The sequence below is a fragment of the Mya arenaria genome, chromosome 13 (genome assembly GCF_026914265.1).
Source record: "Mya arenaria isolate MELC-2E11 chromosome 13, ASM2691426v1".
Taxonomy (NCBI): Eukaryota; Metazoa; Mollusca; class Bivalvia; order Myida; family Myidae; genus Mya; species Mya arenaria.
The window spans coordinates 38,300,546-38,444,724 of record NC_069134.1 but is presented as its reverse complement, the minus strand read 5'-3'; the positions used below and the strand labels follow the sequence as shown (position 1 = coordinate 38,444,724).

Genomic DNA, 144,179 nt, shown 5'->3' with positions numbered 1-144,179 from the left:
ATCTTGTGTTCTGTTCTGTGTTCTACAAAGATTGTATGAAACGAAATTCTATATAGAACGATGACATACAAATAAATCACTGATAAGAACAAATTTATGGTTTCTTAATTGAAAGGACTTTTAAAAAAAAAAAAACTTAATAAGGTATCCGCTTTAAATAATTGCTCAATATGTATCCTGCTTGAAGGGAATGAATAAAAACGGAAACAACTGAAAAAGGTCGTCCGGTCAGCGTAGTGGTTTTCGCACTCGCGTCTCACACGAGTTCGATCTCGTCCTTGGCGCATGTGAGTTTGGTATGTGGTCACCAAGTCGGACAAGTGGTTTTCTCAGGGTACTCCGGTTTTCCCCACAACACAAGCCCGCGCAGCAGCGTGCCAACGAGAGTTAATTAGTATAAGTTATCATTACTTGCTTCACAATCGTTGTAAAATATATTATGTTTAAACTAAGGGAACAAGAGCGATGCTTACGTTGATGCTAACGCAAGTCAAGTCAATTATTTAAGGCAAAGTTTGAAAAACGATGTTTGCTGTTTTACATAGAGTGATTGACCTGGAACCTTCTGTGATTTTATTTGCTTGCTGCGTATGCTATTAAAACTGATTTGGTTCCCTAGAAAACAAAAGGTTGACGAAAGATGGAAAAAACAGGAGCGTTTAGTTCGTTCTCGAAAGCGATTAGTTGCATTGCTGGAAATTTATGAGCTGGAAACAAATACGAAGTGATTAAGCTTTAAAAGAAGGTTTAAAGGTGCACTTTAAGATGCTCTGCAACCAGACGTCGATTGTAAGCCGATAACGTTGGGCAATTTGGACGCGGCACACAGTTTAAAAGTTAACCATATGCCTACATAAACCCAACATCGGAATGGTCAAGTTCATACATGGCTAGTTGGTATTGAATGAAACTCTTTAAAACTATTAACGTTTAAAAGATTAAATTTAAGACTTGCGAGTACTGTTTCAGATGTCAATGTCCGCATGTATTTTCTTGGCTAAGACAAATCTATAAAATGTTAGTAAGGCTCTTAATTTACACAGGGAAGATATGGGAAGAACTTAATATAATACTAAATTTTTTATGTAAACCACATCATTCTATTTTAATTGGAAATTATGCACGTACAGTTAAGTGAAATAAAATTGATATTACAACGATTGTTGTAAAAATACGCTATCGAGTCAAGTAAAAAATGCAGTACATTTTCTTACATCGACCAAAATGATTTCGCATCGGAGGCCGATTCTTAGCCAATGAGGGAGCAAATAGTTTAGCAAGATTCACAAATGAGTGGTTTTTTTTCAAAGTGAACCTACGTACCAAGTTTAACGTGAACCTATAATAGCATAATCAGTATATAAGTCCTTGCACTATACAAAGAGCCATTGCGATGACGACACCTGCAAGACAATGAAAATACTCGATACATTTCTAAGAAATAGTTTTACTCACCATCCACCGCCACGAGAATTGACAGTAAGGACAACACACAAACAACGAAAAACCGACGCATTTTCAAAATCCGTTCCACATTATATGACAATTTATGAGAATGTTCCACTTATAAATAAAATAAACTTATATTTCTATCAAAGATATCAAACAAAGCCTGTAAAGGGAAACATGCGCCTTATGTAATAATCGAAAGCTTATCTTTAAGAGAATAACTATAAATTCATCAAAAACTACAACTGTGTGTTATAATCGGCCCAAGTATTTGTCAAGTATTTGTTTTATTGTTTGTACTAAATTTATGACTACAAAACAAATAAGGATGTTTGCCGAGATATCTGGTAACAGTAAGGACTACAAAAAACGAAAGTAATAAAGCCGTTTAAGGCCGTTGACAGATGGATTTAAGGCCCTTTTAATCTCAGGAAAGAATATTACGATAATACATTTAACATCTTATATCATTTGATATCATTTTCATATTCGGCAGAAAAACATATCAAATAAGCGGGTGTAATCAAAGTCTAAACATACCAGCATCATAATGGTCTCGGGTGTTTTTGGCAATATTAAATAGTATATAATAAAATTGTGTTGCATCATGTATTCAATTATACATAAGCTTTACTACACTTAAGCAAACGATAATGCCGTCTGGGCAAGCCATAAGAACTAAATATTGGTTTGCGATTTGCGAGACATGACATTGAATTAGCTTAGCAATTATATAAAAAAAATGATTTGGTAGGTGATTTCAAAAATGCTTCTTACAACTAGATATAAAATAAATTGCGCTCTTTACATGTTCATGTATTTATGCCACCCTTCTAGGAAACGTGGGTATATGCACATTGTCAGTTTGTCGGTAGACCAAACTTTCCCATAAATACCTGGAGGAAGCTTTTACATAAGGTCATCATACATTGGTACGGAGGTTTGACATGACAACCCCTATTGATTTTTTAGTTAAGTAGGTCAAGAGTCATGGTTGCGGTATTTTTACGAGAAAATAAGGCTCAGAAGACCCTGGCCCTTGTACTGTGTCCACTGTTTTGTTCGATGTTACACGACGAACGTTTGTTTTGAAAGCATTGGGAACTTTGAATGATGTATACACGTTTAAAAACTTTAAAACAAAGGTCATTGACGGGTTCCGCAACAAAATAGTATGTACTGTAAATAGGGACTGGGTGTAAGTAGCTATAGGGGACCTTCACGTAAATTTGAGATTTGTTATTTCGGTCAAATGTCTGTTATTGAACTTAATTGTGAATGTGCTGTAGCTAGGGTTATGAATATATAAAAATCCTGCGCATATATTATTCAATTGTCATTAATATTGATAATGGAATATCCGATTATTGGAGGCTGAATATCATACACGTTATAGCCCTTTGACGCCAACATATTGGTATGTATTTTATATCAATGACGTAGGCAAATATGGTATGAAATAATCTATATAGACAAACCGCTCCGAAAATAGCCGTTTATTGGTTAAATCCATGTTCTAAACACATTTAGAGAATATATAAAGTGTTTGAAGTGACAAGCTATAAAACTTAACCGCTCTCATGAGCAAAAAAACAAACAATTTAAGTAGTTATTTTATGAAATGCAATAAAAACGTTTGATTTACTAGTGCCCGGATTGATAAAGCTACAATTGCAAAGTAATTATTCAAACACTTGATCGAAAAAAGGATAAGAATTTAAAAAAAAGCGTTATATTCTGCCAAGTATCTCAAACTGATGAAATAAAAACTGAGTTAAAATACAACGAGAACACTAACCACATTCTAATAGATAAACTTTCGAGACAGAAGCTAAATCGAGACCTGCTATGTGTAAAACGTTATGGTATATTATGATGCTGCTTTGCACTTTGGCTGAAATGAAGCAACGAAAAAGTACCTTAATTTAACTTTTGATCTGATAGTCATTTCCTAACACTTTAAGACCATACATTTCATGACGGTCGCTTTAATGTATTTTAACCAATCTGCAAGGACAACTGTATATACGGCGAGTTTTTGTCGATAAATGGACTCAAGAATATGCAAAATAACACAATAATAAGTGTCACACCTCTGTCACTTTTAGTGATAACACTCCTGAATTCACAGTAACTGAATCCACCAATCCAACTAGCCAAGCAGTATGGACAGTAGTCAATGGTTAAAAAGAAACACACAAAACGGTCCATGAGCGCACAAAAACGTTGTTCAAAACGTCAATATATATTACAAATATTTGTTTTTGTATGTCTTCCCGTTCCAGTACCGATTGTTTGCCAATTAAACAAATACCAGTGGCGGTATTATGATGCTTGTTTAACGTGTGTTGTCTTGAGGTATTGTGTCCGTTGGTTAGTGCGTGTTTGATTTCAAGTATTGTGCCGTCGAGGTAGCAACCCCAAAATGAACAACTCAACTTAAACCTCAATTTAATTGATTGAGTCTATTTTGATAAACACAGGAATACAAATGTTCTAAGGGTTTTAAGGTAAAAGTTCGAATCGATCAAGAAGCACAAATATTATTTTTTTCTGCATTGATGTCATAAGCTAACATTTTACAGATGTTTGTATTGATTTTTTTATTAAGAAGTAGTTAGATACATATATACACATTAATACTAGCTTCTTTAGAATTAAAGTGTTTAAATTATGGTATCTTTTCGATGTAAATTTCCAGTCAACGTCTAAAACAAAACCATTAGACTCAAAAGAGTAGTCAAACATAGGTTATTTGATTCCCGTAGTTTTTGTTGGTTCATACATACACGCTTATGTAAAATATTCGGAACATATCGGAGCGACTTAGCCAATACCAATTCTTTATCAAATATATACCAATCTTGTTTTCGTTCATATTATTGAATGATGTAACTTCCTCATCCCGGACAATAAATCAAACATTTTATTATACTACTTAAAGTGTATATTTTCAGAACGGAGTGGTTTGTTTATCTGATGTTTATCACTTGAAAACGTCATATATTATCATAAGATATTCAAATTGAATTTATTAAACAAAGATTATCAATGGCCGCAAATTGTCGGTGTACGATTTGAAAAAGACAACGCGTGTATCGGTAACTTCGTACGAAAATTGCTTTTATAAGAAATCTAAAGTTCATGTTAAAAGCTTAGCGACCAAAGGCTTGTAACGTAGATGGGATGGTGAAATTTGGCCCTGGAAATGTTGTGATATCTCGAATATGTCATATTAACCCGTATAGAACAGGTGCCTTTAAATTTAAATACGTATTATCTTGAAAGGTACCAACTTTTCAATCTTTTAGACTAGAAAGACGGAGAAAAAACATTGACATAACAAACCTATTGATAATTAAACAAACATGTTTCAGCAGCTACGTTTCTGATTTGCTTCCGAGCTTCCCGTCCACTCTTCATTCTTAACAAAAGCAAACATGTTTTTACTAAGAGCATCAACAGTCAATTCCCACCAAATAGTCTTGAAATGATCAGCTAGCGGGCTTGTCCTAGTAGTTTCCAATGAATTGTTTATTCTTGTCCATCTTTTTCACGCTGTTCGTACAGGTCTTACTGTTTAGATACTGAGATGAGACAAAAGGGTAAACATTTATTAAGAAAATAAGTTTATGATCAAACAGTGAATACTACATGCAGAATTTAAAGGCACAACAATCGAGACACGACCCTGCAAGACAACAATCTTTAATCAAATATAAAAATATCTTCACTGGTGAATGCTGGCTAAAATTGTCAAACGTGTCGGTAATAATACTGGGAGACCAAAAAGAAATTGAGTGTATTCGTTATTTTTATTAACACTCTGAAGACCTTTTTATGTTTCTTTCGAAGATGTCAAGATTACTTGACTAGTTGGATTAGTGGTAGGTTCAGGCAAAGACAAAAATTGAATGTTATCACTGTTCTTCTACATGTAACAGAGTTGTACGACATATTATTGTTTTACTTTGCATATCCTGTTTCGTTAAGCACGTTTCTCACCAAATATACAGTTTCCTTTGCTTATTGCTTACAATACGTAAATTTCTCTGTTTGTTTTTATAGTTTTTATAGTTTTGGAGAAACCCACAATCGGCTATACAAATGACAATCGCAACGAGATTTGCGGACAAAATCGCTGTCTCTTTTTAGCCAAATTTCAAGGCAGTATCACTATATTCAATAACGTTTTTAAATAAAGCAAGACCCAATTTAGAGCTGACGTTATAATGTCATTGAAAGTGTACCCTTAACACTGTTTAACCAGTGGTGTATACTTTGCAAAGACTAACTAAATAATTTTTGAAAAAACAAATCTTTCGTTCAGATGATAAATTAATTGCCATGCAAGTGTAACGTAACTTGAATTGTATTTTTGCACTACTGAGCGTTTTGAGTCGATAGATGTCAATTTAAATGACTTCATTATCATCATAAGATGTCCCATTTCATGATATTGAACATGGGTATCACACATAGTCGGCCATTTACAGTAAGATTTGTCTATGTAGGTACCTTTACTACCTACTAAATATACTTACATCATCGATATATAAAATGCATGCCAATATCATGGCGTCCAAAGAAGTGGACAAGATTTGGTCTCTTTGAAACATCTAAGATAAATAAGTTATATCAATATTCATGACACTGATTGTATATACGCTATACTCCGATTTGACGCAGTGAGCCGTGAATGTACTTTTGTATTTAAAGATATGTGGGCCATTGCAAAGAATGAGTTTTTTGCTTATTTACTGTGAGTCATCATGATGCGTTGACTATTTAGCTACTTGACTTTACATAAACTTCCAACAAAGTTTATCTAATGTTTCTTTTTTATTGTTTGTTGACAATTTGACAAATATGTGCTAGTCAGTTTGTTGGAAAAGGAAGTTATAAACGAAATAAATATTACATTTCCTTTTTTATTTGATTCCTAAGCCTCGCAATTTGTGTATCTTGTGTATCTTTAAGTGAGTTTTTTAACAGTTCCTACTAACTAGATACTAACTACCACAAGTTATGTTCTGAAGTTTGCAATATCCTTATATTTATCGAATAATGAATTATTTGGCCAATCTGTCCGCTATATCGAAAATAAAAATCCAGCCGACTGCCAATCAATATTATGCACAGTCGCGATTGTTCATCCGACATTGGACCAAAAGCATTTCGACGTTAACGTAAAGGTCCCGTATAGTCACTAACAACCAAGCCACAATTACTGCACACTTTAATCTGTAATGTAACCCTATCAATTACATTATTAAAGTCTTTGGATACGTATACATCATCTGAAATTCGGTATGCGTTCGAAACAAACGTTCGTTTTGAATTGTCAAATATAGAATGTATGTACAAATCCAGGGCCAGTCTAGAAAGCCTCCTAGTCGTAATACTTTCATGAAAAGGGTAGTTTGTGTCTCAGCTTTCACTTATGAATATCACGATGGCAAATAATCATTGTAACGTTTTCTTTCTAATTTCAAAAATATCATATCACACACGCATAATTTAATCATCGCAACGGATAATTCGTTTTGGCGCCGGGATTCATAATAGTATGATTCCTGCATGATAATTTATTCAAGGTTTTTATCTTCAGGTTGCAGAGTACGGGATTGTCTTTGAGATATCTTGCACTGACCAGGGAGGGGCAGGTTTCGTGGCCCTCTTCTTCTTCGGTCTTGTAATCAGGCTGGTTGGTGGAGGTCGAGGCAACTGACTCAAAGAAGAGGTAAGGGAGGCACGGAAACCATCCCAAGAAGGATACAGAGCATTTTGACCTCGTGCGGCCAGTTTGGGTCACAGCAGCAGGGTCATGAGCAGTATAGCTGTCAAGCTAGCAGTCTACATGGTTTCAACGTTGTTTTTACACTCATTCTGTTATAATTTACCTTTTATATTTATGGCAGTGTGAAGCTTGTTTGAATTATAATACTTTCTACGACTAAGCGCTTTTTTTGTTTCAGAAAAATCCGATTTGTGAGCTTTCGCCTTCTCAGTTAGTACATTCATTCTACCATACTGTTTCATCATCATCATCATCATCATCATCATCATCATCATCATCATCATCATCATCATCATCATCATCATCATCATCAACGTCGTCATCATCAGTATCGTCATCATCATCATCATCATCATCATCATCATCATCATCATCATCAGTCATACATAAACACACGCTAAATCCAGTTGTATACAGGCAGTTCGATGATACACTTCAATATACAAATGGTATAAGATTAATAAGTTACAAATAATTATTTCAATAATGTTTGACATTGCTGTATCAGAATAGACATGTCGATGCTTACCATGTATTAATTATATATTTCGAGTATCATTGACATGCGCTTGTTTCTTTTGAAATACCTTTTGTGTTGATAATTGTATCTCGCGGGTTGAAACAATAATAGATTTAGGAGAACGAATTTCTATTTCAGAACGAAACTATATAGGGTTATTTAATATAAATTATATGTTATGGGACATACGCAGATTTATGTAGTTTACAATGGTGTAGGTTCAATCATTTGGTTCCCTTTAGTGTTTCTTCGTCGATAGGTCAATTTCTGAATTAAGCGTCACGTGGTGTAGCCAGCCAATGAAAAGCCGTTAGGCATTAAGTCTTTGTTTTTCCGCGATTGTGTATCGTGTGACCATCATTGTTTTTCAATTCCTGTTGATTTATTACCAGCTAGAGATGTAACAGTCATTATGAAACGTTGGATAACACATAAATAGCAACATATGTGATTAATGTAGTGTAATACTAAAAATACGTACTCCACGTATTACACTTTAAAATATGACCATTATGTGATCAAATTATATTCAGAAAAATAGCTCTGAGGAAAAAATAACGACGAACACTTATACACAAAGATAATAAGAACATGTTTTATTTAATAAATTAAAGCAATAGAAAATTAAAACAAAATCAATCAAACCTAAGTACAAACAGTAGCAGCTAAAATATGCAAACGGATGTGATTTAGTGTGGATAACGATTCTGATTAACAGCAGTACAAGCTCAAGTGTAAACAGCAGACGGAAGTGATAAAATATGTTGCTGTGATTCTAATTACCTAAAAAAACAGGTACCAGGTAAGGCGTAAATAGCTTTGGGAAGTGATTAAGGGTGTTGCTGGAATTCTGATTAGCTATAGAACCAGGTACCATGTAAGGTGTAAACAGCTAACGGAAGTGATTTAGTGTGTTGCTGGTATTCTCATTAACAAAACCAGGTACCATGTAAAGTGTACACAGCTAACGGAAGTGATTAAGTGTGTTGCTGTTGCTCTTATTACACGATTACAAGGTGAAGTATGAACAGCCAACAAAATCGATTCAGTAAGTAGTTCTGATTCGTATTAACAAGTGTACCAGGTAAAGTATGAAACGCCAACGGAAGTGTGGTGCTGCTTTACAAATGAGTATAATTTCAACATTACACTGGTTTTCGAAATATAGTTTCATTTAATCATTGTAGCACATTTAGTGTATCTGACCAAATGCCCTTTCGGCATAATTTGTGAAAACGTTTGTAAACAGTCACGTACAAATTACTTTAGTAAACAGCAGGGTGCATTTGAAAAGTCTAAGAGTAACTTCTGGTTCAAAGTAATAAAAATGGACATAGCTTTAGTAACAAGTCATTTAAAGAGAGAATATGGAGGTGAAAATGTTTAAAAGACTCTCAGTGTATTAAAAACTACAGCACGATACTTAAAATATTCTGGTTAAAAGGTGCTAAATAAAAACGATGAAAACAATCATCGTCGGGAATTCACGTGTAAACATCATTTACTGCCACGCTTCCTTCGGGCATCGTGTGTTACGAACTACATCGAACTGAAACAAAGTATCGTAAAGGTTCAAGTAATAGTTTATGACACATCATCCTAAAAAGAAAAAAATATTGTACAGTTATGAATCCAGAACTATTGTACTGTCAAATGGGTGTTTTGTTTTAATTTTAAGCATAAGCTCAAAATAAAATCTAACGTCGTGTTTTGAATAGTATGTTATTTATAATAATTGTGTTTATAAATTATTACTATGTTAATGTCTATATATCCCTTGACATATTCTTCACCCTTCTCATTAAAAACCGTGTTCAATGCTAAAAAGCAGAATTGCTTTTTTTTAAATGCTGTATACGAACAAGTAGTTATTTTCGGCAATTAAGAGGCTGTTTGACTGTTGTTGTAAACATACCAAGGGAATAACAAAACTCAAACTTACCTTTTCCCTAGCTGAAAATATTGTTTCCCATGCGGGATGTTCGGGTATGGGGGCTGAAAAAAACCCCGATGAATTCATATGGTTGAAACACAAACAAATTATTGTCAATCATACCGAAATCATAGTTGACCTATATGCTATGATTTCAGAAAACCGCGTTATCTGATTTAAATCAAATACCATGAAAACAGTTATATGATGTTTGGTATAACATTTATAACAGTACTATTAGACTTGTGCCTGTTTCGATTGCTGGAATTAAATGATTTAACGTTTACCAGAAAACTTACCAGTCCCACTTTTTTCAAGGTTCGTGCTCTCGTCCGGCTTTACTTCTTGACTCATCGAAGTTGCTCCGACCCTGAAGCGAAAACAACTTCGTATCATTGTCATATAATGTCTTCGAAACCGAACAGATTGGAACATCTCTTTCGGAAAATCAACAACGTAATTGTCTATAAAAACGCATTCTATAAGAAGTTGCTACCATTGGAATGCTTTAAAGAATCTATTTTGTTAGATTTATTAATAAAATTTATACAGACAAAGTTAAAATCAACATCAATCGATCGACTCAAACTGCCAACTACAACAAATGCAGAATCTATTAACATACATAGACATTTCCCTCTCAAATCCGACGAATTAATGAACGATGTTTAATATTTTTTATCATCACTTATACTTACCTGACGGAAAGTCGTTTCTCAATTTGTCTAATTATCCAACGTCGAAGAAGAAAACCAACAATAAGCATCAGTATAATCAAAAGAGCGGCCCCTCCAATAGCAAATCCTAATACCAAGCCCGGCGTCAAGTCTAAAGGCGGATTATATATAAATTTAATGTTAACAAAATAAGTTACTATTTCAATACCCTATTTATGAGGGAATAAAGACAAAGCTCGTTTGGTAAATATAATTACTGATACAGGGCTTTAACATTTTAATAAACCGACCCGACGTTACCATGTATGTAACAGTACACGGATCATGTGTGACATTGTTTAAGGATGACAAGTAAATGCAATAATACAGATTCGATTAAAATAAGTATACACATACCACTCGGATCAGTTCTGAAAAAATAAAATTCTAGTTTCGAAACGATGTTTAAAAAGTGTGTAATGCGGTAACAATATGTTTTGCCATGGATAATATAACTTGTTTAAAGTCATTGTACTAAAAGCCTATACATGAACATCTTCATAAAGCAATACATTTTCCTATGGTATAGTCCACTTTTGGGCGAGTATATGATAATTTTAATGACATTTACAGATCAAGTGCCTGGAACATGTGGTTACCCATTGTAGTTAGACTATTAAAACTAACAGAATAAGACAATTATAAGTTCAAATACTGCTAGTTTTAGTATATAGTGGACAAATATTATGGGGTTACACAAATTTCGTGTATCTGTTGTGGTTTGCATGACAATTATCATTTAAAAATGACTGTTTAAGGACCTTGGTGTACCATTTACATTTGTGTAAAATCATTAAGCCTACGTAAATGTTTAAACCTTTTAACGGGCTGAAATATAATATAATGAAATATCGTGAATATATGACGTTCAAGACATTTTATGACTTTTTCATTGGGGTTACTCTTTTTTTAGCATATTTTTGGTTCGAAATTTAGAACTGAGCTTATAAAAAGAAAGGTAAAAAAATGTGATACCTGCAAATGGCAACTCCATCTTTCAGCACGCAATGGTTGCAATTCACATCACACAACTCAGGAAATGTTACTAAATGTAACAAAAAAAATTAAACCAAAGCAAATTACTTTTAAAAAGTAGAAACAATTAGGATTGTGATGATTTTAATATCCCTGTGTAACCATAAAAGATAACAGTGATTACTTTGTTTTTCAATTTCTCAAATAAAAAATGAATATCCGTCTTGCAAAAAATAGAGGTACCTGTGTCCGGATAAACGATCACCCCAAAGAATGTTAGTTTAGCTTTGTTTAACTCTCTTGTTCCGGCTGACAACGCTTGGGCAATGACAGGATCTTCCTTTGAATATGTCACGACAAACACGCCGTGAATTGAACCAGACCTGAATGGCGTTAGACAATAGATATATGCTGTGTGAGTATGTCACTATTAATAAGTAGTGTAGTGAACAAGACCTTAAAGTGATGTAAAACAATAGATAAATGATGTGCTTGCGATAAAATGCTTCAAAGCTATGATGTTAAGTTACCGACATTTTAAATAGCATCTTCAAATAAAGAGCGTTTATTTTACCAAATGTTCTTAATGTAGACATCAACTTCTGCATTCCAATGTTCATTATAGTAGTGCTTTAACTGGAACAAAATATAAGATCAACATAAAATGCTTCTATATGATCTTAATCCAAAACAACCTAATCCTTGGTACTTCGGCTGAATAATTTATTTTCTAACTCACCAACTACAATACAATGAAAATAAACCTAGAAACTCGACAAAAACCGGTTTTAACTTTTGCAATCTGGCAAATTTAAGTTTTAAGAATCTAAGTACAAGCTGTTAACTTGTTCCAAATATACTATCTACAACTTGCTACATTCAAGTTTTAATCACAACAAGCTTGATATCAAAACTAAAGTTAATAAGCCAAAGAGTGTTTTCCAATTTTATAGAAATTGTCCATAATGTAACTCAATTGTATATTTCATATGCAACTGCTTTCATATATCTACATATTACTTTTAACTCAGTTACTGAGATGTTTTTTATGTGTATTATCAACTACGTTGTCCTTGACCCGATTGGCCTCAAATGAAATTCAAAAGTTCTACTTATGAATATGAATTTGCTGTAAAGCAAGTATCATTCTTCTGAATTAATGTAAACGGAGAACATATTTTTAGATTTTGTTATATCTACCTTGACCTTCATACTACATCAATACTCAAGAAACGGGAAATGCAAATCAAGGTATGTGTTAACATTATGTTCCAACACAAAGAGCATCAATATACTTTGATTATTTTCTAAATGCAATCCACTGCTACGTCATCACATCTGCTATCTTCACACCAAGTTTCAACACCACTCAAGTTATTTAGCAGAAACCATTTCTTTTCTTTATTACAGCGACATTCACCTTAACCGTTCTGACCTCTAAAACAATTCCAAGCCACTTTATTAACAAATGTTACCTTAACACAATAATAACTAAAGTAATTTGACCAAACATGTTGTTTTATTCTAGAAACAGCGTCCTTGACCTTCTACCAACAACCCCCAAAATCAGTCCCACATTATCTTTTTACATAAGTTACTTATGTACCAAGTTTCGTCACTCTCAATCAATAACACCTAATGCTTCAGCGTGAATATTTTTCTATTTTAAGTAGCATCGACGTAGCAAAGACCGCACAAACTCCAAAAGCAATCCTTAGCAATGCTACCTGAAGACGAAACTTAATCATAATTCATCAATTTCAACTTAAGACATTGAGCTGTCACAACCGGTTGACCGCACGTCCAAACCAATGTCGTACCCATTTTTTTTTCCATTCTTTTTTACAAACCTCGCTTATTAAAATATGCATAGCATTAATTACATGGTTATATAACTAATCGAGTGAAGACCAATTCCATTTGATTTTAAAGAACGAATTGCATGAACATAATTTTATTAACTATCAAACGCCATAAAAGAGTATACATACCATTCTTTCTGCTTCCTTTCTATATTCTTCGTAAGTGCTGCTCACGTTGATATTAAAACCAGACGTTGTCCAGTTGAAACTAATTTTAACTTCAATATGCATGGCGCTGTCTATAGAATAAGATTTTCTGTTATTATAATACAACCATTAATTTGTACGTTTCGGCTCATTGTAATGCAAAATTGTACAATAATTATTAAGTATATTCCTTTAAAATACATCACATGTAATACACAATTAATACGAACGTCCATTTTCAAAGGGTCAAATATTTTGAAAAAAAAAGAAACGAGGAGACATGCTTCATATTCTGCACATTGTCAATGATATCATGTGTATTAATTTCGATGTGAATATCTGAAACGAAGTAAGGACTGTCACCCCAGTTTTAGCACGAAGAACATGTTGAGTAACAACAGCTATGACATAGACAACGACATCTAGGCTATGACTACACCTCGAAGCTTTTCTTAGTCAAACACATGAGGTAAAGCACAAACATACAAAGTCATACCTGGCACGACGACCTCTGTCGTGTTGTGAGCTGAAAATAAACATTAACCTTAAAATATGCATAATCTATTAATCTTATTTATATAAATAAATTTACGGAAAAACGAAGCGCATTTTGTTTACAGATGTAACACACATATTAAAGATATCCAGTTATAATATAGAAGACAAGCATATAAAAACAACATGTTGTGTGATTCACTTACGCCCAATGCAGGTTCCGTTTACTTGTTCATAATCTCTCAAACAGTCACAAGAATAGTTTCCAGGCAAGTTGTGGCAACCAGCGTTGTCGAACGAGGAGCAAATTGAATCGTCCAGACATTCATTTTTATCCTTATCACAATGTTTGCCTTCCCATCCATCTTTACATGTGCACTGTCCGTTTTCAGCTTGGCAACTTTGAAACTCCGAGACAAACTTTGTGTGAGTTACGTTGCATGTACAATGCGAGGAGCAGCTTTCCCCATAGGTACTGTTGCCGCAACCTTGTAAAAATAAAATGCACATACTAGTTAACTGACGCTAAGAGGCAGACGTTTAAACAAAATCGTTTTTAAGCAAAGCAGAAGGAACGTTAACTTATTTCATACTTCTGTTAATTAAGTCTACTTAATAAGTTCAGAGTATAATCAATTAAATCATCGGTTTTCGAAGTAGGAAACCACGTATTCATAATTAAATGTCGTAGTTGTAAGGGTCTTCACATTCCGAAAGTTGATTAAAACATAACTGTTATTATTTACACATTTTTTCGTCGTAGAGGTCGTGGTTTGATGTCCCCAAACTGGCGTTTTTCAGTAATGGCGTAATATTATAAATACTTGTGATTATGATACAATAAATTTATACCTGACTCGTAAAATGTACAGTTTATTTATAACTTGATTATTAATGAAACGCATCATAATCATTCGGCACCTGTTGTTCTATATCTGTGTAAAATAACTATTGTATTAAAGTAACCACATCAGTGTTATCATAATATGAAGGCAGAAATTAAAGTCTCGATGACTTTATAATATACATGACTGGATATTTGGCAGGTTTAATGTTTCAATAAAGGATTAAAGGGACTGTGTCACAGATTGGCTCCAAAAAAAGTTTTTTTCTGTAACGAATCTCAGGACAATTATTTAATAGAATGTATTACGCTTTGATGTCATAAAAGTACCAAAATGTAAAAATAATTGTGTCGGAGACCAGGTTCGAACCCGTGTCGCCAAAATTGCAGTCCAGTGTCGTATCTACTGAGCTACGACGGCTTACTATAAATGGGTGACATAATTAAGTTATACACCTACCTCGATAATATCACGTGATAACACCGACCAGCAAATCACGCATAAGGAATGAATTATACCTGTTAGACATACCCAGTAATCTTTTTAATGGAAAAATACGAAATAACTGCTAAACTTAAATAAATTGTATACTAAGTTACAATGTGTGTACACATCAATGCCAAGTTTATGTCAGTTTTCGACAATTGTCTTTTTTTTTCGCTATTTTATAACACGTGAGACAGCCCCTTTATTTCAATGACTTGTCTAAACACTGATGCAGATAAAAATAAAATATTCTGGATAAAAGGATTTTGCCAAATGTTTAATTGAGGCATATCAGAAGCGGACTTATGTAGTTGAGAATGCTTCTGAAAGGGACCTGAAAATACTAACCAATGCACGAGAATTTGTCACTGGCTAATATGAAACCTGTAGTACAGCCACAAACAAAACTGCCATAAGTGTTTGTGCAACTCTGCTCACAAGGATTGGTATCGGCTTCACATTCATCTTTGTCTGGGGAGAACAAGAATTATTGTGTATTACTACGTTCGCTTTGGTGACTGAATTAAACAAAAGTATCTGTAGTTACAATTTTACGGTGTTGCACTTTTCATTGATGTCAAAGAGCAGTTTCCATCAAACTAAAATTGCTTTTTTGCTTCTTATCAAATTGTTGAGTACTTTGTGTTTCCAAAGGATCTGCATTCTTGAATATATTAACCTTTGGCTACAACTGGCGTTAAGTGCCGTGTGGCGACCCGTTGAAGTTACTTATTGTCTCTTCTCGTTTACATTTATTGATATAAAAACAACTTGATATCTCTTAATAGTCAATTGTATAAGGATATTAGAATATATTTTTCATATTACCTTTGCAGGAATGGATATCGGCCATAGTTTCGAAACCTGGCAAACATTCACATGTTTGGTTACCGTCAAGAATCAAACAACGCTGGTTTTCTTTGCAATGTTTGTCTTCTTCTCCTCGATTGCATTCTACATCAGCTATAAACGTACGAAATTTGCTAATCAAGTTATATTACAATAATTAAATGATTCATTACAAGGTATTCTTAAGGTGTTTTGCAATTCAAATTGTTTAACAGTTTGATTGGGTAATCCTGTTATTCACAAAAAGTAAATATCTCAACATATGGTGTGTTTTAGGCGAGTTCATTTTTAATTGACATGCTTCAAAGTACATTTTTACAAACTACACAAAGGTGTCTATGACATACGTATGCAGGACCTCCTGTCTGATAGATCAAGCTTGTATCCCCTTCTGCACGAGCACCGATAACCTCCGATTGTATTTTCGCACGAGTGATGACAGTCGTTGTATTTCTCACATTCGTTTATATCTGTAAATAGCTTTGAAGTTCAATACTCAAACAGAAAGCCAGAGCATGTCTGAAGTTTGACGAGCATAAAATGGCAATTTTTATGTATGGCGCTAGGTAGAATTATATATAAGTATGCTTGAAAATGCATTGTTAAACAGGTTAAACAGCTAGTGTGGGTAAATGACACACACCTTTGCGAAACGTAAATACCTTTACAAAGACCGTTCGCAATGATGAACCCGTTGTGACATTCACACTTATATGACCCAATTGTGTTCACACAACGTTGATGACAGGATTTCATCTCACTTTCGTTGCATTCATTGATATCTACAAACATTGATTTTTTTGAATATGAAAATCTTTGTCTTCAACAACCATAACTGCACTTTCAATTATGAAAGCATAATCATTTCTACTTATTCTTCTTCTACTTAATTAATGTGGCAATCATCATGCATTACCGATTATTATTAAAACACACAACTATTGTTACACTCATCATGTATTCAGAAGTGTTTGAATTAAACTGCATCATTTATGTAGTCCGTTTAATTATACAATGAAAAATTCAAGTACAAACCCAATAGTCGAACAATCAAAATAATATCAGTTAAGGGACAAGGGGCAATTGCCTAAACAGGATTCTAACCTTCACATTCTAATGTTGTCTCTTTCCTCGCAAACCCATTTTCACAGAAGCATACGGCGTCGCCAGGAGTGTTCATACAAACAGTGTTTACGCCTTCACATTGCTTTGTTCCAATGCGACATTCATTAACGTCTATGTCACAGCTTTCTCCCATCCATCCGTTATCGCACAAACATCCTGAAACATTTTTATTTCAATAAATATATTGCAATAACATGAAATCAAGTTAACTTTTGTACAAAACATAGTAAATGTAGAAACATTCCATTTTGTAATTAAAACTTGGTTTTAATATAAAAAACGAGTTACACGAATGTGTTTTATCACCGTCAAACAGAAAAGTTAATATAAATCATTTAAATAACCTTGCTTTCTGTCGCACGTCCCGTGAAGGCACCAGCATTCTTTTGAACAATTGACACCATAATGGAATACATCACACTCTGAAAGAACACCATAAAGACGAATCTACATGACATGTAAATGTAAACGACGTATCAGGACTAAAACTGCGTGCTTTATACACGACGTATCAGGACTAAAACTGCGTGCTTTATACACGACGTATCAGGACAAAAACTGCGTGCTTTATGCACGACGTATCAGGACTAAAACTGCGTGCTTTATGCACGACGTATCAGGACTAAAACTGCGTGCTTTATGCACGACGTATCAGGACTAAAACTGCGTGCTTTATGCACGACGTATCAGGACTAAAACTGCGTGCTTTATGCACGACGTATCAGGACTAAAACTGCGTGCTTTATACACGACGTATCAGGACTAAAACTGCGTGCATTTACACACGATGTATCAGGAATAATAGTGTGTGATCATATACACGATATATGAAAAATAATAATTCCTGTTTATGCACACAATATATGAAAATTAATAATGCGTGTTTATGCACACAATATATCAGGACCAATATTGCGTGTTTATGTACACGGTGTACCAAGACTAATAATGCGTGTTGATACAAAAATATATCAGGACAACTGCGCATTGATAACAACGATATATCCGGACCAATAATGGGTGTTTATGCACAAGACTAATACTGTGTTTATATTCACACGACATATCCGAACTATTTCTAAGAGATTATTTAAACCACATATCAGAATGTGTATATACACATGTTAATCTAATTGAAATAGATTGTGCCTATGTATTGTATTAAACAGTTAACAGATAGTACAATTCGTAATGTGGTATTGCTTATCAATGATATGTGTTCAAGAATGTATTTCGATTGGTAAAATGTTACTTAGATGTTCATGGATAAACTTTTCCTTACCTTAAACTGTACCTTCAAGATTCATAAATACTCAGTTTTTAACGACTATCATTGAACGTAATGAGAACAATATCAAACAATACCCGAGCAGGTGATTCCATCGTTTTGAAGTCTAGTTCCTGACGGACATTTACATTGAAAAGATCCTTCCAAGTTGGTGCATGTGCCATGTTTCCCGCAAATGTTAGGAGTTGCTTCACATTCGTTGACCTCTACAATAGAATAAAAGAAACTAGATATCCCATTACCTACGACCTATATATTTGCAATTATTTCCAATATATATTGTCATCTCAGGATGTGATTAAGGCCCCGGATGATAGCATATTTGACAGGGGCATTTAAAAATTCAACCGGGATCAATTTGATTCATGCAGTAAAAGTTAGCTCTTAGACATTTTTATTGGTAACAAATTAAATATGTACAAAGTTCTTATTTTCAGTACACTTACCATGTGTGAAAAGTAATCAAAGTGATTTGATTATCAATAAACTTTTAAAATTAATATTATATTTAAACCCTTAAAACATTAATGTTCATGTGTTGGGTACAAATTCAAACCGCCATCTTGTCCAAGCAATTTAACATCGATCAGGGGAAAAACGTAATTTGTTACCATATACAAACATATAACACAGTTAAGTATCATTTCGAGGCAGGCGATTAGATAAATCTGTAGACGGCCGGGCAAAATGACGGACGGACGGATTGACGGAGAGTTATCTACCCACATGTTTTTTGCGGGGCCCTAACGAACTAACCTTCGCAGGAGATTTCATTGTTCATTAGACGATATCCTTCAGAGCATCTACACTCTGCTTTATCCTGAGATATCACGCAGTAGTGACTGCAGGTTTTGTTGTACAGTTGTTTGCACGGATCGTCCACTGAAAATGCGTAACCTTCTGTAGCAACATTGTATTCTTTTATTTCTTAAAGTCTACCTTAAACATTGAATTTTAACGAATGAAAACTGTTCGTAACATATGCAAACTATGACTAAACGTTTAATATTAAGTACCATAAACAGAAATGAGATAAGCTATACTGACATGTTGGATTACTTAAACTCGATCCAATTCTAAAGCCTTAATTGCTTCAGCAATACAATTATCTGTCTTTAATATGGGCACACAAAAACATAATGAAACAACTCGTCCGCAAAACACATTGTCACAGTATTGCTCTTGCAAGTGCATCAGGTTTAACCGGTTTAAAAAAATAGTTAAAGATTTGCATGGAACTACAGGGCCAAGCTAAATAACAAACCTACAACAATGGGAAACACCTATTATTTTCTTCACATGCTGAACAACAATGTTCTTGTTTCACTCAAGTATTAAAAATGAAACCAAACGGCAAGAACCGTGATGACACAGAACATAATTTTCTTTTCTTTTCAAAAGTTTTTTTAGCCATAAGGTTTTTTTATGCAAAGACAAAATTTATTAAAAACAGTTTTATTGCATTTCAACAGATTTGTAAGTTTTAAGGCATTTCGTCTGTCTGTTTTGAAGAAAAGAATTATATATTGTTCATATCTACTGTTGAAAATAGAGGCTCGATTAACAGTTGAAAATCGTTTACGATTTAAAAGAAATCAAGTGTTAAGGCATTTTGACTCTCTCTTTTTTTGCAATTTGGATTCTTCAAAATAGAGTTTCCATTTACAAGGAGAAATTGATAATTAACGATAAAAAGATTGAATAACTTTACCGAACCAAATTGTGCCTTTAAAAGCATGATTGGCTTTGAAAGATCTCAACAAGTTGAATAACACTCAGATTTACCTTCTGTGCATGTTTTCCTATCGTCATTGAGCGTGTAGCCAAAGTGGCAAAAGCAGTTGTAATAGCCAGCCTTGTTGTCGCACATTTGTGCACAACCTGATATCTGCAGGTTGCATTCGTTTACATCTAAAATTGAAAACATATTGCTTATTGTTCTTACTCTATTTTGCTTAAATATTAAACAACTATTGCTGATGTTACTCAATTCCTTTCTTAGACATTTGTAACATCACAAGAAACCACATTATCTTTGGTAAAGTCGAACCGTACTGATTGAAATATAACTTTCTTAGCAAAATACAAAATAAGTATGTAGGAAGTATTTGATTGAATTAAGATAATTTTAGAGCCTATTTACTGCACTTGATTTAATAAATTTACAGTTATTGTCTTTGTAAACACATCTCATGTCCATTATTTATTGTCTTTAGACAAAAAAGCAATACCTTCACAAGAAGAACCATTTCTTGTGTACCCGTTCACACATTCACATGTGTACCCGCCTAACGTGTTAACACACCTCTGTGTTTCAGGGTGACAGTTACGGGTTAACGGATTGGCACATTCATCCATATCTGTTAATGATAGACATAATCATCATATTGATTAATCTACCGTCAGTTTTGGAAATAAGTAATCTTGTTTTAACGCTGTTTTTAGTCAAGCTACATAAATATTTTATAAATGTACACGCTCTCTTGGAACAAACAAACCCTTCCATAAATAGATAACATTATTTTAAATTATGAATGCATAAACACATCTTCTAAATACTCTTAAATATTAAATGTAAATTGCGATTTAAGAGTGTTGTTCAAAGTACTATCGATGTTATGCCTTTAAACCAAAAAATATATATCCAAAACCAATTTAAAGGATTTTCTGACAAAAGTTGACATTACAGATATAAATATTCTGTCCTACTTTTTGTACCGCATGGAGTAGCTGAATTTTAGGGGAACCCTGAATGAAGCGAACACCGAATAATGCAATTTTGTTTCCCAATTTTTAAATACATAAATATATATATATATACATTTAAGGTAAGACGGTAGAAAATCAAACAAAAGCTATAATTATAAGGATGACAAAGAAACGCAGAGGAGAAAACATGAAAAGAATATTGATCTCCAGCATGATTCGAACTCGGTATCTCAGGATTGATGTTGAGCTTCCTTTCCCATTGCAAAAATGGAGACTGTCCTTATATGTTCCTAGGTAGCTTTCACGACTGTTTGAAAACATTAAATCGCATAAATTCGTAAAATTCAAGTTATTGAATTACAAATACCTATGCACTTTTCGTCTTCGTTTTCTGTAAATCCGTCAAAACAACTGCAAGCATATGACCCAAGGCTATTCACACACTCTTTTTTCACATCTCCACACATGTCGTAAGTCCGGTTACATTCATTAATATCATCATTGCATGTTGCGCCTTCCCAACCAGGTAGGCATATACACCCTTTCACTGGATCACAATATTCGGCCCCTTGACCGGTACATTGGCATTCGTTTGAACAGTTAACACCCCACTTGTTGGTATCACATTCTGAAATAAAAAAAGGGAATAAAAACCAAAACAAATGACTGCATTCATTCTCCAATATACGTAACTTCCGCAACCCTTTAACGGATCATAATAATCTTAAACGGCACATTGAAGTTTTCTAAAATTATAACAAACCCACCTGTAGGTGATACATTCCTTAACAATACTTGTGATGTGTTATTCATGGTTTGCCGTCGTAAAGATAATTAATTCTTAATAAAATCTATTATAATACATTAACCTTTAGTTTTCAAGTTTGAAACACTCTTAATAGCACAATAATCATGCATAAAGTAGTGTACTGATAATGATTTACAACCTTTACAATTTGCACGGTCAACAAGTTCGAACCCAGCAAAACAGGAGCACTGAAAACTCCCATTCGTGTTTGTGCAGCCTTGGGAGCACACACCTCTGGTGCATTCGTCCACATCTGAAATCAGCCAAGTCAAAAGTCATTAGGTTATATTATTCAGCAATGCATATTCATAACTAATGCAAATCATTAAATGCACATATATGAATACTTGCTAATCTTACATATATATTGTAAAATATATGTTTATCCTTATATTTTATTAAGGTTTTTTTAATCGTGTCATAGTCATTAGTTTCGAAAAAAATATTATTTTCAATATACATTATTCACTTCTTTTTTATACATGTAATTTGATATACCTTTGCATTTCTTGCCACTGTCATCTAATTCAAACCCATCCACACAAAAGCATTTGGTTTCATTTTTTATGATTTCACAACCAGAAGCTTGATGACATTCCGAACAATTTAAAGATGAATCTAAAAGCAAGGCCATGTGGTTATTCGTTGACAATTTCGCATACGGCATATTCAACGCATTCATTAACTTTTTCAAAATAAATGTAACTGAAATACATCAGCTTGAGATAATTTAAAAAACAAATATCTACACATAAATTATTTGTTATTTCTTGTAAAACATTGATTGAAGCATTACTGATAAATAAAATAGATAATTAAAGTAAAATAGAAATACCGTATTTTAATAAAGTAATTGTTTTCTATTTGAAATAATATCACCCACTTTTAATGCATGTCCAGGCCGCTTGGTTAAGGTTGTAGCCTTGTGGGCAAGAGCAGTTAAATCCTCCATCAAAGTTGTTGCACTTGTGTGTACAGTTGTGTAAAGCCTCGTTGCATTCGTTGATATCTGAAATGCAAGTGAATCGAATAAAGATGCCTTAACTATGTCCTATCCGCACATGCCAAGGCAAAATGTTACCTAGCATTAATTGATATAGAGATATTTTTTTAGATGTATAGTATATGTGACTGTGTCCGTGCTTTGTAGTGTAGTGTGTTTTAGCCTTTACCCATGTGCCTTTTAATGGGCTAGTTAATTCTAACATCTTGCAACATCCCTGTAGTTTCTGTGTTTTCTGGAAACATTTCTGTTTAGAATAATGTCATTGCAGTTTTGTTTAATCTTACTCATTAAATGGAACTGTAAATATATTTCAGCCGCTATTAATTAATCTTGAGATGCTTTAATTTAAAATAGTGTTGTTTTTTACTAGAAAAATCATTTTTCAGGATTATTGAATTTAAGATTACTGCATGATGCAAAAATAGCCTAGTTATAAAGCGTTTGCTTTGTGTGTTCCGTGTTTTAATTTGCTGGATATTATTTAAGCTTATATAAACATCTTAACGTTTTGTTTGTTAACAGATTCACGCATCAAGCAAGGATATAACACTAGCAAACGTATCAGCTTATCTGAATGTTAAACAGATTTTTTCGTACTGGTCTTTAGATAATATGTCGATAGTTCCATTGAGCTGATATTCAAGAATATGAAAATTTAAGGGTGTATTGCCCGTCTATTTTCATTTGATTAAAAATAACAAAATGTAATTTGATTGAAATATGACGTCGCTTTTGTCAATGCCCTTTTCTATTTTACATTCAAGTATATTGGACTTTGAAAACTGATCATTAGAAAAGTTGTTAAGTGTATACTCACCATTGCATCGGTTGTTATCATCCATTCTGTACCCCGTGTTGCATAAACAAATGAAACTACCGTCTGTGTTTTGACAGGTTGATGTGACGTCACAAACGTTTGATTCAAACAAACACTCATCAACATCTATAGTGTTAGATGATCACATATTAACAATGGTTATGTAATATTATTTTTTTAAATCAATTTACAGATCTTTAACTATGTCATATCTAAACAGGTGAATAAAAGATTTAAAAATATCTTAGAAATATCAAAACACAGATACATGTATATGTGTAACACTATTTTCTTATGAAGGAAACTAATATAAACCTTCGCATGTGTCGTTGTCTGTATCTGTAATAAAGCCTATAGGGCACGGACCACATGTATACGCCTTTCCTTCTTGTATTTGTTCTATGCTTAGATTATTGCAGTTCCAATCAAGAGGGCATGGCTCCGCTGCGCATCCGTCAACCTGTTTTTCGCAATCGAATCCTGGAAAATAATTTGCTACTTTTGCTATGTATTTATAAAGTTACTGCAAGCAAAACGATACACATAAAACAGGTATTTACTCTTATGATGTTTTCGAAACACGTAACGTAGTCACCTTCGTATCCGATTTCACATATACAGGTGTCCTTCAGAAACTGCCCATTTTCTGACGCGTTTCCCCGCGGAGTTCCACTGCAGTTACCGCGACCGTTACATCCCGTACAGAGAAGAATATGAGGATTTACTGCCGTTGAGGATCGGTTTTGCGTGTTCTTAGCTACAAAACTAAAAAACCAAAAAATATAAAATGTAACACTAACATTTTATAATGACAGTTTTATGTTTGTATGAATTGTGTTGCTTTTCAGTGATATTTTCACTTTGTTCGCTGGGCTTTCATCACTACCAAACAAGATATTGATTATATTTTCGGCGTCCCTGTATTTTTCGTTGTGTTTTTAAAACACAATATTTCATAAAAAATAACCATGCCATTATAGTGAATGATCAGTTATACGTAAAGATTACCTCAGCTGCACTTCAGATGAATCGTTGTAAATGAAAGATAATGTTGAGTTTGTCTTATGGTAAACAGCACCAATATTGTTCTTCAAAAAGTAAATATTGTCATTCTGTGAATGATTTAACGTGCACGAAATGCTTTCTCCTTTGGTGATGTTAAGACTTGAACAGCCTTGCAAAAACGGGAGTTCTTCCTCTGTAACAAATGTATAACAATATGCATTGATATATAAAGACTATCCAAATAGGAGAATACTAGAAAAGTGTCGTCTTAATGAATTTTAGAAAAGAAAGTATACTTTTTCTAAAAAAAAACGCGGGAAAATAGAAAATATGATCGAAGTTTGAAGGAAGATGACATTTATACCATGTCAAAGGGTAAACGAGTAATATTTGGTTGCATCAAGGGGTAATTGTTGGTTTTAGCGTTAGATACGTAAGCAATACGTACCTATTTCTTTTCTAGAGGATTCCACTTGTCCTTTTATCGCATTTGTCATTTTACCAACTTCCTCGAGATCCGTAAAAACGTAGTCGAAGATGCATTCAAAATTCTGAGATCCGCCACACAGGTTTTCGGCCGTTTTGATTTTATCTTTGTCAGCTTCATCAAGAAAGCTTGGTATGTAAGTTTTATTGTGATAATCGTCGTGCGACTTTCCGTCAGGATAAACGAAAGCTGATAAGTTTGTACTAATTTCCCCTGAAAGAGTAATTTCATTTTGAATAAAAAATTGTGCTAGATAACTATTAGCATGCGGTATGCTGTGTTGAAACTTGTTTTCGTTTACGAGATTTTTCAATAAAGAGCATTATCGTTTTTTTACCATTTAATTGAAGATAAATTCCTCTGCAATTGTAATCTTTCAAACCATATATATGTGCGTGCGTGTGTGTGTGAATAATTCCTCTGACGAAATAATTAGATGCGCTGAGTATGAATCATAATATGTTTGTATTTTACTTTTCTACTTTTCTTTGTTATCTTAACAATATGGAACGTAGCTCAATTTTACCTGTCTAACTCATATACATTCCTGCAAGATTTTTAAAACCATTATAATGTAGGTGAATAACTTACAGTTCTTTCCATATTCAAATACTTCTCTTTCTGTCATGTTTGCTTTCAAAATGGTTCCATTCGGCATCTGAAAGTCATTCGCAGGATCACCATCATAATTTCCAAGAAGTCCTTTCGTAAGTCCATTAAATGTGTCAGGAACAATTGTGCTTAGTGATAACATTCCTACGTTAACAGAAATGTTAAGTGCAATTCCTGAAACAGTAAAGACATTCCCGCGTTTGAACATTTGTAAACATGTTAAGTTTTTTCAAAAGCTATTTATAATACATAATGTTTTCATGGAAAACAAAATATATAGCTACTAAGTACTTGCCACTTTTTTGAAAGACGGCGAACAATGAGCCACCAGATTTTGCCAAAAGAATTGTTCCATTGCTCGAAAAGTTGAAGTCTGGGTTATCTTGAAAATGACCCGAAATGTCGACTTTGTTGGCGTAAATGGTCAGACCTTCATATAAACAATGATTTTTGGTTAAAGCATGTACAAAATGTTTAACAGGTGCTTTAAAAAACTAAATTGATACCTGTAAGTAATGTTTTCCCCAAAACACAACAGTAACGTCATGTTACCAGCAGTGAATTAAAGGTAACTCAGATATTACTAAGGGTAGCATGTTCTGGTTTATGTTGATAAGACTGAACCTGTTTTTGCTTGGTTTAATTCAACATGGACATTCGCCCCTGTATTGTCCATAGATGCAAAAGCGCTGAAAATAGTCGCGTCAGAAAAATTTCCATCTTGTTTTAAAGCGCGTGTAGTCCTTGCGTGAAGATAATAACTTATGTTTGCTGTCTCAATCTGAAGTAAGGTAAATTCTCCTAGACCATTGAAAGTGAAGTTCATTAAGTCTAGTGTTTGGAAATGCGGGTCTCCCCAAAATGCTCCTGAAACAGAAAGCAAAACAGAAATTGTACGTACAAAATGGTAGCAGGATATATCTTTCAGGCTTATCTCCAAACTGAATAACCATTAATACTCGTTTTCGTAATTATCAGATGCGTAAACTGTTAAAACATTATATCAACAGTCAGCACAACAATACCAAAGGAATATGGTGATTTTCTGTAACAGGAGCCAGTTGGACGAAGTTCATAATAATGGTCACAAAAACCAGATAGGTTACAGCACCAATCTTTCGGTAGAATGTCGTTTTCATAATGTTGTTTTTCGTTGGTAAGTATATGTGGGTTGAACATTCTAAATGATCCGGCCAACGGTCGCTCAAACATTAGAAATCTCGCATTCAGGTCATAGCAGCATGACTGAAATAAAGACTTATTACATAAAATATCAGCACAAGAACATTGTTTGCAGTATAATAACGCTTGATGGATATGTTTGAGTACCGTCATAACTGCTTGACGATTTTGAAAGGCAATCTTTTTTGAACGAGTGACCATCACAGCAAGAAAAAAACTCTACTGAGCTATGCCGGTTTTTATTTCGAAAAAAAATGTCCAAAGACTATTGACAAATTACCTTGCCGTATTGGGTATATTTACTGTCAGGTCGTTGCAGCATATCAACACAACCGTAGCCTTGTTGGCCATACCTCCTATACTTCTGAAGGTTCCAGAACCATGGGTCAAATCTCCCCAGGTCTATATCGCAAGGGCAATGTGGAAGGTTCGACGAAATTTGATTCATGCGAAACTTTTCATGAATGTTTTTGTTGTACCAGGAAATACAGTTCACGGCATAGTTTTGTTTTGTCTTTCCATATAGCGTTAACGGTCTCAGCACAACTCCTTTTAGTTCTGAAATAAAACATTTTCATTTTCATGAACGATATTTTAATTAGTTGGTAGCAAAGATTTCATTATTAAATGAATGCAGTGTTACTCACTTGCGGATTGACCAAGTTCCACAGTATCCATTCTTAACGCATTGTTTGAAAAAGAAAATGGATGCGTATAAACGCTATTATTTTGGGCATAATATCCAATCCAGATTTTTGGATCTTGCTTTCTCAAGTTCCACAACATCTCCCCATTTCCGTAGGTAAACAGTGCAAACGTATGCGATCCGTCGCTAACTAAATTCAGTTGAAAAGTAACAGACTGAAATAAAACAAAAAAAAACAAATACTGGAAGTCAAAAGTAATTATATTATGAATTATTTTTTCGTTTTACATCTAAAGCTAGTTTGAAATGTGAACAACTTATTTTCTCACCTCTTTATCCGAGCCTTGTCCTTGACCCTTATTTTCAAGGTTTTCCCAAGTAGCTATAAGCAAGAATTTTGTACTGAATAAAGGCACCCCACCAAACGTTTCCACGACGTGATCGACCGTCGAAATAACGTCTCTATTATCTTCCAGTTCCTTGTTGTTTTTCAATATGTCGTATGTTCTAAACGAGACCCGACCATTTTTGGGATTGAAATCAGAAAAATACGGTGCAATCAAAACCCGTTCACCAAACTTTAAAAGGTCAAATCTATCAGATGGAGGTGTCGGCTTTTGGTATTCTCTCTCAAAGCTTACTATTCCGTTTAAACAAACCTAGACCATATGACAAAAGATAAAATTGTCACACGTGTTTCATCACATAGTCACATTAGCTATGTCAATTCAGAACTCAAGCATACGTGAGTTTCACAATGTAAATCCAAGAAAGCAACAACAATATGAAATACTTACATACAAATCAAAATACGTTTTACTAAAAACTGGAATTCCCGGAGCAAACGAGATTTTCTCACTGCAACGTTTATTTACGAACCGGTCATTTGTGATCTCTCCAAAAGGAAGTAAAGGCACTAGAAAGTAATGAAATGTAACATTAGTATGTACCATTGGTTGAAAAATCGTTTCAAAACATAGAACGAATTACAGTTCTTACTTATGTCGCATGTGTTCAAGGCATCGTTGAATATTCCAGAAGAACATAAGCAAATTTTGTTGGAACACACTGCTTGTTTAGCTGCGCAATTATCCGGCGAGTCGCATGGACCGTCGATGGCCGCTGTAATGTAACAGTAACAATAATAATTGTAAAAGTGCTTGATACATTAAAACAAACCGTGTGTCAAATGAAACTACAACTCAAGCAATATACAAAAATACCCAGACAAAGAAGTTTTAACTTACATCTAATATTCTTCCTATAATGCACCATTATACATTTTGTGTATGCCACGTGGCTAACAGACAAAGACGCATATGTGTCATTATAAATTAGTATGCATGTTCAGAACGAGATTAAAAGATATTATAATTTTAACAATTACACTTCTTCAAGCATGTTGGAGGATCACTACTCCATTTCCCCTCTGACATGCAGACCAGCACGGCATCGCCAAACAAAAAATAGCCGTCATCACATTTGAATTCAGCGGTTGAATTATAGGTTGTTAAATCCACCGTTACTCCTCCGGATCCAGGCTCTTTCAACGACCCACAGTCTAAACAGAATAATGGCGAATCTTTAATGTTATTGCATTTGTATACTTCTTCAAATTCGTAGAAGGTTAACCAAATGTTTGATTTTAAGTCGACCATGTGTAAACGTTTAAGTTGAAAAAAATGTTTAACATCATTTCCTTTAAACGTCTTATAGCACTCATCAATAATCGTATTTGTTTTATCACGTTTGCTAGATGGTAATCCAAATAGTAATGTTGTTTGGAAACAATTTGCCGTATCGGTCACAGCTGATTTAAATTTGCAATTTACTATTTCAATTCAATAAACAATACTTATGCAATTTTCAAGTAAAATTATTAACCTTACTATATTTGTTCAAACGCGCATTAATAAGAGGTACAGTTTTGCATACCTTATGAAAAAAACATTTATTTTAATAAATTTATTATGAGTATACTAATAATACGTAAAGAAATACTTCTATAACATTAAGACACTTATTTTCTTCTAACCTTTAATTTCACAGCTTGGAATGCTGCTCCATGCTGGACCATCTTCGCAGGTTACAGTTGCATCACCTTGGATAGAAAATCCTGTGTCGCAATCAACTTGTGCTACATCCCCAAAAAGTGTGCCATCAAAATACGTCACGTGACCGTTGCTTACCAGAAAGTCGCCGCAATCTTAAAAAGTTTGTGAAAGCTATATACCAGATTGAAATATGACGCCAACTGTTGTGCGTGTGTTTTTCTTTCCTCTAAATGTAATAATGTACATAGTTCTACATTTATTTAAGACATAGTTATGGGCCTGCTATAACCGTTTAAACGTGTTTAGCAACCTTTATTTGAATATTTTAGAAGATTTTGCGTTAGGCCAAAAGTTAAGGGTTTTGATCGCCTACTATAAAGGCGAATACGAAGACGTTGATAACCAGGACAATACCTCATTTGTATTAAAGCAGAAGAAGAACTAAATAATTGGTATATTGTTTAACATACTTTCATACCTTGTTTGAAACATACTAGATTTCCGTCCCAACCTTTGTCAGTACAAACGATCCTGGACGAACCATTAACAAAATATCCTGCATTGCATTTCACGATAGCATTACTTCCAATAGTCGTGCCCAGTGATGTATTTACCTTACCATTTGGAACTGATATCGTTCCGCAGTCTGAAATTCCAAAAGGTTAGTGGATAACTAAAATACGAGTATACGCACTGTGTATTTGAAACAGTGTTCGTAGTAGAGAACAAATAGTAACCATGACTTAATGAAAGCCCTAGGTGTGTATACAATATTTATTGCGAGTAATGCAAAATAAAAATCCAGTTCAATGGCATTGCTACTAAAAATAAAATATGTTTATAAGTACTGGAAATTTATCCAGGAAATTATCCGATTGATTTTGTTTGTAAACGAGAGCATTCCTTTAGGTGGAATAAGGGTAAATATATTTCGCAATGTATACACCCATCCAAACTCTTACGCACCACAAGGAGTTTTATTAATTTCGAAAAGAAGGGGCACAAACGGAGCAAGCAAATGATAAACAATGAAAGATCAGAAAAACAAAATTGAAATCAGCGGTTGATCTATGTACGCAATACGAGCAAGGTGTAATATTATGCTGAACATGCAGATTTGCGAGTAATAAATGAAAGTTTAGAACAGATTTAACGCTCTATCAAGTTATACCTGATGCATTGCATGTAGGATAATCGCTCCATGTGCCATCTTGTTGACAGGTAATTACAGGGTCTCCTTTCACATCTTCACTTGTACAAGTGATAAAAACAACCGCTCCGTATGTTGTACTACTATCATTTGCCATACCTCCACTCGGAACTGGGTTTCCACAATCTGCATTGGTATTGTTACGATTACATTATAGTTATTTACAAGAATAAAGTTTATAAAGTGTTAACAAGTAAACAAAATTAAATTGCAAGATTTTAGCGAATTCAACAAATATCCTACCGACTATTTCGCAAGTTGGAAAACTTTCCCAAGATGAATTGGCCAGGCATTGGATAGTAGTTGAACCTGTAGGACCATATCCCATTGAGCATGACGCAACTGCAAACGACCCAAATGTCGTTTTGTTCGTTGGTAAAATAAAGTCCACATTTGGATGTTTGGGATGTCCACAACCTACAAATGAAAAGCTCAGAAGCCTACGTAATGTAACAAAATACTGATTTACAATACAAACTGTTACGTTTTGAGATTATTGCAAAACTCCAATAAAATAAGCCACCGTTTCCCTACCAACTATTTGGCAAATCGTTGAGTCTGTCCATGTATCATTTTCTTGGCATGAGATTATTGCGCTGCCTTCCATGGTATATCCTTCGTCACAGTTGATTTCAACTATAGTTCCGTTTCCTGTAGTTGTTACATTACTTGAACCATACATTGGCGTAGGATCTCCGCAATCTGAGCAGAAGCGACACTGTTTAAACTATATCAAATAACACAAAATCATCACAAGACACACACACGCACACACAAAAACACAAACTCCACACCATCACGCATGAATAAAACAAGTGTACGTCCTATCATTTAAATTTGAAATGTTTTATTGACTATGATAACTTTAACTCGGTACTTTCAAGGTTAAGCAAAGAAGAAGAAGAATAAGAATAGGAGAAAAAGAAGAAGAAAAAGAAGAAGAAGAAGAAGAAAAAGAAGAAGAAGAAAATGTCATGTTTTTAACCCATTTTCTAAATATAACAATCTTTTTTACCCGTTAACTTTCACTTTCAACCAAATTTATATAATTTATTAACATTGTGTTGCATATCTTCGCTATTTTAAGCAAACACTACTGCATCACATGCATACAATATAATAAACAATTCAATCAATTAAACATCAATGCCTTTTGCTCCTTTCGGCAACAATTCATCCCCATCATCATTAAGGTATACTTACGCCTAACTCTACTGTCTCATTTGATAGTTTTATTCTAGATATTTTGGTTAATACATGCTCGTTATGACCTGAAATAACTTTCTTCTAAGTCCTAATATATAGAACTTGTACCATTTGTTATCCCTAACTTAATAATCGAACCATTTGAAAAATAAGTCAAATAAGAAATATACCTACTGCTTATTATTAAATACATGGCTTATCAAGTTAGTGCATGTGAATATCAGTATGGGTGTTTAAATAATAGTTAAATATTTAGTCGCATTCATTTGCACGATGTGGACACCGCCATCGATTATTATGGCGCATTCATTCGAGTATAATCTGGATAATAAACTACGTGTTAAAAATCAAATTTGCTTTACCAATCAACTGACAAAATGATTGTGACCAGCCGTTTTGCTCACAAACAATCGTTTCACTTCCATTCAATCGATAACCATTGTTGCAGCCAACATGGACTTTGGCACCAAGATGAGACTGAGTCGAATTAACAAATCCATTGGCTGGCGTTGGATTCCCACAGTCTGTTGAATGTTTAACAGAATTATTTTAAAGATATATAGTATCGAATAAATACGGAAAAAATAGTTTAGTATAAAACTATTTAAGTTAAATTGTATTAATTATGCGTAGAGCGTTAACATTATACTATTTTACAAAGTTGCTATGGCGATCACTGAGCTCAATCACTTTATGTTTTGCATCACATGTAAAATGTACGCAAGGTTTCTTTTTACATATAAAAATTAACAGACCTGTACAAACAACAGATATATCGTTGTTATGATTGCAGTTGTCTTCAGTGATATAAGAACAGTTGTTGATGTGCGTCGCGTTCGCATTACAAGCTAAATCGTCTATGAATATAGGTCCAAATCCTGGTCCAAAATGGGCCGATTTATAGAATGTTTTAGCCGGACTGAAAAAAGGATTGATTGTCTATAAAATTACTCAACTAATAAACTTAACACTAACCGGCTATAATTACAAATTACGAATAAAACATATGACCGTATGTAGCATATAATAGTCCCGCTTTACACAGGAATCATAAGCAAACAACATATACAAATGCAATGGTCATACCTCGTAATGCAATGGGAAACGGCTTCATGTTAAAGAATGAAGCAGCGCAAAATAGAGAACAATGAAAAAAACATGTAATCGAAAAAGTTGTTTTATACATGTGCAAATTAATAACTTTTCATAACAATGATATGTAATAATAATAAGAAATAATATATATGTGAGAATAACTGTTTACTTCTTGCATTATATACACACCAAATTAATAATATAGCAAATTCTTAATTGTTATAAAATTTCAATCCAACTTAGGAATTGATTTGATTTTGCTGATGCTAATTGGTCAGGGAATGGCGTTTAGTGTATGTCAGGTCTCCAATCAGCATCTTTGTTAAATGTTAAGCCACTTGGCGTGTCTCCATATTCTCATATCATTTACAACATAACATACGGGTAGCCAGTCATTTGGCAGATGGCGTTTGCTGCGTTAATGTCGAAGCCATCTCCACAAATCGTGCCCCAGGTGTTCATTGACTTCAATTCTACTCTCCCAGTTCCTGGGGCACTGCCGTTGACTAAACGGATATCGGTTACCTCCAGTGGAAATCCTTAAATGTCGAATTCAAAGAGGCTTTACAATGGAAAAACACAATATTATAGTTTTGTATTTATTGAGTTTTTTCTTGTTGTTTTTGTCATAACGGAAAGAACTAAGAACAACGTTTCAGCCCTAAAAATAGTTAAACACAATTGAAACGTAACGTAAAATTTATTTCGGTTCTGTATATTAGTTTCAATCCTAGAAATGATGTACTCACTATATTCCTGACACTCTCCGTTTGTGATCCACTTTTTGGTGAAGTTATCACAGGTCAGTTCCAGTACTCCTACATATTTTTTGTAGTAGGAGCAATCAGCATAAAGGATTGACCCCTTGTAGCTGAAATATCCGGCATCCCAGAAATATATGTCCGGTTTTCCGCAATCTACAAATTGGACCAGTTGTACGTGGGATAATGATAATGCGTTGTTCAGCTTAAGTAAATTTCCATCGGCAAATCAAATCAGATTGATTTCAATTACAATCGAAGGCAATGTCGACGGTGTGTTTATAGAGCAATTAAAGCATAGTTTGAAGAAAACGGATTACTTGCCATTGCAAACCACAGAAACATCTCGTGCATGACTACATGTGTTTGTGTAGAGATATGGACAATCGCTTAGGGATTGGCTAGACGAATTGCAATCAAGACGATCAATGTGCACCGGTCCGGTCCCCTGTCCGTGATATGCAGCAGTAAAGAACTGGGCTCCTCTAAAAAAGACACCATGTTCCTTAACATATAATAAAAGTTTATGAAGAATCACCTTAACTACCTTTAAATTAATAGTGCGCTTACTGTCATGCATTCTTTGTATCGAAGAAGATGAATTAATAAATATAGAGAAATAGAATATCTCATTATACTTAATTATGTTCGAACGCACATGTAAGTACTTCCATGTAAGATATATCTTCTTTGTGAATAGTCATGTACGCACGTTACTTGATGGCTGTGCCAATTTTATGTTGACCAAATGTAATAAAAGTTAAGTTCTATAATATTTTAGGAAAAACTAGATGTGCATTTCCTTCAGCTTTGAATAAAGCCCTTAAATAATATTCAAATTAATTGAAATGCTAAATGAACAGTACGTTTTTTTGCTGGTTGAAACTTATTATATTAAGTCTTTTTTAGCTTTTGCATTATTGTGTGGTATGTTTGTGGTGTTATGCACGTTTTGTGTTTCTTGTTTAATGTATATCGGACTTTATCCGTTTGCCTTTAAACATTGTTGTTGAAATGTTTAGCTTTTGGGCTTGTCCCTGAAGTTTCCATTGAATAATTATGCAATGACAACGACAATCTCAATGATATATTAACAGTAATTTACGTAGCTTTCTTTTCGACATGCAGGTGGATCCTAGTATTTTATAAATGCAAAAACAATTTGTGAGAGAAGTAATGCCTTCATTTTCAAAGTATCAATAATTGTAGAATAAAAGTTTTCCAGACTGTCACCTTTCAAATATCCTCTCCGTAAATTGCGACCATTTCAACTAACTTATATCCTTTATATATTTAAAAACAACCAAATACCTTGATTACATTTGCAGTTAAAGTAAACAACGCACAATTTATGAGTATGGGGTAAGAAACAAGGACCTACTTTTTTCCAAGCATCGTACAAAATGCTTCTGTGTCGTTGATATTAAAACTGTCATCACATATCGTCCCCCACTTTCCGTTTATAAGAATTTCTGCTCTTCCATCATCTGGGCCAGTACCATTCACCAAACGCACCTCAGATATATTCAGCGGTGGCCCTTGAAAGCAATTTGAATAATGTAATTACAACATACCACGGTAAAATCATAAGTAAAAGTATATACTTTGTACCGCACAAAATTGATGTTACGTTATGAAGCAATGTTGCATAAGCAACGCAGCAACATTTTGTATTATATAGGAAGACTAAAACTGGTATGTATGAAACATATTTACACTTGTTAAGGTAAATAAGGCTGTAATTGTTCAGGAGTAGCATTCTTAGTATTAAGTATATAAGAAAGAGAGGTTTCGCTTTCTTGTGCGCTTGTATGAATGTGGAAAATAATTGTAGTGTTTTGTTTTATTTATATCTCGCCCGTTCTCTCGACTTTTTCCCGGCCAAACTGGGAACAATTACGATAAAATTGCTGTTGCATTGAGCTCAGTCAAGTTTATTAAGATATTCGATTTTGAAGAAAAGATTTCCGATGCATCAAGCCATCGGCCGTAATGTTAATTATTGGTGCATAGCGACCCCATTTAATTTGAATATCATTTAAATGGATATTGCTCATTGATTCCTTACATGTAAAGTTTCGATTTTTTGTTCTTTATTTCATAGACAGATGAAATCGGAAAATGAATCAAGTGAAATGACCATTATTATCAAAACAGTATGTTTGCAATATATTTTACCAGTATAATATTTACATATTATTCCGTTACACATTAAACCCTCATATGATACCAAAATTATATGGGGATCACCAGGCACCAAAATTGCATAATATTTTACATCGCAAACCTTTATACGTCAAATAGTGCTTTGCAAAAAGTAACTGATACTTACATGTATCACGCGTTAGAATCATTTTAAATCATTAGAGAGCCTTACCATAACATGCAATGGAGACATCGCGCTGATGGGAGCATACATTGTATGAACGGTAACGACACTCGTTTAAAGAAGCAGTAGAGGGGTAACACATTATTTCATCAATATACACGGGCCCAGACCCTTGACCGTATCGGGAATTGCTGTAAAACTCTGCACCTCTAAAAAATAAACAGTTTTTTTTTTTATAAAATACATTGCATTTTAAATGACAGATCAACAGTGATAAAAAAACATAATTCAAATTACTTACTTTAAGCCAAGCATTTTGCAAAACAAATGATAACTATCTTTGTAACTGCTAAAAGATCTGTCACACATTGTTCCCCATGTTCCGTTCACTTTAATTTCTGCTCTTCCAATATACTGACTCGGTCCGTCGATAATTCTTGCCTCCGAAATATTTAATGGCAGGCCTGAAAAATTTATATCTTACTCAATGAAATTCTACGCATTGAATATATATATTGACATTTTTATGTCAACAGTAATCTATAATAATAATAATAATAATAATAATAATAATAATAATAATAATAATAATAATAATAATAATAATAATAATAATAAGTATTGATACTTCAAGTATTCTAACAAAATGCTTCAACTGCATTTAAGATGCTCACCGTAGCACAAAACAGAAGCATCAGTTGAATGAGTACAGTTATTCTTAACAGCATAACTGCAGTTTCGTATATCTTTCTCAGATCCGGTACACCCCATATTTGTCATATAGATGGGACCTTGTCCTCTTCCATAGGTTGCTTTACCATAACTTGAACGGCTGGTAAAAATATATATTAATATGACGCAAAAACTGGATTTTGCAACAGTTTGTAGTAAAGAAACATAATGTCTGTATCACACATAATCATTATCCGATAAGATATGAGCATATATGGACACTTTTCTTTGTAAGTGATCCATATTATTTCCGTAAAAATAGGAAAGCTTTCTTGAGCATGAAAATATTTTAATCAAATAAACCAAAACTAAACCGATTATTTAGTTCGACAGTAACCTTACTTTTGGATTGACTGCGCACATATTATTGAAAGAAAAATGAGAAAGCATTGTTTCTTTTGGTTTTACGTGTGTTTAGTATGTCTGAAATAGACTGACGAAAGTGTTACTTCCTAAGAATTTTAAAAACCACTTTAGATTACACTAAATTATTAAGAGTAGAATCTGACTGATTTATTTGTGCTGTACAATGCATAGATAATTCGAAAGAGTGGTATCGATAAAGCATGTCTAAGAATAAGTATAAGAACTTTTCAGTTCGGCCACAAGGTGCGCTTTGAGAAAACATGGTCGTGTCTGCTTAGCTTTTTTCATGAGTTATTATCATGCCCTTGGGGAAAAACTTCTTTGTCTTTAAGAAACTGAATTGAAAAAAAATGTGAGAATAGATAATCGCAAAACATAGTCAGGAAAATATAGACATTCCATTAATAGATGCATAGACTAATTCTTTAAAAAGTACATACCTGACTCCGAACATCTTGCAAATAACACCAGCGTCTCTGTAGTCATATTCATTGCCGCATATTGTCCCCCAGGTGTTGTTGACCTTTACCTCTACCCTTCCATGGTAAGGTCCATGTGACAGTCGGACGTCCTGGATAGCCAGCGGGTAGCCTTAATAATAATTTAGGTTAGAGAGTATTATTGGAATAAACCGTATTATAAAATAGTGTTGTTTCATTTAGAACAAATCGGAATAATTGAAGATGAATCAAAACATTTATTTTAAGTCCAATATTTTGAAACTGATTTTCAGAGGACAATATAACGATATATCATACGCGTAAAATAATTATACGTGTATATATTTTATGTGTACTGCAAGTCAAAATTTCCAACAAAAATGAACGCTTAAGAAAGATTTTGTATTAACCAGCTGCGATACATGTTGCATTTCCACTCCAACCGCCATCGACGCAATGCAGTATAATAGTCGGAGGGTCATATCCTTCATTACATGTCACCGTCAACGTTTTGTTGTGATAATTTGTTATCTTTCCGTGAACAACGTTCGCCTCTCCACAGTCTGAACGATTGATTAAATTGAAACGAACATATTAAAAATAATTACAAATAATATTTATCAAAAACAGATATACGACTCGTAAACGAGTAAATTGTAATTTGTTTATACCTCGTGCAACATAATAAGAATACGTATAACTCTGTCATAAATACCAGAGCAAATAAGTGACAATATGTCTCCCTTTGTATAATATCCTCGATACGGCGATGTGTGGCTGCACTGGGTGAGGGTGGTATAGTATGAGGAACACGACAAATAATCAACTAAAATCGGTGCTGACCCTGGATCGTACCAAGATGTTAAAAAGTGTGTGAAACTAAAACAAACAATAATTGATATGAAATCAGGATGATTGTTGGATTAATTCATTGATTGATATTTATTTATATTTATTTAAAAAAAGAAAGAAAAAAAGTGTTAAACTTTTTTAATTAAAATATTGGTTATAATACGTCAGCTGAAACGACATTGAATTTTCGCATTCAAAAGAACTTCTTTACCTCATGTTTAGCATCTTGCATATAAAATTCGCCGTATTTGTAGCTATACCGTTAGGGCACACAGTTCCCCAAGTATTATTGGCCTTTATTTCCACACGACCAGCATCACTGTCGTTTCCAATAAGACGAATGTCCGTGAAATTCAAAGGGGCAACTGCAACATTATACATAAGATGTATAGTCAAGTGATATTTGTTTTTAAAGAGATAACATCAACTTCTCAAGTTTTAAGTTATATATAAATAAATTATACATACAGTCGCAAATAAATATGTTCTTATACAACGTGTGAAAATGAATAAGGTCATTCAGACACTTATGATTACACTATATGGCCCTATATAAAATGAACGATGATGTTCGATCGGTAAAGAGTGGCAGCATTATTTATGCAATCCGAGTAAATACCCTAGAACATATGAAAATCGCAGGGAAACTAGAAAAAAACTGGCTTCTAAATGAGATTGAACGTTAACCGCAATTTCCTCTATTATCATACCTCACTTTTGTCTACAATGGTAAAATCCCATTACCCAAAAAAGAGATATTTTGACTGTCAGAAACATTTGCAGCATTTTTGACACGTGACCAAGCGAAAATTCACTGTAAGGTCATGTGACCGCAGTGACATTTTGAATGTCATATAAGGGCAAATAACTGTTTCAATATATAAGCTAAATCATGACGTGACTGCCTCCCTTATACACATACAGTTGTGACGTCACTATTTAATGTGTACACGAAAACTTCAGACGACAGGAAATTAACGGTGGAATGTTGTTCTAGATATAGTTATTTTATTAAGTTGTATTTTGTTAACCTTGTTAAACTTGTTTTATTAAATGAATTAACAACTTGTTAAAACTTTTTATGTACTTAATTGTGTTCGGTAAAATAAAATATCATATGGCAGCATGTGTGACATTGATATTGTCAACCCTCGGGTGACATTCTGCTCTCGGGTTGATAATATCCATGTCACATATTTAAGAGGGGAAACTGAATTTTCGGACAGTTATGAGATGTAAGATAATACAATATATTTTTTTGTTAAGACAAACACATCTATATTATTAACTTCTTTATCGGCCCATTCACTACTATTATACATATACTTACGATTACATGCAACACTCGCATCATAATAATGGGAACATGTTGTATTCAAAACGTAATTGCAGTCGAGGATACTCTCTTCGTTTCCGTTACAGCGCAGCTGGTCAATATAAACTGTGCCATTACCTTGTCCATACCGAGAGTAGTAATCGTAAGATGTGATTGACCTAAACATACAACAATTAGTTAATTAGTCGATATAATAAAGTTAAAACTTATAAATAGATTTACATTTTCTGGATTCCATTTTTTTAGTTGAATGTATGTGTTGTGTTTAAAATATATAATACGTCAATCTTTAGTGTTCGTTTTGCGTGTGCTTTATTAACAAACCATGTGCATTTCAAAAAATATACAAAAGCTTCGTATTGCCAGTTCCTGTGTTATAACATTTATCTACCAATGACTATGTTTTCATATATATCTTAAATACAAGACGCCAAGAAAATAGTCGATCAGGATGTTACATATTTAATTATGTTGGTACTCAACTTATTGGTTGAGAATACTTCAGTGCTACAAACAATGTCCAAATGACGGAGGAAATTGACAATAAAAGCATTAATTTCAAAACCTTTCGCGTGTATCATTAATAGTCGGCAACTAGAATAAAAATAAGTTTCGGCAATCAAACGCAAGTTATATGGTGTTCTGTGCCAACATATAGTAACAAAATGAATAAAGCCAAACACAATCATATCTTAGATCAGGTAAATAAATCAGGCGAAAGGGTAAACTCCTTAATACCTTTTTCCAAACATACTGTAGCAGATCACTTCAGCCTCCTCAGTTGAGAAATAATATGTTGTTTGAGAAGACAGAGAAGATAGACCACATATTGTTCCCCAGGATCCGTTCACTTGTAATTCTACTCTACCATCGTAAAGACCGATCCCATTAGCAAGTCGCATACTCTGGATCTCTGAAAATAAGAAATTTGTCCAGTAAATTGACTAACTGTCTGTATCTCTACATAAAACAATACAGGAAGATCTGTGTTCAACAACATTAGTTTTGTTTTGAATTGGCGTGTAAATCTGGTTCACTTGAATATACTTAAATATCTACACCAAATTATTTGTACATATGGAATGCGTACTTACTAAGCGATGAGCGGCAAAAGATTGGGTTGTTTGTCCATGTTCTCACTTCACATACGCTGGAATAGGTATCTGCGTTGAATCCATCCTTGCATGAAATGGTCAAGGATGTTCCGGTTGATGAAATGGAATCCGGTCGGCCGTTTGTCACATTGATGGCCCCACATTCTAGCGAAATATAGGACGATACGTTTATACATTCATAATTATTACTATATTCATTTTATAATTGATAGCTAAGTTTATTTTTACCAGGTTTTCGTTTTTTAATAATTGATAGTTGTCTAATACTGCTAGTTGGTCAAACACGAATATGTAAATTGGATAAGCACGAACGTATATAAATAGTATTTCATTTACATGATCATATCGCTACAAGGTTCAGAATGAATTGTTTTCCAAGTTTACCTGAGCAAATGACGGACACATCGTCGGAATGCGTACAAGCGCTGACGTCGATGCCGTACGCACATTGGTTAATATTAGTCTCGTGACCGTTACACGCCAGGTTCCGTAAGTATATAGGTCCAGAGCCTTGACCACGACGGGAGTGATGCAAAAACCCGGTGGCCCTGTGAAATAGATATTACAATAAACGGAATCGTTGTATCGACCTAGTTGTGAAAGTACTTAATCTCATTTATGAAATGGTTTCTTTTGTAAATTATGACTTTGTTTGGGAAATATATATTTTTTTTAAAAAACGTGTTTTGAAACATCGTTCCCCTAAACACTGACTTCGTAAAATAGATATTACTACCTGTGGTTGTTCCTCTAGATTTCATTGTATTATCTAAAGAATAATTTAAAAGCTTTGGTCCATGATCTGTATATTTCATTTAATAACTGAATCATATAACTTGTATACCTGTTTATAAAGCAATATGAATTGTTGTAACTCTTACGTCATATTCAACATCCTACAGACGACCTTGGCATCATTTATATCGAAGCCGTCGTCACAGATCGTTCCCCATATACCGGCAATGCTGACCTCTACTCGTCCTTCGTAGCGTCCACTACCTTCTTCCAATCGTACATTGCTGATGGCCATCCCTATTGTGGAAGAATGCTAGTTAAAAATGATTATCCCTTAAAACTAAATTTGAAAAAATTACTTTTAAAACATTTTCTGAACAAACAACAGCATATGTCTTATGATGCAGGCAACCCTAGATAAATTGATAAATTGCGGAAATGGTGCATCGGGTAGAGAATAGTTAAAAAATAAAAGCAACTACTATAGTTTTGTGAAGCAAATTGCACAACAGACGACTGTCAATCGTTCAGCTTCGAGTTTACAAGCTTTATTAATACTCGTAGCTAACATGGCCGTAAGAATGTCCAACAATATGTCAAACAAAAGACACAAATAAACTCAAAAACGACTACAGTGTACATGCAACAAAATGACAGCAAATCAAACACTGTACATCGAGGTTTTGTCTTCTTATTGATTCAGTGGACAACATAACATTTTTTTTCCAACGACAAGGCAGTAAACTTCGCATTTTCAAATACATGTATTTCAGTAACTTAGCAGTCATTTGTAATGAGGTGAAACGGTAAATATAACTGACTATTGAAGGTTGTAAGATTGTCTTTCCAAAAATTAGTTTGATGAGATACAGTCGTACAGCCATTTATGTTGTGTAAGTAAATACTCTGTATATCTCCAACCTTCTTCTCATGAAATCAATAATGAATGACTGCTGATTTACTTAAATATGTATATGAAAACGTGTAAAATACTGACTTCACTTTGGACAAAATATTATGTTGACCACTAAAATAAGACTGTACTTATACATCAAATAAATATTTTAAACAATGAAAAGGCAATAAACTTTAAATTTGCTAGTACATTCATTTCAGTTAATCAGCAGTCAGTCGTTACTGATTGGTAAGTCGGGTATATATAAACAGTGTTTACGCAATAATCTGTAGACGACAAAAATATAAAGATTGTTAGAATGTACTTACTCAAAATGAATGAACCTACTTAATGTCAATAAGAACCTTTTTGCAACCATTCCTAAAAATATTGTTTACTGAAAATTGAATTGAACTTAAATGAGATTGAGAAGGAAAACATACAGCATTATAATTGTATCAAACAGATCTAGCTTTGTCAACATATTCCTAAATCAGATGTACACATAAACATCCCTAATGTTCCAAATAGGTGAACACCAACTCAATTGTCAAGCCCAACTAGTGTTAAAATTATTTTCGTCGTTGTTTGCTTTATACATTGACGCTTTTATCAAATATATGTAATATATCGAAGGAATTAAGCAAATACCTCTTTATGAAATATACCTTTGTGTTTTCGTTCATGGGCTTTAATAATATGCTATACAATTGTTGTATCCTTATTCCGAACAATAAATCAAATAGTTTTAATCAAAAGGGTGAAAAGCTACTTAAAGAGTATTGCGGAATGGAGTGTTTTGTTTTACTTGTGTTTGTCACTTGAACACGTCGTATATTCTCTTTAGATGTTTCATTAAATTTTATTAGATGTCATAAATTGCTGAGATTGTCCGTGTGCGATTTAAAAAAAGATGACAACCGTATGTACTCGTCACGTCCTACGCAAATTTACTGGAATAATCTAAAGACCATTGGGGATATTATGATAGGACGCTTTTCAGATGACCTGTATCACGTCGAGTTCGGTGTGTAAACACCGAAAAAGACGTGATGCAGGTCATTAGAAAAGCGGTTTATCATAATATTCCATTTATTATATACCTGTCTTTCTAATTATTCCTTTTTATTTTTCGGTTTCAATTTGATTTAAATTTACCTCCATCTGCCAAATGTCAAAATATGAAATGGCTTGCGCGTATGAATCAGATACGTACTTTTGTATATTGAGGTCAAGGGAGGCTACTACAGCGAAACGAAGTCAGAAGTTACAGAATCCACTTAATTGAGCAAAATAAGAAGAACACTGTTTATACAAATTAGCAAAATTTAAAAAATGCTAATACGAAAACAATTATTAAATGTCACAGTACATAAAACACACAAAAACGGTACACATATTACGGGTATACACTAATCGTCATTACCTGTATCCGTAACGCGGCCATTTTTAACGAAGTGAGTATTCGTGGGATTTTTTGACGATCATTATATGCAAAATTGAGGTAAGTTTGTGAGTCAATCCCTATTTCTATCGATGGCGCGAATTCGCCTTCCTCTTTGTATTGGCGAGCTGCTCATGTTTATGATAATTCTAATTTATGAACTTCGAAATGGCCAACATCTAGTTGTTTAGATAGATCGGAAGTGTTTCTGCTTTGAGCCTATCATTCTTTGAAGAACCATGTTAAATATTTATATGCTTCTGAAGGGTTAGTAAAGTTAGATTATTTATTGTTTTATGTGTTTGATATAAAAGTTGACAGGTTTACCAGTTTTCTTTGTCACGCTATTTTAGCAACGCGAACGTAGTTCTGAGACTACACACGGTACTCGCATGATACGGAATCAGAAATCGACAGTATGGTGATACGGATTTTTCAATACGGCGTGCTGTATTTTTACTGTTGGATAAGGGAATTGATAGGCATATAATAAATGCTAATATCACCAGAGATCTGTTACATATATAAGATTGTGTAATTCGGCCTCGGAAATGTTAACATTTCTAAGATTTGTCATGTTTACCGATTCAAACAGGTGACTTTGAAATGTTAAACTTATTAAATTTATAGGTACCAACGTTTTAATAGTTAACTGGAAGGACGAGTAAAACATAATATAACAAACACAATGTCATATATATTTAAATATCTTTAAGCTGATATGCATCTGCTTTGCTCCTACCTTTTCTGTCCACACTGTTTTCCTAACAATAACAAACATGTTTTACTGAAATCATCGGTAAATTCCCACCAAATAGTCCTTATGAAATGCTCAGCTACTATTCTTGATCTCGTAGTTTACATTATATAATTTATTCTTGTTCATCTTCATCCAAATGCCAGCACGTCAAAGGTTAATGTTTTTTTTTGAAATACCGACATGAAACAAATAGATAAACTTTGATTAAGAAGAACAATGGAAACTACAGAGACGGGCCTAAAAGCGTAGCGAAAAATAACCAAGATCCCATTTACTTGGACACAAATCGAGATAAGATAAACACTAAATATGAGACACTAAACTACAAGACAACAAACATTAAACAAATATCAAAATACCACCATTGGTAAATTCTAGCTACTAGTGCTAAACATCTCAGTCATTGAACGGGAAGACATACTAGTACTTTAGTTGTAATATTTATAAACGCTTTGAACAACGATTTCTTTTGCGTGCATATACCTTTCTGTTTGCTTCTATTTAACTGCAAATAAATGACCATAATTTTTGAAATTGTGAGTAAGTAACCTAAGTCAATGTAAATATAGGAGATTTATGATTATTTTTCAAAAAGTGATAGAGTTGGTAGACTTGTAAATGTTGGGTTTTTGTATGTGTTTTTTTATCTCGACAGACGCACATTACTCGCCAAATGTTTACTTTGCTTAATGGTGGTAATACACTAAAGATAAAGTTATGAAATATCTGGTCTAATATTGTGTGGAACCCCACTGTCTGCGTGATGAATACCAACACGAATAACGATTGCATCGAGTGTTAAATTAATGTATTTTTTTATTTTTTGGTCATTTCAGCAAAACAGCCTCATTATATTCCATAACCTAGACTAGCAAGTCCTGATTAAAACGCTACAGCGTTGCTGTGGCTCGTATCTGCATGCATTAAAATGAGGGTATTGTTCTCTCGCCGTACGTTTCCTTTCACTAGTTTAATCAGTTGAAAAAGGTTGGCAAAGACTATCGCTTCTTTTGAAATTATTATCTTTCTTTTCGCTCAAGACTTCAAATAATTGCCATTAAATTGCATGATCCTTGTCCCGGAACAAAAAATCAAATGGTTTTTTTTTTATTAAATTTAAAAAAAACTACTTGAAATAACAATTTGCACCACAGACCCTTTTAATTTTATTATTTGTCACTTAACATCTCTATACAAATATAATCTTCCGTTTCATTTATTTAACACGGGTATCATAAATAGCCGGCCACACTCTGTGCGGTCTGTCAATATTAAATTTGCTTACGCCATCAATATGGAATGAATGTCAATATCATAGCCATTAAACGTTTGTTACGTGGATGAGATAATGAATGTCGACCTTGTTAACTAGCATGGAAATGCTGGGATGTCTTAAAGATGTCGTGTATATCGAAATCCATGAACTTTTGATTGATAATACGCAGACTAATATGTATAATACTTGCTATAATACATTCATAATTGTGTTCAATGTCTGACATGCACCTATATAACATGTCTTGAAGTTAACGTGAAGGTCTCTTTTAATAAAACTTTCACCCAAGCCATGTTTACAGCACAAACTAATTTGTTTTGGAACACGGTCAATGACCTTTTTTCATAAATTAAAAAAAAATGTGTATACATCATTAAAAAGTCGTAGTGTTTTCGAAACAAACGCTTGTCTTGTAACGTCAAACAAAAACATTAGGTGCCAGTGTCAGGAAAGCATTCTAAGTCTTACTATTCTAGTAAAAAGCGTTGTAGACACTTTTCCCCTGTGTCTCAGTTATCGAAACGTATAAATATTTACATCTTAACTTCTTCGATAGCAGGTTTTTATTGCGACGTTTTCCATGAGATTCTAGACCAAAAAAAGCACATGTTCCATCATTGTTAAATTCAACATTTAATTCGATTGCCAAATATCTATATATATATATATTAATGATGTCAATGTTCGTACGTTTTCCTCGGCCTTGACAAGTTTATCAAATGTATCAAAGGGTCTTAACTAACTCAAACACGAAGACTTTCAAAGTTTCTTCTAAACAAAATTTTGTAGGAATCTTGTGACCCCATTGACGAGGCCAGTTTTGACCCAAGGAGCACGATTTGAACAAACTTGGTAGAGGTCCACTAGACAATGTTACACACCAAGTATTGAAGGTCAATGCCTCGTGGTTTTTGTCATATAATTTAAAAGTTCTGCATAGAGTTCATTTCTTTGAACAATTTTCAAAGGGCACCACACAATAAACATTCCAGTGAAGTTTCATTTATCCTGACCAGGCGGTTTAGGAGATGATGGTATTTGAAGCAATTATTGACGGACGTTGGGCGATGGAAAAAGCTCACCATGAGCACTACGTGCTCAAGTGAGGTTATAGGTGCACTCTCAAAGATTGAACTTTTAACAACTGTTTTTTATCTTTTGTCTTGAAACGATCCATTTTTTGCGAAAATACATGGAAGCAAGTGATATAAGTATGCTGACAAAAATCAGATCATAGATTTTCATATCATGATTTTCATTTCAAAGACGGTAAATGTGTGAGAGTGCAGCTTTAAAAAATGACTTTGAAATGGTTATCATAAAAATTTTATGCTGACAAAAAATAAGATCGCAGATTTTTATATTTACGTTCAATAATTGATGTTTTATGCAATTTTCTTAAACCGTTATTAACGAGTGAAAAAAAAAGACAAAATCAAGCCTTAAATATTCATGGGGAACAGATTTGAAGGTGGTTTAGAGATGCCAGATTTTGAATATTATTCTAAAACAATGACATTAAAATGGGTGAATTGATCTGACTAATACGGTTGATGCAAATTAGAAAATATTATACTATCAGTAATATAAAACCAATTTTGAAAGGATTTTCTTATAATTCATATGAATTTAGATTCCATTAAATATATACCTATTAAAACAAACAAAATCTCTTTGCTCTATAAGCATTTGTTATTAATATGGATTCAGTTTAATCAACTTCCAGTTAATCGAACGAAAACACCCAAAAGTTACTTTAATATTAGAAAAGAAATAATATGGGGAAGTAAACTCATTAAAATAAAAAAAATAAAAGTCTTCTATTTAAGAACTGGATTGATTTCAACATACTTAACATTAACGATATTCTATCGAATTCAGGCAACTAAGACGCTAATTTTATTCTTAATAAGCTCAAGAATAAACAAAATTGGATTGCAGAAGTAAATATTTTAAAACAAGCAATTCCTAACAGTTGTAAAGAAACTCTTACATCGGATATATCTACAAAAACAAACGTCAATCCAAAACTACAAATAAGTATCCAAAATAAACCTTTTAATTATATGCCGAATAAGCAAATATATCAAATCTATATAAAGCAGTTTTATAAAAAGCCTTACATTCATGGTTATTGGGATCGACGGTTACAAGAGCATATTTGCTGGAACTCTTGGTACTATATTTTTCATAAGTCCATTGTGGATATTAAATTCAAACAACTAAAAAAAAGTTATTGCATAATCTTGTAGAAACGAATTTAAATTTATTTACACGGAAGTTGAAGGATTGCCTTTTATGTATCTATCGTAATGAAGTAGAAGACTACTACAGAACACTTCTTTATTAAATGTCCATTTTTGACAACTTTCTGGAATGCAATACATGAGATTTTTAAAATATGCGAAATGCAGAAAGAAATAAAGAATTTCAGATATACAGTAAAATGTTACAAAATTGACCAAAAATAGTATAATATTGTGAACATTGTTTTAAGTCAGATTGCCTATTGCAATTATAAGACCTACTTTATTTGTGAAAGGAGATCCAAACCGATAAATAGTATGTACCATCAATATAATGATTTGAAAGTTCTTTAAACTCACTTGAACAAAAAAGGCATTTCTAAACGTTTTTTGAACGCTTTTGTTAATATAATTACAATAGAATGTTAAGGCATTTTCAAAAGATTTACTATTTACCTCATTTGTTAAATGATATTGCTCCACTTCTACAAATATACTCATATATATATTCAATGTAATGTTTGTTTCATAAAAGATATAAACGGGTTGTCATGAACTGGCAAATCCAAAAAGAAAAAGAGGTATGCAAATAATGACTAAATAAACCGGTTAGTAAATTTTCTCATTTAAACAACACTTATCTATATTGGAAAGTATACACGTACAGTTACGTTATATGCAATATATATATATATAATTTTATGATTGATGGTAAATTACGCAAGTGAGAAATGGAAAAAAGATGAAATGCAGTTAAATTAATCAATCAAAATAAAAACTGAAAAAGTTCATATTTTTGTTACACCAAAAACATATATAGGAAAAAAACAATTGATGTACACTTTGTGTTACATAAAGCGATTACATTAATAAATCTCAATGACTGATAAAACGAACGATATGGTTCCTGAATTAAAAGGAAACTTAAGTTGATATTAAATAGGATGAAATAAGATAAAAATGAATAGGTCGAACTAAAATTTAAGAATTAAATGTTTAATTATGTAACCTGCTTGAAGATAAAATATAAAAAAAAAACGAAAACAGAAACACGAGCGATGTGGACTGAATTCCAAAGCACGTCTGTTGAACAAGTGAGTTTAATCCAACAACTAGTTCAGCCAAAGTTAAAAATTCACCATCGTGTGATATCCTAACAAATATAGTGCGATCGTGTTTGCTTGTTTTGTATAATATTAGAACACTAATCTTTTCCTCAAAATTGAAGGTTGAAAAAATTGGAAACAAGAAGGAATATTTAGAATGTTCTTGAAAACTACCAGACGCATTGTTGGGTTTTGAAAAATTGCCAAACAGAAAAAAACCTAAACCTCAAACGCAACTGGACGCCAATACTAAGCCGATAAAAGGTCTAATATTTTAGCAAGATTCACATATTCATTTTGTCAGAGTGAACGTCCTTACCATGTTTCACGTTTATATTCTGAACCTATCAAAATATGACCAGTATCAATGTCTGTGCACTAGACACAGGGCGAAGGCGATGACGACAACTCCAAGACAATTATAATAACTCGATATGTATCTAAGGAAAGTTGTACTCACCATTAACCGCCACCAGGATTGAAAGTAAGGGCAACACACACACAACGAATAACCAACGCATTTTCAATATCCTTTCGACATGGTATCATTCAATTACACTGATTTCTTTATAACTACGATAACTTTATATTTCAATCGAAGCTATTAAACTGAACGTGGAAGGAGAAACGTAAGCCTTATGTAATCACCTGGAGCTTATCTTTAAGAGAACATCAATTAATCAAGAACTACACCTGTGTGTAAAAATCGGTCAAAGTAATTTGGACTGTTTAAACTCAAATATAATACAATTAAAAAATAAGAATGTTTGTCGAGATATCTCGTAACAGTTACAACCATTAAAAAGAGCAATAAAGCCTTTTTTGGACCATTGACTTTAATTTAAAGCCCTCTCAATCTCAGGAAAGAATCTTATGATAATACATTAACACGTCTTGTATCATTTAATATTACTATCATATGCGGGTATTTATCATATCAAAAAGCACAGATGTCTTCAAGGACCAGCACATTTAAAGTATCGGGCGCATTTGGCAATCTTGAATATCATTTCATGAAACGGTTTTGCATCATATATTCAACTAGTTTGATTTTTCTTAGACTAACTTTACTACACTTTTGCTCTAGGCACGTCGTAAAGACTGAATATGGGTTTGCAGTTTTTACAGTAGATAAATTGATCTATTGCGGCAATGATGCGTCGGGTAGAGAAGTTAAAAGTAAAAGCAACTACCATGGTTTTGTGATACCAGAAGCACAACAGACGACTGTCAAACGTTTAGCTTCGAGTTTACAAGCTTTATCTATAATACTCGTAGCCAACATGGCCGTATAAAGTGACAATTATATGACAAACAAAAGACACAAATAAACTCAAAAACGAAAACATTGTATATGCAACAAATTAACAGCAACACAAACACCTTATATCGTGGTTTTGTCTGCTTCTTTATTTAGTGGTCAACAAATTATGTTGTTCAATGACAAGGCAGTATACTTCACATTTGCCAGTTGATACATGTTTTTCAGTAAATTAGCAGTCAGCCGTTATCGATTGTAATCAGATGAAGTGGTAGATATAATTTATTGTTAAAGATTGGTAGTATATTCTTTTAAAAGAAAAATAGTATGATGAAATACAGTCGTAAAACGATTTAAATTGTGTAAGTACATACTCTTTACATCTACCTCTGAATAAAATAAATAACGACTCAATGCTGATTTACTGAAATAAAGTATTTAAAATTTTGAAAAAAAACACTATTACTTGAAATAATATTACGTGGGACAAAATATTATGTTGACCACTAAACAATGTAAGTAGTTTGCCAAATATAATGTAGACCACTAAAATTAGCTGTGAGTATGTTCTTACACATAAAACAATTATTTTATACAATGGGAAGGCAATATAATTCAAATTTGCTAATACATTCATTTCAATAAATCACCAGTCAGTCGTTACTGACTGGTAAATTGGTAGATACACACAGTGTTTACACTTTAGTATGTAGACCACTAAAATGAAGCCTTGTTGAGTTTAAACTTTATTTATTTGACAAATAGTATACAGACATACACACGATATGTGTATAGAAATGAAATACATCACAACGCGTTCGAGGATTAGAAAACAAGAAATAATTTATATTAATTCTGCTCCTCTACTTAGATAAAGTTCATAAAAACAGATGAGACATGGAATATGCTACGTTGACAATGAGTTTAATTGATATATTTTGTCTTCTTAATATTATCTAAGAATGATAAGAAATGAAAAATGTTGTTCGCACATCGATTTTGGGGTAGGCGTGATCAGCCCGATACGCCAGGGAGGGTTGGTCTTCGTTTATTGTTTGTTGCTGCTCATTGCTAACCGAACCGCCTAGAGGCAGTTATGTACGATTGCACAAGTGAAAATATTACTTTGTTTTGTTCAAATGAAAGAGTTTCATTTCCAAAGAGAAGATTTTGATAAATAGGTGCACATGGCATGTTGCTTAAGAAGCGGCGACGAATATCTACAAGCAGTGGACAATAAAGTAAGAAGTGTTCGGCAGTTTTGACGTATCCGCAACGACACAAGGGGGAATCGACTATTGATCTTCGATGAAGGTCATAGTTAAGTGAGCTACAGCCAAGTCTTAATCTGGTATGTAATATTTGTCCAGTGCGTGATCCAAAGCTGAATATTGGTTTGGCTATGGACATGTTTGAATTAAGAGATTTCTTAAATGATATCAAAGACAGCAGATTTCTGATGTTGTATGGAAGTTTATTCCATTCACATATAGCTACTGGAATGAAGGAGTTTTGGTAATGTTGTGTTCTTACTATAATAGTTGGGGAGTTGTTGGCAGTTCGAAGATAATATCGTGTTTGTTCTTGTGCGGGAATAAGATCTGTTAGATATTTACGAGAAATAAGTGGTATATATTTTATAAAAGGTAATAAGCTTGTGTTTTCTACGCCTGTCTGCTAGGGACTTTCATTTTAGTTCAGCGAGCATTGAGTTGATATTACAGTATTTAGTTGCACCTGAAACTATACGAGCAGCCTCATTTTGCACAGCCTTGTTTGTAAATACATACTTCAAACATTCAACTTACTTAATGCCAGTAAGAACCCTTTTTTAACCATCCATGAGATTGAGAAAAAAAACATTCAGCATTATAGTTGTATCAAACAGATCTAGCTTTATCAACATATTCCTAATTCATTTGTACACAATAACTCCCTCATATTCAAAATAGAGAGAATGTGGTGCCACCGTAGGTAAATACAAACTGAAATAACAAGCTCAACTAGTGTTAAAGTTATTCTCGTCGTTTTTTGTTTTATACCTAGACGCTTTTATAAAATATGTGTAATATATCAGATACTTTGGCAAATACCATCTCTTTATAAAATATATCTATCCTTTTTCGTTCATGAGCTTGAATAATCAGCTATACAATTGTATTATCTTTATTCCGTACAATAAATTAAATAGTTTTAATCGAAGGGATGAAATAGCTACTTAAAAGTTATTTTTGTAAAATGAAGTGTTTTGTTTTTCTGCTGTTTGTCACTTGAAAACGTGATATATTCTCGTAAGATGTTTCAATACATATTATCAAATATCATAAATTGCTGAGATTGTCCGTGTGCGATTAAAAAAAACTAGCGAAGGTGTGATTCAATCACTTCTTACCCAAATTCACAGTCATAATCAAGCTTAAGTTCATGCGAATATCCCCCGGAGATTTGTTACATATACAGGATTGCGTAATTCGGCCTTGGAAATGTTAAGATAACTTAGATGTGTCATGTTTACCCTATCGAACAGGTAACAGGTACCAACGTTTTAAAATTTGACTGGAAGGACAAAATAAAACATAATTATACTGTATAGCAAACACATACATATATGAACATATATATATTAAGCAGATATGTGTCTGCTTTGATTCAGCGTGTTTTGTCCACACTGTATTCTTAAAGATGTACTCCCAAATCCGATTTTTCATAATAATTTCTGATACAATTGTTCAAATATACCATAAAGTATGAATAAATGTAAAAAAAACAATGGTTCTTAGTAAGGATACGATACCGAGTTTAATTTGCAGAAAACACGGTACTTCTATGAGGAGATATTATATTACAGTAAATCTCTTAGCACTCACAAATCATTTAATATTTTTACGTTTTCAGCTATTAAATACACAGTTACAATATTGTTATAAGTAATTAATATTTTCCATATATGCACTATTTAGTTAAAGGTTTACAACTTAAAATATATGTTTGTTATACATGTGTATGCACTGATTTTGAATAAGAGTGTCACTTTAACGATAACAAACACGTTTTACTGAAATCATCAACAGTTAATTCCCAGCAAATAGTCCTTTTGAAATGCTTAGCTACCGAGCTTGACGTTGTAATTACCATTATATCATTTATTCTTATTAATCTTCGTTTAAAAGCAAGCACGTCTGACGTCCTTAATAAAGTTACACAAATAAGCACTAAATATGAGACACTAAACTACAAGGCAACAAACATTAAACAAATACTAAAATATCACCTTTGGTAAATTCTAGCTACAAGTGCCAAACATCTCGGTAATTGAACGGAAAGACATAATAGTACTTTATATGTAATTATATTTATTAACGCTCTGAACAATGATTTCTTTTGCGTTCAAGTACCCTTTTTTGCTTCGATTTAAAAAAACAACTGTCCAGACTGTTTGAAATGTTGGATTAGTAACTTAAGTCAATGTAAATATAGGAGATGTATGCTTACTTTTCAAAAAGTGACAGAGTTGGTAGACTTGTTTGTTTGTTTTTTGATTGCCGACAAAAGCACAATACTCGCCAAATATTTACTTTGCTTAGTTTTAGTTTGCGTAGTAATACATTAAAGAAAAAGTAATGAAATATCTGGTCTAATGTTGTGTGGAGCTCCAATGCGAATGAAGATTGCATCGAGTGTTTAATTAAGTTAGTCTTTCTTTGATTCCATTTCTGCCAAATCGCAAGGCAGTATCATTTTATGTCATAACCTTTTCAAGCTTGGCATGTCCCGATTTAGCTTCTACAGCGTCTCTGTGACTCATATCTGCATGCATTAAAATGGGGGTATTGTTCTCTCGTCGTACGTTTCCTTTCACGAGTTTAATCATTTGGAGAAAGTTCGCAAAGACTTCTTTTGAAAAGCTTATCTCGTTCTTTTGTTCAAGAGTTTGAATAATTGCCATTCCGTTGCTACTTCTTCGTCCCGGAAAATAAATCAAACGTTTATTAATTACATTATAAAAAACTATTTCAAATAACATTTTGAACCACAGATCGTTTTGTTTTAATTATGAGCCAATTAACAACGCTATATAAATATTATCTCAAGATTTTACGTTTCACTTATCTGATATGTATTTGTTTACGCCATTAATATACAAAGCATGCCAATATCATGGTCACCAAGGTCGGTCTCGTTAACTTGCATGGAAATCTTGAGATGTCATGTTTATCAAAATCCATGAAATTTTGGTTGATAATACGCAGACTTAATATATTCATAATACTTACTATGGTGCATGTATAATTATGTTCAATGTCTGACATTGCACCAATATAACATATAATATAAAAAGCAATATTTTATGATGCTTTGATTAATATGCAACATCTAGGAGTTTCATGATAGGAAAATTAGATTGTTATAAATACCGCCATTTGAGAACACAGCTGTTTAGAACAAGCCAGGAATAAAGTTTAGGAAGGCGCCGTCCTCAGTTTCGGCCCGAATGTCATGTGCGGTTAGTTTGAGGCTCTTGCGTGCATGTATGTGCGCGTGAGTGCTTAACGGCAATCTTGTCTGGAGATTTACTTGAACAGTCTTTGAGGTATTTACTTTAAACTTGATAAACACGACATATCTCATTGCGGAAAATGCAGTGTACATAAACAAGTAAGTATTCATACTTTTTTTAGTCCGGAGCATAACTTGAAAAGTCTTTGAGGTATTTACTTTAAACTTCATAAGCAGATACATTTCAGCTCGTAGAAGTGCAGTGCAAACAACCATAACTCTTGGTGCAGTTTATGTTTAGTCATAGCCTTTCGTTATTTTTCGCTTTTATGTTTTATCCAGAGAATAACTTGAAAAGTCTTTGAGGTATTAACTTCAAACTCCATATACAGATATTTCTCATTTAGAAGAAGTGTAAAACACAGGAACCATAACTTTCGATGAAGTAGATTTTTAGTAAATTATTGGACTTTTCTTAATGTTATACCAATTTTTCCGGAGGATAACTTCAATAGGCATTGATGTATTGAGGTATTAAAACTTCATATGTAGATACATCTCATCTAGGCGAAGTGCAGTGCAGAACAACCATTACATAGGTGAGCTATTGTTTAAGGGGATTGTCCCTTGTCAGTCGTCAATAGTTTCCTTCAAACAAGTTCTCCTTAACCACCAGACCAATTGCGACTATATTGCACAGGAATATTCCTTAGATGGTCTTCAAATAAATGGTTACATGTTCAACTTTGATTGCCGCAGCAACTAAATGGGAAAAAATCAAAATAATTTAACCAGACCAACCTCAGTGACTGCGGTGTTAATATACAAATGTGTGGTATACAGTGCCCCAAACATTCCAAAGCAGACAAATCTACATGTTAGTGACTGCGGTGTTAATATACAAATATGTGTTAGACTGTGCCCCGAACATTCAAAAGCAGACAAATCTACATGTTAGTGACTGCGGTGTTAATATACAAATATGTGTGGTAGACTGTGTCCCGAACATTCCAAAGCAGACAAATCTACATGTTAGTGACTGCGGTGTTAATATACAAATATGTGTGGTATACAGTGCCCCAAACATTCCAAAGCAGACAAATCTACATGTTAGTGACTGCGGTGTTAATATACAAATATGTGTGGTAGACTGTGCCCCGAACATTCCAAAGCAGACAAATCTACATGTTAGTGACTGCGGTGTTAATATACAAATACGTGTGGTATACAGTGCCCCGAACATTCCAAAGCAGACAAATCTACATGTTAGTGACTGCTGTGTTAATATACAAATATGTGTGGTAGACTGTGCCCCGAACATTCCAAAGCAGACAAATCTACATGTTAGTGACTGCGGTGTTAATATACAAATATGTGTGGAAGACTGTGTCCCGAACATTCAAAAGCAGACAAATCTACATGTTAGTGACTGCGGTGTTAATATACAAATATGTGTGGTAGACTGTACCCCGAACATTCAAAAGCAGACAAATCTACATGTTAGTGACTGCGGTGTTAATATACAAATATGTGTGGTAGACTGTGCACCGAACATTCCAAAGCAGACAAATCTACATGTTAGTGACTGCGGTGTTAATATACAAATATGTGTGGAAGACTGTGTCCCGAACATTCAAAAGCAGACAATTCTACATGTTAGTGACTGCGGTGTTAATATACAAATATGTGTGGTATACTGTGCATCGAACATTCCAAAGCAGACAAATCTACATGTAAGTGACTGTGGTGTTAATATACAAATATGTGTGGTAGACTGTGCCCCGAACATTCCAAAGCAGACAAATCTACATGTTAGTGACTGCGTTGTTAATATACAAATATGTGTGGAAGACTGTGTCCCGAACATTCAAAAGCAGACAAATCTACATGTAAGTGGCTGCGGTGTTAATATACAAATATGTGTGGTATACTGTGCCCCGAACATTACAAAGCAGACAAATCTACATGTTAGTGACTGCGGTGTTAATATACAAATATGTGCGGTAGACTGTGCCCCGAACATTCCAAAGCAGACAAATCTACATGTTATTGACGACGGTGTCAGAATACATGTATTTGTTGAAGACTGTGTCCTGAACGTTCCCAAACTGGCCAACCTATGTGATTGCGTTGATATTATTCGTGTATTGTTGTAAACTGTGTCTCGAGCATTCCCTAGCAGACCAACCTTAGTGAACTTCTTGTCATTATACATGTGTGTGTTGTGTCCTTAACACTGCCACAGCAGATCAACCTAAGTGACTGTGATGTCAGTAAACATGTATGTTGTAGACGGTTTCCAGAACACTTCCAAAGCTGACCAACCTAAATTTCTGCGGTGTCATTATACATATAAATCTTGTAGACTGTTTTCCGAACGAATCCAAGCAGGCTAAACTTTGTGCTTGCGGCGTCATTATTCATGTTTACGTTTTAGTCTATGACTAGACTAGATCAATCATGTATTGCATTGAATTGTTTAGACATGTGTTTCAAGCTACTCTAGACATTCTTAATGATCAAGTAAGATAGCGCTTGATATGCATATAATGCTAGGTATGACCCTTTTCTATTCCACTTAGAAAGTCTGGTTAAGGATGTGTACGTAAGCGTGCATATGTCAGTAACTTAGCTCCTACTTGACATATTGCATTGAAACGTTATACGTTCAAGTAAAATAACTCTATCTTAAATATAATGCATTTTTTCCTCCATATTATTTGAGATATTCTGATTAATGTTTTTGCATAAGTCGATATATCAGAAACTACCTTATGTATTATGCAGTGAAACTTTAATGCAATAAAAATGTATATAGATGTGTTGCATATATACACCAGCAATGTACTTATCACAAAAGAATATCACAGACAACATCAAAACGTCTTTCCTCTCTGGTATCGGTATGTTTTTATCATATAGTTTAACAAAATAGTTTAAGTTAAACAGAGACTTCACTGCGCTCTTGTTAGCGGCAATGCCGTTCCGGACAACAGTCATAATTTTGGTATATATAGTATGTATATGCACTGTGCTGTTTGTGGAGTTTTATGCTTTTCTTCCATGTTTATTGTTTCTGATTTTTTGTTGTTTTTATATTCTATGTCATTGGCGTTTACCCAGTGCCATTAAACCGGGTTTATGTTTTAACTTTTAACTACTGAGCTTGTTTCTGTAGTTTTTCGCATAAATATTGGATTGAAATATTCCCCGGTCAACAGTATGAACTGTTCTCCCCTTGCGCTTTGACGTCATAGGAATTTAAGACATCATATCATACCGTTTTTTATGTTTTTGAAACATTGTTCAATTTGTTTGTTTTTTTAATCAGGAAGTAAAACAGCTTTTTCCTTTTTTGTTTGGATCAGCCTTTGATCAAGTAATAGATCCGTTATTTAATGGTAACGAAAGTAAAAGTCAAATGTGTTGTCCCTTGGTGTCGGGAATGACCTTCCAATCTGCATCAGTCCAGATACCATGCCCTCAACCACGGGACAACTGACTGTAACCAAAATAATCATGAAACAACTTTTTAATATTTTACGTATCATTAGGAGACTGTTTTCCCTTTCGGAATGTGTTTGATCAAAAGACTAAATTGTCAACTACGTTGTTGAATGAACTACAAAAAAGTCAATACGAACGCTACAGTAATGCTAAACGATCTCTTCGAGCCGTTAAAGTATTTTACCCTGAGGTCGGAGCAGATGCAAAACTCCCCTATACGGCGTTTGAAGATTATGTTTTGATCGGTCCCTGTGAGAGGGACTGCATGTCCTAAGCTGCACCCAAAGATGCGCAAACACAGATATGTACCTGGTTGCTGCTTCTGGTTCATGTTCATATAATTTTATATAATAAACGACATGAAGTGGGTTTATCTTATTAGATTTGCAAATTGGTAAAGCTTCATACTCATCAGTGCAAATCACAATAACAAAGTGGCGTCGTTGGCATGTAACGGTCACAACGTCAAAATATGTTGCCGTCATTTTATTTTCAGTATAGGTTAAAAACGTTTATGAAATATATATATTTGGACAACGTTGATAAAACGTCATTTAAATGGAATAGATATAAACGAAAATATAACTTAAGTTCCGTCTTCCAACAACTAGCGAAATGATCGCTTAACGGCATTTGACATATTTGTGGGTCGCTCAATTGTTGTTCATAAACAGTGATTGCGTAGTTTCACTCATGTTTGTCATCTTTATATTTCATTGATCATCATTGCAAAATGAACATTTTGAACAGTACAATTAATAGTTTTATTTTGTAATAATTGTAACGTTCAAATGTTCTTTATGTAGTTTTCGCAATAAAAAAATGACAAAAACAGACACAGTTTAATGGATACCGAGTCTAATGTATGCTTAAACTAGCTTGTACGGCCATCACAATACACTTGTCCCAACATTAATAAATAATTATTAAATTAAAAATTTAAGCCTCTTCAGAGAGCACTCATCGACTCGAAAACAATGAAGAATAAGATAAAAAAAAAATGTCAACTTATTAAACCGATCAAATTTAGTTCAAGTATCCAATCATGTTAATCACTAAAATAACTCGAAACGACCCATACGAACGGGCAAACGTAAATATTATGAGCATACAAATAGCTTTATTATTTTGTTTTTACTGATTAGCTCCATTGCAGAGATGAGAATAAGCTCATATGATTTTGTATAGAGTCCGCTTCCTTGACAAATAACATGACTGAGTGTAATAGTGGACAACAACCTCATGCCATTTTTCACTTGAGGCTTTGGGTGTTTTAATAGAAAAAAGATGAGGCTTGCTTTCCTTGTGCATGTATCCTCAATTATTCTTTATCATCGTAATAAATAAACTGAAATCGGACAAGGTATGGACTGGGCAAAATTTCCGGTTTAGTGAGGATTCCAGTTTAGTGAGGATTTAATGTACGGAGTAAGTTTACTCAAAATATTAACTGAGTTAACGTTTAGACGGAGATGAGACATGATTAAAGCACCTGCAAAAGTGATAAACATAATGGGGTTGTAAGCTTATTTATACTCGCACTCGGGCCTCTTGCCCATTTTGGCGAGTGCTCCGAGAAGATAATGTTAGTCATTTAAAGAGTTTTGGAGCATAGTACACAGACAGAATGTAACCCTGGTTAGAGCTACCCTGGTTCTTTAACGTGCACCAGTGTATAGCACTGTCACACGGGGCCTCCATATAACGTCCCTCCCGGAAGACGATTAGTATTTTTAGTGATGCGACGGGGAATCGAACCTGCGACCCCTGGATTGATAGTCAAAAGTGTTACCACAAGGCCACGGATCCGCCACTTATAAGAAACATAATTAAACATTTCTGCGTTTTTATAATCATTTTTTTCCAAGTCTTAAAATAAAACAACTCGCGAAAATGACCACTTCATCACAATTCAAGTCAAGTCAAGTCAAGTTTCCTTCATTTCACTCATTCCAATACAAACATGGATAAATGAGGTAATATCAAATGGCAAATGTCACAAAGGCAAACGAGTGAAATGGGTACATTTAAAGGTTTATTTTCTTATATTACAAACGTTTGACAATGATTATTATATATAGTAAATTACCAGTGTAATCAATCTGGTTATTGTCACATACATTAGTGGATAAATAAATAAACGGAGAGTCAATAAAATATCGTAGCAATTAGAAACAAAATGGCTCAAATTCTGTATATGTCAACAGGCATGTCCTACAACTAATCAAAGTTTTTTGTTTTATTTTAGTAACAAACAAACATATTATCCGATTATCTGTAATTTAATGCTTGTTAAATATTTTTGATAGTTTAATTAACGCAACGCTCTAATTTGATTCAATCATAGAAGTCTTTGATTATCGTGCGGCAGTCAATCCACAGCGCAATCATCATTATCGATTATCGAGTTAACACAACATCACAGGTGCAGTATTTAACGACGCACCGGCTGTCAAAACAAAGTGACACGCGATTCACGAATTCCTAATACACAAAATCATTCTGACATGTTGGAACAAATATATGTCCGTATTTTGGAGGTAAAATTACGTTGAAAACTAACAATTTTTCTCGATTTTTTGTTCGGTATTCGGAATTCCGGGGTTCCGGTTTTGTAGGGATTTTTATTACATTGAAAATTGAAGGGGAAAACCGGGACTCTGCAAAAATGTCCGGTATCCCGAGGATTCCGGTTTTGTGGAATTCCTGTTTTGTGAGTTTCTACTGTATTTGTTGGTTATTATTATTCCAAGTAGATGTATTTCAAATGTGTACTTCAAATACCACGAGTGCTCAATGTTTATATTAACTTGATAAAGGATGATCCTGTAATGCATTTGAGTTACATTGTTCATTTAAAAAGAATATTCTTTATTTACAGAATGCGACACATATTTACTATCGTGGTTGCTATTTGAAATACGTTTAATAGAAACATTATGTTCTATGTACGTTGCTTGTATCGTGCCCTTTGTTACTATGCCCACAACCACAGCTACAACCGCAAGTTGTCACCTCTATATCAGATATGTATTCTACTGTATATATCGATATACTAACTGGTTTGTTTTTCAAGGAACAAACATTTTTGTCATAGGCATGTTGTGATCGTGGTCGTTGTCGACGGCTTCTGCATTGTCTGCATTCATGTTTGACACGATTTAGATATCATTAACGATTTCCATATGAAGTAGCGGTACACAACTGTACCATTAATGCACATTTGTGCACTCCGGTTGAACAAATTGTATTATGTCTCTATTTCAATTTAGATTCATTGACGAGAGTTGGCATCTTCTGGCAGTGCCTTTGCAAATTGCAATTTTGTTTGTCGTACGGTTTACTTAGATTGAACAAAAAATGGTCTCACACCTCAAACCCACTATATAGTTGTTAGACTTGAAGACCCAAGTCATAATGTTTGATTTTACTTTTTTTAAGCGGAAATTCGATTTACATTGTTTTCTTTTATACACGTAGAAAGAGAATATTTCCATTTATTTTTCCCAGCAACGAAGAGCATGACGTATTTATAACACATGTTTGAATGATTATAAGGCATTTATGAAACCACAAAAACAATGAGAGTGTGCATGTCATATACATATAATATTTACAATTGTATTAATTTTGTTATCAGCAACCTCATTGAACAGAACAATAGTGTCTACTTTTGTTCACAATCCCTTTTTAAAGCTTGATGCATGGAAATAATTGACCTTTTATTATAGTGCTGATTTAACCATTTTATTTACTTCATTCATTCTACCCTACCATATCCTTATCATCGGGCATTCATGAACAATCAATTAACTATATATATATATAGTTTCATTCAAGCAGTTTTATAATACAGTTTTATATGTTATATGATATTTTAATAAACTATTAAAGTATATTTTTGTGTCAGAATTGACATATTCAGGGACATACATATCATGATTAAATCTTTTGAAAATCATTTACATGCGTTTATTTGTATTAAACAAACTGTTGTGTTAAGAGATATATCCCTTGAGTGGAAACGATAATCATTTTTTGCGGGAACGTTTTATTATAGTAAATTATATGTGCATTTATAGCAAAATGTGTAATACAAGAGTCCTAAAAATACTAAAATTACATAATAGTTGAATTACATTGGATAACAGGAGCATCATATGATCAATTTGTACAAATTATTACAGCTCTAACAACAAATAAACGACGAACACTTGTACATAATAAACAAATATAATAAGGATTAAAGCAAAAAGAAATTTTCAAACACAAAATTATTCAAAACTAAGAACCAACAGAACCAGGTGAAGTGTGAACAACATACGGAAGTGGTTCATTGTTTGCTAGTAATTCCGATTTACAAAAGTAACAGCTGAAGTATAAACAACCATTAGAAAAGTTTCAGTGTGTAGCTGATGAACAATTGTGTATAATTCAAAATGATATTCTGATTATAATTCTATTTAAACACTATAGCACATTAATGTATTTGATCAAATGACACCTTAAGGCATGACTGGTTCCATTTAATCACTTTAGCGAATTGATGTTTTTGATCAAATGAAACCTTTCTGGCATGATTAGTAAAGCTTTTTGAAGACACGTACACACTATTTCACTGAACAGCAAGGAGAATTTTAAAATTCTGAGAGTTGTTTTTGGTTTAAATTAATCAAAAAGGACATAGCTATAAGATCAAGTCCTGGAAGATATATGAATGTGAATATGTAAAACAGACTGTCAGTTAATGTATCAAAAACTACAGCATGATACATAGACTATTCTGGTTAAATGGTGATTAATCAAAACATTACACACAATTATCGTTAGGAAGACACGTATAAACGTCATATACTGCGCACGTTTGCTTTAGTCGTGGTATGTGGCGAATCCAGTCGTCCTAAAACAAAAGACCGTAAATGTTCACGATATATTTTATAATAAAACAGTATTCTAAAGAAGAGATAGAATTATATATCTCTAGACTTTTTCATAACCGTTCTCATTAAAAAGCTATTCAGGCCAGATGAGAAGTAAAGTGTCCATGATTACAAATAAACAAAGTAAACAGTAAATCTCAAACTTACCGTTGTTTGTACATGAAAGCATGCTTCTCAATGTAAGACAGCGCGCATCACTCGAGTGACCTGGCACAAATTTCTCCAAACTTCTTAAGCTTAACAGGCTTAAGTTTCATTACTTAAATTGAATTTTGATAACTGAAAAATGGTTTATTGTGATAATTCCTATTCCTATTCCTAGGAGTATATAAAACGCAAAATAATGAAAGACAAAAATAGTGGATTTAGCTTAATCCTGTTATAAGAGACTTTCGAAGAAGTTTCGAGAAATTGGGGCCTGGTGATTAAATTAACTCCAATGCATTAATATCGTTTAAACACAAACACATAGTGAGAGACGTATTAATCAAACAACGCCATCTAGTTTCTATAGTTTTTGACAGTGTTGCACTTCCGCATGTGGTGAAATTGAGTGTCGAAATCAAACCGTTTCTGTTGTAAGGCTGTATGATATGCTTTCAGGAATATGCCTTATCAGACCTGATTCATTATCAGCAACCCATAGACATGGTGTAATATGTTACATTTATAACAGAACTATTAGAAAAGTGTTTCTTTCGAATGTTCGAATCAACTGGTTAAAATAATGCTTACAAGCATACTAACCCATCCCGCCTGTCAAAGTCCTCATCCTTGTCCATTTGTCCTGTTGTATTCATAGAATACGTCCCGGCCCTGAAATGAAATCGACATCGCAAAAATCGCCATTATATTTGTACGAAACTAAACAAAGTCATATTTAAATATCCCCTTCGGTACGACAACAAAATGAATGGTTAACAATGGCTTGTTATAAGTAGTCCAGTGTTTCTGCTTAGTATAAGTTGGCATCTATACTACTAGTATATAAATTAGTTAATACAAGGTTAAAATATGCATTATACAAACGACTCCAAGGAACGCGGCAAAAACGACGACGTTAAATCTATTACTTTTCATAGATATTTTCCTGCTCAAATAAGAAAGAAATTAATTATTGATGTTTAATCCTTTTTTTTCTAAATCATATACACTTACCTGCCGCCAAGCCGTTTCTGAGCATGACCATTTCTATACCATTGAAGAAGACAACCAGCACTCAGCACCAGTATTATCAAAAGGGCGGCCCCTCCAATATTAGTTCCTACTACTATCCAATGAGTCGAATCTAAAAGCAGAGTTTATAGTTTTACAGTAATAAGTATAATTTACTACTTCCATGATATTTAGGGACACATAACGTTTCTTAAATATATGTACTTATTAAGCGCTGTATCTATTTAATAAGCTGACTTGATATGTTTTTCTATGTAACAACACGGATCATGGGTGGCAAATTGTAAAACTATATATAGATTTGATTATTATAGGTAAAACATACCGCTTGAATCCGTTCTGAAAAAAAAAATATAAAAATTTTAAATGATGTTTAAAATGTGTCTTTTTCGCATGAACTTCAAAATAAATTATTATAAATGAGATAACATGTTTAACTGCATCATTTTACGTTAAATCCTTACTGTAAGATGTTTGTCAAGCTTTTACTTTTCCAATGTCGTAGTCTCAAAACTTTGCTTATAGAGATAAGATATAATACTAGTGTAATAGCATAGTGTATAAGTGCCTTAAACATAAATAACAGTGCAGACTGACAGATTTAGATAATGGTAAAAATTCAAAAATGTTTATGTAAACAGGCGATTTATGTTGTGGGGTTACAAAACGGCAAATTCGTTTATCTTTTTTGGTTTGTATGATAGTTACCATGTATCAGAACATTGTGAAGAATTTTCGTGTACCGTAAGACTTTTTGTTAAATTGCCTAAGCGTCAGTAGGTAGTTCTGCTTAATTACATTTTACTGACATTAGAACTTGGGGGTATCGGAAGCAGGAGTGAGAGTTGTTTAGTGGTAAATGTATTCGCCTCTCATCCAAGATGTTGTTGGTTCGATCCCCACCAGAGGTACCTTCTCACGGCCTCTCAAAATAGACTCCAGTACTTGTTTCTACCCAGGAAACGGACTCCAGAGTGATTCTATAAGCTATCAGCTTTCGTCACAATAGGGCTAAAAGAAGTTAGTATAAACTAACAGGTTCTTAAGACGATATTTCACAGTTTCTATAAAAAGGTGTATAAATGGGATACCTGCAAATGGCAAATCCATCTTTCAGCACGCAATGATTGCAATTTGCATCACACAAGTCAGGTAATGTAACTGAAGTATCGAATAAAACATATACATGTAGAACATAATCGAACTACATTTTAAATTTTGAAAAAATCAGGATGAAGATTCTGTAATCATATATCACACTAGCAATTGAGTAATATTTCAAATGTTCACCTTAAAAACACTATACTATGTGCAAACAATACAGCTACCTGTTTCTGGATGAATGACATCCCCAAAGAATGTAAGTTCAGCTTTTTCTAACTCTCTTGTTCGGTCTGACAACGCCTTGGCAATAAGAGGATCTTCCTTTGAATATGTCACCACAAACAAGCAGTGTAGTGAACCAGACCTGAATGGTGTAAAACAATAGATACATTATGTGTGTGAATGTCACCATTAACAAGCAGTGTAGTGAACCAGATATGAATTGCGTCAAATAATAGAAAAAAAAACGATGTGTGTGTATGTTACCAAGCAGTTTATTAAACTAAATAACCTGAATAATGTGAAATAATAGAAGTAAGTGTTTTTGTGGATGACATGCTTAAACCTTTAATAATAAGGTACCGACATTTTACTAGGGCATCAAGTTAAACAGGTCAATTACCATATGTTCTTGATGTAGATGTCAACTTCTGCATTCAAACGTTCGTTATAATAGTATTCTAGCTGGAAAAAATAATCGTAATCCAATTATAGCGTACCCCCGGTCTGTTTCCTACTTCTATACTTTGTATAATTATATTCTTATTCATCAATTTTATCATAACAGAAAACTTTGTTACGCAACAATCCGACGAAACCAGTTGTGTTTTGTTTTAATTTGTGAAATAGGACCTTTGGCATATTAATGTTTTGAGACATTCATTCTGCATCTTTTACCTTCATCTTGTTTCTGACAACCCCAAAACTATCTACAACTTGTTATATTCGAACTTGAATCACTGCACGCTGAATATATATGTTTCCAATTTTCCCAATTGTCCTTATAACAACTCAATAGTAAATTACATATACACCTGCTTTATTTTAAGCATCATTTGCCTACATGGTATTCCTAACTAATGAACTGAGTATTTTTGTTGAAGCTTTTTTGCTATATTACAACGACCTGCAACTTAACTCTACTGACCACAATAACAATAACAATTTAGGCTAAAAATCTAAATGATTTATTGAATCAAGTGCGTTACAAACTCCCAAATTAATCACAGATTATGTCTTACAGTAGAAGCCTATTTAGGAAGTTTCGTCACCCCCAATTCATACCAACTAATTGTTGAGGAGAAGCCATTTTACATTTTTAGTAGCTGCAAAGTGACATTGATCGTACAAATCCCAAAAGCAATCCAAAACATTAATTTCGTATTAAACACTACTACGAGTTTCGTTATTATCGATCAATGACAAATTAAGTCATTGAGCGGAAATACCGGTTTCATGCACGTTCGAAACCAATGTCGTACCCCTATCTAGTAACCATGGTTTGACTTCTACAAAGCTGGTTAATTAAAATAGGCGCAGCAATCATTACATGCTAAAATAACTTTAGAGGAGAAAACTAGTTCAATTTGTTTTTAAAGAACGAAATGCATGAACATAATAGCATCAAATATTAACTGCCATAAAGTGTGTGCTTACCATTCTTTCTGTCTCCTTTTTATATTCTTCGTAGGTACTGCTCACGTTGAAATTTAACCCAGATGTTTTCCAGTTAAAACTTATTTCAATTTCAATTTGTATGGCACTATCTATTAAATAAGATTTACTGTCATTATAATAAAATTTAAAATTGTACAGTTTTTTATTTATTTTAATAGAAATGTACTATTTTCTAAACTTTGTTTTAGTGTTCCATCAAACTACCTGTAATACAAACATAACCCCAGCGTACTTTTCTCGCAGGGTCAAATAACAGTAAAGAGACTTGCTACACATTATTTGCATGGTCTTTGAAATCATATGTATATCAAGTAAATATCTGAAACTGTTTCAAAGTAATGGCCAAAACCCAAGCTTAAGCACGTCGCCATTGTTGCATGACGACGTAGACAACGACACTGAGGCTATGACTACAGCTAGAAGCGTTTCTTAGAAGAAAAAAACATGAGCTTATACCAAAACATTCAAAACCTTACCTGGTTCCACCTCTGTGTTTTTGTATGCTGAAAGGAAATAGTGACCGAAATAAAGTATGCATTATAAAAACGTCAAACTTATATATTAAAATATTACGAAAAATGGAGTGCGTTTAGCGCAAACAAGGAACAGATATATCAAAAGTAGCGAGTTCCGAGAAATATTTCATTTATCAATGGCCAGCTTCCAATAGCATATACAGTGTGAATCACTTACGCCCAATACAGGTTCCGTTTACATGTTCGTAATCTCTCAAGCAGTCACAAGAGTAGTTCCCATGCAAATTATGGCAACCACTGTTGTCAAACGAGGAACAAACTGTTTCGTCCAGACATTCATTTTTATCCGTATCACAATCTTTGCCTTCCCATTCTTGTTTACATGTGCACTGTCCGTTTTCAGTTTGGCAAATTTGATGCTCCGAAACAACCTCCGTGTTAGTTACGTTGCATGTGCAATGCGATGAGCAGTTTTCCCCATAGGTACTGTTGCTGCACACTTGTAAATTGCAAAAAGTACTTTACCAACGTTAAGAAGTAAATGTTTTCATAAAATTAGTTTTAGGCAAAGCCAAGGGAACGTTGATCTATGCAATAACAATTGTAACAATTAAGTTTACTCAATGATGAGTATAATCATCTTAGCCGTCGCTTTAATAAGAAGGAAACTACTGATTTAGAAATAGCAGTTTTAAGGGTTTTGCTGTTTAATAACACATCCATTAGTTATGATACAATGATAATAATAATTATTATATTGAGCTAACTATAATAATTTGCAAAATTCTTACTCACTGGTGCATGAAATACCGTCACCATGGTATCCCCTCTTACATTTACATGAGTAGCTTCCTAGCTTGTTAACACATTCTTGGCCAGGGAAAGTACAGTTGTGGATAAGTTTGCATTCATCGACATCTGAAACGTTGATTTGCTTTATGTAATCAGTTTAACAGTGTTATATAAATGAACCGCAATCGAAGCTAGTGTTTTCACTAAAACGTACTTTTGTATTATATATCACTATTTTCAGTCTGTACTATTTCCTACAATATGATGTTGAAACGATGCATATGTTCATATGTGTATTTGTATGAAACACAAGTCAATTATGTTCCTTTTTGTATCAAATGTGCGTATGTATATATGTATGTATCAAATGTCAATACGTGTTTCTTTAGGCATCACACAAGAATACGTGTATATTTAAGTACCAAATGTGCAAAATGTCAACGGGTGTATATTTAGGCATGCAATCAATATGGGTGTATATAAAGGAACCAGATATAAGGTACCAAATGTCAATTAGCGTATATTAAAGAACCAAATGTTATGTACCAAATGTCAATTGGCGTATTTTAAGGAACCAAATTTCAGGTACCAAATGTCTAAGGGTGTATATTAAGAAACCAAATGTCAGGTACCAAATGCCTATGGGTGTATATTAAGGAACCAAATGTAAGGTACCAAATGCTTACGTGTGTATATTAAGAAACAAAATGTAAGGTACCAAAGGTCTATTGGTGTTTATTTAGGAACAAAATGGGAATGGGTTTATATTAATTAACAAAACGTAAGGTACCAAACGGCTATGGGTTTATATTTAGGAAGTAAATGTCTATGGGTGTATATTTAAGTACGAAAAGTCTAAGGTTGTACACTTAGGTTCCAAATGTCTATGGGTGTAAATTAAGGTACCAAATGTCTATGGGTGTATATTTAGGTACCAAGTGTCTATGTATGTATATTTAGGTACCAAATAACTATCGGTAAATATTTAGGTACAAAACGTCAATTGGTGTATACTTAGGTTACAAATGTCTATGGGTTTACATTAAGGTACCAAATGTCTATGTGTGTATATTTAGGTACCAAATGTATATTTAGGTATTAAATGTCCGTGGATTATCTTTAGGTACCAAATATCTAGTGGTGTATATTGAGGTACCGAATGTCTATGGGTGTATGTTTCGTTTTCAAATGTATATGGGTGTATATTTAGGTATCAAATGTCCGTGGATTATCTTTAGGTACCAAATATCTATTAGTGTATATTGAGGTACCAAATGTATATGCGTGTATCTTGAGGTACCAAATGTCAATGAGTGAATAATAAGGTACCAAATGCATATGGGTGTATATTTAGGTACCAAATAACTATGGGTGTATATTTAGGTACCAAATGTCTATGGGTATACATTTAGGTACCAAATGTCTATGGATGTATATTTAGGTACCAAATGTCTATGGGTGTATATTTGGGTACCAAATGTCTATGGGTGTATATTTAGGTTCCAAATGTCTATGGGTGAACATTAAGGTACCAAATGTATATGGGTGTATATTTAGGTACCAAATAACTTTGGGTCTATATTTAGGTACAAAACGTCAATGAGTGTATATTTAGGTACCAAATGTCTATGGGTGTATATTTAGAAACCAAATGTCTATGGGTGTATTCTAGAAACCTAAAGGCTAAGCGTGTATCTTTAGGTACCAATGTCTATAGGTGTATCTTTAGGTACCAATGTCTATGGGTGTATCTTTAAAAACCAAATGTCTATGGGTGTATCTTTAAAAACCAAATGTCTATGGGTGTATCTGAAGGTAGGTGTATCTTTATGTAGTATATACGTGCATAGGTGTATCCTTACAATTTATACCATCCATGTGCATCAGGCATACAAAGTACTTTTAATAAAATATTTTTCGTACTACAATAATTATAAATACATCGAATTAAATTGCATTTTCTCAGATTATTGGGAAAAATGTATCTGTCACCATTGCAAAGAGGACCGTTTTCAAAGAATCCCTCGTTGCATTCACATTTGAAGCTACCATCGGAGTTAATGCACGTGGAGTTAGGTCTTGTGCTGCAAACATCAGTTTCCCCTTTACATTCATCAACGTCATCAGTGCAGTCACCTCCAGACCAACCCTGCAAAATACAGTAGACTGCTGTTTACTTATATGCTTTCTTAGAATCTTACTTACAGATTGCATCAAATATTGAATTTAATTTTCTTTCAATCTTGTAATTACATTGAATCAGTGTTAAATTATTGAACAAAAGTTCAAGTAGTCAATTAATTTTATTTCAGACTAGAAACTAGTAGTCAAAATGAAAGCAAAGCAATCCGTATTTGCAAGCTATGTGTGAAGTACCTACGTACCTTATAAAGCCATTTAAATGACTATTTAAATATCTAATCATTTATTTCCTTACCTGTTTGCATGTACAGTTGCCGGTGACGTGATCGCATAGCACCGTGTTCTCAATATTACAGCCGCATGTGTTTTCACAATTCTTCCCAAACAGACCTGCTCTGCAAACTACAAGAAAAAGACACATCATTAATGAAATGAATATTGTATGTATATTGTTATATGCGGTTCAGTATTACTACATAATTAGAACCCGCAATGTATATGGAATCCTTTTTTATATTGTAAATTCTAACTCCGGACCGGTCATCATGCCTTTCACTTATAAAACTAAAACTAAAGGGAATCGCCCATTAGTTAAACATTACTAAACCAAGTTTAGAGGAACAGGGAAAGGGCCAAAACGACATTGAATTAGACCGAACCGTACAAACACCACAACCGTACAAACACCACAACCGTACAAACACCACAAACAGCCCGCAAAAAACTCAAAAAAGCTATATCAATAAACGATATGATTACCGCCTTACAACTGTCAATGAAACATTTGAAATACCTAAGTTTCAAATATAATTTAGAACGACAGGTAGAGTGTAAAAAGATCACCTGTACATATTCCGGCACTGTCCATGATAAAGCCTTTGTCACAAATACATCTGTAGCTACCGTTTGTGTTCAAACAAACTGAGGTTCCTTGACAAATTGTTTTGTTTTTACATTCATCAATGTCGTCACTGCAATCGTTTCCTGACCAGCCGTTTTTACAGATGCATGTTCCTGATTTCGGATCACAGCGTTCGGTCGATTGTTTGGAACAACTGCATTCTAAGGAACAGTTATCTCCGTAGAATCCATCCTCACATTCTGATAAGATGATTAAAATAAAAATATTAGTATGTTCGAATTTTCGACGTAGGGGTCATAGGTTCGAGGTCCAATATTGGCTTTTTTGTGGTTATTGTTTAGATTTAAAAATGCATCCTTGCATGATGATACATTAACTCTGTATGTCACTCGTAAAATAGAAACACCTTTTTGTATATGTTTATCATGAATGACACCTTGAGTTTTCGTCAGCTGTAGTTTTTATGTGAAAAAAAAATAAAAAAAATATGCAATAAAACAATGTTGGAGGCAGAAATAAATTCAAAGAATTGTCTTATATCAGATTTAGACCGAATAAAATCTGGAAAATAGTATTTTACATTTGTTTCATTGATGTATATCGGGACTTTACTTATGCAGGTTCAAATACTTATGTACATACTAACCCATGCAGGAGAATTTGTCACTGGACAGAATGAAACCTGTATTACAGCCACAAACAAAACTGCCATCAGTGTTTGTGCAATTTTGATCACATGGATTGGTCTCAGCTGCACATTCATCTTTGTCTGAGGAGAACAAGAAGTATTGCGTATTACTACTAACGTTGAAGTGCCGAAATGAATACAAGTTAACGGTGTTGGAAATATCACTGCTGTCAATAAATAGTTTAAACCAAACCAATCTTAAACTTAATAGAACTTAAATATGGATATAAGAAAAATATATTACCCTTGCAGGAAGAAGAATTTGCCAAAGTTTCGAATCCTGGGAAACATTCACATGTATGATTTCCATTTAGAATTAAGCAATACTGGTTTTCATTACAAGGTGTGTCTTCTTCTCCTTCATCGCATTCAGCATCAGCTTAAAAGATATGAAATATTCTTAGCCAATTGTATAACAATAATGAAATGTTTTGGGTTTCATTAAAAGTTCATTCATTTTTTGCGATTAAAAACGTTTTTGAGTTTGATTGTGTACTCCGTATATGCCTTTCAAAGGTAAAAATATTGCTTGGTACGTTCGCATGTTTAATTGGGATGGTACAAGGTTCGTATTTCCCAAACAACAAATGGCAGCGCGACAATGACATACGTTTACAGGACCTTCTGTCTGATAGATCGAGCTTGAATCCCTCTCTACACGAGCACCGATAACTTCCGACGGTATTTTCACACGAGTGATGGCAGTCGTGGTGTTTTTCACATTCGTTTATATCTGTAAATATCTTTAAAGTGTATTACTCAAATAGAATAGCCATATCGTCATCGTAAAGTAAACAAATAATAACACATGCATAAACATGAATCAACTGGTCAAATGATATATTGCGTGATTTTGGAGCGCATGTGTCTGAAATGTTAAGAGTACAAAAAGATAATATAAAGCTAGACAGCTTTACGAGTGAATATGATATAAGGTTCCTTGTAGAACAGGTGGAGTAAGTAAACGACACACACCTTTGAGAAACGTAAATACCTCTACAAGTTCCATTCCTCATGGTGAACCCGTTGTGACACTCACACTTATAAGACCCATTTACGTTCACACACCGCTGCTCACAGGAATTCATTTGACTATCATTGCATTCATTGATATCTGCAAACATGTTCATTATAAAATATATTTCTTCGACATTTATAACTCGTACTTTCTAAGTACAATTATGAAAGCACAAGTATTAAAATGTATAGACTATGCCAATTATCATGCATTTCCTATTCTTATTAGAGTATTATTTTTAACCCTATTATGAACACAGAAAGGCTAGGATAACCACCGTGCGTCCAGAATCGTTTTACTTTTGTAATATTGCTGGAAAGTAAGAGTCTTATTTCCACCACGACTGTTATTTTCATAACCTGTATGCATCTTTCGCCTCTTGAATACATATTGTTATCATCTAACATCTTTAAAAAGCGGTTAAGAAGTCTGGTTAAAAAATGATTTTTACCTTCACATTTTAACGTTGTCTCATTTCTCACAAACCCTCCTTCACAGATGCAAATGGCGTCGCCAGGGGTATTGATACAAACAGTGTTTGCGTCTTCACATTCCTTTGTTCCGGCGGCACACTCATCTACGTCTGCGTCACAGCTTTCTCCCATCCATCCGGTATTGCAATCACATCCTTAAACAGGCATATTTCAGAATAGTTAATGCAACAACGCCATGCAGATGAAGGTTTAAATACAATCAATGTTTACTTTTGTATTAAACATATCAAATAAGGGAGAACGTCCATGTTCAAACTATATGCACTGAATTTGTTTTGTCCCCTATGTGTTACATAAATATGTATTATTAATAGTTGTTATACTAGAAAACTTAAAAAAAGTACAAAACATTGAAATAACCATGCTTCTTGTCACATGATCCGTGAAGGCACATGCATTCTTGTGAACAGTTGACACCATGATGGAACTCATCACACTCTGAAAGCAAAAAACGCAATACAACAGGACTTAAACTGAAGGTTTTTAACCATGATATATCAGGACTAATACTATATGCTTATAAGCACGATGAATCAGGACTAAAACTGCGTGTTTATACATACGATAAATCAGGACTAAAACTGCGTGTTTATACATACGATAAATCAGGACTAAAACTGCGTGTTTATCAGACGATGTATCAGGACTAAAACTGCGTGTTTATCAGACGATGTATCAGGACTAAAACTGCGTGTTTATACATACGATGTATCAGGACTAAAACTGCGTGTTTATCAGACGATGTATCAGGACTAAAACTGCGTGTTTATCAGACGATGTATCAGGACTAAAACTGCGTGTTTATCAGACGATGTATCATGACTAAAACTGCGTGTAAATAGATACGATGTATCAGGACTAAAACTGCGTGTTTATCAGACCATGTATCATGACTAAAACTGCGTGTAAATACACACGATGTATCAGGACTAAAATTGCGTGTAAATACATACGATGTATCAGGACTAAAACTGCGTGTAAATACACACGATGTATCAGGACTAAAACTGCGTGTTTATCAGACGATGGATCATGACTAAAACTGCGTGTAAATACATACGATGTATCAGGACTAAAACTGCGTGTTTATCAGACGATGTATCATGACTAAAACTGCGTGTAAATACATACGATGTATCAGGACTAAAACTGCGTGTAAATACATACGATGTATCAGGACTAAAACTGCGTGTAAATACACACGATGTATCAGGACTAAAACTGCGTGTTTATCAGACGATGTATCAGGACTAAAACTGCGTGTTAACACACACGATGTATCAGGGCTAAAACTGCGTGTTTATCAGACGATGTATCAGGACTAAAACTGCGTGTAAATACAAACGATGTATCAGGACTAAAACTGCGTGTAAATACATACGATGTATCAGGACTAAAAGTGCGTGTTTATCAGACGATGTATCATGACTAAAACTGCGTGTAAATACACACGATGTATCAGGACTAAAACTGCGTGTAAATACATACGATGTATCAAGACTAATACTGCGTGTATATACATACGATGTATCAGGTCTTAAACTGCGTGTAAATACACACGATGTATCATGACTAGTACTACGTGTTTACACATATTAAGATGTTTCAGAACCAAAAACTGCGCCTTTATAAAACCGATATATCAGGCCTTTTATCGCTTTAATACACAATATATGTCAAATAAAATTGAAATTAACCAATACAATAAATAACATGGGATTGATTAGCAATGCTTTGTCTTTAAATATGTAATTCAATTTTTAAAAAAGTTAACAGAAATGGTCAAGGATATTTGGTCATTAATCTTATGCATGTACCTTAAAGATATATAAATGCACTATTATACTATAAATCACTCTTTAAACCCAGTAGTTAAATAATGACAAGATTGAAACATACCCGAGCATGTAATGCCGTCGTTTTGAAGTTTAGTTCCCGATGGACAGTTACATTGAAAAGATCCTTCCAAATTGGTACATGTGGCAATATTGCCGCATATGTTAGGAGTTTCGGCGCATTCATTCACCTCTACAATACAAATGTATATATTCAATACTGTTTAATATTTCCAGTAACGAAAATCATCACAGGATGGAATAAGGGCTCCGAATGATAACATTTTTGACAGAGTGGATCAGGCAGGCAATTTGAAGGCATTTTATAAGTCATCCGGGTAAATATGGGCTTTGTAATAAAATTGCTCTTATATAATAAGAGATTTGATTATCAATAACATTTCATTCTGAATTAAGTCCAAAAGAGCTCAAGAAATCATTAGGTAAAACACTTCATTTCAAGGGAGAAAAGTGGTCCACAGAATGAGTGTTCTTGTAATGGGCATCAGTCCAACAGGTGTATATGTGTTATGTTTTTATTTGCTTTCTCTTCTTTCACTCCTTTGTGATTAAGACAAAATAATCAAAGGAGACGATAAGAAACTTAAGATCAAATATAAATGGTTTTTGTTATAAACACCTTCACATTGTCTTAGTTATATTAATTCGGAAGTTAAGAACAAAAACTCTGAAAGTATTTCATATTCTGTGAAAATCAAATTGATTTGCTGAATTTTAATTAGTTCACAAAGGGCCATATATCTATTTTTGCGGGACCCTTATGGACTTACCTTCGCATGATACTTCATTGTTCATCAGACGATATCCTTCTGAGCATCTACACTCTGCTTTATCTTCTGATTTAAGTATCACACAGTAGTGACTGCACGTCTTGTTGTAGAACTGTTTGCACGGGTCTTCCACTGAAAACATGTATATTTGTATAGCGACAATGTATTTTTCTGTATGAATTTTTACAGTCTACCCTGTACATTGAATTTAAATGGTTGTGAAAAGTTAGTTACCTGTGCACACTATGACTTAACTTGCTTGTATCTTTATTTGTAGTGTTAATATATGTGTATCTATAAATGCAGTGGCACAAAACTATAGGCCGTTTTAAAGTGTCACAACAAATAAGAGAATTAACAGTAATACATTTTCTTTTTGCAGTTAAAGCATTGGGGTTTTAACTATATAATCCAAGATTCCGAGAAACTGTTCATCAATGCATGTCACATTAAACTCATTCAACTACACGGACAAGCTAAACAGCAAACAAATGAACGCAAAATGTTAAGTAAACGAGTGTGTTTCTCTGTAGTACAAGGTTCTTTATCGTTAATTTCTTGTACAAAACAAATTGAAAAATGACGCATCTACTGATCGCGTTGACACTGTTTTTAATGTTCCTACACTTAGGTATTTAAAGCTAAATACTATATGTCAAAATTAGGATATACTGATCCTTTTATATAACAAGGAAAAATGGAGAGAAAGATCCAAGGGCCGATTTCTCGAAACTGCTTACTTCCTTATATCAAGACTTAGCTAAGCTCACTATTTTTGTCCTTCTGTAAATTGAGCTATATTCCGAATTTGAATGTTTAATAGACTTTTAACGGGAAATATATGTCTGATTATCATGATGACCTTGATGAAATTAAAGTAAAAAGTAAGCAAATTTGCTAAACCAAATAAGCTAGTAAAGCATATTAAGCTTAATCAGTTTCGAGACATTGGCAAATGACAAATGACACTTTCTCCTATTTAAGAGATAGTATCTCATAGATTCGAGATGATATCCCGACAATGGGAGAAAGAACGTTTTACTGGAAGATACTATATCCTAATAGCAAGATAGAATTTTCTAGATAGGACTTCGAAACACAAAACATTTATAGACTGTGGCTCAAGAATGTGAACATCCTAGTTACCTTTTGTACATGTTTTCCTGTCATCATTCAGCTTGTAGCCAAAGTAACAAAGGCAGTTGTATGTGCCTGGCTTGTTTTCACACATTTGTTCGCAACCGGAAGTCTTAAGGGTGCACTCATTTATGTCTGTAAATGATGAAATATTACCATTAGGTTTTTATTCCTATTTTTATCCTAACTGTGCAGAATACTATCAGCTATTGTTTGATATTAACCAATCACAAGTCCGTTCCTTGGTAGAAATATTTCCATGATTAAACACCGAGTGTACCCACGACCACTTTGACGAAAGGCGAACACAAATACCACATGAGCACTTTCGTCCTCTAGAAATAATTTACTTGATTACAGCCATCGAATACGCAAAAAAAAAACATTCACAGTATCACAATGGCGATAAAACAATTTAATTCTCATTAATTTGAAATAGTTAATTATTTAAAGCTAACTAACACGTTTATTTGTTAAACGCCCACTTCCTGTAAAACACAATGATCCATAAATATCGTTTGATGGTCAAATGATTAAATACCTTTACAAGAGGAACCATTTCTTATGTAACCGCTCACGCATTCGCAAGTGAATCCGCCTTTTGTGTTAACACATCGCTCGATTTCAGGGTCACAGTTATGTGTTAATGGATTGCTACATTCATCAATATCTGTGGATATATGGCATTATAATTTATATTTCGGTTCTAATTATCTAATGAAATAAACAAACCTTATAATAAAGCACATTCATTGATTGGTGGTGACAAAAATGATACAATAACATTGGTTAGATTTTTACATCCACTTAAATAACGATATCTTAAACTAGTATACGATAATTAATAGTCAACATAAGTATGTTTATTAGTGTTTTGTGAAATCATTCGAACAAACTACACCTATAACTGTTACCTTTGCACTTTCCTTCATCGTTTTCAATAAAGCCGTCAATACAGTTACAAGAGAATGACCCCAAATTGTTCTCACAGTCTTTCCTCACATCTTGACACAAGTCGTAAGTCCGGTTACATTCATTAATATCATCATTGCATGTTGGGCCTTCCCAGCCAGGTAGGCATATACACCCTTTCACTGGATCACAGTATTCGGCCCCTTGACCGGTACATTCGCAATCGTTTGAACAGTTAACACCCCATTTATTGGTGCTACATTCTGAAATGAAAGATAACGTATACAATACGCATACATATTAATACAGTCTTTCTCCAACATATGCATCTTTATAAACCCTAAACCGGATCGTAATGATCGTAAAAACGGCTTTTGATATTTGCTAAAAACAGTACACTCGAGCTTGTTAGTGTTATATTCTAATACTTATACTTTTGATGAAGTATATATGTATTGCCGTCGTAAATTTATTGAATAAATTCTCAAAAAAAATATATTATAATGCAATGACCTTAATGTTGCTTGTGTGTCTTTCAAACATTTTCAATAGCACAATAAATATGCACCAAACAATATACGAATAATGACATACAACCTTCGCAATTTGCACGGTCAACAAGTTCGAACCCAGCAAAACAGGAGCAGTAAAAACTCCCATTTGTGTTTGTACAGCCCTGAGAGCACACACCTCTGGCGCATTCGTCCACATCTGAAAACAGCCAATACTTAAGTCATAGGGTTATTGCTCGGCAATGGATATTTATAAATAACCTTATTACCCAATGCACACATATGAAAACTTGCTATCTTTATCGGATGAAACATTCCTTTGACACCAACAGGTAAGTAACTACAGGTGTTTTAATCGATTCGAAATCCATCAATGCCACTCGAGTAATATAGATGATTTAAATATACATTATTCACTGTTATTTATATTTAGTATACCTTTGCATTGCTTGCCACTTTTATCTAGCTCAAACCCTTCGACACAAAAACATTTTGTTTCATTGTGTATTTGTTCACAACCAGAAGCTTGGTAGCATTCCGAACAATTTAAAGATGTATCTGAAAGCATGGTCACATTATAATTCGCGAAGACTCTGTACATGTGCAACGAACTTATTAAGTCTATGTTAACAATTACGTATTATGTATAACGCCATATAAGTAAAAAATAAAATTATAGTTTTGAGATCATTTCAAGAAATCTAATATCAACACATGTATGTATTCATTTAAAGTATTGTACAACATTAAATGGAGCATACCTTACAGTACGGACAGTTTTTTTTATGTAAAACAGAAGAACCATTTTTAAAGTTATTGTTTTGTACTTGAAATAATACCACTCACTTTTAATGCATGTCCAGGCCGCTTGGTTAAGGTTGTAGCCTTGTGGGCAAGAGCAGTTAAATCCTCCGTCAAAGTTGTTGCACTTGTGTGTACAGTTGTGTAAAGCCTCGTCGCATTCGTTAATATCTGAAATATAAGTGGATCAAAGAGAAATGCTTGAATTATGTGTCATCTTCCTTAAAAAATGTATGATATAGCCCAATATTAATGTATTGCGATATTTAAAGATATATGTGCCCGTGCTCGTGTCTTGTATATATTGTGTTTTGGGACTTTCATACTTGTGTCTTTTAACAGGCTCAATTTCGGAATACAGGGAACATCCTTGTAGTTGACTTTGTTTACTGGAAACAATGCTGTTTGCAATAATGACGTTGCAATTTTGTTGCACATAAGTTAACACATTAAATACACTTTTATTTATATTTGAGCCATATTAATTAACTTGAATTTTTTATTGACAACAAGTGTTATTTACATTGATGGAGAGTTTATTTGATGTGGATAAAATGTGTTCTGAAAATATTTGCCAAAAATTGTCAAATGTATTTTGGACAGATGTTATAAAAGCATATATGTTATATATAGATAAAATATGTATAGACACTGTAAAACAATTTTTGCATATGCCTTTATTCTATAACCATAACTTTCAAAATGGAAACTATGTATTTATGCATGCATAATTTATTAAGGGGTTGCATTATGTAAAAGACTTAAATGGTAAAATGTATGATCTAAGTGCTTTAGAATTGATTGTTGGCAAAAAAGGAACATTTTACATTACAATGAACTTATATCTGCAATAGATTCATATATGAAGAAAAATAACATTCTGTTAAGAGACATTGACCTTGCTATTTGTAATAATCCATGTATAAATTGTTATTTATATCCTATATTGGTAAAACAGGACCTCAATAGACTTCTTTACACACGTTTATTAAAAACACTGATTAACCAACTAGCCAACAAAAATGGGTGTTGTTATATGAAAATATCAATATAAAATGGAAAGTTTCATATAGCTATGTATTTTATTGCACGGGAGACTCATATATGCAATGGTAACGAACAAGAATAGTTCACATAATACTACCAACAAAGTCGTTGCTATATAAAATGAAATTAGTTAATGATAAAACCTATGTTCTTTTTGTGAGGGCTGTGAAGAAACTCTGCTCCATCTTTATCAGTTAAGAAAAGAAGTAATTGGACAGTTGTAGAACGTTTTCTATTGTAAACTTCATTTTCATTGAAATTGTACTTGAATAATAGTTCATTATTGAGCATACAAATGAAAATATGTGATATAATTGCATATATTTTTTTCTTTGTTTTTTTCGTAGTTTTATAACCATGGATATTTGTAGTGTTTAAAACGATACAATAGAACACTTTTATGTACGTATGAATATAACTTGGCATGTTTGTATATGCTGTTGTTTCTACTGTTTGAATAAACAAAATCGTCCATGAAAAAAGAAAGTGGTATTTACATGAAACCTAAATCTAACAATCTATGGATGTTTCGGGATAAATGATTGAAGTTTAGTTTGCGAAGCAATATTAATTAGGCCTTGCATTACGCAACATTTTAGCCCGAATGGGCCTAGTTATAAGGCGTTCGCTTTCCGTGTAGAAGGTTCGTGCTCATTGTCCGACAACGCCATACAGAAAGACGTAGTATTGCCTAGCGCTCGATGGTAGAGGGAAGTGTTGCGTTAATGCTTGAGACAAGTGTGAGAAAAGGTCATACACTGAACCCCCACTGAACCTAGCTGAAAGTTCCAATGTGGTTACCTTTATTTAACAGTGTGTGTATACCACGTGATGAATTGCGACATAATTGCTTCGTCGGAAGACAATATTTTGCTTTGAATGAAGACTTTAAACAAAGATATCTTCATTATCTCTTCACCGTATAAATGAAACATAGCACAGTCTATGCGCCTTCGGTCTTTTTGATCGAGCACTGTCAAAACACTTTTTTTGAAACAGGTTTTTCGAAGTGTTTTTGAAACTAATAACCTAATCATCTAACTCCGATAAAAAACAAGGGCGGTATTATTTAAGCGGCATAGACTGCCCTTTGTTTCATTTAAAATGGTGTTGTTAAAGAAAAGTTATCATTGTTTTAAGTCTTCATTGTAAGTGTAATGGTGCCTTTTGACGTAGCTTATATCACGTAATTTATCACGTGAAATACTCACACGGTTTAAGAAGGTATTTATTGCTGTTTTTTGTAACGTTGTTTTTATTTCGTTAATTGTCTGCTGGGCATTGACTATATCCCTTTAAACAAAGTTTTCATTTTTAATATTGACTACTGAGTTTGTCGAAGGACGTGTGCGTGTGCGTGTGCGTGTGTGTGTGTGTGTGTGTGTGTGTTTTATACTTAACAACTTTCCTAACTGGTTACTTAACAGCTTTAGGAAATCAGATGAAGAAAACAATAAATCCGGTTATAAATCCTGTATTTTTAAGTTTTTTGCAACATATAAAATACTATCAGCATCATGGTGACCCTTAAAGACCCTTTAACATTAATACAATGAACATTACGAGGGACAAGCCCTGTGGTTAACAGTTTTAAAAATATTGCAAAGAGCAGAATCTAACTACCAGCATGACAAATATTTATTTTGTTTATTTTTAAAAATTAATTTAATTTAAGGCATGGTATCGATAAGGTGAAATATCAGTTCAAAGGTATGATAAAACATGTAATTGTTTTTATTTGCTGGATATAATTCTAGGTTTTATTTAAATATCTTAACGTTAGTTATTTAACACATTCACGTATCAAGCTAGGTAATGGCAAAAGTAAACGCGTGTCATCTTTGGTATAACATCCGAGGTGACTTTATATATACATCTTCAAATATATTTGTTTTGAACTTAGACCGATCGATAAAGTTGTAGAGTGTGTATTTTACTTACCATGACATCGAGTTGTAATGTTACCATCCATTCTGTATCCTGTGTTGCATATACAGATAAAACTACCGACAGTGTTTTGACAGGTGGAAGTGACGTCACAAACGGTTGGTTCAGCCGAACACTCATCAACATCTGTAGTGTATGATGATCATATCTTAACACTTTTGTGTTACGATTTTAGACTGAATTTAAGATGAAAGAATCCTTATGTAATTTTGTCATATCTCAATAAGTCAGTACGAGATTTTAAAGGTCTTTTGAATATAAATAAACAATACATCTCAACTGTATAACTCTTACACTACTTATTTGATATAGAAAACTAATGTCTACCTGCGCATCTGTCGTTGTCAACATCTGTTACAAAACCTTTCGGGCACGGTCCGCATTTATACGCCTTTCCTTCTTTTATTTGTTGTTCAATGCTGAGATTACTACAGTTCCGACCAAGAGCGCATGGCTCCGCAGCGCATCCGTCAACCTCATTCTCGCAATCGAAACCTGGATATAAAAATGATACATTTCCTGCTATATATACATATCGATTGCCTGCAAGAGAAACGATATAAATAACACAGATATTTACTCTTGAAATAGGTTTGAAACAAAGCCTATTCACCTTCGTAACCATTGTCACATATACAGGTGTACTTCTGAAACTGCTCATTTTCTGATGCCCTTCCCCGTGGAGAACCATTGCAGTGACCGCGACCGTTACATCCCGTACAGAGGATAATAAGAGGATTTACTGCCGTCGAGGAACGGTTTTGCGTGTTTTTAGCCACAACACTATCAAACAATAACAAACATAATATAACCCCAACTTTTTTGATAACTATAGTTTAATGTTTGCGTCAATTGTGTTTGGTGTTATTTCACGTTGTCACTTATTGATAAGTGTCATCAAAAACAATATTGATAAATATTGCGGAGTCCATGTGTGTTGCATTGAGTTATTATTGAACAGCACAAAACTCAATACAAGCACAGACCGTAAATACACCATGACATGTCATTAGATAAGTAGATTAAATAAGTAGACACACGTATGTCTTACCTCAACTCCACTTCAGATGAATCGGTGTAAATAAAAGATAATGTTGAGTTTGTGTTATGATATTCAGCACCAATATTGTTCTTCAGAAAGTAAATGCTGTCATTGTGTGAATGAATTAACTCGCAAGAAATTCGTTCTCCTTTAGTTACGTTCAGAGTTGAACAACCTTCCAAAAACGGCAGTACTTCCTCTGTAACAAAAGAAGAACAATACGCATTGATATATAAAGTCCATCTAACAAAAACAACTACAGAAAACTGTTAAATTAATGGATTTTAGAGAAATCAGATGAAAAATAAACGTTTCTGAAGAACGAGGAAAGCGAAAATGTGATTGGAAGCAGAAGGTAAAAGACTTTGGCAAAAATACATGAGTAATATTTGTTAGCACAAGTGGTTAATTGTGGTTTCAGCGTACTTATTTCTTCTCTAGATGATTCCGCTTGTACTTTTATCGCATTCGACATCTCACCAACTTCTTCAATATCCGTAAAGACGAAGTCGAAGATACATTCCAAATTCTGAGATCCTCCGCACACGAGTTCGGCATTTGATATTTTAGCTTTGTCCACTTCATCCAGAAACCTTGGTATGTAAGTATGATTGTGATAATCATCATGCGACGTTCCGTCAGGATAGAAGAAAGCTGATGCATTTGTATTAATTTCCCCTGCAAATACAAATTTATTCTGGAATGAATAATTATGCTTCTTTGAAGTTGTTGTGTTTTTATGAGAGTAAAACAGAAATAAGACACACCTCTTATTATAAAACAAGCCAATATTAAAACTTAAAAAATGATAGCATTTTTCTGAAGTCCTTAATCCAATCTAAGCAAAACATAAGTATGTCTTGACAAATGCCGCCACAATCAAAATGTCTTAAATAGTGTGTTTGTGCGTCCGTGCGTGTGTGTTAATGTGATCGTATCGAAAATGCCTCTGTCCTAAGACTCAGATGTACTGGGTTTGTAACATACTGTAGGCGATAACTATGGCCTATTATAATTCTCTACTTTTCTTTGTCATCTTTATTGTGCAACATATTAAAATTATAATTGTCTTTCTTAAACATATACTTTCAAAATGTCCAAAAATTATTATTCGTCCAATAAACAAAATATGTTCTAATGCATTAACAACTTACAGTGCTTCCCATAATCAAATACTTCTCTTTCTGTCATGTTTGCGTTTAAAAAAGTTCCATTCGGCATCTGAAAGTCATTTGTAGGATCACCGTCGTAATTTCCAAGAAGTCCTTTAGTTATCCCACTAAATGTGTCGGGAATAATTGTACGTAGGGATAACATTCCTATGTTAACAGAAATGTTAAGTGCAATTCCTGAAACAGTAAAGACATCCCTTTGTTTAACCACCTGCACAAAATAATTGTATTTCTAATAACAAGTTATTAAACATGCTGCTTTTATAGAAGAGGAATATCATAAATTGGGCTCGAGTACTTGCCACTTTTTTGAAAGACGGCGAACAACGATCCTCCAGTTTTTGCTAAAAGAATGGTTCCATTGCTCGAAAAGTTGAAGTCATGGTTATCTTGAAATTGCCCTGTAATGTCCACGGTGTTGGCATAAATGGCCAGACCTTCAATGGAAAATAAAGTTTTGTTCAAAGATTTATCATGCCGTTTTAGTATGGCATGTATCATATACGACAAATATATATTAATCAATTGCAAATGACAGCATCTTAACAAAAGAAACGAAAACATGACCTTTGTATGAAAACCAGGTAGCAGGCTTTTTTTAGCAAAAATCATGACTTTGAAAATGTTATTTGTAGATCGTTACTTCTAAAAAGAAATAGAATGGTAGTTAAATCACTTCAGAGGGATGAAGCGTTTGGTAATGACCAAATGTTAAATGCGTATTTTATTAGAGAATTAATTTTCTGTTCCCTCATTTAGTTGACTTATTTAATGTTATTCTGAATTAGATTATACCGGAATATTTTAAAACAGAGTAACTGACTTGGCAGATAATAATAATATATTGAGCGTTTCTAAATTTGTAGGGGTCGGTCTAGTACAGTTGATATAAAATGAAATTGTGCAAAAACTTTTAAATGGTAAGAAAAGATTGCACTGCTTTTTATTGACATAAAACGTGCTTTTGAAAATGTTTGATGGCTCAAAACTTCATATCAAAGCAGGCCGAAATGACCAAAATATAAAAGATATATCTTAAAGTTTTTGTTCTGTTTTTACTCTAATGATTTAGTAGACGACTGTAAGTTTATCATAATAATTCCTATAAATAACAACCTCAGAAAACAATGATTAAATCATTTTATATTAGAAACCAAAGTATGTACAAGTTAGTCGAAATAATGTTATCAAAAAACGTAAGCATACTAAGTCGCTTAAGTAAATTTATAAATGAATCAAGCTTCTCTGTTAAGAAATTCTATTTAAATAAATAATATATAAATAACATTGTTAAGATTTAATTTATCATGTATTATGACATTTGTAAATAACATCCCATAATATTTAATTACTCTATCTATCATATATCTGACGATTTAATTTTGATATGTATCTCTTTTTTCATTTTTTATACCTTCTTGTTTGTTCTTAATTTTAACTTACTTATTCCAGTCCCTTTTCGTTGAATTTATGCCATGCAACGTTGAAACACCACTGAATATATATGTATATATTTATGCTTGTGTTTTCTATATTTTGTAAAAAAACAGTTATATAACATGTTTACGACAATAAAAAAGTATGTCTATCTGTCTGACATTGGTAACGTCACGTTGCTATAACATTGAACTCTAAGGACAATAAGATCATAGATTTGTCAAACATGCTGTGGTTAATGTGATAAGACTGTACCTGTTTTTGCTTGGTTTAATTCAACATGAATACTCGCCCCTGTATCGTCCATGGATGCAAAAGCGCTGAAAATAGTCGCGTCAGAGACATTTCCATCTTGTTTTATAGCACGTGTAGTCCTTGCTTGAAGATTAAAACTAATGTTTGCAGTATCAATTTGAAGCAAGGTAAATTCCCCCAGGCCATTGAAAGTGAAGTTCATTCCGTCAAGTGTTTGAAAATGCGGGTCTCCCCAAAACGATCCTTAAGACAGACAACAAAGAAGTAACTAATCAATTGGTTATATGATGTTTATCTCCCTTCCACAAATAACCACGCCACCGTTTGCATTATAATCAGATAGGAATATTTTCAAAAACAGTATATAAACAATTACATTCAATGGTTTCAAAACATCCCACGGTAAGACGATACTATACACAATACATGTTATGGAGAATAAACAGCACATTGTATGCAAAAAAAAAAGAAAAACATACCAAAGGAATATGGTGATTTTCTGTAACAGGAACCGGTTGGACGAAGTTCATAATAAAGGTTACAAAAACCAGATAAGTTACAGCACCAATCTTTCGGTAAAATGTCGTTTTCATAATGTTGTTTTCCGTTGGTAAGTATATGTGGGTTGAACATTCTAAATGATCCAGCGAACGGTCGCTCAAACGTCAGAAGTCTTGCATTCAGGTCATAGCAGCATGACTGAATATTAAGACAAAGTAAGTAACAGATTTACTCAAGATGATTTTTTGCGATCTGTTTGCAGTAAAAAAGGTTTGATGGATATGTTTTGAGTTCCGTCAGAAATGTTGGACAGTATAAGAAGACATTGATTTTTGGTAAACAAATTAAACTAAAATCAGTGAACATCGCAGAAAGAAACAAGCTTACAGATTATGAAGAATCTTATTTCGAGAAATGTTCACTGACTACAGACAATTTACCTTGCCGTATTGGGTATATCTACTGTCAGGTCGTTGAAGCATATCAACACATCCGTAGCCTTGCTGGTCATGCCATCTATATTGCTGAAGTTTCCAGAACCATGGGTCAAATTTTCCCAGGTCTATATCGCAAGGGCAATGTGGAAGGAGCGATAAAATTTGATTTATGCGAATCTTTTCATGAATGTTTCTGTTGTACCAGGAGATACAGTTAACGGCATTGTTTGGTTTTGTCTTTCCTTCTTTCGTTAATCGATACAACACAACACCTTTCAGTTCTGAAATAAAACATTGACATTTTCATGTAGGAATTGTGGAAAACAGAACCTCAATATTTAAAAAAAATTGTAGCGTTACTCACTTTCGGATTTACCGATTTCCACTGTATTCATTCTTAACACTTGGTTTGAAAAGGAAAATGGATGCGTATAAAATCTATTTTTTTGGGCATAATAGCCTATCCAGATTTTTTGGACTTGCTTTCCAACGTTCCATACCATCTCCTCATTTTCGTAGGTAAACAGTGCAAATGTATAAGATCCGTCGCTCACTAAATTCAGTTGAAAAGTAACTGTCTGAAATAAAAGAAATAGAAATGGAAATCAAAAGTTATTTTATCATTGCCGTCTTACATCTAAAGCTAGTTATGAATGTAAACAATTTATTTTCTCACCTCTTTCTCCGAGTTTTGACCATGACCATTTTCGAGCTTTTCCCAGGTAGCTATCAGCAGAAATTTTGTGCTGAATGAAGGCAATTCAGCAAACTTCTGTACAATGTGATCAACCATCGATATAACATATCTATTTTCTTCCAGTTCCTGGTTGTTTTTCAATATGTCATATGTTCTATACGAGACTCGTCCATTTTTGCGATTGAAATCAGCAAAATACGGCGCAATCAAAACCCGTTTATCAAAATTCAAAAGAACAAATCTATCAGTTGGTGGGGTCGGTTTTTGATATTTTCTTTCAAAGCTTACTATTCCGTTGAAACACACCTAAAACACGTGATAATCAATTAAATGTCATACGTGTATAATTACATATTTTGTCACATTGGTAATTACATTTCACAACTCAAGCATACGTATTATTAAAAATGTAAATTCAAAAAGGAACAAAAAAATGAAAAAACAACTTCATACGTACATACAGATCAAAATATGTTTTACTAAACACTGGAATTCCCGGGGCAAACGAAATTTTCTCTCCGCAACTACCATTCAAAAAGTGGTCATTTGTGGTTTTGCCGTACGGAAGTAAAGGCACTACAAAATAACGTTATGTTAATTTATATCATGTACCATTGGTGGAACAGCTCTTACAACATTCAGCACGACTCACGATACTTACTTATGTCGCATGTGTTCAATCCTGGGTTGTATATTCCAGAAGCACATGTGCATTTATTGTCTGAACACATGGCTTTTTTAGCTGCGCAAAAATCAGACGAACTGCATGGACCGCCGATGCCCGCTATAAGTCAAAAGTAACGATATTATTTTTAAAAATGTAGAATATGTAAACTAATGATGTATTCAAAGGAAACCTCAATACAAGCAATACAACAAAACTAAATAGGCCTAGTTTAAACAAATATCACATTGCCGTCAGACCAAGACGTATTAACAAACTTGTAGCATAAATCAAACAAAGCTCTATTAAGATCTTTTTAAAATGCCATTGCTTCATCCTAGATTTGAATATATAATAATTTTAATAATTACACTTCTTCAAACATGTTGGAGGCTCGTGACTCCATTCCCCATATGACATGCAGGCCAATACTGCATAACCGGTCAACAAATACCCGTCATGGCATTTAAATACAGCTGTTGAATTGACGGTTGTAATATCCACCGTTACCACTCCAGACTCCGGCGCCTCCAAAGACCCACAGTCTAAACATATTTATTGCAAACATTTAACGTTCTTGCATTTTTAATACGTTTTTTTAAATGCACAGAAGGTTAACCGATTACTTCATTAAAATAGCATACTTGTTGTAAAAGTGTTAATATTATTTCCTTTAAATCTCATAGCTTTTGTATCGTTTGGTCACTTTTAAAAGGGTTAATCGAACATGCAATATTATTTATTTAGAAACAAAATGTTTAATCATCAACAAGGACACAGCCGCTTTCAATTTGCAAATTATTATTCAATAACTGATATGTGAACCATCTTCAAGTATGATCTTACGATATATGGTCGAACGTTTATTTATTAGATGGACCGTTGCATACTTCATAAAAAATATATCCAAAAGGTTACATTTTTATAAACGTATAACGATTAAATATATTTATATGCGTACACATTTATGGTTTTCTAACCGTTTATTATACAGCTTGGAGTGCTGCTCCACGCTGGACCATCTTCACAGGTAATAGTAGCATCCCCTTTTATAGAAAATCCCGTGTCGCAAACCGCATGCGCTACATCCCCAAACAGCGTGCCACCAATGAACGTCACGTGACCGTTGTTTAACAGCAGGCTGCCGCAATCTTAAATGTTTATGTTAACTAATAAACCAGAGCAAAATCTGACGCCAACTCTCTTATTTTGTGTTTATAGTCGAAAACAAGGTACATAGCTCTTCACCTGTTAATGACGGAGTTGTGTGTCTTCCAAACACGTGCAATACGCAAGTGCGTCATTCGCAATATGTGTATCAAGGTCCATTGGCATATTTTGATAGTAAATTTGAGTTATGGCAAAGGTTTATGTTTATTTACACGCCAACTCTAAAGCCCAATCCGACGACATCGATTACAATGGGAATTCCTCCATTGTTTTCTACGGACAGTAGACGAGCAAGATATCTGGAATACTATATATACGAATGTTTAACATACCTTGTTTGGAACATTCTGGATTTCCGTCCCAACCTTCTTCTGTACAAACGACACTAGAATATCCAGTTAGAAAATACCCTTCATTGCACATCACATTGGCAATACTTCCAATAGTTGTACTGAGAGATGTGACCAAACCATTTGATACTGATAAAATCCCGCAGTCTGAAATTCCAATGAAAGTTAGAAACAGCGTACGTTCGTAATCGATAACGTAAAGCACTTATGTTTTCATTTAAAGCAGAAGGTGTATATAACAATTGTATTCTATGCGGTTTAATTGATAACGAAATGAAGTAACACAAATGAAACAAGTAAAATGGAAACAAAGAACTAATACAGATAACAAAGTTGAAATACGCGGTTGATTAAAAACCCTAGCTGAAAAACATTGTTTCCTCATTTTTTAACATTTCCATAATAAAATGTTATGTCAATATCTTTTCTGACCTTCTTCCTAGCTGGGTTTGACTTTCTGTAGTGACTTCTCTTTAAAACTATGTAATGGCAAAGCTCTCCTTGCGCTCTTTAAATAATGCTATTATACATGGATTCTAAATTTTCGTGGTTTTTTAGTAAAGGGAAATAAGAATTATACCAAATAAACACTGAGTGAGTGTATTGCTTGCATATTTCTCATGTCTATAAGGTAACTGTATGCATTGCGAACATATTGTAATCTTTGCTAAACATGCCGATTTGCGACTAACAAATGAAGGTTTATTATATTTTTTTTATAATTAAGTTTCCACAAGTTAATGCATTCTTTGATAAGATTTACCTTTACGTTTTTCTTTATTTAGGATTGTTGGGATAAGAGTGAGGTTTGTGCACGTAAACTGGTTTAAACCCCCAGAAAATTTACATTTTACTGACCGTTCCAAGGCGGTCCTTGACAAACATACCTAGTTTTTTTATATAGTAAATATGCACTGTGCTGTTTGTGGAGTGTTGTGCTGTTTTTCCATGTTACTTGTGTGTGACTTTTTGTTTTTGTGTTCTATGTCTTAGGTGTTTACCCAGCGCCATTAAACCGGGTTTATGTTTAAACTTTTTGCTACAGAGCTTGTTTCTGTTTTTGCTTTTCGCATTAGTATTATTTAGAACAAGTATAGCGCTAAATCAATTAATACCTGATGCAATGCACGTAGGATAATCGCTCCATATGCCATCTTGTTGACAGGTAATAACTGGGTCTCCTTTAACTTTTCCATTTGTACAAGTGATGGAAACAAATGTTCCGTATGTTGTGCTGCTATCATTTGCGATACCTCCACTCGGAACTGGGCTTCCACAATCTGCATAAATATCGTTGCGAATATATCATAGTTATTTACGATAATAAATGTCATATTGAAAGCGTAAAAATAAAAATAAAATAACGACTTAAACTTATAGCCTACCGATAATTTCGCAAGTCGGAAAGCTTTCCCAAGTTGCACTGGCCAGGCATTCGATAGTAGTTGATCCCGTGGGGCCATATCCGTCTGAGCATGACGCAACTGCAATCGAGCCGTAAGACGTCATGTTTGTTGACAAAATAAATTCCACATTTGGATGTTTGGGATATCCGCAATCTGAAAAGGACAGGTGCTGATACATAAATCACTGAAGCACATACCAATTCACAATACAATTAAATATGGGATATTTCTTGATTTCAGTTTAAGATTGATTTGATTTTAAGAGTGTCATAGATAAGCATATTTTCAAGATCTTACATTGATATCAACAAATTTTCTTTTTCTTTTATGCATCTATTTTTGGAGTTTTTAAGAAATTAAATTTATTTTCTTTAATGCCTTCTTTCTTGAAAAGAGTGTCCATACGCCGCTAACCGTGGAACATCCCTCGTGCAAAATTATGGCTGATTAAGTAGCTGTCAATTTACTATTTTCGGTGCGTTTAGAAAAAAGTTCTCTGATATTTTTCATAGTTAATTATTCAACTTATTTAATGCAATCATTCTATGAACAAGAATCAATGAAGTTTTATTTGTGCATATATGTTTCATTAAATAACGCAAGAACTTTTAAACTGAACAGGGCATGAATGTATGAGTAAATTACTTCTTTCCTATTTATTGCGTGAAGATTTGAAAGGTTGAACGAGCTAGCAAATCTATTGCGGATAATCATTCGATATGAAAAGTTTTTTTTCTTATTTTTAGAGTTTGATTCATAATACATGGGTATTCAGTCATTCCTTACTGTCAGAGGATACTCTGATTTGCTTAAAGACGGGTCGTTTTCTAAGTAAAGACCACAAATAGCGTGGATGGGGTAAGAAAATCATATGTCAATTGGTGTGTGAATTTTACGGGAAGTTCGTATTACGTTACAAAGACAGACAGTTCAAAAATAATTTTGAACGTTGATAAAAAATCGTATTAATCTTCGAGCATATGTTTTCGGCTGTAATTTGTTTGGCACGAGACCAAATATTTGAAAAATCAGCTTCAAAATTCAAGAAAACGTTTGTGAAACAGAGCTACCATTTTTCTAATAAACGGTATGTTGTTTATTTCCAAATAAATCTTTATCTATTCTTTTTCAATCTTTTTTCAAATTATTTTTGGCAACGTTTTCTTATTCAAAAGTGAAGTGTTTAGTTTTCATTAAGGGGAAGTAACTACAATACATTTTTAAATTATTTAAATTATTGCTTAAAGTTGATATTTCACTTCTTATTTTGCAGAGGAAATTTAAAATATATATTTTCACTGTTGTTATTTAACTGCTGAAAGTCCATAAGTCATCGAAAAACATGAAAGAAGGGTTACGTTTCGAGATTAATAAAACCATCTGATTTTTAAATCACCATATTCGTACCAACTATATTGCAAATCGTTGAATCTGTCCAAATATCATTTTCTTGGCATGATATGATTGCGCTTCCTTCTAAGGTATACCCCTCGTCACAGCTAATTAAAACTATCGTTCCATTGCCTGTGGTTGTTGCATTGCTTGACCCATACTCTGGCGTTGGATCTCCGCAATCTGAAGCAGAAAGAACTTATTGTTTAACTCTTATCAAACAACGCAATTTCAGCACAAGAAATAACACACACAACGCAAAAAAACACGTGTTATATTATTACTTTAAAAACAAATTATAAACAATTGACTAAATTACATATTAATTATTTGGTTATTTAAAGACTGAGCGATGATAACGCGTATGCGTTTAGGCTTCGATAACAAAGAAATGTGTTTCATGTGAATACCTTTAAATGTGTTGAACAATAGTTAGATACTTTGTCACATACTTTAGCACGATGACAAGGCCCTTTATAACATACGTTAGCACGATGACAAGGCTCTTTGTCACATAACGTTAGCACGATGACAAGGCCACTATTGACGATTGCGTGTTATTTTATACGATTATTTTTTTGATACAACTTACGTTTTAAAAATTGAATATGACTTACCAATCAAATGACAGAATACTGATTGCGACCAGCCATTTTGATCACAAACAATCGTTTTACTTCCACTCAATCGATAACCTCTGTTGCAGCCAACAGTCACGATGGTACCAAGATGAGACTGAGTCGAATTAACAAATCCATTGGCTGGCGTTGGATTCCCACAGTCTGTAAAATGTTAAATGCAAATATATTAAAAGCAACATAGTATTGAATAAAAATTACAGACTGAAAAAAAACAAAACATTTAATTGTGACACATTTTTTTAAATGTATTTATTTATCATTCATTTCAGAATGTATTGCTTTGATTTAAATACCATAATGTAATCGTGATTCTGGCACAGACATGTTCAATGCTATCCGAAAACATATTTTTTTAAGGAGTTTAAAGTTATAATATGACGTTTCAACGAGTTTAGTATTAAGATGTTCAGTAATATTGATTCCATTTTTTGCATAGCGTTTATAGCATACTATATAACTAAGCTAAATATTCCGTTAATAAATGATCATAATATCCAGATTCCAGAATTACCACGTAAAACATATATATAACCTTAAAACAAAACAGGATGCATGCAATAAAACATTTCCATAGCATAAGCGTAAATACCAGTGTTGTTCTTATCTTTCTCGTACAACCAAAACTTATTCGCCTGTTTTGAATTACGCATACCACAGAGGTTCATTTTATATATAACATCAAAAACAGACCTGTGCAAATAACAGATACATCGTTGTTATGATCACAGTTGTCTTCAGTGGTATAAGAGCAGTTGTTGATGTGCTTCGCGCTGGCATTACACGTTAAATCATCTACAAATATAGGTCCAAATCCTGGTCCATAATGAGCAGATACAAAGAAAGTTTTAGCCGGACTGAAAAAGATTTATTTGCTTATAATGATTTAACTAATCTAATTTACTTGCTGTTTCAAACAAAAGTTGGGCTGAAAGCATATGATAACGTGAGACATATTACACAGTGTGTAAATAAGTAGGAAATTAACTGTTAAGTACTGAAAACAGCATTCTCAGGATAACCCTCAAGCAAACATGATTAATGTAATGTAAATTTTATTTAACTTAAAAGCATTCACTTTAGAATTTATACGATTTAATGGATGATATTTGGTCATGTAGTGGCTTTTAGTGTATGTAAGATTTCTAAAAGTTATGCTTTAATTGTTTTGCTACTTGGCTGGTCCCCATACTATTCGTTGTTTAATTAACATTACAACTTACGGGTAACCAATCATTTTACAGATGACGTTTGCTGCTTTCAAGTCGAAGTTATCTCCGCAAATCGTGCCCCAGGTGTTCATTGACATTAATTCTACTCTACCACTTCCTGGGACACTTCCGTTGACTAAACGGATATTGGTTACCTCCAGAGGAAATCCTGAAAAGTCAAAGTATTTGGGGCGTTACAAGGGAAAATCCCAATATTGGAAAAAATGATCAGCATTTGCTTTTCTCCATTTTACAACAACACTTACTGTATTCCTGACATTCTCCGTTTGTTATCCATTGTTTTGTGAAGCTATCGCAGGTTAGTTCCAGAACTCCTACATATTTTTTGTAGTATGAGCAGTCGGCATAAAGGATTGACCTATTGTAGCTAAAATATCCGGCATCCCAGAAATGTATGTCCGGTTTTCCGCAGTCTACAGAATGGATAAACTAAACATAATGCGTTGTTCAGCGTAAGCGTCAACAACAACAAATGAATTAAGAGCAATTCAATCATACCTTTAGTTTTACGAAAAAGGAATACTTGCCATTGCAAACCACAGAAACATCCCGTGCATGACTACAAGTGTTTGTGTAGAGATATGGACAATCACTTAGGGCTTGGCTAGACGACTGACAATCAAGACGGTCAATGTGCACCGGTCCGGTCCCCTGACCGTGATATGCAGCAGTAAAAAATTGAGCTCCTCTTAAACAAGAATAATAATATTTCTAAGATATAATAAAAGTCCATCAACAACTATTTTTACGAGAAATTAAAGCTTACTGCGCTTTCGTCAAACGTGCATTTAATGTATCATGACGTAATAAAAAGTTCTGGATAAAAACATGCGAAAACATTCGGAATGTATGTTCCTTGATGACTCCAATTGATCGTTATAAACCACACTAGCAAAACATATAATAAAGTTATTAGTAAGTTATGCATCACTTTATTTATCCGTTGTTTGCTCTCTTACACCTAGTTTATTAAATGCTTACTTAAAAGTTTACTCAATAATGAAAACTTGACAAGAATCTCAGTTATCAAAATTGTCATAAACGAGAGTTTTGAACATTATCATTCAGCATTACATCTCTTCGAGTACAAAACTATGTATTTGTTGACGACGTTGTTGCTGCTTTGGTACGCCTAAATGCTGGCATGCATTTTCTTTTGGGCTCAAGAATAGCTACTTTCTGTCAACGCACAAAACAGAATCATTTGATATATTTTCAAACAAGAGAGATATTCAGTAAAATACAGCTAAACATGTCGCAAAAATTAATGAATTATGCTAGCTAAATGTTATACTCTAAAACTAAATAATTAAACATTTTTAGTTTTGGTCATTCAAAGTTAACGATTTTTGCAGAGTGGAGGGACAGAAAGTGAAAACAGCGACCTACTTTTTTCCAAGCATCGCGCAAATTGCTTCAGCGTCATTGATATTAAAACTATCGTCGCATATTGTTCCCCATATTCCATCTATAAGAAGTTCTGCTCTTCCATCATCTGGACCAGTACCATTAACCAAACGCACGTCAGAAACATTTCGTTTTGGCCCTTAAAATTAGATTGTATAATGCAGTCGCATACCATGCATCTACATTCATACCATTAAAGTTTGTACCAATATAGGTTGATGCCAAACAAATAATTATTATATTATTATTTTCAATTCATTTGACTTTAATGATCAGAACAAAAAAAAATAAGATATGAGTGTACAAATAATAGATATTAGCATTTATAAATCTTCCCCGTTAAAAACGCGCCAAAATATGGCTTATATTGATTTATATGTACACAACAAATATGTTGTTGTTGTTGTTGTTGTTGTTGTTGTTGTTGTTGTTGTTGTTTTATCATCAAATCAAATAAGTCCCCTTGAATATATTTTTTAACTTCAAGACATGTTCGTTATTAAAATATCACATATTGCATTGTTTATCTTTTTTAACCATAAAAAACCTTACATTACATTTATCGTTCATTATGCTTAGCTAATATAAACATAATGCAAGTAACGATTTTGAAATATAACCTTACCGTAACATGCAGCAGAGACATCTCGCTGATGGGAGCATGCATTGTATGTACGATAAAGACAATTGTTTAAAGAAGCATCAGAAGAATAACACCATAATTCATCAACAAACACAGGGCCAGATCCATGACCGTACTGAGCATTGCTGTAAACATCTGCAGATCTAAAATGTTAATCGCTGTTTATTTATACACATTATAATAGATACTTTTGACGATGTTGTGTTTATGATACAATAAATTTTTAACATTTTGAGTATTGCGATGATAACAATGATAATATATTAACGTGTTGATATTTTGTTTAATGATACAATAAGAATGCTACATTTTGAGTTTTGCGATGACAACAATAATAAATGAGGTACTAGAAATTACAGGTATTTCTCAACTTTAATGACCATATAATTTGTTTAAGAAATAAACAGGTAATACTTACTTTAGTCCAAACATTTTGCAAAACTGTAAATTAGCGTCTTTATCAAAAGTCCGGTCACATATTGTTCCCCATGTTCCGTTCACTTTGATCTCTGCTCTGCCAATATATGGACTAGTACCATTTATAAGACGTGCTTCCGAAATATTCAACGGCCGCCCTGAAGTAATGCATAATAGTCGAAAACAAGAAAAACATACAAATGACCGTATCTTACTGTAGTATGAATTTTTAACAAAGCTTCATGGTCGTTCGTCGAAACGCCAATGGCAGTTGGACAATTTTATTATACTCGATTACAGTAACAACCTGTCACAAATAGCAGTTTATGAGTTATTTCTGTTTTAAAAGCTATTTTAAATAAAGCGTATTCCTTACCATTACATAGAACAGATGCATCATTTGAATGCACACAGGAGTTCTTAACCGTATATGTGCAGTTCCTAATATCCTTTTCACCTCCATTGCAGCCTAGATTGGACATATAGATCGGACCCTTTCCGCCCCCATATTTGGCATAGGTGTAACTCGTATATCGGCTGAATCAAAGATTTAAAATGCATATCATGTCTGATACATCTTTATAGGCTCCAGTTCAAAGATATGTAGTAACGCAACACATTGGCAAAACCAAACTGTAGTATTGGTCATCGATTACCTTTCTGGTATCTGAATTAACTGTAGTAAAGAAAAATACTTTTGAAAAGTCAAGAATTGTTTTCTCCGTCTTAATTAGAATTCACGGGATAAATCGATAATGCACAGACGTTGCCATTTTAGTATTGTCTTCTGTATTTTAATCGCCCCCGATAGCTGAGTTACTCTTCGGTTGTGGAAGATAGCAGGTTCATGATACCCTAACGTGTCATGCCGAAATAAACAAATAATACCAGTGGCTTACTTGTCTGGCACTTGGTTATAAATGGTACCATGGCATTTGGAGTGCTGACTATTTGTTTAAAACCCATGAAAACTGCATCATGTGTGTGAATCCATTACATAGGGCAGCTACTTTACACCAGATATAGGACTGTTGTGAGTTTCTCAACACTATTTCCATGTATCTGACTAGAACAGAATTTCAATACTGATATATAGATGTTACTGGAATTGCGGCAATTTGACCTCAAGTCTTGATGATGTCTAAGATGCTCAAACCATACTGCAGTCTTTGGGTGTGGGGATTGCTTTTTTACTTTTAATAAACACACATTTCTAACATGCGAAATTACGATTCATGAACATGAAATTTTCCGGCCCACTCCATCCAAGCCATTTGTATTGGGTCTAATCGGGATTATGTTCTATATGAAAGATAAACAAATGAATTATTTTTCATGATGTATATGAATTTACTTAATTTATTATTATTTACTATTATCTTTATATTGTTCAAACTGACAGCATTAATATCTTCCGGTGTAAACAATTGCCTTATAATTTGATTTTCTTAATTTCAGTGCAATTTGATCTATTATTTGTAAATGCTCAGTTTCGACGTTAGTTTTTATAACTATTAAGAACTTGACCTTATGTGAATTTGACCAAAATTGCAAACACATCATATAATTCAAAATAGGGGTTTAATTAGCATACGAAGTCATACATACATTAAGATGACAATTAATTCTCATTCTCAAAATTCAGTTATCATGATTGTGCTAAGCATAAATTTAACAACAATTTAACATTTTGCAATAATAAAGCAATAATGTATAATTCTTTTAGGTCTACATTTAAGTGTAATATGTGTCTGGCGTACAATCAAGAATAATACTTAAATTAAGCAACCTTAACAAATTTCTTATTGATTAATTGTTCCATAAACCAGAAAATTGTATGTTGTGGTAATATTGTATGTATTCTTTTTTAATGTGGCATTCGTGCTAAAACTTGCATTGCTCAAGTTATTTCATTACAAACAATAACTTCGTAAATGATCACAAAATGAATGCTTAATCGAAGAATGACTTCACCGTAAGTATAACGACATTGTTATTTTGGCAAGTGCACGCCCGAAACCCTTAATCGGACTACACAAGTCAAAGGAACAAGGCAAAACAAAACCATGCCAGTTTAAAATCGCCAGATTTGGGATTCCTGCACTGACCCGTTATAAATATGGTGATTGATTGATTTTGTGGAACAATAGACTTTCACGGAATAAAGCTGACCAAGACTTATTATTTATCTATGACGTATTTGTTCTATCTGAAACTTGGTTATCCAATAAAAGGTGAACATTTATATGGTAATTAATTTGTAAATACATACAAGGGCGATATACTGCTGGTATTTCAATATACTTTAAAGATTGCTTCAGGATAACAAATCACATTGTTCAGAGACATCAATGCGGTATATCAATATATGGATGCAAAAAATGAGCTTATCAAATAAAAACAATAAAAAATCGAATAGGAATGACAAACATCTGGCAGAATCAATACACAGCTGATATCAGCTTTTAATCAATTAAACAATGTATCGTTATTATATATAAGCAGACTTGGAATGCAAACATTAACATCTCGAGTAGACTATCAACATACGAAGGTTCAAGCATGACTTCAGTTTAAAAAATCTAAATTGTGCTAATGAAAATAAATATAAAATAGCTATAGCAAAATTAAGACTTTTTGCCACATGACCTAGCCATTAAAACTGGACGGTAAAAAACATAATAAGAACGGAACGTAAATGCTTAAACTGAAACATGAATGCCATAGAAAGTGTATATCACTTCCTACTCGTATGTCCTAAATACAAAAACCTCCGACAGCAATATCTCAAACCTTATTACAACTCGTGGCCCAATCTTAATAAATTTGACAATTTTATGTCTTAAACAGCTCGTCACCTTAGTGCAATAACGTAATAACTGCATTTTTTCAAAAAATGGCTTAATATGACACATGATATATTAATATAGATACACCCTCAATATGTCTTAAAACTAGATTCCAACTAAAAATGTGACTTTTGAAATAAATTGCAAAATTCAATAACTACAATGAAATATTTATTTAGTGCAAAAAGTCCACAAATACACATATTCATTTCTTACACTTAAAACTTGCTCAGCATTTTATTTATTTTCAGTGCATTAAGTCCATAAGTACTCTTATTTACTTTTTGCTCTAATATAAACATGCTTGATTATCAAAACAATTGGTGCAAAAAATCAATAACTGCTACATATTCATATTGTGATGTCATTTTATAAACATTATGACATCATCAATATTTAAATCACACCTCTGGTTGCATGAATATTTATGAGATACGCATAAAATAAGATACGCATAAAAAAAATTATGGATTCCTTAAAAGGTGAAGAAAATTCCTGGAACTAAATGATTTATGCAGCAGTATTAAAACAGGTAAGTTGTAAATTTATATTACATTTAAGATGAGAATAAGATTATAATAAATAATTATAAATATAACACATGTTCAGAAAAAAGTTAATTTAAAGTATTTACTTTATCAAACTTACAAAAAGAATTTAAAATATATATATTTAAGTTTTCGAGGAGAAATGTTCTGGAAATTTAAATGGAGTTGACAAAATTAATATAATTATATTGTATAATGTGTTTAATATCAATGACTATTTTCACATGTTTAAAAAGTGTTGTTTGAATTAATAATTTAATAAACATTTTTTTTATCTAAAGTCACTTTTATTCTGAATTTAAAAAAAAAATGATTTGTACTTTGTATACTTCTATTTATATTATTGCATTGCTGTTCAACTATTATAAAACTTAATCTGACAACGGGTTATGTACAGTAGGTCTTAAAAAAACTAGACAACTCTTGTAAAATTTCCATCAAATGACAATAATATGAAAAAAAAACACCAAGTAATGGATAATGACAATCATGTATTTTTGTAGGTAAAAAATGATACGAGCATCCACACACCAGGGGCAATCAAAATTCAAAGCAAATGGAAGACAATGCATGGTCAATTCTCTGGCTGCTGTGCTAGAAACAAAAAATATTCCTGTAAAAGAGTGGTCGACTATGATCCTTGACCATATTCTTGAAAGAGGTGATGCACTATACACCTTAAATTCATTTGAGGATTATTTGATGTTAGAAGATTGGCAACCTTCATGTGATGGATTTTACCACTCATTACACATTGGCAAGGTTATGACTGGCATGACAATGAATCGCCAGAAAAACAATCATCCATACTATACCATGGAAGAGGCATTGGGAAGCATCTTACTAGAAAAATCTGCCTGCATATTCATCATGGGGAAATCCCTACCAAGCTACAGTTCAGCTATAATGTATGACACTGCACAATATTATTTGTTTGATCCCCACTCTCGAAATGAAGCAGGAATGCCAACGTCTGATGGCTGTGCTGCATTAAGTGTCCATCGTGACCTTGATGCGTTATGTTTATTTATAAGACACCTATCAGCGATGCTAGATAATTTGAAATATATTCCATTTGAAGTGGCTGAAATATCTGTTATTGAGGACAATACTGATAGAGACATCTCTGACTTTGAAGGCTTTTCAGATGTAAGTAATGGTGACCTTGCTTGCCGGCTTTACCTTGCCCAAGAAATCTCAGATGTATCCAGCATGTCAAGTGCCAGCATGTCTTCAATGTCCTCACTGAGTGACATGGAAAGCATTTCTGATATGTCAGTGTCCAATTCAATTCAATATTTTATTGCCTCCAATAATGAAGATAGGAAAATACATATGTAATACACGAAACACATACAAAGGGATTTGGTGAATAAACATGCATTTATATAATATATATATATATATATATATATATATATATATATATATATATATATATATATATATATATATATATATATATATATATATATATATATATATATATATATATATATATATATACACACATACACATACGTATACATACACACATACATATATATATATGATAAATATAAACTATTGTCAAATGAATATATATGAACGAAATAATGAATATAAGCAAATATACAAGGTGATCAATGTGTTAAATACCTTAGCGAAACGAAACAGAAGGTGTTTGAATGAACACAGAAAAAATCAAGTTAACAATAGAGAAAAACACACACTATATAACAATTGTGCCATATCCAGTCGATATGCAATATACAGAACATTATTGAGGTAGTAATCATACGTTGTTTGAACGCTTTCGAAATAATTTAACACTTGTGTATCGGAAGAGAGCAAAATATGCTTAGGGTTTTCAATTCTTTTGATAGTACTCATGTTGATGAACCAAACACTGTAACTCTTAAACCTGCCATTATGGCCACAACACGGTTATTGTTGATAAGTGACCAGTCTGGTGTTACACAGCACACTGGTCACTCGGAAGAACCTTTGACTGTTGGAGGCTGTGGTGACCAGTCTGGTGTGACACAACACACTGGTCACTCAGTTGATCCTTTGACTGGCGGAGGCTGTGTTGACCAGTCTGGTGTGACACAACACACTGGTCACTCAGTTGAACCTTTGACTGTTGGAGGCTGTGGTGACCAGTCTGGTGTGACACATCACACTGGTCACTCAGTTGCACCTTTGTCTGACGGGGGCTGTGGTGACCAGTCTGATGTGACACATCACACTTGTCACTCAGTTGAACCTTTGACTGTTGGAGGCTGTGGTGAACAGTCTGGTGTGACACAGCACACTGGTCACTCAGTTGCACCTTCGTCTGACGGAGGCTGTGGTGACCAGTCTGGTGTGACCCGGCACACTGGTCACTTGGAAGAAACATTGACTGTCGTAGGCTGTGGTGACCAGTCTGTTGTGACACAACACACTGGTCACTCAGTTGCACCTTTGTCTGACGGAGGCTGTGGTGACCAGTCTGGTGTGACCCGGCACACTGGTCACTTGGAAGAACCGTTGACTGTTGTCGGCTGTGGTGACCAGTCTGATGTGACACAACACACTGGTCAATCAGTTGACCCTTTGACCGTTGGAGGCTGTGGTGACCAGTGTGGTGAGACACAGCATACTAGTCACTCAGTTGACCCTTTGTCTGATGGAGGCTGTGTTGACCAGTCTGGTGTGACACAGCACACTGGTCACTTGGAAGAACCTTTGACTGTTGGAGGCTGTGGTGACCTGTGTGGTGTGACACAGCATGCTGGTCACTTGCACGAACCTATCTCTGTCAGAGGTTGTTGTGACCAGACAGGAGAAGAGCAGATAAAACGGTGTCGTAAAAGAATAAGAAGAGAAGAAGGGTGGGTCAGAAATGTAAAAAAAGCCAGAAAGAACTCTGGACAAAGATATGTTACATCATCTGTAAAAAGTAAAAAGAGCAAGAATGCTTAAAGGTGGTTGTGGTCAAAAATGTAAAAAGCAATGCCATTCTAAAACCAGTGGTTACAATCAGAGGGCCACCATTTTTCATGAATTTTGGGGTTCCTCAAGCTATGTCGGGCAAAAAGAATTCATTTGTAATTCAGTTACAGAAACAAAGGTTAAAAGAAGATTAATACGGGATAAAATTCAAAAAGACAGAAAAAATTCAAGGAAGTATTTGTTTACTGTTGATGGTAAAAAGATCGATGTTTGCCAACAGTTTTACATTGATATATCTGTGTCAGCTGTTTCAACAGCCACTCACAGACCTCCACCTTTGGCAAATTTTAGTAGTAATGACAAAAGTGGCAAGGACTCCAACAGGCAAAATAGAATTCCTCAAGTTATCATTAATGATGTCAAGTCACACATAGAGGGTTTTCCAAAAGTTGAGTCCCATTATTGTAGGAAATCTACCTCTAAAGAATACCTAAAACAAGGACTCAATCTGTCTAAAATGTATACTCTTTACACAGAAAAGTGTGAGACTAGAAATGATTGTCCGGTAAAGAAGTCTATGTATAGACACATATTTAAAACGCAATATAATATTGCCTTCAATAAACCACTTAAAGATATGTGTGACTCTTGTTTCCAATACACTAACATGTGCCCAGAGGAGAAAATGAAACTGAAACCTAAATATGACCGCCATATGGAAAACAAAAATCTAGCCAGGGATGCAAAAGAAATTGCAAAGTCAATTGCAGAAAACAAACCCATGTGAAGGTGCAGCCTGTTTTGATTTGCAACAGGTAATGATGCTACCAAAAGCCTGTCAATCAGGGATTTATTTTTCAAGAAAGCTGAATAACCATAACCTATCGATTTACTCCCTGGGCACAGGTCATGCATACTGTTATGTTTGGAATGAAAATATAGGAGGTCGAGGGTCATGTGAGATAGCATCATGCGTATTTTCCTTTCTAAAGACTATGGTATCCGAAAACATCAAGTCTATAACCACATTTTCTGACAATTGTGGTGGACAGAATCGGAATCACTTCTTCTTGACCATGCTCTGGTACAGTGTTAAAGCACTTGGCTTTAGCAAAATATGCCACAAGTACTTGGAGCGTGGTCATACTCAGAATGAAAATGATTCTGTCCATTCCACAATTGAGCGCTCTTGCACACATCCCAGTATATACAACATCTCAGTGGGTAACTTGTATGCGCATGGCACGACGCTCCAACCCATACCATGTCACTGAACTGACTAGTGCGGATTTTATTGATTATAAAGAGCTTAGCACAAAAGTCCGCAACCTTGATACAGACAGCGAAGGTTCAAAAATCAAATGGCTTGAAATAAAAACCATATCCTTTAGTAGTGATTGCCCAGACACTGCAGTCATTCAATATGACTATGATGGCTCCTTGATAAACCTGAATGTTAAACCAGGACTAAGGAATAATGGCAATACTTTGCCAGCTCTCAAACCTCTTTTTAGGCAAGCTGATTTTCCAAAACTGTCAAAACCAAAGTATGATGATCTCATGACACTGTGTGAAAAGAACACCATTCCCCAGGCATATCATTCTTTCTACAAGAGCTTGCCTGTAGCATTATAGGAATGGCATAGCTTTATAAAATGTACATTGACATGTTGAACCTACCATTCAATTGTAAATAAAGATCGAATGATCATTGATCATTAAATATAATTTATTATTTATAATAACATTATTTAAATAGAGGACATATATTTACAGTAACTGTTAATAGCATTAAATATTAAAATGTTTTATATCATTTTTGTATAAATGATAAACATCTCATCAAATTATCAAAATCAGGTTCTACTGAAAAATCTATTGAAACATCATGTTTGAATATTAATAAAAAAAGAATGATGATAATCGAAAAATTTATATTCTGTTGAGTATATGCCATTTGCTACCTATTGTTTGTTCATTAGAGTAACTTATGTTCCTTCATTTTGTTAAAGGGACTAGACACAATATGGTCCAAAATTCGGAAAATTCGGTATTTCCTCAAAGCAAACATAGAATTGTTAAAGCATGCTAGCGGAAGGCCAATAATACATAGTTTTGCATGATTAAATGAAATAACACAACAATCATGTTGCTGTCTCATCTTAGTTTACCGTAGTGCATATTGGTTTCCAAGTTTAAATCATATCTATTTATGAGTATAAGTACAGATAAATATATCCAGGCTGTTTTTAAATTTATGGAATTTACATTTGACAACCCCTGTAAAATTTGAATTGAAAAAAATGTGCAAAAACTGCGAAAGATATATGTATATTACTTTGGCTTTGTAAGGAATGTGATACATAAGTAATTAAGTTTTTTGACAATTTCTTTTTTTCTTGAAAATGATAAATCAGATATCTAGTCTCTTATAAGAAAAGTTCATAATTACTAAAATATCTAGAAGAATCCCTGAAATAAAAAACAGGTTCATTGTCAACTGATACAATTAACCTGTGAATATTTCTCTTAAAGGATCAGTTCTTTCTTATTCTTATTTTTTTTAAATAAAATAGAATCTTCAGGACTTTATTTGGGCTGTTCCTCAGTATTTACATTGTGCACCATGTTAATTAAGTTTGATTGCTGGATATTTGACCTGAAATGTCATTGTAACTGTTTCTGTAGTTGGTATTGCTCCAACTGATTTCAGTATTACTGTTGTTGTTTTTCATGCAGATATAGTATAATGTCCGTTATTATGTTCTTGCACCAAAATATTTAAGTGTGGCATAATCATTAGTGCACTTATAGAGTTATTGCACTAAAATATTTCAGTGTCAAAATCAGATAAGAGCAAAATATTCAAATATTTCCAATATAAAAGAATAATGACACAATTATATATTTCTAAATAATGTATTTCCTTGTTTTGTGCAGAAAAAAAACATTAACAACTGCAATGTTGAAATCTACCTCTAGAAAAAATCAGTTTTAACTCTCTCCTGAATTTTTTTGAAAATGCAGTTATTGAGTTTTTGCACAAAGGTGACGAGCTGTTACCTCTATAAACAACTAAGCGTAAACATAAAAAGGACACTTAGTTACAAGGTAACAATACAAACAAAATATTGCTTTGAAAACAGTAAAAAATGACTTTGTAAAGCATTTCTTCAGACAATTAGATCGGAGTCACTGATGCAAATCGATCTTGTATAACAGCTTACGTTAGCAATATTATACTAGACGAGCCCTCGTGAATTAGTTCAAATCTATACTGTGGACGGAGAAAGCGGTAGCTATATTATCTACCTTCGAAAAGCATAATCAAAACCTATGCATACTTTGACATGCAGGCATACCTTAGTCCAAACATTCTACAGACCACAATGGCATCGGAGGAATTAAATCCATTTCCACACACTGTCCCCCAAGTGTTGTTTACTTTAAGCTCTACCCTTCCATGGTAGGGACCTGGTGCAAGGCGGACATCCTGAATGTCCAACGGATAGCCTAGGTTAAAATGGAATAATAATAATAATAATAATAATATATTTTAGTACATTAAAATGCGTATTAACTCGTTCTTTGAAAAACCTACCAAGACTAAATATTTCCATGTGTTTATTGAATATTGCTCCCCAACGGGAAACAGCAAATGGTTAACACAGGAGATTTTATCTTCGTTTAAAAAAAAACACCATTCAGAATCCATAATTTTCCTTATATTCGTGAAAAACAGTAAACTGTGGATGAATTTCTTGTTTCGTATTATTTCACTTATTATTCCTTTTTAAACTCTTAGTGATTTTTTTTAAGTTGTACTTAATTTCATTTATTTTACTACATTTCCTGGAAAATGTTACGTTTGCGTTATCCCCCCGAATAATGCCAACTCTCGACTGCCTGCAATCAAAACTCGTTGCGCTAACATACCCGTGAACAATCACTGCCACGATTTAACTCGGCAGAACACCAGTGCCACGCTAAATAACGACTGTGCCAAGAAAAACGAGGCTAGTGTCAACGAACTGATTGGCAGTCATGTGACGTCTATGTTAACAAACATAGTATTTCAAAAAGACCTAGATCACTATCGATTCGGCTGTTAGACTTAGGAAATTCAAAAAATGAAATTTCATCTGCAACCTTAACGAAGTAGCAAAGACTGTCTCCAACCTTCAGCATGGCATTATAGTAACTTCCTTTAGATGTTAAGCAATGAAAAGAATGACTCGATAGTGAAAGTTTTTCATGTGGAACGTATTTATAATCAAGGTTTTCTTAGTAATACTTGTACAAAACATACAAATATGTAGCAGAAATATTAAACGTATGCACCTTTACAATAAGCAATAAAAATGTATCGTGTAATTCGCGTCATCGCATATTTTTATCAATCTAAAATTGAGATAGATTTCATAGATTGTAACTTGTAAGAAATATGCGCAGTTTTTGACCAAACATAATTAAATATATTACTAATGCGAATTTGTAATAATTACTAAAAGGTTAGGCGATGGACATGACCAATATGCAATTAATTTACTATACACCAGCAGTTTTCTGTGCCAGTGAACTTGTAGTCTTTTGGATGCGTTGTCACAAACTGCAATCACGGATAATCGCAGAGAAAATACAAATAAACTTGACCATTAAGGCAATTCCAGGCATGTGCCGGGACATATCAGTAAAACAATTGACTGTATATTTAACTTCATTAAAGGATTGATCGCACTTTTGTTTGTGTGTGTCCATGCTGTATGACCGATTGGGGACATGCTTGCAATTTTACCATGAAACGCGTCAGCATTTGCATGCGTTTTTCTGCGTTTATATAAAATGAACAAATGTAAAACATGCGATTAATGGTATTTACATGTAAATTTATTATTCATTATGATTAAAACTTAGTAAAATCTACTGATGTTTGGTAAGACTATCGAAAAGAACGTGTTTATACAAGCATAACAGGTACTTGAAACGTTATATATCATTAGTTAGGTGTCGTCTTGCTTACTCATTAATATATATATGCGTATATATAGTACGTATGCACTGTGTTGTATGTGGAGTTTGGGCTGTTCTTCCATGTGTCTTGTTTTTGTTTTTGTGTTCTATGCCTTTGGCGTTTACCCAGTGCCATTAAACCGAGTTTATGTTTAAACTTTTTGCTACTGAGCTAGTTTCTGTAGTTTTTCACATAAGGTTTGCTAATCGAATAAATACAATTGAAATAAACAATGCCGTCATAATCCCTTAAGGGATCAACAATATGCACGTCAAGTTATCCCATAAACAATACTTAATAAGAATATAAATGTAATATTAGTATATAATACCAGTTGCGATGCATGTGGCGTTTCCACTCCATCCGCCATCCATGCAATACAGTGTAATAGTCGGAGGGTCATATCCTTTGTCACATGTCACCGTCAAAGTTTTATTATGGTAACTGGATATCTTTCCGTGAACCACCTTTGCCACTCCACACTCTGAACGTTTGAATTAATTGATAAGAATAGTTAAATCATGATTACAAACAAAAACAATGCCAAACATATATCTTCAACTCAAAGTCCACTAAATCTTCTTTTTTTACAATTTTTACATATTATAAGAATACATCGACGTTAAACTGTCATAAATACCGGAGCAAATGAGTGACAAAATTTCCCCCTCTGTACAATACCCTCGGCTCGGCGATCTGTGTTTGCACTGGGCGAGGTTGGTATAGTGTGAGTAACACCAAAAGTAATCAACTAAAATCGGCGCTGTCCCTGGATCGTACCAAGATGTTAAAAAGTGTGTGTACCTGAAACGATCAATCATAATATATTGATATGGAAACTGGATGATTGATTGAGGGATTGATTAACTTGTTTTGATTGAGAAATTAAAAATAGACATATTTAACACATTATATTGAACACTGGTAATGTAACGTCAAAAAAAGCAAGGCATTTGTGCATTCAAGGAAATTTGTGCGTTACTTCATGTTCAGCATCTTGCATAAAAGCGTTGTTGTATATGTATTAATGTTGTTAGGGCACACAGTTCCCCAGGTATTGTTGGTCTTTAGTTCCACACGACCGGCGTCGCTGTCGTTTCCAACCAGACGAATGTCCGTGAAATTTAGTGGAGCAACTGCAATATTATGTGTAATATGTAAGGCAGGGTAGTATATTTTTGATAAAAACATAAACTAACATAAAACTATAACCGCCAGTTTTTAGTAATCTATCATTGAATAACACAGACTAGTCTCTTATACATAGTGTAAGATTAAATAAAGGTCCTGAAGATACTCACTATTACACCGTATGACCCTATATAAATGACAATTTCTGATTGGTCAAGAGCGCTCACATTATTCACGCCAACCGATTAATACACAAGAAAAGACGAACTCGAAAAAGAAATTGGCATCTAAAGAATAGTGAACGTTATGAGGCGTATACGGCCTTTTCTTGTTGAAAAACTATATATTTGCAATAAACATGTGTACAAATCGAATGATAGATCAGGAAGGATATTGAGGCAAAACTTATGTCCCTATTAAATTTTGCGTTCTGACTTCATGTTCATCTTTGTTCATTGCATCCCGAATTCGTTATTCGAGCAACTGTATTGCTAGCTTAATGAACAATCCTTCTTAGTTAGTCCAAAGCGACATTCAATGTTTGCATAAACATAAATGTTCATGCGTATGTCAGTCAATTATAAATTTACTTATTAATCTCGGATACAATCGCGTTCAAATATTAATAATCTATCGTTTTACTCAAGCTAGCTTTGTAGCATACTTCCTTGCTCGCTGTCTTAACTAGCTTTGTTTTTTCAATACTCAACAGAAATGACAAAAAGTTAGCAAGCATCAGGACAAATACAACAAAGCCTGATATAGAAAGCATAATGCAATACGTAGTATATATTTTTACATGTTCCTTTTGTGTTTAATGATGGCTAAAATGAAAGACTGGAGGTATTAATTGATTAAACATGGCCAAGGATTCATACAGATTATGGAAATAACTGTTAGGGTACACGGCTGTTTTCTTACGCTGTCTAAGGTGTGAGGCTATTTCGATAAAATACTTAAAACGTTGCCAGTACAGTTCCAATACCACCATGTACATGCATCATAAAAAATTACTGAATCTAGCCTCATATTAAGTCAATCAAATGGAGTGCCGGTAGGTGAAGACTAGAAATAGACAACATTACAGTAAATATGACCTGTCTGACATGAAATCAGGACCATTTTGAATATTGAAAAAGTCAGTGCATTTTGTCAAGCCTCAATGTCCCAAATGTATGTGCTGGATTATACCAATCCTGAATTAAGCTCGGTTTTTGCCTTTGCTCTACTCTGACGAGGTTATTGTTATCAATTGTAAAGCCCTGTGTTGGGTCGGGTAACGGCCTGAGATAACGTCAGCCAATGAAGGTGATGTCTGTTTTGAAGTCGTTTAATCTACTGGTAGACACTCATAGAATCACAACTGTCAACGTCCTTGATGTCCGTTCTAGCCGTGTGGTCGCCTGGGCTCACCCCAATCCAAGCCTGTTATGGCAATTTTGAAGTTCCGATCTCAGCTTGGTTGCCGTCTGGGCTCACAAACGTGTGACTGCCTGGGCTCACACCAGTCAAGGCCTGTGATGGTCATTCTGAAGTTCCTATCTCAGCTTGGTTGCCGCCTGGGCTCACAAACGGATGACTGCCTGGGCTCATCCCAGTCAAGGCCTGTGATGGTTCTTTTGAAGTTCCTATCTCAGCTTGGTTGCCACCTGGGCTCACAAACGTGTGACCGCCTGTGCTCATCCCAGTCAAGGCCTGTAATTGCCATTCTGAAGTTCCGAACTTGGGCTCACAAACGTGTGATCGCCTGGGCCCATCCCAGTCCAGGTCTGTTATGGCCATTCTGAAGTTCCGATCTCAGCTTGGTTGCCGCCTGGGCTCACAAACGTGTGATCGCCTAGGCTCATCCCAGTCCAGGCCTGTGATGGCCATTCTTAAGTTCCGAACTCAGCTTGGTTGCCGCCTGGGCTCCCAACCGTTTGATCGCCTGGGCTCATCCCAGTCCAGGCCTGTGATGGTTCTTCTGAAGTTCCGATCTCAGCTTGGTTGCCGCCTGGGCTCACAAACGGATGACCGCCTGGGCTCATCCCAGTAGAGGCCTGTGATGGTTCTTCTGAAGTTCCGATCTCAGCTTCGTTGTCGCCTGGGCTCACAAACGGGTGACCGCATTGGCTCACCTTGTCTGTTCTTAAATGCCTGGGATTACCTCTGTGAAGGTCAATTTGATTTGTTCTTAAGCCTTATATAGCAGGGACAATAATATACACCAATGTCAATGCCCTTGAAGTATGTCATGAAATAAGTCGGATGACGTTGCCGGTGCATCATTATGAAAGTTCTTGCTAGAACTCTTCTGTGCAGACCCGAGTCTACCAGCTACTTTGCTATGAAATCCTGGAAAGGGTTAAAAAGTAGTATTATATTTGGGCGGAAGTACTTTGTATTTCTTTAATAGCCATATGCATCAATCACGTAACCCTTTCCAAATGAGAGGGGAAAATGTGCTTTTAAACCGTGTTTTACCAGCATTAAACACACGACTATATGCACAGGGTTAAAGTAAGGCTTTAAGGTTATCGAGCAGAATTTCCTAGATTAAAAGCCTAATTTTGATGAAATAAAAACAACGTTTAACACACTTAATGTAGAAAAGGCGTTTGATGTCCAAAGGGAAATACCATATAAACCACAATTTGCTCACTTAAGTGTGTAAAAAATAGGTTTTACAAGAAAATGCATTTTTACCAAAACTAATCTTTTATAAGTAGCTTTTACAATTTAATTAATCATTCTTACAGAGGTATTGTATTTTTTGTTCGCCAAAAGTGTTTAGGCCAAAATAAACCATTAATTTCTTAAATGAATGTGTTTTAAACCCCTATTTCACACGCATGCTGTTACAATGGGTTTGTTAGCTTTAAGTAAGCCTGAAAACATAAAACATATAGAGGATATTTGTTTATTTCAGTGTAAGATCGTATTCTATTTCACGAGTGTCATAGAAAAAAAATATTTTAATCAAATGTAGTTTTTTTATGATCACCAGTGAAATAAAAAAGATCTTAAACTGAAATAAACAAATTTTCTGTTTCTTTTATGCTTATTTTCGGAGTTTTATTTGTTGTTTTTTATTTATTTCTGAAATACCCCCTTTTTTAAAAAGGGTGGGCTTTACGCCGCTACCCGTGGGGCACCCCTCATGCATAATTATAGCTGTCAGCTTGTCTGCTTTCGGTTTGCTGAGAAATAGTTCTCTGCTATTCATTCATTTAGCTTAATATTCGCTCGTTTTTTTATTGCAAAGCTTTATGAACAGTAAACAATGAAGTATTATTAGTGCACATATTTTCCAAAAAAATAATGAAAACACTTTTTAATTTAAGATGGACATGAATAAATGACCAAATTACTACGCCGCTATTTAAAGAATGAAAATTTGGAAGGTCAAATGTGTTAGCAATACAAATGTGGATACTCATTGGATTTTAACCATTCTTCTTAGTTTAAGCCTCCATGTACGCGTGTTTTTATAGTAAGTTAATATTCAGTCATCTTACCATCAGAGACCAGTCTGTTTCGCATTAAAATGTTTGTTTTCCAGATAGAGTAAATGCCACGCTAGTTTGTTGACACATTTTGGGTTGTGGGTGGGGTAATAAATACCGGATCTTTCTGTAAATTGTTGTGTAAACTCTCCAGGAAGCTCATTTTACGTACTACAACGGCAAACAGTTAAAAATACGTTTGAACGATGATATAAAATTTTATTTATGTTCGAACAGTTGTTTTTGTCTGAAATTTGTTTGGTATCAAAGCAAATGTTCGAACATTCAGCTTCAAAGATCAGTAAAATGTTTGATAAACGGAATAACCGGTAATAAACGGTAAGTTGATTTCCAATTATATATCTATTTAAATTTATAAAACATTTCTTTATTTATTTTTTTAACATTTTTTGACATAATTTACTGAAGTCCAGGGTTCTGTTTTGATCAAGGCAAATACATGTAACAACAAAGGAATTTAAAAATAGTTCTGAAAGTTGATATTTTCACTCCTTATTTGGCAGTGAAAATATCAAATTGATATTTTCACTGTTGTTATTTCACTGTTAAAAACCCCATATTTCATCGTTAAGCATAAAAGAAATTGTTTTACTTCCCGCTTTTACACACAAAATAGTAATTTTGATTGTGAGCTTTCCAATACAAAAGAACAGAGCTTCCCTGTTTTCTTCAGTTGACCAAGGGCATACTTTTACACAAGATTAGACAAAAGAGTAATGAAAATTTATCGAGCGTATTATGAGAAACAGTCAAACGAGTGGTTTGAACACCTTAATAAGGGCTAGACCTTTTCTTTAAAACATCCAAGCTGACAATATAGACACGATCATGATCGACATTACCTATGTTCTAAAAAGTAAATCTTTGATATATGATGAGTAAAATAAAATATAAAATATAAAAATGATTAAAGAGAAAATCATACAAATTATTTCACAAAATCAACTATGTTTCTATTTAATAATAAACTTTTTTTCTTCAAAAAACCACGTTGATTGTTTTAATGATAATTGCAGTAAAAATATTAAAAACATTGTTTTTCGCTTTAATGAACAGAACATTAAATTTCTATTTGTTACATTTCAAAAGCATAACTAAAAAGAAATAAAATTAATGTAATAAATAAAACTAGCACTAAAAATTATTCACATAATTGTAACAATTTAAATGAAGCAAGCCACTTATCAAAATTCCTCATTTGAAATAATGACACAACACTGTTTAAAATACAAGGGAATATATATAAAATTTGTTCTAAAACTTCAAAAAAAATATTAACTTACTTACAGCAAAACAGAGACGTAGATTGGTAAAATATATAGAAAATTAACTTTAAATATATAAAGAAAACAGTATTAATGGCTACCTGTTTTCACACGCCATTATATTGTATGATGAAGATAAATACTAAGGTTTGGTATTATATTGAAGAGAACAAAACGACCTTGTGACATTTTATCATTTTTTTTAAATATTACATTGCCGTAAGAACATCAACATACACACATACATACATATAGCATAATACATACATTCGTTTCAACATGCGATCATGGAAAAAGGAGTTCAGCAACTTTTATGACAGAACAGATCTTCATTCAAAAAACATTCACAGTTTTTTCATGGAAAATGAATATGTGTTTATAATATCGATCAATAATGTCATATGGCTTTGTGGTGAATGCAGCTTTTCAGAAATATATTTGCAATACTGTAACCAGGAAATGAATTCAATCAATAATTCTGTATTACTTTCTTTAATATCTTTCTTCATTGCAAATATATCACCAAGAAACCTCGAGACATTGGTGATTTGGTAATCTTGAGTATTTTGGCATAAATTATATTCATATTGTCGGCAGACCTTTGCAAAAAATGCAAATCTTTATTTCCCCAAAAATGATTACAAAGATTGTTGATTCTACTTCAAAATGTTTGTTTCTCAAAAATAAATAAAAAATAGAAACTTTTGAAACATTTTAATTTTTGGCCTTCACGCACTTTTTTGCATTGTAGAAGGCCATGTTTTAATAAATGAAAAGCAAATAATTAATTTGTATTTGACAGTGACTTAATCATGTGTTTAGTAGTAAATAGAACACCAAAATAATACAGGGTAACGATGCATCAAACACTTGTGAGTCGAATACCTTCAAAAATATAAGGAACACAAAAAAAACTAAAATAATATGTTAATTTGTATTTATTATATTGATAACAATTTTTCGACCCGGTACCCAACCTATGCAGCAATACCATCTGATGTTTAGGGGTTTATGTCAGCCTCGTAACCTGCTGCTTATTGGAGTGAAAAGGTTTTCATTCTTAATGTATTCTGAAAGATGGCCCCATCTTTGTGCCTGACCACTTATAATCAGAGACGGCATTACATCTTTAAACATGACAAACGAGAAAAAAAACTTCCCATATTGTACTTGTTTTTTCTATCTCGAGGTTTTTTTGCCACGTGACTTGTATATACATGTACCCACGGGTAACTGACGAACCGGTACCCGGGTACGAAATTTCTACCAATCCATGCCATAGACCAATAACCTTGCTCTACTGACCAAACTTCAAGTTACTAGTAAGACCGACAGGCATTGAACCATTAGCCCACAGACTACATTTCAGACTGATATTCACCCATTTACAGGTAAACAAAATGTCGATAATTTCATTTGTTCCAGCACAATTTTCCGAAAGTCCGCTATCTGGTGTCAAAAGCAAAGCTGTTGTAAGTGCTGCATCGTGGCATGTAACGAAGTGTTTGCTTAATTGTCCTGTTTGGAACTGTTAATTGAATAAACCTATATAACGCGAATTTAAGTACACAAGTGTGGCCTTAAATTTTAAAAATAAACTGAATTGAATATAGCATCAAACACCATGGTCAATATAAATTTCTCTATTAGCTCAAATAAGAATGCAATAAAGCAAGATGTACAAGTCTGAATGCAATATGAACAAGTCAGAAAGCAAATAGAAATATGTCCTTAGCATTATTTAATAACTGTCGTATGACGTCATTGTGAGTTGAAGGTATTTATTATTATCTGACATGTGATTGTAAGGCTGAGTGCATGCAAGGGTTGCGAAGATACTTGTACGGTGACTTAAGAACGAAATAGTTCAATTGTATTAGAAGTTATGTCACGAAACTTGTCTGCGCTCTACGTCTTAACATTAAGCAGGAAAACTGCAATATCATATAGTTTTAAGATGTAAGACAAAATTGTATATTAAAGACAAATATTACTACAGTCAGTTTGAATTCATATATTCCATTACACCTACTGAAAAACTTATTCACAAAACAGGTTCTTAAAAACTTTCAACTTTTCTGCATTTAATCATTTGCTTGTATTACATAAATCTATTTTTGTCTGTTAAAGTGAGTACATGTGCATTTATCTACTAAACCCCAAAAATGTACAGATGTATTTATGTGAAAAAACTACAGAAACAAGCTCAGAAGCCAAAAGTTTAAACATATTACCGAACTCCGTCTCTGTTTTTGAAATTATAACAACATTAAATGTAAGTGCGGGGGACTATTAACAGCTTCCACACGGCACTCACAAAACTACTGTAAATATCAAGAATCTATAGTGGTTCGATGAATAACAAGACCGATCGAATCACAGCATGATTCCAATTGTTTATGTTCAAATAAGAGAAATAATCGATTTAATCGATTGTCTTCCCAAAAGGAAGTTTTGTAACTTGATATCCGGAGAACGTTGATGACGTTCACCTGAAAGGTTAGTCTTGATAAGAGGGATAAGACATAAAGTTCTCCACGTTACATCGTATAGGGGAGAACCTTTGTCTCAACGTGGCCAATTCAAAACTGGTTTGGGCAGTTTTTGTCAGGTGATAGTAATAATTGAAAGGCGGGAAAGGGTGTTTGCGTGTCATTTCTACGGAGACATTCGTCTTGGGAACATCAAGTTCTGTTGTCTACAGTCTATTTTTTGGTCATGGAGCTTCAACCAAACGTGGATCTTTTGATAGAGCAGAAAATGCAGGCTCACAAGGAGGAACTTTTGTCAGTCATAAGAAAATTGATAAAGCTTAGTACAAAAAGTAATACAGAAGACTTATCAAAAATTTCTAATTCGATTGTGTCGGACACCTAATAATTTAAGAGAAAATCTAATAAAGAGCAATATAAAGTTAACAAAAAGGTTATGTTGAAACAAGAAGAAGCAAACAGGGTTGAGAGTCTGCATGAGTCTAAAGCCATGATAAAACAAGGTAAATTATTGTTCACATTGATAAAACCCTCCTGTCAATGTAATATCGAGTTTATGTATATCGATTTGCGAGAGTATTGACCATTGAACGATTAATGTGTATAGTTTACACGGATTTATAATGTAGAGTGCGAGGATTTTGGTAAGTGCATATTTTATTAATATAAACGTCAATAACACATGAGAAATAGGACATATGTTAATAGAAAAAAATGGAATTCTTTTTTATTATAATAGAAAATGCTAAACTTGGTTGTTTTTGCAGCTGTCGAAATAATGGAACACAGGCAAAAACTGGTTTGTCTTGCTGTCGCCAGTGAGCTTGGATGGACGGCGGTTTCTGAGTATGAGAGCAACCCATTGGCCGATGACTCGGATGACGGGAAGAAGATGTATAAGGCAGAAGGCCGAGCGAGGGAAGCAGACCCGTACCCGCTTTCCCCCTATCTGCAACTCAGTCGTCCACCGCAAAGGCTACGAAGCCGGAGTTGTGTTTCTTGTGCGGCAAGGTGCCCTGGGCGCACAACCAGTGGAAATACTAAGATAAGTGAAGTTTTATGTTTGGATCAGAATGAGGATCAAACTGCAGAGAGTCAGGTGAGTTTGGGAACTAATACTATTCCTCTAAAGAAGGAAGTACCGTCTGTTATTTCTCCAGTTTTTAGACTTAAGGAGCACATATCAATGTGGCAGTCGGCATTCGCGGATCCATACATAGTTAGTATTGTTGAAAATGGTTATAAATTGCCTTTAAAATCACTTCCAGGTGCAAAATGTTTGAAAACAACAAATCCGCTTGGGAAAATCCTGATTTCGTATCAGATGAAATTGATTGTTTATTGTCAAAAGGAGTGATTAAGCAAGTAAATAACGTACCTACAGTTGTTAATCCACTCACAGTGGCGTTTGGAAAGGGAAACAAGCCCAGACTGGTTTTGGATTGTAGACACATTAAACAACATTTGCATCTTTTCAAGGTAATATTTGAAGATATAAAGGTTGCAGAATATTTGTTTAACCCAGGTTCATATGTATTTACCTACGATCTTCAAAGTGCAAAACATCATATCGATATAGTTGAACCCCATTGATCTTTTCTTTTTTGATTTTTATTTAGGCCTATGTTTCGATCAAAACGGGTTCATTCATTAATTCATAAAAACAACTAGAAGCGCCGCAATGCGACGAAACCAGGTTTTTGTTATGGGCAATCAGAAATTATAGCCAATTAATTTGTTGTGTGATTTTATCTTTACTTTTATCAAAAAGAGACGTAATTGAAAATTACTCTAATTAAGTTTCTTGTTTTCTTGAATGTTAGAATGAAATTAAGAAAAGACCTTACAAGATGTCAATCAAATTTCTAAACAATACTGCAACGGAAATCTTACAAGATGTCAATCAAATTTCTAATCAATACTGCATCACCAATGCTGCAAGAGTGCCGCTTCTTCTAAAGCTACCATAAGCTGGATTAATGCATAAACTTGTTACCCAATAAAGTAAGAAAGTTTTGTTTTTCTATAAATCAACAGAAAAATTAACTTACCTTGTAAAATATTCTCAAAAAATCAGTTGTCTGCTTTTGGAAAAAAAACTTAAGTTTCTAACTTACACTCAACAAATCAAGTCCCTTGACCTTCTTCCCCAGCCTCAAAAGCAAGTTCAATCTGCAGTTTCATATAAGCTATATTCACACTAAGATTCATCACTATCCATCAATTCTAACTAAGTTGTTGGGCAGAAAAACATTTTTCTATTTTTAGGAGCAGTGACCTTGACCCCACCTCCCAAGCTAGCTCTTCACATAAGCTACCTTCCCTGTAAGTTTCATCAATATCTATCAATGCTAACTAAAGTTATTGAGCATAAACCATTTTTCTATTTTTAGTTACAGTGACCTTGACCCTGCCCCCTCGAAAGAAATTCCAAGCTTGCTCTTCACATAAGCGACTAGTACCTACACACAAAATTTCATCAATATATGTCAATCCTAACTAAAGTTATTGGACGGAAACCATTTTTCTATTTTTAGTAATAATGACCTTGACCTTAGCCCCTCCACACTCAAAAGCAATTCCAAGCTAGCTCTTCACATAAGCTACCTACACACTAAGTTTCTTCAATATCTATCAATGATTACTTATGTTATTGGGCAGAAACCATTTTTCTATTTTAAGTAACAGGCGACCTTGACCTTAGCCCCACCCCACTCAAAAGCAATCCCAAGCTAGCTCTGTACATAAGCTATCTACACACCAAGTTTCATCAATATCGGTCAATGCTAACTGTAGTTATTGGGCAGAAACCATTTTTCTATTTTAAGTAACAGTGACCTTGACCGTTTTTCTATATTAAGTAATAGTGACCTTGACCTTAGCCCCCGACCCTCTCAAAAGCAATCCCAAGCTAGCTCTTCACATAAGCAACTTACACACCATCAAAATCGGTCAATGCTAACTAAAGTTATTGGGCAGAAACCATTTTTCTATTTTAGGTAACAGTGACCATGACCTTAGCAACTCCCCCCTCAATAGCAATCCAAGGCTAGCTCTTTAGATAAGCTACCTACACACCAACTTTCGTCTATATCTATCAATCCTAACTGAAGTTATTGGGCAGAAACAATTTTTCTATTTTTAGTAACAAGCGACTTTGAACTTAGCCTCACCCCCCTCAAAAGCAATCCTAAGCTAGCTCTTCACATATGCTACCTACACACCAAGTTTCGTCATAATCTGTCAATGCTGACTTAAGTTACTGGGCAGAAACCATTTTTCTATTTTAAGTAACAGTGACCTTGACCATTTTCCTATTATAAGTGATAGTGGCCTTGACCCTAGCCCATCCCCACTCAAAAGCAATCGCAAGCTAGCTCTTCACATAAGCAACTTACACACCAAGTTTCGTCAATATCTATCAATGCTAACTAAAGTTATTGGGCAGAAACCATTTTTCTATTTTTAGTAACAGTGACCTTGACCTTAGCCCCACCCCCTCAAAAGCAATCCCAAGCTAGCTCTTTCCATAAGTTACCTACACACCAAGCTTCATCAATATCTATTAATTCTAACTAAAGTTATTGAACAGAAACCAATGTTTGACGCCCGAACGCCCGCCCGCCCGCCCAACGACAACCTCATTCTAATAACCCGGTTTTCGTTGAAAACCTGGTTAAAAATATAAGCTATACTAGGGCTAGAAAATGTATTTTTAACAAATTATCCTTAGTTGCTCCAGGTTTAAAATAAGGGACGCATACTTTGCGCGCGTGGAGCAACGTCGGCAGCAAATGTTGTAGGGCTTTCAGATAGGTGTCTTAAAAGGCATGGTCGTTTGAAGACGGATCAAACAAAAGATGGATATGTATGTGTGATTCTTTGGAAAAGAAACTTATGCTTACTAAAAGCTAAAGCTTATAAATAATTTGTCGGTAACTAGAATGCACAGGACAAGTGAATTTAAATTTTATTTTCCTTCTAAGCTTTGTTTTTTCTATAAACGAGTCTCATAAGCATAAGAGTGTGTTTGCTTATGTTTTTGTTAAGGGTGTGTTGAGACATAAAGTTCTCCAGGTTACATCGTATAGGGAGAACCTTTGTGTCGACGTGGCCATTCAGATTCATATTATTGTAAAATATAGGCAACCAGGACAATTATATGGATGATAAAATCATATTTGTATTTGTTAAATGGAACATGTTGAGACATGTTCGTTGTCTCATATTTGGAGGGTTATTCTAAGAAACATTAATTGTTTCGCGCATTGTTAAGAATACAGGTTTCCTGGTCCATTTAAAAAACAAACACGGGATTTTGCCTGGGCGGCTAGTAACCCAGAGATAAATATTCGATCTTATTACTAAGATTATTTAGCCATGTGTTTAACTCTGATAAAATCGGGACATACACAGTTTGGGGGTGATTATTATTTATAATTATTTATCAAAATATTTGACACTCGGATGTGTATGTATGTTTTTCAAGCAATTGTTGTAATGCTATTGTTTTGTTGTCACTCCGATGTATCTGTTTTTGCCCAAAATAAACGAGTCTCATAAGCAGAATGTGTTTGCTTATGTTTTTGTTAAGGGTGTGTTGAGACAATATTTTGCTATGAAATCAGGCAAGTTATCTATTGTATTCGTGTATGAGTGTAATGATGGTTATATCTATATATAATTATGACTGTTTTATGAAATTTGTTAAAGATCCAGTCAACCACAGTTCACTATAATCATATATCGGATTTAGGCATTCCATTAGACAGGGCAGCTGCTAAAGTGTACATATTACTAAACACAGTGACAAAAATTAAGTGAACATTTTAATTTGTTTTCGATACGATTTTTCCTGGATTTTTTCATATTATGTATTTAGCTGTATTTAAAAGTATCTATATTTAGCGTAACCATTATATTTTACATGTGATAAATGAGTTTCAATAATAATCTGTCTGTTTTTTTCAACAACTACATTTTACGAAACACATTATCAACAAGTGCACTCGAGTAAAAGTCCAAAATCTTCTTGAACGATATAACAATTTTTGAACAAGATAAACTTCTCCAAGAATTGACGTCATCAAAATATATGAAATGAAGATAACGCATTTGTGACACCAATCACAAATAATGCATGTAGTTTGTCTACTAAGCTTCACTCGATTTATTAATGTTGTTATTTCTACAAATCCTGATTTTAATATGGAAGTTTACCATCAAACACAAACCAAAACCTAATTTTGCGTTATCGATCTCTGCGTATTATGTTACTCTACTTTTAAATGTTAAATTTTCATAACTAGTTTTAGACTACACGAGACAAGAGAGCCATAATGGCCATTGTCCGCTTACGTGAGTGACAGTTTAAAACCTTTGTTTTTTAACGACAATGTTTTAGTGTGTTGGTTTATGACTAAAAGCTATTCATTTATGATCGAGTATTATCTAATTTCGTAGCGGTTGTGTTGGCCTTACCAATTACCATGGCGCAAACAGTGGAATATCAGATGGTCTAAATTCCATGGCTTTATTATTCGAAAATAAAAAGTAGGTCAATGTCACCTATCAATGTCAATATTAATATCTGTTTGCAAAACTGTACGAATGGTCCGAATTTCATTCCTGTAATTTCAAAAAATACAAATGTAGTCACATTTAATGTCATCGAAGCACAGCAACAGAAAAAAAAACTTTGCAAATGTTACAAATGCCATTGCAGTATTTTAAAATACGAAAGGTGATAGGTCAAAATGTCATAGTAAATGCCATCCGATGACAATGATTGGTTTGCGAAACTGTATCATGGTCCAAATTTCAACTGTAGCTTCAAAAATATGAACAGTCAAAAGGACAAAGTAGAGGTCATCCAAGTAAAAAATTGATATTTGTTTTTAAAAAGGTACGCACATGGTCCAAATATTATTGCTGTTGCTTCAAAAATCCGAAATTATGTCAAAAGATAAAGGCCATCATAGGACAACATTGATATTTGTTTTATAGCTTTGACCCCAGGGGCACGATTTGAACAAACTTGATAGAGGACTACTTTTATGACACTACATTAAAATGAAGAGGGTCTTGGCCTTGTGGTTTTAGACAGCCGAGAATAATTTCAAAGATTCAAGGAAACTTGTGACCCCGGGGCCAAGGTCAGTTTTTTACCCCAGGGGCATAACTTGAACAATCTTAGTACAGGACCCTTTCATGATGATACACACAAAAGGTCTAGCGGTTTGAGACAGTCGAGAAGATCTTCAAAGATTTTTCTATAAATCTTTATATATAACAAGTGACACCCAGGGCGTGGTCAACTTTCTGCGAATGGACTTAATTTGAATAATCATGGTAGAGGAATACTAGAAAATGTTACACACCCATTATATTGGCTCTACGCCTCACAGATTTTGTCTAACAGATTTTTGTTTTAAATCCGTTCGGTTACCATGGCAACCAGGGTTCTGCATAGAATTCATTTCTTTGATCAATTTTTACCAAAGCAACATGAACCGATCATAAAATCATGAAATTCTGGGATACGTACAATTTAAAGAGTTGGATGTGTTGCACGTTAAGCTTGAATCAACGGCAATACCAACGCGAATGTGTCTATTTATATAAGTGTTTTCTTTGTTTTCACATATGCAATTTACCCTCGCTCACGTTAAACTGGTAAACTAGACAATAACTGCATAACAGTTACTGCATCAACAAACGCTCTAGCATTATTAAAGGTTTACATATTATATGCTTTACGCTAGTTGTAAATAGTTTAAAATAAATCCGGTTGTGAGTGAAGAAACAATAACTTACCCTAATTATTCTTCGAAGCATCGAGTCAAGCACTACTATCATTTGAACATTTCAGTATATGCTGTTAATTTCTTAAACTGTCCATTAAACGTTTGTACATATACTTACGATTGCATGCAACAAACGCATCATAATAATGCGAACATGTTGAATTCAATACGTAATTGCAGTCGAGAATAGTGTCTTCATTTCCGTTACACCGCAGCTGGTCAATATAAGTTGTTCCATTCCCCCGTCCATACGGTCTTTCCCACGTATGGTACGATATGATTGACCTAGAAAAGAATCAATCAGTTAGTTAGTCAATTTAATTAAACTGGAACTTTATTGTTTAGTTTTCTGTTTGGTTTGAAGTGGAATGTATGTGATGTGTTTAAATATATCATACGTGTATGGTTTATGGTGTATAAAACAAACTCTGATAACTACTGATCTGCTCCATACTATATATATAATGGCAATATTGGACAATAAAAGCATTTATTTTGTTTTCAACACCGTCTGCTTATATCATCAATTTTCTATAACTAGGAATGAAACGTTCATTTCGGCAATGAAAGGAGGCCTTACTACAGAATTGGATTCATACGAGAATAAAGGCGAATGGAATATTGTCTTTGTTTTCAATTATTTCACATCAGATAAATCACAGTTTTATTGAAAACAAAAGTAAGATAGGTTTTTTTTTAGATTCGTGAAAGCTTATCAAATAAATAAAGTTAACTCTTCTATAATTTTCGCAAATATTTTCATATCCAAACATTAAGTTATGTGGAGTTAGTTATATGCCAACATAGAATCAGAACAATTCAGACTAAAATCTATAACACTGTCAGCTTAGTAAATATATCCAGACTGGAAGTAAAAACACGCTTTGTCAATATGATAAATAATATCACATGTTTCTCCATTATACCTTTTTCCAAACATACTGTAGCAAATGACTTCAGCCTCCTCTCTTAAGAAATAATATGTTGAAGAAGACAGAGAAGATCGACCACAAATTGTTCCCCAGGATCCGTTCACTTGTAATTCTATTCTTCCGTCGTAAAGACTGATCCCATTAGCAAGTCGCATGCTCTGGATTTCTACAATTAGAATATATGTCATTTGAGACTGATCGCCACACAAAAATACTCATCGGAATGTTTTAACTCACAGTTATACGTAAGGCATTGATAGTTGGAAGATATCTTTAAATTTAAATTCAGTGTAAATATGATTCGTATTAATTGTAGTAATGCATATCATTTGTGGAGAAAGAATTGCGACACAAGAAGTGTGATTAGAACAATTAAGATTTCATGTTTGGGATTTACTTTAGGTAACACACAAAGGCAATGGGTTGGCAGTGGTTGCGTTTTAGTATGAACATTTCTCTCTGATCTGTAATCCTTAAGATTAACGTCGAACTTAATGATATTTAGTGCATGTTGGGACATGAGCACGATTTGATCAACAATTTTGAAATATTTCTATAGGTGGAGAAGCTATGGAGCGGACACGAAAAGGTTCTTTGACCCATACGTGTGACCTTGACCTTGAACAAAAGTGACAGAAACATACTATCTGCATGTCCCCTTGGTTTGAGCCAGTTATCATAAAAATCTTGTGGTTACCTGGCTTTCGACACATTCTTGCATGGGTGAAATACTTGTTGTGACCTACAAAGACGACGGCGTATGAATGACGACCATGGGATTCGAAAGAAGGACAAACCGAACGGCAAAACTAGTAACAGACATAAGAGTGGTGGTTACGAATACGGTTCGACAGCTCAAATATCGACTAGCGGGGAAGGGTGGGGGGTTATCAATGTAAACGGCGATGAAAATAGACACTTGGACAACGGTAACGAAACGGAAAGTAACGGCAAAGGTAGTGGAAAGACAAACAAATGAAGTGGAAGCAACGTCAATGGGATTGCTTTTACGGCGACAGCTGATGGGAGTGGTAACAACGGCAGCAAGAGTATAAACAGCGGCAATTGGAGGGTAAATACGGGCGACAATATCAGAGGTCTAAATATGTTTTAAAACATGGTTCAAAACAAATATTAAGTTATAGTTAAGTTAAGTTATAAGTTTTTCAAACCTATCAATAGGTAAGCGAGTTATTTACAAGACAAATGGCTTATATTATCGAAATGAAATATGGGATGGACGGACGGACGATCTGGCATTTAGACAAAGCAGCTTCTATGTTTGTTTTGTTTTGTTTCTGGAAAAAAGAACCGCCTTTGTCGCTAAAAAACAACGGTTCGATTAGAATATAATTTGAATTGCGCGTTAAAAGGTGTTATTAAATTAGATAAAGTAAATATATTTTTTCAATGCATAGTATATTTTGTCATTCACTTGTTGATATGTGGACCTCTATAACCATTGCCAGCTGGGTATTATATACATGGGACTTACTGAGGGATGAGCGACAGAAGATGGGGTTGTTTGTCCATGTTCCCCCTTTACAGTCGCTGGTGTATGTATCTGCGTTAAATCTATCTTTGCATGAAACGGTCAAAGATGTTCCGGTTGACGAAATAGAAGCCGGTTGTCCGTTTGTGACATTGATAGCCCCACAATCTGGTGAAACAAACAAAGGTACGTTGATACATTCATGATCATTACTATATTCAAATATTCAAAAAATGGCCATGCTGAATTGTTGACAGCTTCAGTTCTCTTAAGACTTGCTAGTTGCCTGCCTCAGCTAGTTTATCGAACACGAATCTGGGCATACCTGTTATGCAACTGAAGCATTGAATTGAGAATTTCTTTTCCATGAAATTGCGCAACGAGGTTTGGAATAAACATTTACTTTACCTGAACAAATAACGGATACATCGGCTGAATGCGTGCATACGCTAACGTCGGTACCGTACGCACATTGGTTAATACTGGTCTCGTCACCGTTGCACTCTAGGTTCCGTAAGTATATTGGTCCAGAGCCTTCACCGCGACGGGCTTGATGTAAAAATCCGGTTGCGCTGAAAAACAAAATATTACGAAGAAAACGGAATCGTTGTATACATTAAGTTGTAAATGTTCTCAATCTTATTTGTGAAATGGTGGTACCTGTTACCATTTTCTTCCCAAAATGTTTCTTAAATAAGACAAAGTATAATTTTTAATAAAACACAAACACTACAACATCCTTGTATAGGCTATATAACGCAGGTCTACAGACTTGAGTACCGCAAATCGAAATCAGGTATCGTCAGATCTACCTTTTGACGCGACAAGTTAAAGGAATTATTCCGCCAGGGTTACACAATCGGACGTTTAGTGTTATGCAGTTTAAAATAGTGCCAAAAACACTTTATTTAAATATGTTTATAATATAGCAACATTAATTTTAAATTTGAAAACAAGCCGAAGAGTCTTAAATGAATCTTGGTGAGGGACCGGGAGGTTAAGGGATAATTACAGAGAATTACACATTAAATGGAAATGGGTTGACTAAACGACGCTGCTTTACGTTCCCTACGACAAATAGTCAAAACGTACGCAGCTTATATCGGGTTTCATTTAATTAACTTTATTCTTGCAATACACTTGTGAGATGAAAGCAATGTTCTATACAAACGCATTTATAGATAAAGGTTTATCCGATACTGTAGTGAAACTAGCTAATTGTTTAAAAACGAAAATCAATTTACATAACCTATTCTTAGGTAATGATAGGCATGGATTTTATTTGCTTATAAACAGTCTCGTTAAATGAAGTTCAATCATGCTTGTCGCGCCTACAGCCTTTCAATTCTTTCAGTGCTTTGATTTATAAGTTCGTCTGCGGAACAAAGTTTACAAACAAACGTGTGATTAGAACCAATATACCTTTTAACAGGGTCTTCGATAAAGAGAAATTACTTCTTGGGACTGTCGTTTCCATTGTAATATTTAAAGAATATTTCATTTATCTAAAACATACTTATTGAAAACTTGTTTTAATAAGGAAGTACGTATTGTTGTATCTCTTACGTCATATTCAACATCCTACAGATGACCTTTGCATCATTCATATCGAACCCGTCTTCACAGATCGTTCCCCATATACCGGCTATGCTGACCTCGACTCGTCCTTCGTAGCGGCCGCTACCTTCTTCCAATCGTACATTGCTGATTGCCAGACCTATTGTGGAAGAAGTTTAGTTGACAATGATTAACTATTGGAACTGCTTTTGATATCATAAACTTTCAAAAACAATTAGAAAAAACAGCGTATGTTATTATATGAACTCTTTTAATTTTAAAAAAATACGATAATGGTGCATCGGGTGAAGTTTAGTTAAAAAAAATGCAACTTCTGTTGTTTTGTAAACAGGCTAGGCAACAGGTGACTACCAAAAGATAAGCTTCGTGATAGCAAGTATCGTTATTAATCGATGGACAACATGGCCGTGAGAGATATCATCCAGACGCAAGATACCAATTTTTGCGGTTGCCCTTTTAATTTCATTTGTTTAGTTGCGTTTGTCTGATTGCATTCGTCTATATGCTTATTTGGCAAATTCATACTGATATTGATGTATAATAAAGATAGCTTTCAATGGTCTCATATATTATATAACATCTATTAGAGGCAGTAGAAATAGTCGTAGTTGTGTACTTTGATCAACACAAAGATCAATTAAAAGTGAATACTTGACATATGACGTGTATCAATGCGGAAGTCAATTACAAGTAGGGAAAACGCAATTGCATGAAAGCACTTGCAAACAAGGATGAAAAGTGTCTTGAAGCAGCTTTCATAAACTGGCGGACACCAATTGTCGTATTTAAATGTCAAGTGAATTAAGTGTTTAAATAACAAATACTTAGCTAGTCCCAGGGTTAGACGCTTCATCGTGCATTTTGATACCAATTAAAGCGGGGAGTTTTGTTCTTGTCGTTGTTTGTTTTATCCATAAACGCTTTATAAATTATATGTGTAAAATGTCAGAGCAATTTGGCAAATACCAACTCTTTATGAAATATAGCTATCTTGTTTCCGTTCAATCTTAAAATGAATTGCCATGCAATTTTAACTTCCTCGTCCCGGTCAATAAATCAAATATATTTTTATTACATTTAAAACTGCACTTTCACAGATTGACCGTTTTGACAACTGTGTTTATTTTTTCTGGTCTTGGAATTGCGTCTATTGGTCATTTAATACGAAACAAGCTCACATAATAAATCAATAAGTTTATGTTATTATCATGGCAATCAAAGGTTTGTAACCTAGATGAGATTGTGAAATTCGGCCAGAGAACTGCCGGTAAAACATGTTAATCCATATCGAACAAATGACTTTGTATTGACAAACTCATTATATTGACAAACATCAACGTTCCAATACTTTACTTGAAGGACGAATTGAAACATCAACATGATAAACCGCTTATATATTTTAACGGAAATGTTTTAATAGGTATACTTCTGCTTTGCACCAGAGTCTTTTGTCCACACTGTATTCTAAGTAAATACAAATACGTTTTTACTAAAATGATTAGCAATCAACTCCTACTAAATAATCCTCCTCAAATGTTACCTACCGGGATTGTACTTGCAGTTTCCATTGTATAATTTGTTCTTGCCCATATTGATTAAAAAGCAAGCACGTCGGACGTATCTTACATTTTAAATACTTAGATGAAACAAATAGAATAAGCCATTGTTAAGAAAATATGTTTATACTCAAACAATGGAAACTACACAGACTAGCCCAGTAGCTCCTGAATAACCAAGATTATGTGTTAATGATGCACTTTTACTCCCAAATAAGACATACCATGCTTAATACGCATGTTTTAATATACTAAAACGGATGGATAAATGTCTACCAAAATGGTTCTTATGAAGGATACCGAGTTCCATTTGAAATAAAGATGCAGAAAGCACGGTATTTCTACATTATGAGATCACAGTAAATCTTTAAGCCTTCACCAATTATTTAATATTTTTAGCTGTTCAGGTATTAAATACACGGTTACAATCGTGTTGTCAGTAATCAATATTTTCCATAAATGCATTATTTAGTAAGCAGTTAAAGGTTTACCACTTAAAAGTTATGTTTGTTATACATTTGTATGTTTTGATTTTGAATGAGAGTGTCACTTTTAAGGCAAAATAATCGAGATCAGACATACAATACCCAAGAGACACGACGCTAAAAGACAAAAAATATTAAACAAAAATCAAAATACCGCCATTGGTAATCGCTAGCTTAAAGTACCAAACTATAATTGAACGGGAAAACATAACAATACTTTATTTTTCATTTTATATATAAACGCTTTGAACGCATGCATAGCCCTTCTCTTAAGTTTGATTTCAAGTCCCACCAAACCATATCACTCAGTTTTCTTTGCTAAATGCTAGTGATACATAAACGTATGTGGTCTAATGTTTTGGTAAACCAAACAATCGGCTCCGCAAAGATCAATCGCATCGCGGGTTTAGGTACTGTAATGTGTCGTTGTTTCATTTCAAAAATTGTCATTTATCGTTCAAGAAATTGAATAATTGCCATGTCTTTATCTCTGAAAGTACATATAGTTCCGGCATTCAACGCTGTCCGCCATCTTGGTTGCCAAACAATACGCTGACTCGGTGGAGTAAATATTGAACGAATGAAAGCTATTTATAAGTCGTCATAGTTGTTGGGTCAAAGGTTGCTCTATAAAGGCAAATTGCACACAACATCGTAATTTCCATTCAATTTTGGCTGGTCGGGATTTGCTGGCCAATATTAACAGAAATTATTTACGCCCCAAAAATCGCGGATAAGTTTTAAGTCATTTTATTTCGGTTCGTGGAATTTGATTTCACGTTGTTTTTTCTCCCATGTACATTCTGCCTGGTCTGGTAATTACGGAATGCCGTTAGGACCATCGCCTATGAATGTGTTGATCTGAAACGCGGAACTCGATAGTACGATGATGAAAACGCGAAATCACGAACACCATCGTAATTTCGTGATTTCGCGTTTTCATCATCGTACTATCGAGTATCGCGTTTCAGATCAACACGTTCATAGGCGATGGCCCTAACGGCCTTCCGTAGGTAAAAGAGTATGTCAGTGTGATAGAATATTAGATTACTTATGCGTTTGGGTTTCATTTAGAACCCTGTGCCACGTTATGACTTTATGGTGCCGAGTAAATTTCCCAAACCAGATAAATTGATAGAAACAGCTCATATCATAAACAGCCAAATTGATTCAGAGATTCAAAGGCTTATTACTGAAAACATATTTTAAGAAAACAAAAAATATCCTTAAAATTTTACTGAGAAAAGTTTTGAAACTATTAATGACAAAGTAAAGTATTATAGTGGCCTTTTATCTTACTTGATGCTCATGATAGTTTTTGATATGGTAAACAAATATTCCAAAACACAAGGGAAATTCCGAATTGGGTCAATTATAGCAATTTTTAAGTACATTAGTGCGGCTGAAACTCAATATGAGTGTTCAATGTCTGGTTTTTAGGTTTAAAACATCAACTTGAACATTAATGACTTTTTTAGTAGTTATTTATGCTTTGTATATGAGACTGATACATATTTTGTATTGGCCTGACCGTGATGGGCTAAGGAAAACTATGCCTTTACAGTTTAGGAAGACACTTGGACAAAATATAGCAGTCATAATTAAATGCTTTGAGGTATTAATACAACGCCCAAAAAGGTTAGCCCGTGCTCAAACCTGGTCATCATACAAACCCAACAATACCCTTAAAAACATTTGTCTCTCACTCAAGGGTTCTGTTTTATATTTTGTTAAAGCATCGAGTGGCAGGGCCAGTGATAAATGGATTACTGAACATTGTGGTATGTTAAGAAAAAAAACATTCCCGGTGATCTGGTGCTAGCAGATAGAAGATTTGATATTGCTGAGCGTGTAGGCATGTGTTGTGCAACTGTTAACATTCCAGCATTTACCGCGGGTATAACACAATTATCTGTTGCTGATTTGGAAACCAAATGAAAAAATGCTCATGTGCATACACATGTCGAAGAAGGTATAGGGCTATGAATAAATACATAAAGTTGCAAAGTCGTTTACCTATAGAATTATTATAAGTGATGATGGATGTGTTATCCAGCCATGGTGACATCACTGTGTGAGGTAGATATGTCCTTACACCTTGCAAACTGGTTTAAGGTATCCGACCCACAATAACCCTTGTTTTTATAAGCATAGTTCCTTTACATATTTAAAGTAAGCAAGCAATACCAATTCACATAATACAAAACTTATATGCTGTCACCAGCCATCAAATGTTACATTAAGGTCAATGGAGTTTTGAGAAAGCTAGCTTTAATATGGGCTGGCTAGCTTAAATGTCATGTGTTTCAGTTCTCTTCATTATGAGTGGAGATGTGCTCTTTGCATATATATGTATACAATTAAATGCATATATATATAGAAAATTGTTATTCATTAGTTTTACAGATTCAATAAGTAACAGTCGATGTACACTTATGTACAGTTTATTTACATGGTATATAGTGAACTAGCAGCTACAGACATATCTAGGCAAAAGCCCACAGCATGCACGGGCAGTGTATATATTCATAGCTTATCATGTGGAATCATGTTACAACGGCTATGTTAAAACAAGGCATACAACACCACCCCCTTCTTAAGCCAAATATTAAATCTCTATTTTAACAATAAGGCATCCTCTTTTTATTTCAAATATACCAATTATTTCAGTTTGAAAACTCTTTCCAGAAGGACAAACATTCCTTTATAAAGCACTGTTGTAAACAAATATAAGGTATCAAAGTACACATTTCAACAGATTAAGCACTAACGCTATCAACACCACCGTCCCTCTTTAATGGCCCATTATTATGGCTATCAGTTCTGAAATCAAGTTACAAATCCAGTCAGATGGTTTAGTTATTCTGCCGGATCTTGTAACAAACAGTTATCATTATCACTCTGAGTAACACCCTGAGACAAAGGGTGAGACAAGGGCGTAGAACGAGATGTTATGTCACTGCTTTTGTTATACAAATCTTTTTTTGGTTTAAACCCTGTTCATTCCTCCTCTTCCTCTGCATTGTCAAAATTTGAATTTTGATCAAATGTCTCCTATTCCTGTGGTGTATCAATAATGTACGACCTCGGTCGAAATGCTTCTTTCACAACTTTCCAATCTGTTTTAAAGTCTTTGACAAACACGTTTTCTCCTTGTCACAATTTCTGTTTTGGACGTGCATGTTTCATACTATTGTAATTGTTTTGAAACTTTCTATGCAATTGATTTTCTTTTGCGTGCAACTCTCTCTTATTAACTGATTTCGGAACTGATTTTGAAGAAATTGCACAATAATTCCTAAAAAGCAATGTTAGGATCATCGGCCTTTTCTAGTATAAATGACTTGATGCATACTGCGACCCGTTGTCAGATGTAAATTTGTCACAATAACCATGTCTAGCAAGATTGTCTTGAAGTGATTGATGACATCAAGCGATAATGTCGAATTTAACATTGCCGCCTAAATATACCTACTAAAATAATCGACTATAAGCAAATTAAATTTGACCATTCAGCATAAATCAATCTGATTCCAAATGTTCCCATGGCCTATCCTCACCTTCTGTGCTAGTCCGCATGATCGTTGTGCATTTTTGCACAAACATCACACGACCTTACCACATTTTCTGTATCTCTTGAAATGCCTATCCACCAAACACTATCTTAGGCTCTTTAGATAGAACATTATCTCTCATACTTATGGCTATGAATAATCTGTTTCTCTTCGTAAGAAGATCCTCATTAAATGATATCTTCTTACGAAATGTCCAGTAAATTTTCGCTATTTCACAGGCTTTCTGTTTGCTATCAGGCTTTCCATTTTGACAATAATTTAATTTGCAAGCAACGTCCACCTTTTGTTTGTTTTGGACTCATTTTATCTAGCCTAGAATTGGATGCTGGAAGATTGCTGAAGATTTTCTGCGCATAATTGTCTGTATCAATTTGAATGTCTGTCGTTTTGAACAATTGTGCAATTGATTTCCGCTCAAATAATCTGCTACAACCAATGATTTCCCATATTTCCCCATATGCAATTGTTAAAGAGAATTGCATTAACCTGAGTCTTAATCTATGTACCCTCACAGGCAAGTCGTTGAGATCTTTTGAATCAATCAATGAAATAACCAACAAATTTCATTGATGTCTTTTTAACACACATTTCTCTTGGTTTAAGGTTATACTTGCATTGTGCAATCGCCTAAGAAATTCATCTAGTCTAGCCTCATGCTCTTTTTCTGAGCGCCCAAAGACTAAAACACAAACAGTTTGACATATCACTAACGTCTAGGCCCTCTAGAATTCCATACATTCTTTTTCGAAAATACTCAGATGAACTTGATTAGCCCACCGGAAGCCTGTTATAGGATAATCTCCCTATTGGAGTAATGAATGAGGTCAACAATTGCTTTCCTAAGCTTTTTTGACTTTATAAAATCCTGATTTTGCATCGAGCTTACTGAAATAATTTGCAAAGGTAAGACTACCCAATCTTTGATCTTTCACTAACTGGCAGAGATAAATTCTCTCTCCTAATGTTGTAATTCTGTTTTGAGTAATCTACGTAAATCCTATTTTTGTCGTCTGGCTTAGGCACAACGACCATGATCGCGCACCAATCAGTCGGCTGATCGACCTTAAATATGACCCCGTCTTTTTCCATTTATTTAAGTTCTTTTTTAACTTTCGGTAGTAACGGAATAAGTACTCTGCGCGGCACTGACAGTGCAAACGTCCTAAATCCTTAAAAGTTATATTCTTCTTTTAGCATACCTAAATCATTGAATAGATATGGATATTTGTGTTAATGGTTGCTATGATGCCCACTTTTAAGTTGTTTTGTTTTAAACTTTGAATATAAATGTTTCAAATCATCAAGTGTTTTGATAATGGAATCCTTGGAACAATTTTTCTTACACTGCACCCTCGCCAAAACCACATATACTTTTTTATCTTTTAATAATTATCCAAGAGTATTATGAAATAAGTGTTTACAGATGCATTGCCGGGAAAACTCAATTTTGGAGCCCGAACAATAACAAGTCCCTTTAAGATCCTGATGAATAAGTTGATAAAACACTGTTGGGAGCAAGTATATTTTGTCATTTTAATGTATTTATTTGAAATAAAATAAGGACATGAATTAAACATGTATGTGCAAATATATATTTCAACTATCAACACTTTGAACAGAGGTTGTGATTCGTGAGAACCCGGTATGTCATATTGATAATCACACTACCCAGCAAACAATTGACGTTGGAAAGACGTTGTAACAACGTCAGAAACTGACGTTGAATAAACGTTGTATATTGGTTGAAAATGAAAGTTTTTAGACGTCGAAATCACGACGTTGAAACAACGTCGGAGTTATGACGTTGGAACAACGTCGGAGTTACGACGTTGAAATAACGTGTTGATAACGACCAAAATCCATAGAATAAACATGCATACCACACAGGTAACAGGTAATTAGGAATTACCGTAGCATACACCTACATTCATTAACAAACAACTCAGACAATGTACAATTTTTATTTTCACAACCAATCTGTACAGACACAAGTATTAAATGATAAAGGCACATTAAATTAAAGATTAGATATGTATGTTAATTAACTTGTGTAAACAGTTGGTCGTCCTCCACCTCCTTGTCCGTCTGGAGCGTACTTCAGACAGGATCCAATTGCCCCCATCAACCTCATGTTCAGTAGCAGTAAAAACAGTGTCACATGTCGAAGCGAATATCATCCTTTGCTCTTGGCTTGGTCTTTTGTGATGTACTCGGCATTCTCGGTGCGCACATGTGTCAGTTAGTTGTTCTTATAATGTTATGCACTTGATTAGCAGCTGTAATTTGTCCACAACCATGTAAGTCCCATTTTTAAGGCTGGTCAAAATTAAAGGCACGTTCACTTCTCTCAAAATCTCTGAAGTATATCTGTTTTTGAAATCTGAGATCACAATCAACACTGCAGTCTTAATGTTTGTTTCTAAAATATTTTGTCTGACGTTCTGAATTTCCCCACTGGTTGGTTCCCGTTCATTTGTCAGTTTGGGTGCTAAACGTTTAGGCGGTTTATCCCAATTCAGTGTGCAGTCAAACTGGTAGGTCTTCACTTCTGCTGAGGTGAAATCATTATCATCTGCATATTTTACTTTATCACTTTGTCAATGTATCATGGAGCAGGTCAATATGCATTTTTCTTTGTCACTGTTAAAATTTCGTTTGCACTGTAGACACTGTCTATCCAGTGCAACAACATGAGGTCACACCTCTCCCACACCTGCCAAAGAGTCACGCAATCACGCATGGTCGAAATGGTGTCTCATTCATTCTCTGTGAACGATGTACTTGAAAAAATGTTATGTCCCACAAGGTACCTTTGACAAATTAGCGATAGCTTCATTGTTTAATAATAAATGCTCAAACAGTTACCGTGTGAGAAGTGTTCGTCGAGCACGGGGCTTTGTTTAAAGATGTCAACCATATGACTATCAGAAATAAAACATCGGTATGGTTTATTACACATGTATATACGTGGGTAGTCGGTCAGGTATAGATCCCTTAAGTACAATAAAGCGCTTTATTCAATAAAAGCAACACAAGTACCGCAAGCAGACGTCAATGTTTGCCCGTTTTTCTCGGCTAAGACAAATATATCAAAGTAACAACGACTGTATAAAGTAATTCAAAGAAAGTATGAAAAAAATGATTTCTATTTAAACAACACCTGTCCAAATTGGAAATTATGCACGTACATATTGTATTAATATTAGAAAGATCTAGGTGAAAAATACGCAAATGAGTTTAAGAAAAAAGCTAACTTGAATGCAGAAAACGCGTTCTTACGAAAATAAAAAAACAACACTTTAACATGCCATCATTTTTGTACATCAGATTTATAGATAGGAAATAAAAACATTTCGCTTTACTACATCATTACTAAGTTGATGTTTATGTCAGTTTACGTACGTGTTTTAAATGATAAGAAAATGGTTCGATGTTTATTGTTCTACAGTGTGTAATTTCATAATAATTTGCTTGTTTTCCAGGATAACAACTTGCATGTTTTGCATGATATTTAAACCTATTTTATTTCTTTTCTGGACCAATACATGTAGACATTATAACAAAAGCAGAAGTGTTTAATTCGTTCTCTAAAGTAATCAGAATCATTGCTGAGCATTGATACATCCTAAAAAGAAGTGAAGTACGTATCTATATACATATTTATAATGGAAATCATTAATTCGCTGCAACTGGATGCCAATTTTAAACCGATCATGGGGCAAATAGTTAAACATTATTCACATATGCGGTTTTTTTTAGATCACGTTTATGTCCTTAACCTACCATAGTATGGTCAGCATTACAGTCGTTGCAGTATACAAAGGGCCACGGTTATGACGACACAAGGTGCAAGACAATACTACCTCGATATTGTTCTTAGTAAAGTTTTACTTACCATCCACCGTCACCAGGAATGACAGTAAGGGCAACACACAAACAACGAAAAATCGACGCATTTTCAAAATCCGTCCGACATTGTATCTATCAGTTACACTGTTTCCCTTACAACTTATATAACTTTATATTTCAATCGATGTTATGAAACACAACGTAGAAGGAGAAATGTGCGCCTTATGCAATTATCTGGATTTTATCTTTAAAATACTGCGCAGTGGATGCAGAGAGCTGATAAATCAGCTTTCTAGATGTTAATCAGATTGATGTGCTCATGTGGTAAAGGGCAGCTATGTTGGTAATGTGATACCCCTAAAATTCTTGAGCAGTGTACGGGCAATGCTTTTCAGGGAACTAAGGCAGCAGACAATTTATCAGTAGGTTCTTGATTTAAGAAATCAACATAGTGTTTAATGACATCAATAAATAAAACATTACATGTTAATGACAAATTTCTGAATTATATAAATCATTCATATAGCATACCAGCCATCAGACATTATAAAGATGATACAACAATTATACAAGAGTGAGGCTAATGGGCATAAAAGTTCGCTAAGAATTTATAGTAGTGTTTATATGATTGGTAAAACGATGTGATAAATACGTAAATGTAACAATATTCTGAAGTTGTTTGTTATTTTTTAATTAATAAATATAAATTAAGTATTATAACATGTACATGGTTATTTAATAGCATTTAACAGTATCATTATTTGTTGCCCACGTAAGATCATCACCTCAATAATACAGAGTTTTACGCATCTAATATTTACACTAAAACACACGGAACGTAATTTGAACGAATAGATGCATTGTCGGAATACATTAATCTGATTATGATCGACATCAAGTATTGTCTTTAACTGTTTGTATTGTATTATATAAAAGTCGAAACATATTAGCTGAAGGATTCATTCAGACTATCAAACGTATCGTCACAAACGCCAAAATGAAAAACCAATGATCCATACATAGCCATACTTGAGTACTACAACTCACCACATTCATCTGGTAGTAGCCTTGCCAAACTATTGATGTCTCGCAAACTAAGGTCAATATTATCATTAACATCAGATCACCACAGCCAAGAACTCACCACAAAAACAAAATCAAAGCAAAAATGCTGAAAATTCGGCACATGTCAAAATCGTATTATGATAGATCAACAAAACCTCTTAAAATATTATCCAAATGTGAAGCTATACGCCTTAGACAAGGAAAGAAATGGGAACCAACTATTGTAAGGAAATGGTTGATAGTAGGTCGTACATTGTTGAGACTGCCGATGGAGGTTCGAAACGAAGACATGCAATTGATTCATGATAATAATGATTAAAATGATGATGTGATGAAGACAAATCAGGAAACCTGAGCGGCTGGATTCGTGAAGTATGATAATTTGTTATTTTCATATAATCTGTGTTTATTTATTTGGTGTGAAATAGACAAACTGTGGAAACTCTGCCATGGATTTAAAATAACAGTTTCAGTTTCATAGTTTATTGCATAAAACAATACAATGTTTATAACTGAAACTGATTTATAATAACATTAAACACATGAATTCATTTACCATTTCATCTAATGTTTCAAGTGAAAAAAGCTCCAATTTAACCGAATGTGTTGATAAAATAAAGGGGTGAAAAATAAAGTGTCAGCCATAACTATCCAGAGCTACAACATATGGAGAAAAAAATGACCAATCAACGAGACATTTAAACATCACATAACATAATATTTATTCAGCATTAAATGACATATCATCCATAGCCAAAATGCAAAACATATGAAATAAATCATATGAAACAAATCATCGTGAAGAGCAAAGACATAGTCAATAGAGAAGTATACTATATATCATATCAATTCTCAACATAATTAGGTTCTCGATCGTAACAAAAATGCATGATATAGATATTTACTAACATAGTGCATAGTTTTTCCGCTGTCTGAGGACGAAAGGATAATAAATTTTTGTTTTGTTGGCCAATGGCAAAAGTATGGTTTAAAGAATTGTTTTCGTAGATTGTGATATTTTGGACTTACTAAAAGAAAATGGTATTCATTTTCGATGGCATTCATATTACAAAAGGTACATATTCTATCTGTTCTTGGGATGTTATGATGTCTTCCCGTTTCGATTAATAGGTCATGTAAGGAAACTCGAAATTTTGTAAGGGCAATTCTATATTTATTTATGTGTATACTATCTAGATATTGTTCTTGCTTGAGTTCATTTGTATACCAGCGATATGTTTCTAGTCTGTTTGAATCATTAATATCAGTATTCCACGACTGTTTATAAATATCAACCATTCTTTGTCGTATTATTTCGATCGAAATCGGTTGTATATCTTGATTTAACCATATTTCTGACATTCCAATTTCATCTAATATTTTCTTTATTTGATATGCCCAATTCATTCCACTGTATGTATTATTGTTGTCAATGTCATTTTTTAACATTCTATATGTATTTTGATTAATGATGTATTATTAGATTTTAAAATTCGTACCCAATACTTAAGCATTCTTATTTTTCGTTCAGTTATCATTGGGTGCCTTCCTAATTCCCCATATAAGGCGGTGAGATTCGTACTTTTCCTGACGTTTAAAACTTTTCTCATGAATTTGCAATGAATAAGTTCAATGTTTTTTGCTGGATGGAATCCAATGATTTCTGAACCATAATTAAGAATTGACCCAATGAGACTGTCAAAAAGATTAGTTTTTTCTTTGATGTTAATGTCTAGTTGATTATAAACGATAAATAAAGTATGTAAGGCATAAAGTGAATGTTGTGCAATGTGTTTATGTGACCTATTCCAATTTCCATTCTTGAACAAGGTTATACCCAAGTATTTAAATGATTCAACAATTTCTAGATTTGCATTATTCATGTTAAAGATAAAGTTAGATTTTCTGCCTCTTTTGAATATCATAATTTTAGATTTTAATGTATTAACTTTAAGATCCCATATTCCACAGTAGACTTGTAAATCATCATGCATTGATTGTAGGGCCTGAGGAGTTTGAGAAAAAATAACAGCGTCATCGGGAAATAAAAGCAGGTATAATTTAACATCGTTTATGGTGCAAATTCCTTCTATATTATGATTAATATTTGATTAAAATACGTTAACGAAGAATAAAAACATCAAATTTGAACTGGCGTCTCCGTGTTTCACGCCGATATTTGATGTAAAGAATGGAAATAGGTTTTTTTTATATCGTACATATGCCTTGACGGCACTATACATCGCCTTGATGGCCTTTACGAAACGGGTGCTTATATTTTCAGTTATTAACTTATAGAATAGATGTGATTTTGTGATTTTATCAAAACACTTCTCATAGTCAACAAAACAACAATACAGTTTCATCTTTGAGGAAAGTGTTTTTTGCTATAATTGAATGTAAAATATACACGCAATCAATCGTAGACTTTCCTTTTTGAAATACAAATTGATTTTCGATAATTTTATTATTAATTCTACTCCACGTTGTTAGTCTATTAAGTAATATTTGAGAATATATTTTCAAAATAATATTAATGAGAGTTATTCCTCTATAATTCTTTGGCTCGTCTACATTTCCCCCGTTAAAAACAGGTACTATTATACTATCCCCAAAGGATCTGGGGTATTCTCCTGTAGAAAAGATGCGAGAAAAAAATGACCAATCAACGAGACATTTATCTACGCCGAACACTCAGAACCAATTCATTTCCAAGCACACCTAATATTTTATCACTTGTTATCACTGTGTTTAAATGCTAGGTATTTCATACAGAAATTGTGCTGGTTGAAATAAAGGTTTCTCTTTAGTTTATTGCAAATCTGTAATTGCTTTATAAAGTGAAATTGTATTAAAAATAGTTTGTGTTATTCTGCAGAAATTTGGGGGTTCCAATACGCAGAAAATATAGAACGTGTTCATTTTAAGTTTTGTAAACATGTATGTGGACTTAAAAAAAAATGTGTCAAACTTCTTTGCACTGAGCGAAAGTGGACGATTTCCAATTTCAGTTACTTATAACCTAATATGCATATCGTATTGGGAAAAACTTGTTCAAATGCCTCCAAACAAATTGGGCATCCCACGCAAAAAGATTGTTGTTTGAAAATGAGTTTGGATATGCATGGCTGGCAAATGACATTTGGGATGCAAAATTGTTCTTACAAACATTCAAAACCCGGATTAAAGACTGTGCGTTACAAAAACAAATGAACAATTCGCCAAAGGCATTTTACTACCGTGAATTTAAAACGCTCTCAAATATCGAACGTTATTTGTTTGCTGATGTGCCAAGTATGTATAAATGATGTTTCTCCAATTTTCGCCGTTCTGGGCATCAAATAAATTATGATTGAAAAAGGGCGTCATATGGATATTAGCCGTGAATATAGATATTGTCAATTTTGCTTATTATGCGGCATGCTTATTCAGTAGAAGATAAGTTTCACATGTTTTGATATGTCCTTTGTATGATACAATAAGACGAAAAATGTTTCCTACTTGGCTTAATCATTTAGAAACTGTACATTTATTCACAAGAATTATGGCTGTTAAAAATGATAGAGGAATATTCATTGTAGACAAAATTGTATATGAATGCAGCAAAGTACGGGAAGAGTTCACGAAGAGGTTGAATTCCTAAAATTGTACTTCCAATTTGTGTTGTTTAACTATTGTATATACCATAAGACTTATAGAATATCATATGTTTTGTGTCCTATTTGCAATTGTTTTATATTAACCACTTTTCACATTTGTTTGATCAATTATTGTTAATGCCATGTAAAATATTAATCTCATAATAATAGTTTAAAAGCTTCAATAACTTCATTTATTTTACTCTTGAAATTACATTGTTAGCGTTGTTATTTTCTTTGTGATATGATTTGTTCTTATCATGGATAAACATGTCATTATTATTATGTATTTATAACACGAATCTGTCTGTATTTTATGCTGGCGGCTTTTCATTACAAATAAACATTCGTATTCGAAAAACACTACTCAAATACAACATTGAACAATGAGTGAAATTGCCTTACGTCCCTTTAATAATACACTTTATCGCATGAAGTTAATTATAAACTGATGTTGTACACTTTCATAACACTTTACTAATCGGGGTCACACAGTTTGCACTTTTAACATATAAAACATGTTTATCAACTAATTTGTATTTTTTCTTGCAGGGTGCTATTTTCCTTTATTTACAATATTCTTGGTATGCTTCAAACCATGTAAGCATTAAGGTTGGACAACAATATTAGTTAAACGATTTATTTCTAAAATAACTCGGCCTCCCATATGCGATCCCACATTAGCATTTCATAAGACGCCTCGTTTCAGAGAGACGCCAATAAATCATTCATATAACGAAACATTCATAGCTTTAATTTAATTGTACAGTTGATGTTACAATTATATAAATCATCATACTGGTATATCAGAATAGTCATAACTATTTTTTAATGAAATCGCTATAAATTTTGGTTGTTCTGCTGTTATAAGCTGTTTCAAGAACTTTTCTTTTTTATCTCTCATATATTTTGAATTGTGGAGTATGCCTGCATATTTGTATGCACTGCGTAGGATGTTGATTTTGATTTGTTAGGAAGGAGTACGGGAAACTCAGGTGTAAAGTATTTAACTTGGTACTGCGTTGACTGCACTGTTGTAAATCATTTCAAACCTTCGCAAGTCAGTGTCAAAGTAGCATTTGTCATCTGTGGCACTCAGTTTAATCATGTTCTGTTCCAGTTGCACCTGTTCGTGTTAAGCTCTTGGGGACTGACATCTTGAAGTACACCACTGTAGTTTCTGTTTGTCTTTTTTAGCAGTTTGTCTTAATGTGTATACAGTTTTGTAAGTTTTTATATCAAAAATGCATTTCTATGTCAAACTCTTCTACGGGCTGGAAATCTCT

General features: G+C 33.8%; 3 protein-coding genes across 4 annotated transcripts in view; all 3 read right to left on the bottom strand.

Moving 5' to 3' along the window:
• LOC128215243 (deleted in malignant brain tumors 1 protein-like) overlaps nucleotides 1-1,535 on the bottom strand; it is a 24,155-nt gene extending 22,620 nt beyond the window's left edge. The window contains exon 1 of the mRNA XM_052921950.1: nucleotides 1,456-1,535. Coding sequence (XP_052777910.1) covers nucleotides 1,456-1,516 — 61 coding nt within the window. The 5' untranslated portion in view covers nucleotides 1,517-1,535. The remainder of the gene's footprint in view (nucleotides 1-1,455) is intronic.
• A 6,815-nt stretch (nucleotides 1,536-8,350) lies between these two features.
• Nucleotides 8,351-50,258, bottom strand: LOC128214705 (uncharacterized). The gene is made up of 64 exons (XM_052921327.1): nucleotides 50,181-50,258; nucleotides 42,140-42,290; nucleotides 41,643-41,806; nucleotides 41,238-41,402; nucleotides 40,882-41,056; nucleotides 40,138-40,301; nucleotides 39,019-39,172; nucleotides 38,671-38,834; nucleotides 38,366-38,518; nucleotides 37,956-38,106; nucleotides 37,092-37,249; nucleotides 36,719-36,881; nucleotides 36,466-36,626; nucleotides 35,470-35,626; nucleotides 34,413-34,573; nucleotides 34,077-34,244; nucleotides 33,710-33,866; nucleotides 32,988-33,151; nucleotides 32,595-32,756; nucleotides 31,561-31,728; nucleotides 31,270-31,443; nucleotides 30,988-31,152; nucleotides 30,295-30,462; nucleotides 29,798-29,968; nucleotides 29,150-29,323; nucleotides 28,762-28,884; nucleotides 28,560-28,678; nucleotides 28,092-28,421; nucleotides 27,764-27,977; nucleotides 27,397-27,674; nucleotides 26,960-27,179; nucleotides 26,559-26,801; nucleotides 26,230-26,364; nucleotides 25,914-26,108; nucleotides 25,284-25,535; nucleotides 24,839-25,028; nucleotides 24,426-24,595; nucleotides 24,146-24,310; nucleotides 23,831-23,956; nucleotides 22,891-23,016; nucleotides 22,506-22,625; nucleotides 22,147-22,260; nucleotides 21,567-21,827; nucleotides 20,722-20,850; nucleotides 20,276-20,401; nucleotides 19,247-19,372; nucleotides 18,568-18,696; nucleotides 17,547-17,624; nucleotides 17,182-17,358; nucleotides 16,740-16,859; nucleotides 16,425-16,547; nucleotides 16,057-16,191; nucleotides 15,577-15,699; nucleotides 14,104-14,385; nucleotides 13,899-13,928; nucleotides 13,385-13,494; nucleotides 11,968-12,029; nucleotides 11,637-11,776; nucleotides 11,394-11,463; nucleotides 10,776-10,789; nucleotides 10,401-10,530; nucleotides 10,002-10,072; nucleotides 9,712-9,764; nucleotides 8,351-9,318 (listed from the first exon to the last, which is right to left on the bottom strand). Exons 1-64 carry the CDS (start codon nucleotides 50,239-50,241, stop codon nucleotides 9,271-9,273), a joined length of 9,630 nt encoding a protein of 3,209 aa, XP_052777287.1. The 5' UTR covers nucleotides 50,242-50,258; the 3' UTR covers nucleotides 8,351-9,270.
• Nucleotides 50,259-61,025: 10,767 nt separating this feature from the next.
• Nucleotides 61,026-138,404, bottom strand: LOC128214704 (uncharacterized). Of its 2 annotated transcripts, none has more exons than XM_052921325.1 (67): nucleotides 138,237-138,404; nucleotides 128,714-128,864; nucleotides 127,556-127,719; nucleotides 127,151-127,315; nucleotides 125,650-125,821; nucleotides 124,842-125,008; nucleotides 110,506-110,659; nucleotides 110,164-110,327; nucleotides 109,855-110,007; nucleotides 107,875-108,025; nucleotides 98,573-98,733; nucleotides 98,198-98,354; nucleotides 97,762-97,922; nucleotides 97,119-97,275; nucleotides 96,257-96,417; nucleotides 95,975-96,142; nucleotides 95,721-95,877; nucleotides 95,191-95,354; nucleotides 94,477-94,641; nucleotides 93,875-94,042; nucleotides 92,447-92,620; nucleotides 92,177-92,341; nucleotides 91,044-91,208; nucleotides 90,522-90,692; nucleotides 89,913-90,086; nucleotides 89,539-89,661; nucleotides 89,335-89,453; nucleotides 88,857-89,183; nucleotides 88,545-88,758; nucleotides 88,184-88,461; nucleotides 87,722-87,941; nucleotides 87,243-87,485; nucleotides 85,853-85,987; nucleotides 85,533-85,727; nucleotides 84,805-85,056; nucleotides 84,388-84,577; nucleotides 83,950-84,119; nucleotides 83,664-83,831; nucleotides 83,331-83,462; nucleotides 80,388-80,513; nucleotides 79,980-80,099; nucleotides 79,627-79,740; nucleotides 79,032-79,292; nucleotides 78,659-78,787; nucleotides 78,127-78,252; nucleotides 76,981-77,112; nucleotides 76,254-76,382; nucleotides 74,715-74,792; nucleotides 74,312-74,488; nucleotides 73,837-73,956; nucleotides 73,453-73,575; nucleotides 73,087-73,221; nucleotides 72,801-72,923; nucleotides 72,136-72,393; nucleotides 71,588-71,694; nucleotides 71,143-71,299; nucleotides 69,154-69,276; nucleotides 68,576-68,857; nucleotides 68,359-68,385; nucleotides 67,862-67,971; nucleotides 66,828-66,889; nucleotides 66,430-66,569; nucleotides 66,193-66,262; nucleotides 65,427-65,440; nucleotides 65,084-65,213; nucleotides 64,661-64,741; nucleotides 61,026-63,885 (listed from the first exon to the last, which is right to left on the bottom strand). In XM_052921325.1, the coding sequence occupies exons 1-67, from the start codon at nucleotides 138,295-138,297 to the stop codon at nucleotides 63,855-63,857; spliced, it is 10,221 nt and encodes a 3,406-aa protein (XP_052777285.1). In that variant the 5' UTR covers nucleotides 138,298-138,404; the 3' UTR covers nucleotides 61,026-63,854. The 2 variants fall into 2 exon arrangements, with proteins under 2 accessions (XP_052777285.1, XP_052777286.1); XM_052921326.1 differs by having other exon boundaries at nucleotides 64,673-64,741.
• Nucleotides 138,405-144,179: the final 5,775 nt, after the last annotated feature.

Coding starts and splice junctions, on each gene's coding strand:
- LOC128214705 (XM_052921327.1), bottom strand. CDS start 50,241: ATGCGTTGGTTATTCGTTGTGTGTGTGTTGCCCTTACTTTCAATCCTG. Junction 35,627..36,465: donor TGTCTCCATTGCATGTTATG/GTAAGGCTCTCT, acceptor ATTGCTTTCAAG/GGCCACCGCTGAATATATCT. Junction 29,969..30,294: donor TCTAGTATGTTTCAAACAAG/GTATGAAAGTAT, acceptor AAACTTTTTAAG/ATTGCGGCGACTTTCTGGTA.
- LOC128214704 (XM_052921325.1), bottom strand. CDS start 138,297: ATGCGTCGATTTTTCGTTGTTTGTGTGTTGCCCTTACTGTCATTCCTG. Junction 71,300..71,587: donor GCAACTGTACATGCAAACAG/GTAAGGAAATAA, acceptor TGTATTTTGCAG/GGTTGGTCTGGAGGTGACTG. Junction 67,972..68,358: donor AAACACAGAGGTGGAACCAG/GTAAGGTTTTGA, acceptor CTTATTTAATAG/ATAGTGCCATACAAATTGAA.